Here is a 144,179-nt window from a genome sequence, read left to right as displayed (position 1 = left end):
ACACCTCAACACCCAAGAGAAGCTCATCCAAACATAAGCACCACAGATCACGCAGACATTCACACACGCAACATTCCGATGCAGACATGCCAACAGTCACTACCACCTCTGTGACCCCCACCTCCTTGTCTCCCTCCTCCCTCCCTGTGACGTCTACACTCACACCTCCATTCACCTCACCATCAGCCAGTGTTTCCATCACCAGCACACCCTCCACTCCAGTCCGCACACGTGCAGTCACCACCCCCACTGCCATTTACACGTCCCCTGTGTCCTCTCCCACTGTGTCTGTCACCCCCTCTTCCACACCACACAAACGCAGCCACCCACCCACCCAACAGCCATCCACCTCACGACAGCCTATCCCTCCTGCACCTGCACCCAAAGACAGCAAACGTGACTCACCTACAACCACATCCTCTCCCTCCACTCCCATTCCCACTGTACCTACCACTCTCCATTGTCCCAAGAAGCTCTTCCTCGCCACTACTAACTTCTTTCCTGACCCTGAGCCCCCCCCCTCCTTCTCGTCGGGGTAAGAAGAGCACCTCAGCCACCACCAGCCCTGCAGCCCCCTTGACAAGGGTGCAGGGGTATTGGAGCCTGCCAGCCCGCATGTCTGGATCTTCGCCCAGCAGCAAGGGGACAGCCAGCCCACCCCCTGGGAAGAGGAGCAGAAGGCGGAAGGGTCGCCGCAGGAGCCCGCCTTCTACATCCCCCCCGGACACCACCCAGAGACAGTCACCAGCCACAGCTCCAAAGGGAGGAAAGGGCCACAGGCCCACGACTAAGGAGGGCAAGGGCAGCAAGTCGGGGAGGTCAGGCAGCAGGCCTGCTGCCCAGGAGGAGCCCACAACCCCCATAGCCGCTGCCCCGGGAGGAACCGGCACAGCTGCCCCGGGAGAGCCCACCACCCCCATAGCCGCTGCCCAGGGAGGACCCAGCCCAGCTGGCCAGGAGGGCCCCACCACCCACAGCCCAGGTGGGCAGTGAAGGAGCACCATCCCCGCTGCCCAGGAGGGCACCACCAGGAAATTAGCAGTTGGCCATAGACCGTCCGCCGTCTGAAGAACCGCTGAACTGGGCCCCGCCGTCTCAAGCACCGCTCCGCTGGGCCCCGCCGTCTCATGAACCGCTGAACTGGGCCCTTCAAGGCAAGGAGCGCTGAACTGGGCCCCGCCGTCTCAAGAACCGCTGAACTGGGCCCCGCCGTCTCAAGAACCGCTGAACTGGGCCCCGCCGTCTCAAGCACCGCTCCGCTGGGCCCCGCCGTCTCATGAACCGCTGAACTGGGCCCTTCAAGGCAAGGAGCGCTGAACTGGGCCCCGCCGTCTCAAGAACCGCTGAACTGGGCCCCGCCGTCTCAAGAACCGCTGAACTGGGCCCCGCCGTCTCAAGCACCGCTCCGCTGGGCCCCGCCGTCTCACGCACCGCTCCGCTGGGCCCCGCCGTCTCATGAACCGCTGAACTGGGCCCTTCAAGGCAAGGAGCGCTGAACTGGGCCCCGCCGTCTCAAGAACCGCTGAACTGGGCCCCGCCGTCTCAAGAACCGCTGAACTGGGCCCTGCCGTCTCAAGCACCGCTCCGCTGGGCCCCGCCGTCTCACGCACCGCTCCGCTGGGCCCCGCCGTCTCATGAACCGCTGAACTGGGCCCTTCAAGGCAAGGAGCGCTGAACTGGGCCCTGCCGTCTCAAGAACCGCTGAACTGGGCCCTTCAGGGCAAGAACCGCTGAACTGGGCCCTTCAGGGCAAGAACCGCTGAACTGGGCCCCGCCGTCTCAAGAACCGCTGAACTGGGCCCTTCAGGGCAAGAACCGCTGGCCCTTTGGCAGACGTGGCAGGGCAGGATCTATCTCGGGCAGGGCTGCAGGATGTCCTCTGGCCAACTTGCCTCCTCCAGTGGCAGTGGGGTCTGTTATGGACTGTATGGACTGTGGCTTTGCTCTCCCCAGGATGGCCCAGTGGGCAGGCCACCCACTGTATGGACTGTATGGACTGTGGCTTTGCTCTCCCCAGGATGGCCCAGTGGGCAGGCCACCCACTGTATGGACTGTATGGACTGTGGCTTTGCTCTCCCCAGGATGGCCCAGTGGGCAGGCCACCCACTGTATGGACTGTATGGACTGTGGCTTTGCTCTCCCCAGGATGGGCCAGTGGTCATGGAGTCCCCTCGTGGATCTGGCGTCGTGTACTCAAGTGGCTGAGGTGCCCCCCCTTCCCTTCCCCCTGAGGTGCCTGTCCTATTTTCTTTCTGATGCCCCTGCAGTGTTCTCTCCGTGGAGTTCTTGTCGTGGGACTGGGCCTTGCCCCTTTGCACAGGACCCCTGTGATCCACGGACAGTGGTTGGACTGCATTTAGTAGCTGTATATATTTTGTACATAGTTTATTTATTTATTGGGATTACTGGTGTACTTATTTCAATATATCTGCCCGTTTATGATCTCTTCTTTTGGTCTTTGCATTATTTCGGAGGGGGGTGGTTTGTGGGTTGTGACAGTGATCTGTGGGAATGCATTGATGTGTGTGTTGTAGTGGGTGTGGGTGGGTGGGTGTGTGCCGGTAATCTTTTCCCTCCCCTGTGTCGTAGGTGCAGTACTCACCGATGTCTTCCGCGCCGCCGGGCGTGCTCCTGGTATATGAGCAGGAATAGGAGTGCGGGGATGACCTGCAACTCTGGCTCCATACTGCCGGAATCTCGCGTGTAGTGCGTAGAGGTGAGCGTTTTCCCGTTCGTAGTCTGTTTCCGCCGTGTTCTTATCGGCGGTGCTCCCGCCCCAGAAAAGGTGGCAGATTGGTGGGTCGTAATAGGGTGGGCGGTACATTGTCTGCCGCCGGGCTGTTGGCGGGAACCGCCGCGCTGTTTGTTTGTACCGCTGTGGCGGTCGGAGTGTTAAGTTGGCGGGCTGTGTTGGCGGTTCCCGCCAGGGTCAGAATTGCATATTTTAGACCGCCGGCCTGTTGGCGGCTTGGCCGCCGCTTTATCACCGACCGCCAGGGTCAGAATGAGGGCCTAACTGTCTTACTGAGGCTCTGCTAATCAGAACCTCAGTGGTTATGCTCTCTCATTTCTTTCCAAATTGTCACTGACAGGCTAGTGACCATTTTTACCAATTTACATTGGCTTACTGGAACACCCTTATAATTCCCTAGTATATGGTACTGAGGTACCCAGGGTATTGGGGTTCCAGGAGATCCCTATGGGCTGCAGCATTTCTTTTGCCACCCATAGGGAGCTCTGACAATTCTTACACAGGCCTGCCACTGCAGCCTGAGTGAAATAACGTCCACGTTATTTCACAGCCATTTTACACTGCACTTAAGTAACTTATAAGTCACCTATATGTCTAACCTTTACCTGGTAAAGGTTAGGTGCAAAGTTACTTAGTGTGAGGGCACCCTGGCACTAGCCAAGGTGCCCCCACATTGTTCAGAGCCAATTCACTGAACTTTGTGAGTGCGGGGACACCATTACACGCGTGCACTACATATAGGTCACTACCTATATGTAGCTTCACCATGGTAACTCCGAATATGGCCATGTAACATGTCTATGATCATGGAATTGCCCCCTCTATGCCATCCTGGCATTGTTGGTACAATTCCATGATCCCAGTGGTCTGTAGCACAGACCCTGGTACTGCCAGACTGCCCTTCCTGGGGTTTCTCTGCAGCTGCTGCTGCTGCCAACCCCTCAGACAGGCAGCTGCCCTCCTGGGGTCCAGCCAGGCCTGGTCCAGGATGGCAGAACAAAGAACTTCCTCTGAGAGAGGGTGTGACACCCTCTCCCTTTGGAAAATGGTGTGAAGGCAGGGGAGGAGTAGCCTCCCCCAGCCTCTGGAAATGCTTTGTTGGGCACAGATGTGCCCAATTCTGCATAAGCCAGTCTACACCGGTTCAGGGACCCCTTAGCCCCTGCTCTGGCGCGAAACTGGACAAAGGAAAGGGGAGTGACCACTCCCCTGACCTGCACCTCCCCTGGGAGGTGTCCAGAGCTCCTCCAGTGTGCTCCAGACCTCTGCCATCTTGGAAACAGAGGTGCTGCTGGCACACTGGACTGCTCTGAGTGGCCAGTGCCACCAGGTGACGTCAGAGACTCCTGCTGATAGGCTCCTTCAGGTGTTAGTAGCCTTTCCTCTCTCCTAGGTAGCCAAACCCTCTTTTCTGGCTATTTAGGGTCTCTGTCTCTGGGGAAATTTTAGATAACGAATGCATGAGCTCAGCCGAGTTCCTCTGCATCTCTCTCTTCACCTTCTGATAAGGAATCGACCGCTGACCGCGCTGGAAGCCTGCAAACCTGCAACATAGTAGCAAAGACGACTACTGCAACTCTGTAACGCTGATCCTGCCGCCTTCTCGACTGTTTTCCTGCTTGTGCATGCTGTGGGGGTAGCCTGCCTCCTCTCTGCACCAGAAGCTCCGAAGAAATCTCCCGTGGGTCGACGGAATCTTCCCCCTGCAACCGCAGGCACCAAAAAGCTGCATTACCGGTCCCTTGGGTCTCCTCTCAGCACGACGAGCGAGGTCCCTCGAATCCAGCGACGCTGTCCAAGTGACCCCCACAGTCCAGTGACTCTTCAGCCCGAGTTTGGTGGAGGTAAGTCCTTGCCTCACCTCGCTGGGCTGCATTGCTGGGAACCGCGACTTTGCAGCTACTCCGGCCCCTGTGCACTTCCGGCGGAAATCCTTCGTGCACAGCCAAGCCTGGGTCCACGGCACTCTAACCTGCATTGCACGACTTTCTAAGTTGGTCTCCGGCGACGTGGGACTCCTTTGTGCAACTTCGGCGAGCACCGTTTCACGCATCCTCGTAGTGCCTGTTTCTGGCACTTCTCCGGGTGCTACCTGCTTCAGTGAGGGCTCTTTGTCTTGCTCGACGTCCCTTCTCTCTGCAGGTCCAATTTGCGACCTCCTGGTCCCTCCTGGGCCCCAGCAGCGACCAAAAACGCTAAACGCACGATTTGCGTGTAGCAAGGCTTGTTGGCGTCCTTCCAGCGGGAAAACACTTTTGCACGACTCTCCAAGGCGAGAGGGATCCGTCCACCAAAGGGGAAGTCTCTAGCCCTTTTCGTTCCTGCAGAAACCTCAGCTTCTTCTGTCCAGTCGAAGCTTCTTTGCACCCGCAGCTGGCATTTCCTGGGCATCTGCCCATCTCCGACTTGCTTGTGACTTTTGGACTTGGTCCCCTTGTTCCACAGGTACCCTAGATTGGAAATCCACAGTTGTTGCATTGCTGGTTTGTGTCTTTCCTGCATTATTCCTCTAACACGACTCTTTTGTCCTTAGGGGAACTTTAGTGCACTTTGCACTCACTTTTCAGGGTCTTGGGGAGGGTTATTTTTCTAACTCTCACTATTTTCTAATAGTCCCAGCGACCCTCTACAAGGTCACATAGGTTTGGGGTCCATTCGTGGTTCGCATTCCACTTTTGGAGTATATGGTTTGTGTTGCCCCTATCCCTATGTTTCCCCATTGCATCCTATTGTAACTATACATTGTTTGCACTGTTTTCTAAGACTATACTGCATATTTTTGCTATTGTGTATATATATCTTGTGTATATTTCCTATCCTCTCACTGAGGGTACACTCTAAGATACTTTGGCATATTGTCATAAAAATAAAGTACCTTTATTTTTAGTATAACTGTGTATTGTGTTTTCTTATGATATTGTGCATATGACACTAAGTGGTACTGTAGTAGCTTCACACGTCTCCTAGTTCAGCCTAAGCTGCTCTGCTAAGCTACCATTATCTATCAGCCTAAGCTGCTAGACACCCTATACACTAATAAGGGATAACTGGGCCTGGTGCAAGGTGCAAGTACCCCTTGGTACTCACTACAAGCCAGTCCAGCCTCCTACATCCTCCCACTCTTTAGGGTTCAGTTGTCTACCCAGGTCCTGCTCCCATTGTGTCTGCCCGGGGATTTTAAGAGCAGGGAAGTCTGAAGTAAAAGTCTGTAGAGGTCTGAAATACCCTTATCTGTAAACTTTGTAAGAAGCCATTGTTTGAAAGCTGTTAAGTATCTCTGGGCTCCTGGTTTTATTGTGGGATGTGTTACCCAGTGCCTGACCTGGAGATAGCAGAGTCTTTCAGTCTCCAGCATCCCAAAGTCCACTCACAACTGTTCAAAGGAGAGGACGCCGTCCTCCTCGAACAAATGTTATATGGAGCTGCAGCTACTTTCCTGCCATCAGTGAAACGCATGGCGGTCTATGCCAAGCGTGAAGTCTGAGTTGTCGAGTATGGACGTCAGGGGTGAGGCAAAGGTGGTCAAGCTCATGACCATTGCTGGGTGAGGGAAAGGTGATCAAGCTCATGGTTGTTGTTACTCTGACCCACACCTTAAGCATTGGCCTGGTAATTGGGAGGAATAAAGTCCCCAGGCTCATTGTGGTCTGGTGAGGAAGGGCACCGTCCATAGGTGTATGCCCATGATCGCTCTGTCCATGAAAAGTCATGGTTTTTCAGTCTCTGCTCCTGACCAATCAATGAAATAGCAACGCTGGGTGGCTCAGTAGTGTAGATTAAGGTTTGGGATTCCCAGGCCGCATTCAATGGGGGACCTACAGCTATACACATGGTGAAGGCGATTATCTGCCCACACGAAACAGGACATTGCCTGCTGGAGGGATTCGATCATGCCTGGCAGTGGGTCCACTGGTAGGGTTTGAAACAAAACGAGAATTCGAAGAAGAGAAATCATTTTGAGTGCTGTTATTCTGCGGAGCCAGGAGAGCGGGTACAAGCACCACTGGGCTAGGTCTTGCGTTATTTGCCTATGTAGGGTGCAATAGTTCAATGTAGCGGTGTCAGAGACCATTGTGGCCAGTTATATCCCTAGATAGGGAACGGCAGTCGTGGTCCACTGGATTGGAGGCTGCTGGAGAGTTGTGTTGCCATTTGTGGAGAAACCAAGATGTTCAGGGCTTGGAATTTGTGGATATTGATCCGAAATCCTGCAGCTATGCCAAAGTGACCTGCTTCCTCCATAAATGTGAGTAGCACTGAGCGTGGGTCGTTGAGGGCTACAACAACATCATCAGCGTAAAGGCAGATGGTGTGTTCCTCCCCACCAAAGCAGACCCCAGTGATGTTCGGGTTGTCCTGCACCCATTTATTGAAGGGCTCCATTTAGAGCACAAATAAGAGAGGTGACAGTGGACTCCCCTATTGGGTCCCCCTAGCAATAGGGAAGGGGGTCAATGTTGTCCTGTTCACTGTAGCCCTCAGGTGGCCGTAATTGCTCATTATCCAGTTCCGGAACCTGAGTCTGAGGCCAAAACAAGTGAGTGTAGCTGCCAAGTAGGGCCACTGGACATGGTTGAACGCATTTTCGGTATTGACTGCTAGGAGCAACACCTCACGTTTGGAGCGCTTGACTTTGTCAATGATGAAAAAGGATTCACTTAGAGTTGTCACTGCATTGTCTCAAAGGAATGAATCCAGCCTGGTCAGGGCTGATCAGCCGAGCCATCAGCAGTTTCAGTCGGGCTGCCTAGTTAGCAACTTGCCATCGACATTGAGGAGGGAAATCAGCCATTCTGGCTCAGATTTCTGAGCATCCTTTCCAGGCTTGGGTATTACTACTATGGACGCGTCTCTCATGGACTTGGGTGGTGTATGTGGCTGTCTAGAGAGTTAAATACTCGAGCCAAGACAGGTGCCAGTGAGTGGTAGAAGGCCTTATAAAAACTAGTCGGGAATCTGCCCAGTCCTGATGATTTATGGAGTTTCAGGCAAACAATGGCCACTATGGCCTCCTCCGTGCGGCTGGTTCAATCGATCTCGTCTGTCTGCATGGAGGTCAGGTGAGATATGTTCGCTTTCTTTAAGTACTCCTCAATTGTGTCCCTAGGTATGGGATGTGCAGAATAAAGATCCCTATATAGATCCCTAAATCGAGCAGGGATAAGTTAATTGTTCCTGATTTTTGAGCCCTCCTCTTGGGCCAGTACTTTGACACCTGTACTTGGCATTGGGCACAGAGCCTGTTGGCCAGTAGTCGCCCACATTTGTTTCCTCCCACATAAAAGGCGTGTTTTAGGAAGAGGAGAGAATATTCTGCTCTGTTGAGGTCTGGATGCGGCAGGTGTTTTCACACTGCCTCTAGTTGCCTCCACACGCTAGGGGCACCTGTGTGCTGGTGAATGCACTCATATACCTTAGCTTGCTGCTGTAGCTGCTCTCTCTTCTCCCGGCGTAACTTATTGTCACCAGCGGAAATTGCTATAAAGGTTCCTCTGACCACTGCTCTTAATGCATCCCACAGGACCGCAACAGGGGTATCAGCTGTGTCGCTGGTCAGGGGATAGGAGCAGATGGCTTGTTCAACTTGCTTGACAGTGTCAGGTCCATGTAAGAGTGTCTCTCAGTGTCCATGACCGATGTGCTTGGGTCAATGGAGGGAGAGTAATGTCAACCACTACTGCAGCGTGATAAGACAAGGAGCGGGTTCTGTCTCAATGGTGGAGACTAGACTCTGCAGTTTCCTTGTGCCTAGAAAATGGTTGAGTCTAGCATAAGTTTTATGAGCGTGAGAGTAGAAGGTATAATCTTGGGACTGGGGGATGGACCACCCTCCACAGATCCTGCAGCTCTCATGTAGTCAGTGGGCGCCTTCCTTTGAGATATCGCCCAATTCCCCCTGCCAAGATGCTAATCAGTCTAGGTCATTCTGAAACACCATGTTGAGATCTCCCCCCAGTAAGGCCAGTTTCTTCCTTGTGGCCATTGTTTCCACAACTGCTTTGCAGAAGAAAGGCTCTTGGCTCTCGTTATGGGCTGCCCTGAGTGCAAGGGTCTGCTCCCCTATACCTATGTGAAGTACCAATAGCCGCCCCTTAATCTCCGCTATCTTATCCTCCACCCGCCCCTTAAAGGATTTAGAAATGAGGATTGCCACACCTGCCGTTTTACTGTTTGCTGAGGAGTGAAATTGTTGCTGGAAGGCCCTACATTTCAGGAGGTGCCAGTCTTTTGCAAGGAGGTGTGTCTCCTGCATATGTCTGCGTTTGTGTGTTCCAGGTATGAAAGAATGGCCCTTCGTTTCACAGGATTATTGAGGCCCTTCACAGTGAGTGTTACTATCTGTAGTGGATCATGTGTAATGGGAGGTTGTGTAAGGGCTTCGCCCCATGTTGTGACCTTTATATTCCTGATGCATGTTAGTAGTGTGTAGTTCCCCCTGGTAGTGAATAGTTTCCTTTCGGAAAGTCTAAGAAGCCACCGTGAGTGTGCTCAACCTGTATTCCCATTAGTAAATGTAAACAAGAACAAGAATAATGTCCTGGGGCAAGAATAGGCCCACGTCTGAGCCATTGTCTTCCCTCGGTATGTGGGATCGGGGTCAGTGTTCCAGCAGCTCCCCTTCCTCCCTGTGTCTCCTCCTTCTTCTTCGCACCCACAGCGCACCTGAGCCATTCCAAGTGCTTGACACCTGGCCCCGCTGTTCTCCGTCTGTTTCTAGTAGATCAGGGTTACCATCCATCGTCTCCAGCACTGCTCTTCTTTCTTGCACCATAGAGTCCATATCTGGTTTCAAAGCTCTGGAAGGGGATTGCCACTTGCACCAGTGAGAGTTCCTGGAACCTCTACGGTTCACTGTGTTGGGTCTGCCCTCCACATTCGTGTCTCTGTCAATGCCCAGAAGGTCAGTGGACAGTGGACAGTGAGCGAAGTTGGTGGAGCTGCCCCTTACAGTGGAATATGAGACGGAATGGAGGCCCCCACAAATAGAAGGCTCCTTTCTCTTTAAGTTAGGATGTCACTGGGAGAAAGTCTCTTCTCTTCTGAAGGGTGATGGTGGAGAGATCTTTGTTACACCTGACAGCCTTAGGGTGGACATCCCCAAAATGTTTGCCAGCCTCCTTCCACTTTTTTGACACTGTTTTTGCTGGTTTTAGGACTCTGCACACTTTACCACTGCTAACCATATCTAAAGTGCATGTGCTCTCTCCTTAAACATGGTAACATTGATTCATCCCCAATTGGCATATTTGATTTACTTATGAGTCCCCAGTAAAGTGCTCTACATGTACCCAGGGCCTGTAAATTAAATGCTACTAGTGGGCCTGCAGCACTGATTGTGCCACCCACTTAAGTAGCCCCCTATCCATGTCTCAGGCCTGCCATTGCAGGGCCTATGTGTGCAGTTTCACTGCCACTTTGATTTGGCATTTGAAAGTACTTGCCAAGCCTTAAACTTCCCTTTTTTTACATATAGGTCTCCCCTAAGGTAGTTTAGTTTAGTTTAGTTTAGTTTACTGGATTTATAAAGTGCATGGCTACCCAAAGGCTTACCAGCGCTGAAGAGAAACTAACAAACTAAATGAGGGCGTATACTGAAAACAGTAAAGTGTCCATTTTCCTACGAAAAGAAAGTTTCTTGGCGGAGTTCCAGAAGAAGTAAATTATAGAGATTGGCGGAGGAGTGTTAATTAGAGAAGCTGATGATGATCTAAGCGACCTCTGAGGAGTATAAAATGTAACAATCCACCTGAGGAAGGCTGGACCCTTATTGTGAACGGCTCTGTGCACAGTACACATGGCTTTGATACGTTGTTCAATGGGGAGCCAGAGGAAAGAGACTAAGGCTGGTTTGGCAGAAAGATGTCTAGGGGTGTTCATGAGTAAGCGGGCATCTGCATTTTGCACCACCTGCAATCTCTTTGATAGATAACAAGGGGAGCTCGAGAAGGGAACATTCTCATAGTCTAGGAGTGACAGTATAAGGGCCTGGATAATGAGTCTTTTGGCTGGAAAAGGGAGAACCTTAAAGATTTTTGTAAGGATTCTTAACAGACTGAAACAGGTAGCCGCAAGTTTTTTGAAATGACATTCCATTGTGAGGCGAGAGTCCAACCAAAAACCTAGACTTTTTATATTCTCTTTTGGCGGTGGAGGTCTTTTAACCCTTTTGGAGCTGGAGCAGGGGACTTGGATACTAAGGATAGACCGTAGGGCTCTACGATTGTAGCCAATGGGAACATATAGATATTAAAAAGACTTGAAATGTCCTATCTCTCAAAAAAGAGGAGAGTCATTTAAAAGTGGTCCCTTGATTCCTGCATGTGATATTCTTTGAAACAATATGTTATGATCCACAGTATCGAATGCGGAGGTCAAGTCCAAAAGAATGATTTCTGCATATCCACCTGCATCTAGCCATTGTTGTGTGTCTTCTGTAATGGCCTCGAGGGCAGTTTCAGTACTATGCTGAGGTCTGAAGCCCATTTGAGAATGATAAAGAAGCTTATGGTCTTCAAGAAAGCCTGTCACTTGTCTGTGGATGTGTTTTTCAATTATTTTTGGTGCTAAAGGGAGGAGAGCAATTGGTCTATAATTGCTTAGTAGAGTTGAGTCAAGCCTTCTTCTCAAATCTTGACACCGACATGGGCCTTCCAACCCCTTTGGTTCCACAACCAATGGCCACTGGGCAGTTGAGTCTTGAGGTACCAACAAATCCCACTCAACAATTAGGGGCCGATTTACCCGTCCAGGAAGCTTCAAAGCGTCTGGCTCCCGAAGTACATAATGACTGCACAGCTCACGAACGACTAAACATCTCCAGGGTCACTAGCAGCCCAACACTGTGTAAAAATCTGCAGGCGGGCAGTATTGTGACCACGGCCCAGGTTCATGTTCAAGAGAGGGAACCTTCTCAAAGTGACCAACAGCAGGGTGCATCTATTAATCCTAGTAACACAGAGCTTCTACTCTCCACAAGTATCTCGATAGAGGTTCACAACGACATCGTGCATGAGGGAATGCACCAACAATCGATCCCCATCTCGCGGTCAAATCTTAATACCCAGGGGAGCAATGAGAGATTGGATATGGGCTTTGAAGCAGCTACAGGAAAAAAATGGAAGACTCTTGGTTGCAGTCACTCTCAATAACAAACAATAAAGATCTAGGTGAAGCATTGGACCTAAAAGCCCTTGACCTAATCAATCCTAAAGATCAATATTTAAGCAAACTGCTACTGGTGGGTAGCACTGAACACAGTTCCTTTATACCGCAACAAGAAAGGCCGCTTAACTCAAATATGGAAATTTCGAGTGGTATAAGGAAACCACAATATGACGTCGTAGCAATGGCAAGAAGTATCCTGACCATTTCTCCCCCGAAGACTATCAATAGAGAAGGCAAAAAAATGTATTCCAAAAGTTCCTCTCAAGCAGGTTACCCGAGCAGCGAAATGGAAGATCTCACTCAACTGCATGCCTCACTGTTAAATGCTCTACACACTTCGATGACGGCTCTTAACATGCAGTCAGATAAGCTTGACTTACAAATGGACCTAATGAATGTTATGGCAATACACATTGCCGACATCAATCGCAAGCTGGATCTGCTGGCCATCCGGCCATTGGAGCATATATCTAGTCAACAGCAAGTCTTTTGCAACTGTGGCCCAGTAATAGACAAACTAAGCATGTTACCATCTATTTTAACAGAGATACTGCAGAAAGTTAAAACAAGCAACATCAATGAAGCAACTTTCAATAATACAAACCACGATTCAGGTTATAAAGTCAGACTTCAAAAGACACCATGCTTACAAAAGTAGTCCTACAAAAAATGAGGTAAATACAGAGGGTATATACTCAATTAGTACGGATGAATTGTCATAGCTGAAAGAAATAGTGGCCACTAATTCTGAGTGCACAAACGAGCGCCCAGCTCGCAAACCGAAACCCCTAACTAAGAGACAAAAAAAGCAAGCCAGGAAGGCAAGGAAACAAACAAGTGCCAAAGCAGTTAATGATAATCTTTACCCAATATTTTCGGTGCTCCAGAAACCACAAACCCAAGGCTCCGGGTCTTCAGGGAATCAGAAGGCCCCAAATCACGGTAAAGCCACAAGGGGTGGGGCAGTCAATGGTTTAGGTCCGTCACCAACTGCCACTTCACCAAAGTCAGCTGTACACAAAATGTCCCAGCCGACATTACAATTTCAGTTTAACCCGCACGCCTCAGAGTTTACGGTGAGGAAAGTTCTGGACCAGGCACCCCGACAGAGGTGTCTAAGGGAAAAAACGCACACGAGTAGCGAAAAATCTCCAAACAAACCAGACGCTCCAATACCGAGAAGGGACCAACTATGGTCAATAACAGCTGGAATATTAGGACCAAAGGACGTCCCACACACAGCGGCATCAGCTGCTACTCTATTCGGTAAGAACAAGAAGTAACTTGTGCATCAAGTATCACCTTGCCAAGCCATCACTTTGCACGCAGCTGCCACACAATTTGCAGCAACCTCCCTGGGTACCACAGCAGGCATTAGGTCGAGCCTCAAGTTACACCCATGGAAAGGATCTAGCACCCAAGCTGGTGCTATGCAAGTCATAGAAATTGACCCAGATACAATGTTGGGCAATTGACCAAATTACAACTCACCTTCAAGAAAAATAACTGATGAGGCACAAGCACAGTCCGTAAATCAGACTCATAAACTCTCACTCTCAGCATACGGCTCGCAATCCGGCATTAGTAACATCAGCAGTGAAGAGCTCCAGACAACAAGCCCAAGTCACAGCCACCCCTCTAGGGTGGTTACAATCACAAACAATCAAGGGCTTACAAAAACTATAGTTACGTTTCATAATATCCAAACTTCGACAACCAATTTCTTAAACAAAGTTTCCTCAATCAAACAAATACCTACGTTAGACAGGGTACCAAATAGTAGCCAGTCGGAGGGGGGCCAGTTAAGAAGGCCATCGACACAGAGAAATATCGATCACCCCCACCAATTACAATCCACTCAGGCCACCAAGAATGACCGGGAATTAAGGCAGATCCTTTTTACCCCGCAATATAAATCACGAGGCCATCAAGACAGCTTAAATAGGGGTAACTTTCTGAGGCTTCTCGCCGAGTTCCCATCAACTAAGAAAATCATATCCGCAGACTTGACATCAGTGAAATTCCTCCCTGGCAGCGCTCAAAGTGGAGCAAACTCTAACAAAGTGGAGAACAAGTGATATTGCTACATTAATTATGGCAGTCAAACAGCAATTCTAAATTTGGGGCATACGGCTATCAGAACCATCTAGTCAACGCTATCTCTTTCCCCTATTGTTAAATTCTAGAGATCAATTGCCAACGGCCAATGAATTCGTAGGGGACCTGGAATCCGGGGAACTGGAACAAAGGCAGTTTAAATGGAAGGCACCTGACTTAAAAACCAACAGTGACCCCTCAACTGTACTGAAGGGAGAGCGAGATGAATGGAGATGGATCGCTCACACTTTAAATTCGAGGAAAAACAATTGACCTAGCGCATTAAATGCAGTAAACACAGATCAAAGTTTGGCTGTCACCATAATGTCCTGGAACATCGCCGGTGCAAAAACTATCATAGCAGATGGATTCACAGCAATGACTATTTGCAATTATTCTTTAATCCTGCTTCAAGAAACATGGCTGGAGGACCCAATCGAATTAGGAGGCTACTCGCACCACATTAGTGCCAAAAAATCAAAGAAATCAGGTAGGCCAAGCGGTGGTCTAGCCACATACATTTAAACGGCACTATGTGTATCAACAGAGCAGTTGGCTTTCTTAATGACCGACCTGCAGGCCATTAAAATCACCTTTAGTAATAATCAGCACACCCCCGCTAGTCATTTTTAATGTCTATGCCCATCCGCGGAAAAATCGGAAAGTACTGCTTTATGATGAATTATTGAATAGGGTGGAAGAGATAAGATGCGCTAATCCAGCATGGGACATATTAGTGACAGACGACTTCAATGCTAACTTAATGCACACTCCAGAACAAGATGAGCAACTGGCAGCTGAAAATGCCATATGGTCAGTGCCGCTGCAAACACTGCCAGTGCAGAAAAGACTGGACACAAGGGGTAAACAACTGGTAGAGGCACTAGAGCACATGAGTATGAGGGTACTAAATGGCAGGATCAACGATGACGCCCAGCAAAGCTTTACTCATCATAGCGCAAAGTCCGCGACAATAATAGATTATACAGCCGTGTCACTTCCTTTGCTAGCTCATTTTAGCAAATTCAAAAATAAACCTACTCTCCATAGTGACCACTCATTTCAGCACATAGAACTCGTTTGGAACGCTCCGTGCCTTCTTCCAGCTATAAAAGAACTAGGAACAATAACATCTATCAACCTAAACCGCCTGATCTGGTCGAAGTCTTCATTACCAAGGCTGTGTAAAAACATAAAATCTTTGCTTCATTTGGCAATATGCCAGGACCTACCAACAGTGGAAGCGTGGGCCACTTTTCTTCAGTCAGTACCCTCTCTTGGCCTCGCCAGGCGTCAATTGCCACATTATAATCAGGCAAGGTCTTCAAACCTACCAGTAAAAATGTTACAACTAAGGAAGGAACTGAGGCGCAACCTTAGACTAATAAAAGATAGCTCTCCTACAGCAACCCGATGCGCCCAAATAAAAATTACAAGAATCAGGTATGGCAAATGCGAACCAAAAAGGAGGTCGACTTCTGGCTCAAATTACTTCATAATTCACGGAAGGCTAATTCAAGGGCCTTTTGGTCAACAGTGAATGGAATCGGCCGGCAGGCAAGAACAATAAACTTCACATCAGTCCCAGAAGAAAAATGGGTGGAATACCTTGCCAACATTTTCTTTAAACCACCCTCAGCTGAAGTAAATCAGCCTCTGAAGGAGTCCATAAAACTCACAGACGTCAGTCAGAGTGGGACAGCGTTTAGTGCCAAGAACGTCGCCCTAGCCATCAGGAAGGGTCGCAGGGACGGGGCCCCTGTTCCTAATGGTCTTCTGCAAGCTGTCTTTAAGGCTGACCCTGAATATTGTCAACAACACTGTCAATCCTGTATACTGAAGTTGAGTGTAACACAATCATTCCAGAATGTTGGAGAGGACCCATCATTAACCCAATATTCAAAGGGGGTTGTACAGCAAACCCAGCCAGTTACAGAAGATAGAGCTAATTGACAGCGAGGTCAAATACTTCGCCACCTTAGTCCTGGCCGACCTGCTCAATTGGTCAAACTCAAACAACCTGGTTCCTTTGAATCAAACTGGTTTTAGGAAGGGATATGGTACAGTGATTAACATCCTTACACTAGGAGACATTGCCAACTGAGCAAAATGCTTAATGAAAAAACTATATTTATGTTTTGTGGACTTCAAAAGTGCTTTTGACCGAGTCGATAGAGCACTTCTCTGGAGCAAATTGCGAAGGTGGGGCCTGCAAGAGCGAACTCTTAGATGCATAGAAATGCTATACGATAAAACTTGGGTGCAGGTCAAGGTAGCAGATGGCTCAAAAATTTCTAGGATACCGACAAATATAGGATTAAAACAGGGCAGTGTTTTGGCCCCGCACCTCTTCAACCTTTTCACGGCAGATCTCTCCTTGAAGCTGGATGCAACCAACTCGCACTCTCCAAGGATGGGAAGTTTGACCCTCTCACACCTTTCATACGCTGACAATATTGTTCTGCTAAGCCACACGAAAATAGGGCTGCAGCGGTTGGTCACTACTTTAGGTGAATACGCAAAGACAAACAAATTAGAAGTTAACACCAAAACCATGTCCATGGGATGTCCTTTGAACCTAGCCAACAATATAAAGTTGAATGGCATTACCCTTGAAACAACTCGCTGCTATAAATACCTTGGCATCATCATCGATAATATGGCCAATCTCACGCCGCAGAAGCGCTACATTGCACAGAAGTGCGAAGCCTTAACGTTTGCTTTCTGTACCGTTGCAAAAAGATTGAATGGCCCATCGTATAAGCCTTTACTGTCTGTTATGTTGGCCAAATTCCTCCCAGCCACTACATACGGAAGCGAGGCTTTATATGGGAAAGACTGCCCCGCTACTGGACCAACAACAAATAATAAACTATAAGCAGGTATTTTAAACGTCCTGGCTCCGATTCTCCCGCACAGGTCAGACTAGAATTTGGCTTAATACAACAGCAGTTGGGCAGGAAAGCGCATACAATAAAGTCCTGGTACAAAATAAGAAAAAAATATGACCAGCCCCCTAGTCATGGCTTTATGGTATTCAGTGAGCAACAATCCAAAATCAGTATATAAAAGGTATCTGTACAATGCTCTGCAAGAGACAGAAATGATGCATCTGTGTGACTCCAACATCTCATATACACTGTTGTGTTGAGCGTTAAAAAAGGATATGGGATTGCAGTCCTTTCTAGCTGATAAATCTAAATTTGAACAACACTCGCACGCCTGGCTTCTTATGCACACTTACAGCACCTTTGCGCCATCACAATATTTGATTTCAACTTTCGCACTACATATCAAGCGTCGTTTTCTGGCTCCTCGTCTAGGCGCTCTACCATCCAGAGCGGACCAACCATCTTGGAAGAATGGAGGAGAATCTTCCTGTAGGTTATGTAAAGGTCCCAAGGAAGACATGGTCCATCTGATTTGCATTTCCCGGCCTAAAAGGAAGCACGACGACAACTGCTAAAACCAGTCTTCGAGAGGAATGGGACTCGTTCCTGTCGGCCAGCAGTTATGTCAATGTTTGACCCTCACGATCCGCAGTCAATCTGCAGATTCATCAACTTTTTGACTGTCCACACCGCAAGCGTAAACTTACTATTTAGGACACACCCTAGCTGACAGTTGGCTCACTTTTAAGTGTTCATTTATTTTATTAGTCGCGTATTAAAGTTGTGACAATGTTATAGCATGTGGAAGGACACATTTTAAGATGACTCAGTTAAAAAGGCAAAAGAAAAGCCTGTAGGCGCAACAGCAGGTTCTCAGACTGTACACATTGAGTTAGCATGTAACATCAACCGCACCACAGGCATCAAATGTCTGCAAAGTTAGTTTAATGGTCACCCCGCCCCTCAACTGCTCTAGAATTTATTTTTATTTAATTTTTTTCTTCAAAATTTTATAGAATTTTCTCCTTTTGTTTGTCCTTTCTTTTATAGAATTTTATATATTGTATACAATGCGTTGATTGTTATGGTTTTTATTAACTAAACAATAAAGATTCACCAGCCAGGGAGAGGAAGGTGTGGGCCCCGGGCAGAGGACGGTGTTTGCCAGAAGATGTGGCAGGGCAGAGGGCCGTGTGTCCCAGGAGAGAGGATCAGGTCGAGGGTGGTGTATGCCAGGGGAGGGGGAAGCTGAGGGTGGTGTGAGCCAGGGGAGTTGGCAGTGGGCGGTGTGTGTCAGGAGAGGGGGGTGCAGAGGACACTGTGTGCCAGGGGAGGGGGCAGAGGGCAGTGTGTGCCATGGGAGGGGGCAGAGGATGGTGTTTACTAGGGGAGGAGGGAGCAGAGGGCACTGTTTGCCAGGGGAGGAGGGCAGAGGGTGGTGTGTGCCAGGGGAGAGGACCTGCCAGATGGTGGTGGGTGTCAGGGGAGGGGGCAGAGGGTGCTGTGTGCCTGGGGAGGGGGCAGTGCGTGGTGTTTACAAGGGTAGGGGGCAATCGGCAGTGTGTGCCAGGGGAGGGGGCAGTGGGTGGTGTGTGTCAGGGAAGGGGGGGTGGCCCACGCTAGGGGTGGGGAGAAGCAGAGGATGATGTGCCAGGGGAGAGAGCAGATGGCGGTGTGCAGCAGGGGAGGGGGAAGAGGGGGGACAGAGGGCTGTGTGTGCCAGGGGAGAGGACTGGGCAGAAGGTGGTGTGTGCCAGGGGAGGGGGAAGAGGGCGATGTGTGACTGGGGAGGGGACCAGAGTGAAGGCAGTGTGTGTCAGGGGAGGGGACAGAGGGCAGTATGTGACAGAGGGGGCAAGGCCGGTGTGTGCCAAGGGAGGGGCCCGGGCAGAGGGCTGTGTACCAGGGAAGGTATCTGGGCAGAGGGTGGTGTGTGCCAGGGTAGGGAGCAGAGGGTAGTGTGTGCCAGGTGAGGGGATTGGGCAGAGGGTTGTGTGTGCCAGGGGAGGGGACCAGCCAGAGGGTGGTGTGTGCATGGGGAGGGGCAGTGTGTGCCAGGGGAGGGGACTGGCCAGAGGGCACTGTGTACCAGTGGAAGGGCTCAGGCAGAGGGCGGTGTGTCTGAGAGTCAATCCTCAAATTCACCAGTGTTAGGACTGTGCCCGTGGGGGATGTTCCCAAGTCAAATGTGGTCATTGGGTCGCTTCCAAAGGGCATTTCACACACAGTTAAAGCCAAATCCACCAATCCCCAGCTACGGGCTTGGTCTCATCTCCAGCCCCCCCAGCTTACCAGGTAAAAGAAGAGAGCTGCGAGTGTTGGGCACCAAAAAATTCTGCATTGCCTTTTGAGATTGTGGGCGATTTGTTTACAAGTTAATTTAGCAAACTGGAGAACCTGATAATAATATTATTTGCGGTGTGCCATGACAGGTTGGCGAAGCTGGAGGCTGCGCTCTCTAAGCAGGCAAAAGTACTACACCCCATTCAGACAGCCACTGTGAGGGGCATGCTGACTAATACTTAACCCGCCATCATCACTGAAGGATTCTGAGCGGATAATCGTGGGTGTTCGGTTGCCAAGTCAGCTGCTTCATGACACATAGGCGGTCGGCGGTCGCCGCCCGCCAAAAGACCGCACCGCGGTCAAAAGACCGCGGCGGCCATTCCGGCTTTCCCGTTGGGGCGGCGGGCGACCGCCAGAAGACCGCCGGCCGGCCCAGCGGGACAGCCCCTTCAACAATGAAGCCGGCTCGGAATGGAGCCGGCGGAGTTGAAGGGGTGCGACGGGTGCAGTGGCACCCGTCGCGATTTTCACTGTCTGCTAAGCAGACAGTGAAAATCTTTGTGGGGCCCACGGCACCCGTTCCCGCCATCCTGTTTCTGGCGGGGGACACCGCCAGAAACAGGCTGGCGGGAAGGGGGTCGGAATCCCCATGGCGGTGCTGCAAGTAGCGCCGCCATGGCGGGTTCCCTGGGCCAGCGGGAAACCGCCGGCTCCCCTTTTCCGACCGCGGCAGGAAGCACCGCCAGCCTGTTGGCGGTGCTTCCGCCGCACTCCACCATGGCGGTCATGGACCGCCAAGGTCAGAATGAACCCCATAGACTCTGATCCTAAGGGTACGATTAACAGCACAGCTGGGTCTGGCCCCACTGGACGGGATGATGCTCATATCTTTGGTCAGGGTCTCCCCAAAGGAGCAGTACCTGTGAGGAGGCCGTCTTTATCAGGCACCAGTGAATATATTCCGCAAAATAGTTCATTGGTTAGAAGGGTGTTTAAGAAAACTAGAACTAATTTCATCATCATGGCACATAGAGTCAATTGGCTAGGCAAGCAAACCAAGACCATGGTTGGGGACTGTATTATCATGAATTTCAACAATCGTTATGTTACTGGCCGCCTACTGTTGGACCTTTCTGACACCTTGTGCCAGTGTCTTACCCCTGCCTTTGTGCTATTAGTCTGTGACTAATCCACCTATCCTTTCTATGTCCCATCAACTTCCTTCCACTGTTCAGGGGGGTGCTGTTAATAGTAATTTATCCCAAAGTGTCCCTACCTTTAATAGGTTTGATCCTTCGAGCTTGCTCAACGACAACAACTGACTGCCTCCTAATAGTGCCTATATTGATAGTAATGCTGACGTCAGGATTGTCAGAATCCAATGATTAAGGTGGATTTTGTTATTTTAAGCAGGAATGTGGCAGGATTGTCCAAAAATACTGATGATGTTGGGTGGTTCTTCCTGTTGAAAAAAAATAACATTATATACCAGCAAGAAACTTTGAAGACATCTAACAACTTTCTATTTTGAGGGCCATAAGGGATTTTTTCTTCCTACAGCAGGCTTCAGCTCGGGCAGAGCTAAAAGTGTTCTTACAGTTTTTACTGTTGCCCCAAGCAAGAAGTTACTGGCTCTTCAAATTAACTCACTGTCTGTCTTTCCTTTCAGAATTCTGGTAATATTTTACTTGATGGTTGATGATGTTGGGTGGTTCTCCCTGTTGAGAAAACATAACATTATATACCAGTAAGAAACTTTGAAGACATCTAACAACTTTCTATGGGAGGGCTAAAAGGGATATTTTCTTCCCGCAGCAGGCTCCAGCTCGGACAGAGCTAAAGGGGATCTTACAGTTTCTATCTTTCTGAGCCTGAAATGTTGTGCCACCAAGTAGTTACTGGTTCTTCAAATTAATTTGCTGTCTGTCCTTCCTTTCAGAATCCTGGTAATATTTCACTTTGGAATGACAATCCAAACCTTTCTCAAAATGCCAATGTCTTGCATTTGAGAGGCTTTCTGGATAAATATCTTTGTTCTGTGATTTTAACACTCACTTGTGTGATTCCTGCCATAAACGTGATGTATGTACTTGGTCCTCTTTACCGCCAGCCACTCAACGCTTTAGACATTCCTCTTAGGGTGAGTCCTTAAACGCTATTTCAAACAACTTTAACCTGGCTTTGGTACAGGCTACGAAAGCAAATACCCATCCCACTCCTAGAATGCCTACCTGTTCCGGGAGGGGCTGCCACGCTGTTATTTATTTGATTTTGTCTCCTCTAGTCTTCCAACCTTATTTGTGAACTTTGAGGTGTTTGGGGTTTCCAAAAGGAACCGTAATCCTCTTTGTGCCAGTTTTTACTGGGAAATTAATTCTATGTCAGGACCGGAGGCTTCGGATTATGCTTCTCTTCCTTTACTGATCAAAATACTGCAGCCAAAGAGTTAACAATAGTAAACTACAAAAACTACAAATCCCATAAACATTAGTAGTCCAGACTGCCCAATCCCAGGCAAGCCCCAACTATAAGAGTCTCCATGACAACCGCTCCTCCTCTTTCTATGCTGCTGCGCAGCCGAAGTTGAGTCCCCTCTTCTTCTTCTATATTCGGTATTGAATATATGTATTGTCTGTATTGTGTTATTACTGGGACCCGTGGAGCGGGAGCAGGGCGAAGCGGCACTCGATTGTCGGAAGACGAGAATCGTGTCTTCCCGATTGATTTATAGTGTTTTAAGGTGTGCGCGCGTCGGGAACTGTAATTTCCTCCCAATCGCGCTTCATTGACAAAAGTTCTTCCTGCATGCGACACAGTTTATTCTACTCATCTGCGCTCGCGGGGCCGAGGGAAACTTGGTTTTACTCGGTCTCCAAGGGAGACCGAGCGAGTGCCGCACCAAGAGAGCAGTCCGCTCTCTATTTCCAAGCTCTTTTCGGTCCGCGCATGCACGGAGCCGGATATTCCAATTTTCATTGGAGTCTCCGTCTCGGCAGCGCGTGGAGCGCAAAACAGATATCTCTGCCCTCTTGAACACCCGACGGGGCGAATAAACGTTCACGCCTCGCCTAAGAGGTTTTTGCAGGTGCTCCCTCCACATGATGTTGGGCCCTAAAAATAAAATAAATAAATATAAAAAAGATATCACTTGTGCAAAACCTGCTGGGGCTGCCTCTCCCCTTTAAACTCCATTTGTATCCTGCCATGGCTTATTTTGCCGGGGAGGATGAATATTACCAAGAGGAAGTGGAAGGTCCTGTCGCTGAACAAATGGAGGAGAGATTGGTGCAAGCCCTTGGGCACCATGTTCAAGATTCGGTTAATCAAGCTTTAATAAAAGCGCATAAACCGTTTACCAGACCTCTGGTCAGATATGGACAAAGAGAATTGATGGGACCCCCTCCTTCTGGGTCACGAAACAATGAATCTCAACCCAGAGATCCTGGGTTTACCAATATGGGACCGGCGGGTCCTTTATCTTCAGGAGAGATCCTTTCCCAAATGGCCTCGGCCGTGCTAAATGATCATGAATATAGCTCTGATCTTCTCCCTCATTCTGAAAATCTTCCTACTCCCTCAGTCTCGCATAAGGAGCTGTCTCAGTCTTCCGACTCTCACTCGGATTCAGATATTTCAGAACCCAAGCTTCCAGGCAAACGAAAACGAAAATCTAAACGCTATGCTTTGGATGAGGTATCCCTCCAGGGGAATCAAAGTATTGAAAAAGTATTTTGACCTAGAGAACATTATTCACCCTAGGTCAACGGAATGGGTCCCTTGCACTGAAGTAGCCCACTATGTACAAGATAGACTTTGTAAGGGCTTTGATAAGGATGTTAGTAGTATTCTTCGGTCAGAATGTCCCCGCCCCTTTTTGGTGGGAAAAGTAGCTGACACTCCGGAACTTGATCCCAGTGTGGCGACATTTCTCAAAAAGTTTACTAAAGACCCTAAGAAAGGACTGAATCGAGCCTGGAAGGGATGCCAGGACAAATTGCTGGACCTGTCCGATCCCATTACAAAGATTCTGGATCTCGCAGTGCAAGCTAAAGAAACCAACTCGATCTTAGATCCTCAAACTGTTCTCGAATGGGCCCAAAGAGCCATCTGTCTTCTAGGGAATGCGAGTTGCGCCATGTCTTCCGAACGCAGAAAATCTTTTCTCATGCGGATAGACCCTAAATTAGCGGAGTTGGCACCCACTGAACCGGGACCCCTAGCTAATGGTCTTCTATTCGGAGAGAAATTTGTGAAAGACTTGGGCAAGTACGTCTCCACCTTTACAGCCCTTGACAAAGCCCAATCCTCCATGAAACAAATGTTCACAGGTGGCCTTTTTAGCAGGGCCGGACGCTACAGAGGTCGAGCGCCAGGCCGTGGTTTCCAGCAGACCTCTCCCAACTATGCTCCTAGAGGTCAAGGATACTACCAACCTTCAGGCTTCTATCCCTCCAGAGGCCTGCGAGGCCGTGGACGTGGCTTCAGAAACCGAGGTTCAGATCGGGCCCAAGATACCAATGCAGGTGAGAATTATTCATTTTTCGATAGTGGTTCTTGGGGGGAGATTGGAGAAACACGCTCAAACATGGGAGCGCATTTCTCAAGACCCTTGGGTCCTTCAGACTGTCCGAGGTTACAAACTAGAATTTTACAACACCCCTCGACAGAGTTGCCCTCTGTTTCCTCTCCTTTTTTCCCTAGCAGAAAGCAATTTTATGGGCGCAGAAATCGAAAGTCTGCTGCCCAAACAAGCAATTGTACCTACAAGCCCTCATCCAAAAGGGTTTGTCAGTACAATTTTTCTAGTGCAAAAGAAAGGAGGAAGTTTTCGCTTGGTGTTAAATCTGAAGGACTTCAATCATTGGATAGTCTACCATCATTTCAAGATGGAAGGCATCCATATGTTGAGGGATCTCCTTCAAGAGAAAGATTGGTTAGTGCAGCTAGATCTCAAAGACGCCTATCTTTCGGTCCCCATTTTTTCCCCGCATCAGGAGTTCCTTCAGTTTCAGTGAAAACACCTATGGTACGAATTCAAGGTTCTCCCCTTTGGTCTTTCTCCCACACCGTGGTGCTTCACGAAACTCCTCCGTCCGGTGGCCCAATTCCTTCGAGAAAGAGGCGTTCGCGTCATCATTTATCTAGATGATATTTTGATCATGGCACAATCCAGGGAGTTGGTCGCCCTTCATCTCTCCTGGGCGATTCAAATTCTTCAAGATCTGGGGTTCTTGATCAACAGCGAGAAGTTGGTAACGCTTCCCTCGCAAAGTATAGAATTCTTAGGTTCTCAAGTGGATTCCATTCAGGCTCAGCTCAAACTACCTCTAGCGAAACGAGCGTCAATCAAGAAAGAATTACGGAAAGCCCTTGTCTCTCCAACTATATCATTACAGATTTTAGCTCGACTGGTAGGGCTTCTTGCTTCTTCCATTCAGGTGATCTTCCCAGGCACTTTACACTACAGGGCTTTCCAACGCCTAAAGATATTGCACCTGCGCAAAGGTCTATCTTATACGGATCAGATCCCATTATCAGAGGAAGCCAAAACAGAGATTATCTGGTGGCTTCATCACATGGAGGCTTGGAATGGCAGAGCCATCTTTGCATCCTCTCCGGAGATGATCATAGAATCAGACGCCAGGCGCTGGGGAGCTCGTTGTGGCTCAGTGGAGACGGGAGCCGTTGGTCCTCGGAGGAACTGAACCTCCACATCAACTGTTTAGAAGTGCTAGCGGGAGCATTTGCGATTCGTTCGCTCTCTCCCGACAAGGCCAGCTGTTGCATTCTGTTGAGGATGGGCAATGTATCAGCAGTGAGATATATCAACTGCCTGGGAGGTACCAAATCTCACATGCTGGCGGAGACTGCCAGGGACTTTTGGCATTACTGCCTTCAGAACCAGATAAATGTATTAGCAGAGTACATTCCGGGTCGAACCAATGTGGTGGCAGACTGGAATTCACGATTTTTGAAGGACAGCAGCGATTGGATGCTGCATCATTCATTGTTTCAGAATCTAGCGAAGAGATGGGGTCCCTGTGGAACAGACCTGTTTGTGTCTCGACTCAATACCCAGCTTCTGAGATTTTTCAGCTGAAGACCGGACCCAGTAGCTGTGGGAACGGACGCCTTTCTCCAAAATTGGTCTCATAACATTAATTATGCTTTTCCCCCTTCCTCTATGATTCAGAGGGTCCTGGCTCAGGTAAAGAGACAAATGGCAGATATAGTGTTAGCGTGGTTTACGGTGGCGATGGCACTATCATGTGCACCCCCAGTACGTCTGCCGTTATTCCAGTCCCTTCTTCTGGATCCCTCGGGATCCCCTCATCCTCTAGTCATTAAGAAACAACTACATCTCATGGCATGGAGACTTTCAGGAGCCAATGGCAAGTGCCAGGAGTTTCAGGAGACTATTTGTTCTTTTTGTCTCAATCCTGGGGCCCCTCCACCCATAAACAATATGAGGCATCCTGGAAGAGATGGGTGTGTTGGTGCAGTGAACGGGATAGTGATCCCATGGGGGCCCAGATTTCCATGATAGCTAATTTTCTTTCAGATTTGGCTACACACGGGTCTTGCCTACAGAACGATTAATAATTTCAGATCTGCAATTTCGGCAGGACATCCCCATGTGGATGGTAAACATGTTGGTGAGCATCCATTGATTTCTAAAATTCTTTGAGGTATTCGGATGGTAAAACCTCCTCAAACACGTTATTCAGTTTTGTGGGACGTGGATATTCTCCTTCGTTTAATTAGGTCCTGGCCTTACAATGATGATTTGTCACGCAAACAGCTATTGGCCAAACTGAATGTTCTTTTATGCCTTATTTCATGCAGACGAGTCTCAGATGTAAAGGCTTTGGTTCTGACAGGTAGAATATTTACTCCTACGGGAGTTTCATTTACTATTTCTAGAAGAACAAAGAATGCATCAAGATGTATTTCATACCCAGCCTTTCCTCATAATCAGATATTATGTGTAGTTCAATGCTTGAAAGTTTATGAGAATATTACCCGTGAGTCTCGAAGAGATGCAGATCAATTGTTAATATCCCTTCAGAGGCCATTTGGTCCTGTCTCGTCAGCCACGTTGGCTAGATGGGTCAACTGGCTTTTGGGAGAAGCTGGTATTGATACCTCGGTGTTTGGGGCTCACTCCATTAGGGGAGCTATGGCTTCCAAATCCTTTGGAGCGGGTTCCAGATTAGCGGATATCATGGCAGCGGTGGATTGGTCTTCAGATAATACATTTAAAGTATTTTATCATAAGCCCATTGTGGATATTGCATCTAATGTGGTGGATCTGCTTTAAACTAGCATAATCCGAAGCCTCCGGTCCTGACATAGAATAAAAGAAATTCTAGCTATCGTGTCAAGAATTTTCAATTCTATTAAGGACACAGAGGCGAGGATTATCCCACCCGTATTTTACTGACAATTACAATGTCTGATGTTGGATTATTCACATACAAATTTGTGATGATGAAGTGTTTTTTAAATTCATGTTCCCCCCCCCCCTTTAAGATTAATTCATTTCCAAAATTATTGCAGTGCATTTCTTTCCATTTAGGTACCGTTTCCAAGGAGATTGAAGTTTCGGTCTGAGATTTGATCTTTTCTGTTGTGTTTTTCGAGTTCACCTACGTGTTCAGTGGCAAGTGTGAAGGAGTGAAATGTGATTCATCTTTCGCAAAGAAAGAGGAGGAGCGGTTGTCATGGAGACTCTTATAGTTGGGGCTTGCCTGGGATTGGGCAGTCTGGACCACTAATGTTTATGGGATTTGTAGTTTACTATTGTTAACTCTTTGGCTGCTGTATTTTGACCAGTAAAGGAAGAGAAGCATAATCCTCGCCTCCGTGTCCTTAATAGAATTGAAAATTCTTGACGCGATAGCTAGAAACTTTTTTATTCTGTATCCTTTAATCACACTTTGTGTGGGTGGGTTTCTACTAAAGATGCAGAAGTAGTTAGGACAAGGTCAGATTTATTGTAAGCGGTTTAGGGAGTGCTCGGACAGGTTTTTCACTTGTCCGAATGAAAGTGCTCTTGACGAGGATATTTTAACTTCCTATTGTACTATTTGCACCAAAGTAAGGTTGGCCCTCTCCTCCAGTGAACTCCCAAATCCACTCAGTGGTTTGATCTTACTTGCACTTTTACCCATAAAAAGCTTTTGGAGGCTCTGAAGGAGAAGCCAAGAGACAAACCCAAAGTCAAAATGTATCATCAGGATTATGACCTTGTCATCAAGAGAAGGAAACACGTCTTAAAACAAGAAGTCTGGGAAGACCTGGTGGTCTCTTGAAAGCCTAAAGACTGCTCTAAAGTTTGGGCTGCTATCAATTGCCCCTTTTTATCACCATCTCCAAGGGACACTCTTTCCCAGCTCATTAACCCAGAATCCTGGCTTAAGCTCTATATATCCATCTAGGATGCTCCCGCCCTTAATAGTACCATGGATGCGCATCGGAATATGTTCTCACTCCCTACCACAGGCCCTCCTTTCATATTTAATAGGGAAGAGGTTACGGATGCTATAGTCGACCTTCCAAAGAACAAAGCCCCAGGTCCTGATGCTGTATCACTCAACGTTTTTAAATCTAACATTGATTTATGGGCATCCCTCCTAACCCTTTATGTCAACAAAGCTATCCAGAGAGGTATTCCTCCCTCGTGGTCAAATTCTGTTATCATTCCAGTCTTTACCAAGCACTGGCAAAGCCAATAGGTCTTGCTTTTTGGCTGCCACTGTAGACCTATTGGCTTTGCAAATGTTTGTTGTTGATGCTAGCCTAAGCCAGCAGATGCATGACTGCAGATTGCATACACCCCGGCACAGGGAGATTGAGTGATTTGCCCAGAACCATGGGATGCCGCGCTGACCCTGAGACTCGAACCTGGTTCCCCAGTTCCAAAGTCGGCACTTCTGGCTCTAGCGCCACAAGAATGTAAGTGCATGGCTAAATAGGTAAAAACACTCACATTCATGAGATTAAAAGTAACAGGCAGCAATGGGTGTGCACTTACTCCACAGAATAGATAACTACATGTCTCGAAGAGATAGAGCATGCGCTGCCTAGGTGAAACATAAAAAGTGCAACATGGATGACCCCTGCTGTTATGGGCCAATTTCATTGATAGAATCAACAGTTAGAGTAACTGGGAGAATTATGTTGAGTAGGTTAACTGTGTGGGCTAGTAAACATGAGCTTTTGTTCGATGTGTATCACAGCTGTCAGCCTGGGAAGGGCAACATGGGCCAAGGTCTTAATCTCTACCTACTTATAGCCAAGTACACCAAGGCAAAGGCGGGCTCCCTTAATTTGGGGTTCATGGACTTCAGCTCAGCATTGGACAAGGTGAACAGGACTAAGCTCTGAAACATATTTATGGGTGTGGTTTTGATAAAACGCTGGTTACTTTTCTTAGAGACTTGCATTTGGACCTTACAGCTACTGTCCGTTATGGGCCCGCAGGGGAGTGTACATCTAAATTTGCCTTGAATCGTGGTGCTCGGCAAGGCAGATACTGCCATCTTTTTAAATTTATTTTATATATAAATAACAGGAAAAGGGTCCTATGTACAGAAGGGCATGATCTACCAAAGGTGAACCATTTGTATTTCCTCCTTGTCTCATGTCTCTTTTTTCATTTTCTCTTACACCATACTTTCTGCATCTCATTCTCTTGTTCTCTGTCTCTCATTTCTTTCTGTCAATTTAATTCATCGTTCATTACTCAAATTCACTATTGCTTTATCAGCATGGCAAACGTCGGGAAGGCCGCAGTTTTTGGAGGCCCCCACTATTTTGTAGAAAAGGGACTCAGTTCCACCTTGCGCCCCACCCTGCGACTGAGAGGTGCTACCTGGTGGATGGCTCTGCAGGTTCTTGCATCTGCAAATACTGGCATCAGAGTGTTTGTAACTACCCGTCCCACCAGCACCACCTCTTTAATTGTGTGAATGGCACAAGAGAGGAACAGAGAACGTGACAAGATGAACCCTTCTACTGCTTGATGCACTGTAAATGTGAAACACCTTTGTGATTTGGAGCTGGGTAAAGAACACCATCAGGAAACAAACACAAATTACTAGCACATTTTACTTTACTGAAAGTTATTTAAAAATATTTCCAAGTTCCACATATCTGTTTAATAATAGTTACAATTTCAGCCTTTTCCGAGTTTAGTTACAGATAGTGGGAAAAACATGATGTATAAAAAGTAAAACCAAAATGTTCTTTTAACATTATTGTATGTTTCTTGTTTTTAAAATAGGCCGTCAGTCTTTTATGTGAGAATTATTATAAGGGCCTGACATCACTTTTTGTGACATCACTACATGTGACATCATTGTGATTTGCATATGAGAAGTCTCCCCCTCCTTTTCTTCCTCACAAATTGTGCCCTGTTTATTGGCATGACGTTAGTCTATGGGTATTGAAAATAAATATATAAATTCACAGGTATTCAAGCCGTTCCTCTAGTGGTGTCACACACTGCAAGTATTTGGCTGCTTCTTCTGCCTATTTTCACTCGCCGCTCCTCCCCTTCTATTTCTCACTTTCTTTCTTTTTTCTCCCTCTTTCTTTGTCTCGCTCCCTTTATCTCTCGTTCCCTCTCTCTATCTGCCACACACTCCTTCTTGCTTTAGCTTCATGAATGTCACTGTCACTTCTGACATTCATACAACAAATCCTTCTGAACATTTGAGAATAAGGGACAACCGGTGTGAAGAGGAGTTGCTGGGTGAGCAATTCATGGTCCTAGCAATGATATGTTTTTGATGTGGGATATAACTATTTCACCACATTCTTCAAATAAAATCTGCTGGTTCAGTGGTTTAATTCTGGTAAAAATAAGAGCTCAGCAAGTCACAAAATTCATGGGAGGAGCCAAGCCGAGCTAAGGGTCAGACTTCGTTATAAGGCCCAAAGAACGAGCGGATGCATCAACTGATTCAATGTGTAAATGATTCAGCAAACATTATGTAAAAGCAAGGTATATGCTCTGGATTAATACATAAACTGCAGCAGCATTTGTTAGCAGTAATATGTACATTTTACCAATGGAGTTTCCCATCTCCAGAGCCCTGACAACACGTCCATAAGCACTATAATTATACCGCCAATATTTTTGTATGTGGGACAGTCTCATAGCGTGTTAAACTACATGAAAGTGAACTCACTATGTGTAAAATGTTAAAATGTCTCTTTTGAACAAGGCTAAATGTGAGCTAAGTCAGGATACAATACTTTCTTCGCTGAAAAAACAAAGGTTACAGGGATGTTATACTTAGAAAATAGAATTTAAAAAAAATCTTAGGAATTGACTGAAAAAAACAAAGGTTACAGGGATGTTACATGGCCGTGGAGTAGCTACATGATTTGCATTTGCTAGAATTTTTGCACTGCATGTTCTTACTGGGCTCAGATGCACAGCCTCCCATTTTATGCAAAAAAGCACAAAAAGCAGAGTTTGCTCGAGACATAGGAAGAACAAAGTTCTAGATGTGATCTTTGTTTCCACAACAATCAGACCCTCAGACAACCATAACTTTATCACTGCTCACTATTCACCCGTTCATGGCGCTCATAGTTTTATGAGAAACTCTTTTTACTGGGCCCCTTCCTTCCACAATAATTCCTATCAAGAACTGTGCCATCATGCCTGATTCTGTCCTTTACCCAATTACGATTTGGTTGAATGACTCTCTGTAAATAAGAAACTCATAAAACACATTTATATACAATTAATCTAAAGCAGTTTGTTTTCCCTCTGTGTGTTTGCTGATGTCTTCGTAGTTTTGATAATCAAATGAGTCTCTTCATACATTCACTACACCTTTATATTTTTCCCCTGTGTGTATTCGGTGATGTCTTTGTAGGCCTGATAAGTGACTAAAGCTCTTCATACAATTCACTGCACTTCAATCTTTTTTCTCCTGCGTGCATTCGCTGATGACTCTTTAATGGTGAAGAGTCACTAAAACTACTGCCGGATTCACAACAATGTTAGGGGTTTTACCCCAGTGTGTGTGCGCTGATGTCTCTGTAGGTGTGATAACTGACTAAAGCACTTCACACATTCACTGCATTTGAATGGTTTTTCCCCTGTGTGTGTTTGCTGATGAATCTCTAATGATGAAGCATAGCTAAAAGTGCTGCCACATTCACTGCACTTGAATGGCTTTTCCCCTGTGTGTGAGCGCTGATGTCTTTTTAGGTTTGATAAGTGACTAAAGCGCTTCAGACATTCACTGCACTTGAATGGCTTTTCCCCTGTGTGAGTTCGCTGATGACTTTGTAGGAATGATAATCGACTAAAGCTCTTCATGCATTCACTGCACTTGAATGGCTTTTCCCCTGTGTGTGTTCGCTGATGAATCCTGAGTTATGAAGAATCACTATAACTACTTCCACATTCAGTGCAATGATATGGTTTTTCCCCTGTGTGTGTTCGCTGATGTTTTCGTAGGTGTGATAGCTGACTAAAGCTCTTTACACATTCACTGCACTTGAATGGTCTTTCCCCAGTGTGTGTTCGTTGATGCTGTTTTAGGAGTGATGGTCGACTAAAGCTCTTCACGCATTCACTGCACTTGAATGGTTTTTCCCCGGTGTGTGTTCGTTGATGCTGTTTTAGGAGTGATGGTCGACTAAAGCTCTTCACGCATTCACTGCACTTGTATGGCTTTTCCCCTCTGTGTGTTTGCTGATGTCTCTGTAATTCTGGTAATTGACTGCTACTCTTCACACATTCACTGGACTTGAATGTTTTTTTTCCTGTGAGAGTTTGCTGATGGTGCCTTAATTGAGATGAGAAACTAAAGCGCTCCCTAAATGTGTATGATTTGTTTTTCTTGGTTAGTGTCTGTGGGTCGGTTATATATTTGTCTACATCCCAAGACTGTGGGGGTCATTCTGACCCTGGCGGTCGGTGATAAAGCGGCGGCCAACCTGCCAACAGGCCGGCGGTCAAAAAAATGCAATTCTGACCCTGGCGGGAACCGCCAACACAGCCCGCCGCATTAACACTCCGACCGCCACGGCGGAACAAACAAACAGCGCGGCGGTCACCGCCAACAGCCAGGCGGCAGACAATGTACCGCCCACCCTATCACGACCCACCAATCCGCCACCTTTTCCGGGGCGGGAGCACCGCCGATAAAAACACGGCGGAAACAGACATTTCCAATGGAAAACGCTCACCTCGAGACACTCCACGCCGAATCCGGACAGCATGGAACCCGAATTGAACATCATACCTGCTCTCGTCTACCTGCTCATCTACCACGAGTACGAACTCCGGCGCAGACGTCAACGGTGAGTACTGCACCTACGACACACGGGAGGGGGGAGGAAGAAAGGTTACGGGCATACACATATGCGACCCCCCCACCCCCCCAATATGTACATACCAATGCAGAGCAGGAAGTCACAGTGACACCACACAAAGACCCTTTAAAAATACAATGACACAACCAAATTTGGAATAAATTTTCATTTACAAAAAAAGCACCTGGAAATAATTGAGCAACCGTGAAAAATATTTACAAAAACCAAAAAGATATACACATCAGTGTAACACTGAAGTAACAAGTCCTGCACATCCTACAAATCTAACATGTACGTGGGCCAAGGTTCTGCGAAACAAGGGCAAAGCCCACACACGAGACCTGAGTCCTTTGGAGAGAACACTGCAGGGGCATCCGATGTCAAAACTACAGGCACCTCAGGGGGAAGGGAAGGGGGGGGGGCCACCACAGCCACATGAGTCCACGACGCCAGATCCACGAGGAGCCACCATGCCCACTGTACCATCCTGGGGAGTGCAAAGCCACAGTCTCTCAAGTCTCTGCAGTGGGTGGGTTGCCCACTGTACCATCCTGGGGAGTGCAAAGCCACAGTCTCTCAAGTCTCACAAGTGGGTGGGTTGCCCACTGGACCATCCTGGGGAGTGCAAAGCCACAGTCTCTCAAGTCTCTGCAGTGGGTGGGTTGCCCACTGTACCATCCTGGGGAGTGCAAAGCCACAGTCTCTCAAGTCTCACAAGTGGGTGGGTTGCCCACTGGACCATCCTGGGGAGTGCAAAGCCACAGTCTCTCAAGTCTCTGCAGTGAGTGGGTTGCCCACTGGACCATCCTGGGGAGTGCAAAGCCACAGTCTCTCAATGTCTCTACAGTGGGTGGGTTGCCCACTGTACCATCCTGGGGAGTGCAAAGCCACAGTCTCTCAGGTGGATTACAGAGTCCACTGGTCAAGGAGGAGGCATGGTGGGCACAGTGAACCATAAACAGTGCCTGAGACGGCGGGACCCAGCGGAGCGGTGCTTGAGACGGCGGGGCCCAGCCGAGCGGTGCTTGAGACGGCGGGGCCCAGCCGAGCGGTGCTTGACAGGAAGGGCCCAGCGGAGCGGTGCTTGAGACGGCGGGGCCCAGCGGAGCGGTGCTTGATAGGAAGGGCCCAGCGGAGCGGTGCTTGACAGGAAGGGCCCAGCGGAGCGGTGCTTGACAGGAAGGGCCCAGCGGAGCGGTGCTTGAGACGGCGGGGCCCAGCAGAGCGGTGCTTGACAGGAAGGGCCCAGTGGAGCAGTGCTTGACAGGAAGGGCCCAGCGGAGCGGTGCTTGACAGGAAGGGCCCAGCGGAGCGGTGCTTGAGACGGCGGGGCCCAGCGGAGCGGTGCTTGACAGGAAGGGCCCAGCGGAGCGGTGCTTGACAGGAAGGGCCCAGCGGAGTGGGTGCTTGAGACGGCGGGGCCCAGCGGAGCGGTGCTTGACAGGAAGGGCCCAGCGGAGCGGTGCTTGACAGGAAGGGCCCAGCGGAGCGGTGCTTGAGACGGCGGGGCCCAGCGGAGCGGTGCTTGAGACGGCGGGGCCCTGTTCAGCAGTACCTGTCTTCACAGCGGGGCCCTGTTCAGCGGTGCTCTTCTTCACGGCGGGGCCCTGTTCAGCGGTGCTCTTCTGCACGGCGGGGCCCTCTTCAGCAGGACCTGTCTTCACGGCGGGGCCCTGTTCAGCAGTACCTGTCTTCACGGCGGGGCCCTGTTCAGCAGTACCTGTCTTCACGGCGGGGCCCTGTTCAGCGGTACCTGTCTTCACGGCGGGGCCCTGTTCAGCGGTGCTCTTCTGCACGGCGGGGCCCTGTTCAGCGGTGCTCTTCTGCACGGCGGGGCCCTCTTCAGCGGGACCTGTCTTCACGGCGGGGCCCTGTTCAGCGGTACCTGTCTTCACGGCGGGGCCCTGTTCAGCGGTACCTGTCTTCACGGCGGGGCCCTGTTCAGCGGTACCTGTCTTCACGGCGGGGCCCTGTTCAGCGGTGCTCTTCTGCACGGCGGGGCCCTCTTCAGCGGTGCTCTTCTGCACGGCGGGGCCCTCTTCAGCGGGACCTGTCTTCACGGCGGGGCCCTGTTCAGCGGTACCTGTCTTCACGGCGGGGCCCTGTTCAGCGGTACCTGTCCTCACTGCGGGGCCCTGTTCAGCGGTACCTGTCTTCACGGCGGGGCCCTGTTCAGCGGTACCTGTCTTCACGGCGGGGCCCTGTTCAGCGGTGCTCTTCTGCACGGCGGGGCCCTCTTCAGCGGTGCTCTTCTGCACGGCGGGGCCCTCTTCAGCGGTGCTCTTCTGCACGGCGGGGCCCTCTTCAGCGGGACCTGTCTTCACGGCGGGGCCCTGTTCAGCGGTACCTGTCTTCACGGCGGGGCCCTGTTCAGCGGTACCTGTCTTCACGGCGGGGCCCTGTTCAGCGGTACCTGTCTTCACGGCGGGGCCCTGTTAAGCGGTGCTCTTCTGCACGGCGGGGCCCTCTTCAGCGGTACCTGTCTTCACGGCGGGGCCCTGTTCAGCGGTGCTCTTGCAGTATGTCAAGGGAGTCATACCTGGCCTGGACACCCTGCTCACTCGCCCTCCGACCGTGCTGTGTCAGGCCCCTTCGGGGAGTGAGTCCTGGGCCCTTTGGTGTCGTCCCTTGCAGCCGGGATGGGGCTTGTGGGGCCCTCCTGCTCCGCGCTCCTGGTGGTTGTCCTCTCCGCCCTGCTGTCCTTCCGCTCCTTAGATGGGGCTCTCGGCCCCTTGCCTCCCCTGGCTGCTGTGGCCGGTGAAGTGGCCGGAGTCACCTCCTTGGGGGCAGCCGTCTCTGTCCGCTCACGGCGGCCCTTCAATTTCCGGGTCCTCTTGCCTGGGGGGGGGGCTGGCTGTCCCCTTGCTGCTCACCGAAGTGTTACTGCCGCCAAAGGGTGGACTCCACATGCCATGCACCACTTGCACTGTAGTAGTTGGGCTGGTGGTGGCTGAGGTGCCCTTGGGACTTTTCCCAGTTGGAGGGGGTGGGTCGGGGGAGGGAAAGAGGTCAAAAGTGGAGAGGTAATTTTTCTTGGGACCAAGGTAAGGGGTAGGAGTAGTGGTGAGAGAAGTGGAGGAAGAGGATGTGGTTGTATGAGAGCCAGGTGTGCTGTCCTTGGGTGCAGGTGACTGGGACGTAGGCTGTGGTGAGGTGGTTGGCTGTTGTTTGGGTGTCTGCCTGCGTTTATGTGTCTTGGAAGAGGGGGTGACAGACACAGTGGGAGAGGACACAGGGGACGTGTAAATGCCAGTGGGGGTGGTGACTGCAGGTGTGCGGACTGTAGTGGAGGGTTTGCTGGTGGTGGAAGAACTGGCTGATGTTGGGGTGCATGCAGGTGTGAGTGTAGACGTCACAGGGAGGGAGGAGGGAGACGAGGAGGACGGGGACACAGAGGTGGTAGTGACTGTTGATATGTCTGCATCTGTGTGTTGCTTGGGTGAATGCTTGTGTTTTCTGTGGTGCTTATGTTTGGATGAGCTGGCCTTGGGTGTTGAGGTGTGTGCAGGCTGGTCTGATGGTGTGGATGGGATAGGTTGAGGTACAGGAGACAGAGAAAGGGTGGAGGCAGATAGAAGAGGGAGACTGGAGACAGGGACAATGGCTGCCATCAGTGCTGAGGCCAGAGCAGTGAACGCTCGTTGATGGGCAGCCTGACCCGAATGAATGCCCTCCAGGTAGGCATTGCTCCGATGCACCTCCCTTTCCACCCCCTGGATGGCATTCAGAAGGGTAGTCTGCCCAACAATGAGCGTCCTCACCAGGTCAATGAGCTCCGCACTGAGGGCAGCAGGGGTAACAGAGGCAGGGGCTGAGGTGCCTGGGGCGAAGGAGACGCGCGCCTTCCTGGCCAAGCGGCCACGGAGCGAAGACTGAGGGGCTGCTGGGAGGGCGGTGCTGGTGCGCTGGGTGGCGGCTGTACCTGTTGTTGCGGGGGACACAGATGGTGCCGCCCCCGCTAGGGAGCTCCCAAACGAGGACGTGTCCGTGTCGCTGGTGTCTCCACCGGCCCCCGTTGTGGTGCTCCCCTCGCCCTCCGGATCACTGGTGCCCTCGGTGTCTGTGTCAGTGCCCACCGGGGCCTGGTGACCTGCAGCTCCCTCCTGCTCCGACGCCAAATCTCCTCTGCCTGATGATGCTAAAACACAAGAAGACAAAGATTTAGGGTGGGGGGAGAAATGAAACAAAGTTGAGTGCATGCCTTAGCAATACCCTTTGCGGAGAGGACAGACACAGGTGCCTCGTGCACTAAGTCGTGAACTTGGGGTACACTACTCAGTACTTCTGACTAGGCAAACAGGTCTAGGGACAACACACGCGCACATGGGTGATGCTGGAGCATGGGTAGCTGCACTTGGCACCCTACAGAGGTGGGGGGCGGGGGCACAGGGCCATGCCTAAGGGAGCGGACTACACTACAGAGAGCGCCCGGGCCTAATGTCACCCACAGCCCTCCTCCCCCACCCAGACGCCTCCAATGCGCATACAGATAGGAGAATGTGCGGATACTCACCCCCTTGTGTCTGCTGTGCTGTCCTCAAGCGCCCATCCAAATTAGGGTAGGCCACCGCCAGGATCCGGGACATCAGGGGGGTCATGGTGCGACTGGCACCCCTCCTAGGTCGGGAGGCCATCCCCAGCAGTGTTTCTGCGGTCTTCCTCGTTCCGCGGCGGATGTCCTCCCACCTCTTGCGGCAGTGGGTGCCCCGTCTGTTGTGGACCCCCAAGTTCCGGACTTCCTCGGCGATGGCACGCCAAATATCGATTTTCTGGTGGGCGCTCACCTGTTTGACATGTACAGGGTGGGAAAGAGAAACCGTCACATATCTGCATGTTTGGAGTACATGCCCCCCCCCTCCCCAACCTTGTCATGGTTCCCATTCTCTCATCTGTTGTGCGTTGCACTCCCCATTCCCTCCACACCCCACCAACTTACATCCCCCCCCCTCCACACAGGCATAACCCATTCAATGTGCACTGAGTGTACTCACCTGTTGGTCTGGAGGACCGTAGAGTTGCGCATACTGGGGGAGGACCCCGTCCACGAGCTTCTCCAACTCTTCTGAACTGAAGGCGGGGGCCCTTTCACCAGTAGCAGCAGCCATTGTCACTTCCAGACCGAGTTCACAGCAGCACTTGCAGTATAGGTCCTCTCCTGTGGATGATCAGGTCTCGAATGATTGAGCTGATAGAAAATGGCGGTCACGCCCGCGGCGGTGCGTACCGTGGCGGTGCGTCCCGCGACCGCCGGCGCACATCGTCATTGGCTCCTGAAACCCATAGGCTTCAATGTTAACCAATGCGTCTTCGCACAGCGGTCTTCGACCGCCTACTGCCACAGTGTGCCCCGCCAGCGCAGTGACCTCACATCCCATTGTCCCACTTCACAGGTCAGGCATCGGCCATTTCAAGGGCCCACATGGCTTAATTTCTAATGCGTCACACAGGCCTAGGCCTTGCAATGGCACACATACAAACATATCAAACCATAAATTTACCTGTACTGTGCAAGCTGTGTTGTACGTACCTGTGAGTGGATTGACTCTGTACTCCATATTCTCCTTCCTAGGCACCGTCCGCTGGGACTAGCGATGAGAAGGAGGAATCCTCGCGTGTACCGGCCGCTGGTGGACCGGTCGACAATGGAAGAACGCCATATAATACTACGATACCGACTTGACCGTGCCTCCATCCATGAACTGTGTGCCCAGCTGGAGCCAGCCCTGATGTCCCCCATCCGCCAACCCACAGGAATTCCCCCTCTGGTGCAGGTTCTGTCAGTCCTCCATTTCTTTGCAACTGGCTCATTCCAGACAACAGTGGCCATGTCATCTGGGATGTCTCAGCCTATGTTTTCCAAGATCTTATCCAGAGTGTTGTCTGCCCTGATGAAACTCATGCGGAGCTACATCATTTTCCCAGAGGAGGGTGATTTGCCTACAGTGAAAGCTGATTTCTATGCCCTTGGACACATCCCCAACATCATTGGTGCAATTGACGGGACCCATGTGGCTTTAGTCCCCCCAAATGACGATGAACAGGTGTACAGGAACAGGAAGAATTACCATTCAATGAATATCCAGGTGGTCTGTTTGGCTGACCAGTACATCTCCCATGTAAATGCCAAGTTCCCAGGGTCAGTGCATGACGCGTATGTTATGCGAAATAGCAGCATTCCCTATGTGATGGAACAGCTACAGAGACAGCGTGTGTGGCTAATAGGTGACTCTGGTTACCCCAACCTGCCGTGGCTATTGACCCCAGTGAGGAATCCCAGGACCAGGGCAGAGGAACGGTACAATGAGGCCCATGGGCGTACTAGGAGGGTGATTGAGCGAACCTTTGGGCTCCTGAAGGCCAGGTTTAGGTGCCTGCATATGACAGGTGGATCCCTAATGTACTCACCAAAGAAGGTGTGCCATATCATCGTGGCGTGCTGTATGCTCCACAACCTGGCTTTGCGACGCCAGGTGCCTTTCCTGCAGGAGTATGGTCCAGATGGTGGTGTTGTAGAAGCCGTGGAGCCTGTGGAGAGTGAAGAGGAGGAAGACTCAGAGGACGACACAGACAATAGGGACAGAGTGATACAACAGTATTTCCAGTAACACCCAGGTAAGAATCACCCACGCCATTTCACAATTGCTTATAGCCTCCTGCATCTGTACTTTCTGTAGTTCCCCACAGATGTTTTTCATTAATTTTTGCCTTTCCCTTCCCTTCTCAGTGCTGTCTGACTCAGTACCTGACTTCTGCTTGGTTCGCCCATGAAATACAGCGTATTGACATTGGTATGTTGTCATGACTAATTGACAGAACAGAAATTGAACAGTAATATGTAATACATTTGTTAATAATACAGCATGACTCAAAACAGATTTGTGTGCAAAATGTGATTTATTTACAGTGCTAGATATCGGTACATGTGATTCTAAGGGTGATGGGTGGGGGTGGAGGAATATCCATGGCAGAGTCCAGTTCTCAGTCTCACAGGTGCATTGTTCTTTTGCCTGTGGAAGGATGGAGCATAGGCAGTTCATGGTTGGACAGGGTGGCAATGTGGGACAGTGGGAAGACTTGAGGGGGTATGTCCTGCTGGCGGGGGTCTTGACATCCTACTCTGTCTTTTTTTTTGGTCTCAGGCTCCTCTTACGGGGTGGTTGTTCTTCAGCAGGAGGTGGGGTTCTGGGGGGCTGTTGAGGTGTTGGGACCTCCTGTCCACTAGCGCCGGCGGAGGTGGTAGGCTGTTCCTGGTCCGGCCTAGTGACAGGGGCCCTGTGTGGTGCACCATGGTCCCGCAACGCGTCCTCTATCCTGTGGAGGGCCAGGACGATGGTCCCCATTGCGGTCCCGATGATTCTCAGCTCCTCCCTGAACCCCATGTAGCGTTCTTCCTGCTGTGCCTGGATCTCAGTGAACCTGGCCAGTACCGTCGCCATCGTTTCTTGGGAGTGGTGGTATGCCCCCATGATGGTGGTGAGGGCCTCTTGGAGAGTGGGTTCCCTGGGCCTCTCCTCCCCCCCCTGTCGCACAGCAGCCCTCCGAGCTGCCCGGTTTCCCCCGGCCTCTGTCCCCTGGACGGTGTGCCCGCTACCACTGCCCCCAGGTCCCTGTTGTTGTTGGGGTGTTGGGTTAGCCTGGGTGCCCTGTAGTGGCGGACACACCGCTGATTGAGCTGTCCTAGAGACAGAGGCATGGGCCCACTGGGTGGGAGCTGTGCTAGTGTTGGCAGAGGGGGTCGGGTCTGGTGTGGCCTGTGGCTGCCTGAGGGGAACCGACTGCCCAGAGGTCCCCGATGGTCCGGGCTGGTCATCAGGTTCACTGTCGACAGAGCTGCTATCCTCCGTGTGGGCCTGTTCCGGTGGTGGGATGGACACTTCTGGACCCTCCTGGCTGGTGTGTTGTCGTTCGGGTCCTGCATGGGGTAAGAGAGTTTGGTTATTGTTTCTGTGTGTGCAATAGCGTGCGTGCTATGGGTGCCCTTGTCCCCCAGTGCAGGCATTCCCTTGAGGGAGGTGTTGTGAGGGTAGTTAGGGGGGGGGGGGGATAGTGCAGTGGTCATGCTTAGGTGATGGGTGCCCATGATTTGTGTTGGCATGCAGGAGTTGGTGTTGGGATGGGTGGGTTGTGCTGGTGAGACATTGTCAGGGAGGATGTGTGCTGGGGGGTTGGGGGTGAGGGTGGGGGTGTGGGTTGGCATGCTGGTGGGGTGGGGGGGATATAGTAGTTGAGATTGGACTTACCAGAGTCCATTCCTCCGGCTACTCCTGCGAGGCCCTGAGGATGCAGGATGTTCAAGACGTCTTGCTCCCACGATGTGAATTCGGGAGGGGTGGGTGGGGGTCCGCCGCCAGTCTTCTGGACCGCGATGTTGTGCCTGGAGACCATCGATCGGACCTTCCCCCGTAGGTCGTTCCATCTTTTGCGTATGTCCTCCCTATTCCTGGGATGCTGTCCCACCGCGTTGACCCTGTCCACGATCCGCTGCCATAGCTCCGCCTTCCTAGCTATACTGGTGTGCTGCACCTGCGAGCCGAAGAGCTGGGGTTCCACTCTTAGGATTTCCTCCACCATGACCCGGAGTTCTTGGTCCGAAAAGCGTGGGTGCCTTTGGGGTGCCATGGGGTGCTGTGGGTGTGGTGTGGGCTGGTGTATGTGATGAGAAGTATGTTGGTGAGTGGTGCTTTGTGCTACTATGTGGTGTGTGTGATGGTGTAGTGTGCCTCAGTGTGTCTTGCTTTGGATTGTCTGCTGTGTCTCTCTCTCCTTCTCTCAGTAATTATGGTCGCAGGGGTTTGTGGGTGATGTGGGTGTGTGTTTTATAGTTGGTTGATTGTGTGGGAGTGGTGTGTGTATGTGTATCAGGTGTGTGTATTTCAAATTGTCCAATGTGGCTGTGTTTTGGTGATGTGTGTGTATTCTGACCGCGGCGGTGTGTACCGCCAATGGAATACCGCGTTTGAATGACCGCCGTGTGGATTCGTGGGTCGTAATGGCATGGGCGTATTTCTGTTGGCGTGACGGTGGAGGTTTGGGCATCTCCAGTTTATCGCTGCCCGCTGATGTGGCGGCCTGCAGTGGAGGACGGAATTTTGGAGGTTTGGCCGTTGTGGGTCAGAATGACCGTGGCGGTTGACCGCGGCCGCGGGGGTGTTATGGCGGTCTTCTGACCGGCGGTAAGGGCCTTTTACCGCCGAGGTCAGAATGACCCCCTGTGTTTCCTGATGAGCCATATGGCTGATAAAGCACTTGCACGTTTGGTTTCTGAATTAAAACTAACGTTCAATAGCCATTAAATATGTGCCACACTCATAATATGTATAAAGTATGTTGTAGGTGGTTGTGCCTTACTCAGATTGGATTATGGCTATGCACGCTTGCGGGTAACGATTCATCTTCCTTCTGGCCGGTGCAAATTGGGACAGTCCATAGACAGCAAAACTCCTCTTTCTCTTCTACCCCTCCGTTGTGCTCTTCTCTGGTTGCTGTGGTTTGGTCAGAAGGGGTTTACAATACACCTAGAGCACTGAATGATGGTCTGTTATCATTTTAGAACACAAAGTACTGCTATAACCACATCATACTGATCCCATGATCAAAGCTGGTGTTGGACACGTGTTTATACAAGAGGTAGCTTGTTATTGTTGTTGCTGCCTTCATTTTCAAGCAGTCATTTCTTCGTCTCGTGGTGTTGAGGTGCACAGCTCAAACTTTGACATCCACAGAATTGCCCTTGACGGCTTCTCCAGGATCAGTTTATGTGCAGGTTCCTTTGTCACTGACTGCATTGATGTTTTCCTGAATACCGAAGTGCATTGCTAGTGACTGTTTTTTGCAGATTTGCAGTTTTATCTTCATTATTCATAATAATTTCATGCATTCAAGGCTTGTTTTCTGCTGGGTATAAAGATATTTTTAAAAAAAATTACCAAATGGAAACATAATGGAATGTGAATACAGAATATTTATTTGGAGGTGATTTACCCGTTGTCACAGTGTAACTCAGTAAAGGAGGGGAGCGCCCATGTGCTACTGGCGCAGCTTTAGGTAGATACACAGGGACAAGATTTCATTTAAACAAGAACTGATTGTGGAAAAAGAGAGGGATCGGGCTGGACTGCTGTTATTTCAGTAACTCTTCAGGAACTATATAACAAAGGTAACTCTTCAGGAACTATATAACAAAGGTTACTCTTCAGGAAGTATATAATAATAATAACTCGATTCACATTTTAAAGCAATGCTTCCCTGTTCACATTGGACCAGCTCAAATGCCAACTCCTGTCTTCACCTTACTGTTCATCAAGTCACCTTTGACACTTTCAACAGCTCCCCTGGTTCAAGCAATACTGTTTTTTTTCTAACCTGGATGATTGGAGCATTATTGCGAGTTGGGGTGGGCTTCCTATTGCCATAACATCTGCCCATCCCCCTCAAAATAGCAGAGTTTATAGGGCCTGATTCTGGCCCTGAGACACAACTTAAAAAGCAAGTCTTTAGTTCTTCCTAAAGTAGGCGAAGGGCTGTAAGATGCAGCTCCTTCCAGGGCCTTTTTGTAAAACAGAATGAGGGGTTCGTTGTAATGCCTGACATTTACATTATTTGCACAAATAAGGCAAACAAACATTGATTCATAGCATCTAGTCCCTATAGAGAATCCATCCAAACCAATAATTTACCTCACATATCCCCGCCATAGATGTGTGCCTATAAATCTTTTTTCCCCTTTTCTACCATCACATGTTTTCTGACTTAGGGGGTTATTCTAACTTTGGAGGAGGTGTTAATCCGTCCCAAAAGTGACGGAAAAGTGACGGATTTACCACCAGCCGTATTACGAGTCCATTATATCCTATGGAACTCGTAATACGGCTGGTGGTTTATCCGTCACTTTACCGTCACTTTTGGGACGGATTAACCCTCCTCCAAAGTTAGAATAACCCCCTTAATGTTGTCCGTTTAGGGCTCAAGCTGCTCGTTTGTGACTGGCTGAGCATTCGGCAGAGTGGGAGGAGGTGTGGCTTGTCCACAGATGATTCAGCATTTCTACCTTTCAATATTTCTTATATTCAAGTTACCTCATTTCCTGTCCTTCAGCTCCCCTACGCCCCTATGACTGTGCACTCACTCTGCAGCGTTCAGCAGAAGTCAGATAATGGCCTGATAGTCAAAGGGCCACGGTTGTCAGCACCTGGATTAGAAGCTTCATTCCAGAAGCTCGTCTGCGAGGTACAACCAGAGGAGGCGCATAGGTAGGTGCCTATGAGGTACATACAGAGAAGGTGCACAGGTAGGTACTTAGGAGGAACAGAAAAGGTGCAGAGGTAGGTGTGTATGAGTTCAAAACAGAGGAGGTGCACAGGAGGTGTTTATGAGGTACAGAGTAGGTGCACATGTATGGGGCAACAACAGAGCAGGTGCAGAGGTAGGCATGTATGAGTTACACACATAGGAGGTGTACAGATTGGTGCTTATGAAATACAAAGAGATGATGTGCACAGGTTGGTGCTTATGAGGGATAAGCAGGAGGTGCACAGGTAAGTGCTTATGAGGTATAAACAGAGGAGGCGCACAGGTAGGTGCTTATGAGGTATAAACAGAGGAGGCGCACAGGTAGGTGCTTATGAGGTATAAACAGAGGAGGCGCACAGGTAGCTGCTTTTGAACATGCCTATGAAGTACAAACAGTGGAGGTGCACACATAGGTACTTATGAGGTACAGACAGTGGAGATGCACACATAGGTACTTATGAGGTACACACAGAGAAGGTACAGAGGCAGGTGCTTATAAGGTAGAAATCAATGAGGTGCACAGGTAGGTGCTTATGAAATACAAAGAGAAGAGGTGCACAGGAAAGTGTTTACAAGGTACAGAGGAGGTGCACAGGTAGGTGCTTATGAGGTATAAACAGAGGAGGCGCACAGGTAGATGCTTATGAACATGCCTATGAGGTACAAACAGTAGAGGTGCACACATAGGAACTTATGAGGTACACACAGAGGAGGTACAGAGGCAGGTGCTTATAAGGTAGAAATCAATGAGGTGCACAGGTAGGTGCTTATGAAATATAAAGAGAAGAGGTGCACAGGAAAGTGTTTACAAGGTACAGAGGAGGTGCACAGGTAGGTGCTTATGAGGTATAAAGAGAAGAGATGCACAGGTAGGTGCTTATGAGGTATAAACAGAGGAGGTGCGCAGGTAGCTGCTTATAAGGTATAAACACAGGAGGCGCACAGATAGGTGTGTGTTCCTCTCTGGGTCTGCTTCCATCTGTACTGGGCGGGGTAGTGGTGTACAGTGCATCCTATTCCTGCTGCCTCACACGGGCGCTAGCTGCGTGGGTGTTACCACTTTGGCCCTTTAGTTGAGGGGAGCAGAGCCTCAGGAAACACAACCCATGGAGACAGCCTGCCTCGAGGTGGAGATCCAGGTGAGGGTTCAGGTATCAGGCAATATGAAGACAAAAGCATCCTAGGAAACACTCTTGGGGCTTCCAAGAAAAGACTGAAGGGTTCATTTGCTATCAGCCCTCTCTCTCAAACTCAGATCCCTCTTTCAGTCACTCTCGGACTATATCTGCTTCTAGGGCCCCTTCCTATAATGCTGGTTCACGCTCCTTCTACAACACTTGTTGCAGACTTAGGGCCTGATTTAGAGTTTGTCGGGCAGGTTATTGCCGTGACAGATATCCCGTCCGCCTTCTTACACTTACCACAGGATATTATGCACTTTTAAAAGGGCAGACAGGATATCAGTCACATTTGTGAAGGAGTATTCCCTGCCACCAATTCAGGCCCTATATCTGCTTCTAGCCAATCTTTCTATAACGCTGGTTCTCGTTCCTTCTACAACTTGACGCAGACTTAGGACCTGATTTGGAGTTTGTTGGACAGGTTATTGCTTCAAAACGTGACAGATCACGTCCGCCTTATTACAATTGTCACATGAGATAATGCACTTTCATTAGGGTGGACAGGATACCTGTCCCTTTGTGACGAAGTGCCCATCTGCCCAAATCAGGCTCTTGTTGTACATTGTGTTCAGTGTCTTTTCAGTGTTGGAAAGTCTCAATTTTATTAAAGGCACTGTATTATCTCAGCGCTGCTGGGACTTGCAGGAATAAAGCCATTGCGGAAGTCGAGAAGACACATGGAGTTTTGTGGTGGAGGTGAACAATATAGCTAAAGGCAAATCAGTTTTGACCCTGCTCCCGATGGGAACAGTCCAGCCCAAACTGCCAGGCCAGGGCTTCCCTGGACTGGAAACAAGCATCCTGGGACCAGTTTCATGATATCACCCCTCATCAGTCAAGCTAGCTTGAATTCACTGGCACAGTGAGCACAGGACCCACGTCTGGGATTACCCTTCCCACTTAGGGCGACAAAAACAAAAAGTACAGATGATGGATGGAATGCAGAACAAATCAAAGATTCATCCCCCAGTCACAGAGCTGGGTTTATTCCATTGTTTATTTGCTCACCATGCCACCCCAGTTCGGACTCAGCAATATGCAAAGCAGTCTTGACCTTGCTCTCCATGGGAACAGACCAGCCAGAACTGCCAAGCCATTTCCTCCCTGGAAACGAAACAAGCATCCTGGGACCGGTTTTGGGGTATCACTTCTCATAAGCCAGGCTAGGTTGAATCCAGTAGCACAGTGAGCATGAAACCCACGTCTGGGCATACACTTTCCACTTAGGGTGACAAAAGCAAAAAGAACAGATGATGGATAAAATGCTTAACAAATCAAACAGTCACCCCGAGTCACAGAGGTGGGTTTAATCTATCATGTGTTGCTCGTCATGCCATTCCAGGTTGGACCCAGTCATATGCAAATCTGCCTCGACCCTGCTCCCCATGGGAACTGTCCAGCCTGAAATGGCAATTCTGGTTCTCCCTGAAATTGAAACAAGCATCCTGGGACTGGATTTGGGGTATCACCCATCATCAGCTAGGCTAGCTGGAGCCTTTCATCATAGCGAGCACAGGACTCACATCTGGACATACCTTCCCACGTAGGGCAACAAAAGCAAAAAGAATAGGTGATGGCTGGGTCTAAACTGGGGTGGCATGGTGAGCAAAAAAAACGATAGATTAAACCCAGATCTGTGACTGGTGGTTAATGTTTGATTTGTTCCGTGCTCCGTCTATCGTCTTTTCTTTTTGCTTTTATTGCCCTAAGTTGCCCTTCAAAAGACAGGAATTTGATTTCTTGTCTTCTGTTGGTCCTGAAGAGGCCTCGAACTCTTAAGGTCAAAATGTGTCAACCTATCTTTTGTAACAGAGGCGTTACTGCAAGATGAACGATGATGCAGATTTCATGAGGGAAGGTCTGAACAATTAATAGACTTTGCTATTGGTTTCACTTACCATCCCTTTTTTGCTACGTCCAGATGGATCATAGACTCAAAATATATTTGATGTACCACCTTTTCTAAAAACAATGAATGTTTGGAAAGACAAGGAATGGTTGTATACGTATGAATGTACAAATAACAAAAGCATTAGGTGTTGCTTTGTCATTGGTTATTCATGTACATGTAATTCTTTTTATAATGTGTTTGTTGCTGTTCAATTTTATGTGGTTTGCATTGCTATTTATTTGATAATAAAAAGAAATCAATAACAAGTACATAAGTGATTGAACAGAAAGTCATGGGTTGTATCAATTATGTGGTTGAATAATTTGAGATGATAAATTCATAGTAACGCAATCGAATTAAGCACGATTTGCAGTCAAGTCATTTGGATATTTTCCTCACACTTTCTACATTACCTGTTTGTGCTAAAACAAAGGAGCAGCTCCTTCCGTGTGTGGCTACCATTTGCCCTTCAAAGGCGGCTTCCCTATTGAAGCTTGCCTTTTGGGCGCTCACCTACTCTGGCCATCCTGTCTGGAGGAGTTCACACCTCTTTCCTTGGCAGGTCCTTTGTTCCTCTTCCTGAGAAGGCTACCTCGAGGACAGCATCTTTTGTGCAACAATAACCGGCTACTTTTGTACAAGAGTCACATTATATTCTACTTGAGCAACAAGTCAGTTTCATACAATGATTTGTTTAATAAGTTGAAGTACCATATTTAGTAGTATAATTTGGAAGGTAGCAATGCTGAGTTGTTAGAGTGTAACTCCACACTCGCCAATGGGGCTACTAGCCTTTCCACAGTGAAACAATGCTGTGGAGTTTTTACTGTTAGGACACATAGGCCCTCATTACAACCCTGGCGGTCAGTGATAAAGCGGCAGTAATACCACTAACAGGCCGGCGGTCAAAAAATAGAATCACGAACATGGTGGAAACCGCCAACACTGACAGCCACTTTAACACTCCGACCGCCACGGCGGTAGCAACAAACACCGCGGCGGACACTGCCAACCGACAGGCGGAAAACACAAAGAACCACCCACACTATTAAAAGGCACCAATCCGCCAGCTTTTCTGGGGCGGTACCAACGCCATCAAAAGCACGGCAGAAACAGTCTTTGGAAGGGAAACCACTCACCTCACGACACTCAACGAAGAACCAGGACGCCATGGAGCCCGAACTTCAGGTCCTGTCCATGTTGCTGTATCTCTTAATACACCACGAAGTGGAAAGAAGGCGGCAGCGGGGACGACCACAGTGAGTACTGCACCTAGCACACAGGGGAGGGGAGGAGGGAAAAGAAAGTCCCACACACACACGCAAAACGCAACACTCCGATCCCCAACACACACACACACACACATATCCAATAACATCACTGATACACCCCGTCACCCCCCGGAAGAACGCAAGGACCAAACGGAATGAGTTTAACTAGTGTAATATTCTAACAATCAGATACCCCAAGAGAACAGCAAGTAATCGGTATACACAAATAATTACAGCAAGTACACAAGTCCGTACACTGTCCCATCAAATGTCCGTGGACCAGTGGTTCCAAAAAGCATGGGCGAAGCCCACACATGACACCTGCCTCAAAACGAAGAGAACACTGCAGGAGCATCAGGTCGATAAAAAAACAGGCACCTCAAAGGGAAGGGGAGGGGGGCACCTCAGCTGGATGATGGTACGATGCCACTGCTCCTCGAGGGGGCTCCATGCCCACTTCCTGCTCCTGGGGAGTGCAAAGCCACAGTCTCTCAAGTGGGTGGTTTACCCACTGCTTGGTCCTGGGGAGTGCAAAGCCACAGTCTCTCAAGAGGGTGGTTTGCCCACTGCTTGGTCCTGGGGAGTGCAAAGCCACAGTCACTCAAGTCTCTCAAGTGGGTGGTTTGCCCACTGCTTGGTCCTGGGGAGTGCAAAGCCACAGTCTCTCAAGTCGGTGACATGTTCCACTGGTTCTGGAGGAGGCTTTGTGCCCAGAGTGTTTCATCCTCCCAAGGACTGTGTTAGTGGATGTTTTTCTCCAGAGTGCTTCATCCTGCCAAGGACTGTGTTAGTGGATGTTTTTCCCCACTGGTTCTGGAGGGGGCTTTGTGCCCAGAGTGCTTCATCCTGCCAAGGACTCTGTTAGTGGATGCATTTCTCGACTGGTTCCGGAGGGGGCTTTGTGCCCATAGTACTTCATCCTGCCAAGGACTGTGTTAATGGATGCATTTCGCCACTGGTTCTGGAGGGGGCTTTGTGCCCAGAGTGCTTCATCCTGCCCAGGACTGTGTTAGTGGATGTTTTTCTCCACTGGTTCTGGAGGGGGCTTTGTGCCCAGAGTGCTTCATCGTGCCAAGGACTGTGTTAGTGGATGCTTTTCTCCACTGGTTCTGGAGGGGGCTTTGTGCCCAGTGATGCTGCACCTGGGGTATGGCATGTTGACTTCGTCTCACCTGGGTGTCAAAGCCACACGATGTACCCGGAACAGGTAGCATGATATACCATAGAGGCAGGCCTACACTCCATCCTGCGGCGACTTAGGCTGCCAATTGCTGGAGGTGGTGCCTCAAGTGGCGTGTCCAGGGTGCAGGACGTCACCTGCAGACTCTGACGGCTGCACACTGGGGATGGGGCTGACGTCCGACAGAGTGGCATCGGCTGTGCACGTGGCTTTGCTGATGATGGTGCAGGCGGCGGTAGCTGCGGCGGAGATGATGCCAGTGCTGGCCGTGGTGCAAGTGACTGTTGGGGTGGATGGAGACACCATACCGTCTCCGGCAGCTTCGGATGGCTAATCCTTGGGGAGGATGCTGCAGACTGATGTTGTGGCAGCGACGGTGCAGGTGGCGGTCGGAGCGGCGGTGGTGACTGGGGTGCATGTGGCTGCCATCCCTGATGATTTGGTGGTCACCAGCCCCTTCCCAGGTGAAATTGTGCCCAGAGGTGATGTGTCCTTTGGCTTGTGGCCCTTCCCCATCTTGACAGCCACTGCAGGGACTTTGGCACTGTCAACTCTGTGTTTGTGCAAGGCCTTGCTGGGTGGGTAGTGTGACTGTCCCCTGCTGGAAGCCGGTCCCTTTTTGAGCTTTGCAGGTGGTGGAATAGGGTGGTCCTTCTTTTATGTCGGTAGCACACTGGCAGCTCTGACGGGTGCCCCCTTTGACCGTACTGGAGTAGCAGGGACCACAGCGGATGCAGATTTGGTGGCTGAGGTGCTGGGCTGGGATCTAGACATCCTGGCCCTAGGAGAAGGACGGGGTGGAGGTGTAGGGAAGAGCTCCAGGTTAGCTAGGTAAATTTGTTTGGATACACTAGGATGGGAAGATGGAGGGGGTTTGGGGGAGGAGGAAGAGTTAGTGGTTGTAGGAGGTGTACGTCTGCTGAGTTTGGGTGAAGGTGCATGGGTTGGAGGCTGTTGTGAGGTGGATGGCTGTTGAGTGGGTGTGTGCCTGCGTTTGTGTACTTTGGGAGGAGGGCTCACAGACACACTGGGAGAGGACACAGGAGACGTGTGAATGGTAGTGGGAGTGGTGATTGCACGTGAGCAGTGTGTACTGATGGGCGTGCTGGTGATGGAGGTAGTGGCTGAGGATGTAGTACATGCAGGTGTGAGTGGAGACGAGACTGGGAGGGAGGTGGAGGACGTGGAGGAGGGGGACACAGTGGAGGCAGTGGATGTTGGTGTGTCTTCATGGGTATGGTGCTTGTGTGAGTTCCTGTGGATGTGTGGTGCTTATGTTTTCCTGAGCCACTTTTGTGTGTTGATGTGTGTGCATGCTGGTCTGATGGTGTGCTTGGGATAGGCTGAGGTAGAGGGGATTGCGTCTGGGTAGTGGAAGTTGGAGGGGGGAGGCTGGATGCAGGGACAATGGCTACCATCAGTGCAGAGGCCAGAACCTGAAATGCTCTCTGTTGGGCCGCCATGCCAGAATGAATACCCTCCACGTATGCATTTGTTTGCTGCAAATGCCTCTCAACACCCTGGATGGCATTCAGAATGGTTGACTGCCCAACAGTGAGGGATCTCAGGAGGTCAATAGCCTCCTCACTGAGGGCAGCAGGGCTGACTGGGGCAGGGCCTGAGGTGCCTGGGGTGAAGGAGATGTCCACCCTCCTGGGTGAGCGGGCACGGGAAACACGCTGAGGGGCTGCTGGGAGGACGGTGCTGGTAGGGGGTGGTGGCGGTTGTACCTGTTGTTGGCGTGGGCACAGAGGTGCCTGCCACCGCAAGAGAGCTCCCATCAGAGGAGGAGTTGCTGTCGCTGGTAGCCCCTCCTGTCCCCGTCGTGGAGCTCCCCTCACCCTCTGTCCCACTGGTGCCTTTACCCTCCGTGGATTCACCCTCCTGGGCTATGTGGGATGCAGCTCCCTCCATCTCCGGTGCCACTGCTCCTCCGCCAGATGATGCTAATGCACAAAAGGACAGGGTGACAAAACAAGAAGGGGGGGGGGCAAGACAGAGGAGACACATGGTCAATGCCATCAACACCATTACCGTTGGCGGACACAACACACAGGGAGCAGCCCTATGCACTGGGCCATGCACTAGCAGTTAGTAGGAAAATCACCTTCCCGTGGGGGACTATGCCTAACACCATTTGCTGCACGCCTTGAACCCACAGGAGCCTGACTAGTTGTAGATGCCCAGTAACACTATTGGGGTTGGAGTGCCTCAGAGCCTGTCTAACAAGGGACCTACCCTACCAAGTTTGCCCTGGCCTAGGGGAACCCACAGCCCACATCCCCCACCCAGAACATGGGATGTCATCAGGAAGAGGTGGAACGACCTATGGGGGAAGGTACATTCCATGGTATCCAGACACCAGGTAGCCGTACAGAGGACTGGCGGTGGACCCCCACCTCCTCCCCCACAACTAACAACATGGGAGGAGCAAGTCTTGGCAATAATGCATCCTGAGGGCCTCGCAGGAGTAGCAGGAGGACTGGACTCTGGTAAGCCAAATCTTTACTACTATATCCCCCACAATACCTGCATGGCACCACAAACACCTACCCTCACACCCATCACTTCACCACCTCACATATACCCCACTATCACAACCCACCCATCCCAATACCAAGCCCTGCATGTTACATCAATGCATGGACACCCATCACAGGCCTGCCTACACACCCATCACCAAAGCATGTCCAAAGGAGAGACTCACCCAGGGCACACAATCACCACTCACAGAAGGGCCAATGCGATATTGCAAGCACTGTAATAGAGGAAAACACACCCATTGCACAAGATGGCACACACAGATACAATAACAATGCATTTACACCCCAACCGGTCCCCTCCACAACGTCACCTGGCAGGAGGTGCCAGCCATATCCAGTCCCCCCACAGAAGAGGCCCACAGTGACGACAGCAGCTCTACACGCCTGGATCAAGATGACCAGCCCGGCCCATCAGGGACCTCTGGAGAGTCGGTTCCCCTGCCACAGTCCCAAACCACCACAGAACCTCCCCCTCAGGAAACACCACCACAGCACCCACCCAGCGGGCCCATGCCACTGTCCCCAGGACACGTCAATCAGCAGTGTGTCCACCACTACAGGGACCCAGGCAAACCCACTAACCCAAGACAATCAGGGACCTGAGGTCAGTGGAAGTGGGCACACGGTTCAGGGGACAGAGGCACAGGATAACAGGGAAGCTGGGAGGGCTGCTGTGCGACAGGGGACCAGCCCCGGCACTCTCAAACATCATGGTAGCATACCACCATTCCCAGGAGACCATGGGCATGGTACTGGCCAAGTTTCAGGAGACCCAGCGGCTGCAGGAGGGAAAGAACCTGGGGATCAGGGAGGACTTGAAGGCAATTAACACCACCCTGGTCACCATTGCAGGGGTGCTGGTAGACATGGCCAACACCATGAGGGAGACAATGGCATACTACCGGGCCACTAACACCAGCCCGAACGATGATCAGCCTTCCACGTCTGCCGGCGCTAGTGGACAGGAGGCCCCGCAACAGGAACAACGGGCCACCAGCACCCCACCCCCTGCAGAAGGAGAACCACCCCGCAAACGGTCCCTGCGATCCAGGCGGAAGACAGAGAACATTGCCAAGACCCCCGCCAGGAAATAAGACTCTCCTGAGTGTCACCCTTGTGTCCCACTCTGTCACCCTGTCCACCTTTAACTGACATTGCTCCACTTCCTATGCCCCATTGGACAACGCACCTGTGATACCGAGAGACTGGATCCTACTGTGGACCTTCCTCCACCATCACCCCAGCCCCTTCCACATACCCCTATACACATTAGCCCCTAAATAAACACCCTTGAATCACAAACCAATCTGGAGTCAGTCTGTACTTTCACAAATGTATAATTACAACTTCTTCCCCAAATATCAATGTAAATGTTCATTTGCACATACCAATGTATGACAGTTGTTGGGCAGTAGTAAATATAGCAGAAGGCAGACTGAGGTACCCAGATCTGTGAAATGGAAAGCCAAAGTGAACAGTCAGTGTCCATACACAGAGGTTAAGAGGCTGACTTATACAATGTCCTACAGTAGTCAGATATGAGATGAGCAGTGCCAGTCTCTTACCTGTGTCTCACTGGAAGTACTGCATGATGATGTTGTCTCGGTTGTCAATATCTTCTTCTTCTGCCTCCTCTTCCTCACTGTCCACAGACTCCACAGCTGCCACAAGACCAACATCAGGCCTATCCTCCTGCAGAAAAGGCACCTGGTGCAACATGCAGCATGCCACGATTACCTGGCACACCTTCTTCGGCGAGTAGTATAGGGAGCCACTTGTTAGATGGAGGCATCGTAATCTGGCCTTCAGGAGGCCGAAAGTCCGCTCAATAGTATGCCTAGTTCACCCATGTGCCTCATTGTAGCGTTCCTCTGCCCTTGTCCTGGCATTCCTCACTGGGGTCAGTAGCCATGAGAGGCTGGGGTACCCAGAGTCACCTGCAAATGTTGAGGGAAATCTGTTAGACACACATTAACCCTCAGTGACTACCTCATACCCAGACACCTATCCATACTGTGTGGGGACCTTGGGCTCACCTATTAGCCACACCCGGGGCCCCTGGAGTTGGCCCATCACATAAGGGATGCTGCTATTCCTCAAAATGTAAGCGTCATGTACAGAGCCAGGATACTTGGCATTCACATGAGAGATGTAGTGGTCTGCCAAACACACCATCTGCACATTCATAGAATGGAAGCTTTTTCAATTTCTGTACAGCTGTTCATTTCTGCGGGGGGGGATAAATGTCACATGTGTACCATCAATGGCACCAATTATGTTGGGGATATGTTCCAGGGCATAGAAGCCAGCTTTCACTGTGGGCAAATCCTCCACCTGGGGGAATACGATGTAGCTGCACATGTGTTTCAGCAGGGCTGACAACACTCTGGTCAACACGTTAGAAAACATTGGCTGAGACATCCCTGATGCCATGGCCACTGTAGTTTGAAAGGAGCCACTTGCCAGGAAATGTAGCACTGACAGGACCTGCACTAGAGGGGGTATTCCTGTGGGATAGCCGATAGCTGACATCAGGTCTGGCTCCAATTGGGCACACAGGTCTTGGATTGTTGCATGATCAACTCTGTAGGTGATAATGATGTGTCTGTCTTCCATTGTCAACAGGTCCACCAGGGGTCTGTACACCAGAGGATGATGCCATCTCATCATGTGCCCCAGCGGATGTGCCCTATGGAGGAGAATGGTGAGCAGAGAGTCATAGACCACATAGGTTCCACAAGTGTTTTTGCTGTAATGTGAGTAAATCCGCGTGTGCCGTGCTTTGTCCGTATTTCTGCCAAAATGTGCTGTGACGCAGTTAGGTGCCATGCCATGTGCCCCCCTGAAATGGCGGCTGCCTGACCTGTAAGGAGGGACAAGGGGAAATGAAGTAACTGCGCTAGCATTGTGCAGCGTTGCGGTAGGCGGTCAAAGACCGCCACGCAATTTAGCATTGGTTATCATTAAGCCCTATGGGTTCCAAGAGCCAGTGACAATGTATTCCAGCGATGACGGTATGCACCGCCGCGGATGTGACCGCCACTTTCTATCTGTTCACTCACTTGATACCTGACCTTCAACAGGAGAGGACTTACGCAGCAAGTGCTGCTGTGACCTCAGTCTGGAAGCAACAATGGCTCATGTGTCTGGGGAAAGGGCCCCTGCCTTCACCGCGGAGGAGTTGGACAGGCTGGTGGATGGGGTCCTCCCCCAGTACACGCTACCCTACGGTCCTCTAGACAAACAGGTGAGTACACTGTGAACATGATGCATGGGCCATGAATATATAGAGTGGTGTGGATAGAAGATACATGTGGGGGGGGCTGAGGCCTACATGTGAGGATGGTGAGTGTATGTGCGTCAGGGCATGGGTGGGAACTGGTGGCCAATGAGTAAGAAGGTCCGGACGGGAGAGTAATTTCCTTTCATCCTGTACCTTTCCTCTACGTCAGCGCTCACCAGAAGAAGGGTATTTGGCGTGCCATCGCCAAGGAAGTGCGGACCCTGGGGGTCTATCATAGACGGAGCACCCACTGCCACAAGAGATGGGAGGACCTGCGCTGCTGGAGCAAGAAGATGGCCTCCCAACGTGGAAGAGGTGCCTGTCGCACCATGACCCCCCTGATGTTCCGGATCCTGGCGGTGGCATATCAGGAGTTGGATGGGCGCTTAAGGGCTTCACAGCAGCCACAAGGGGGTGAGTACAGTCTCATTCAGCTGACTGTGCGATTTACGAGGTGTCTGGGTGGGGGCTGTGGGTTCCCCTAGGCCAGGGCAAACTTGGTAGGGTAGTTCCCTTGTTAGACAGGCTCTGAGGCTCTCCAACCCCAATAGTGTTACTGGGCATCTACAACTAGTCAGGCTCCTGTGAGTTCCAGGTGTGCAGCAAATGGTGTTAGGCATAGTCCCCCACGGGCAGGTGATTTTCCTACTAACTGCTAGTGCATGGCCCAGTGCATAGGGCTGCTCCCTGTGTGTTGTGTCCGCCAACGGTAATGGTGTTTATGGCATTAACCATGTGTCTCCTCTGTCTTGCCCCTCCCTTCTTGTTTTGTCACCCTGTCCTTTTGTGCATTAGCATCATCTGGCGGAGGAGCAGTGGCACCGGAGATGGAGGGAGCTGCATACCACATAGCCCAGGAGGGTGTATCCACGGAGGGTAAAGGCACCAGTGGGACGGAGGGTAAAGGCACCAGTGGGACAGAGGGCGAGGGGAGCTCCATGACGGGGACAGGAGGGGATACCAGCGACAGCAACTCCTCCTCTGATGGGAGCTCTCTTGTGGTGGCAGGCACCACTGTGCCCACCCCAACAACAGGTACAGCCGCCACCACCCCGTCCTCCCAGCAGCCCCTCAGCGTGTTTCCCGTGCCCGCTCACCCAGGAGGGTGGATATCTCCTTCACCCCAGGCACCTCAGGCCCTGCCCCAGTCAGCCCTGCTGCCCTCAGTGAGGAGGCTATTGACCTCCTGAGATCCCTCACTGTTGGGCAGTCAACCATTCTGAATGCCATCCAGGGTGTTGAGAGGCATTTGCAGCAAACAAATGCATACGTGCAGGGTATTCATTCTGGCGTGGCGGCCCAACAGAGAGCATTTCAGGCTCTGGCCTCTGCACTGATGGCAGCCATTGTCCCTGCGTCCAGCCTCCCCCTCCAACTTCCACTACCCAGACGCAATCCCCTCTACCTCAGCCTATCCCAAGCACACCATCAGACCAGCATGCACACACATCAACACACAAAAGTGGCTCAGGAAAACATAAGCACCACACATCCACAGGCACTCACACAAGCACCATACCCATGAAGACACACCAACATCCACTGCCTCCACTGTGTCCCCCTCCTCCACGTCCTCCACCTCCCTCCCAGTCTCGTCTCCACTCACACCTGCATGTACTACATCCTCAGCCACTACCTCCATCACCAGCACGCCCATCAGTACACACTGCTCACGTGCAATCACCACTCCCACTACCATTCACACGTCTCCTGTGTCCTCTCCCAGTGTGTCTGTGAGCCCTCCTCCCAAAGTACACAAACGCAGGCACACACCCACTCAACAGCCATCCACCTCACAACAGCCTCCAACCCATGCACCTTCACCCAAACTCAGCAGACGTACACCTCCTACAACCACTAACTCTTCCTCCTCCCCCAAACCCCCTCCATCTTCCCATCACAGTGTATCCAAACAAATTTACCTAGCTAACCTGGAGCTCTTCCCTACACCTCCACCCCGTCCTTTTCCTAGGGCCAGGATGTCTAGATCCCAGCCCAGCACCTCAGCCACCAAATCTGCATCCACTGTGGTCCCTGCTACTCCAGTACGGTCAAAGGGGGCACCCGTCAGAGCTGCCAGTGTGCTACCGACATAAATGAAGGACCACCCTATTCCACCACCTGCAAAGCTCAAAAAGGGACCTGCTTCCAGCAGGGGACAGTCACACTACCCACCCAGCAAGACCTTGCACAAACACAGAGTTGACAGTGCCAAGGTCCCTGCAGTGGCTGTCAAGATGGGGAAGGGCCACAAGCCAAAGGGCACATCACCTCTGGGCACAATTTCACCTGGGAAGGGGCTGGTGACCACCAAATCATCAGGGATGGCAGCCACATGCTCCACAGTCACCACCGCCGCTCCGACCGCCACCTGCACCGTCGCTGCCACAACATCAGTCTGCAGCATCCTCCCCAAGGATCAGCCATCCGACGCTGCCGGAGACGGTATGGTGTCTCCATCCACCCCAACAGTCACTTGCACCACAGCCAGCACTGGCATCATCTCCGCTGCAGCTACCGCCGCATTCACCATCATCAGCAAAGCCACGTGCACAGCCGATGCCACTCTGTCGGACGTCAGCCCCATCCCCAGTGTGCAGCCGTCAGAGTCTGCAGGTGACGTCCTGCACCCTGGACACGCCACTTGAGACACCACCTACAGCACTGACACAAACCAGCAATTGGCAGCCTATGTCGCCGCAGGATGAAGTGTAGGTCGGCCTCCATGGAATATCATGCTACCTGTTCCGTGTACATCGTGTGGCTGTGACACCCAGGTGAGACGAAGTCAACATGCCATACCCCAGGTGCAGCATCACTGGGCACAAAGCCCCCTCCAGAACCAGTGGAGAAAAGCATCCACTAACACAGTCCGCGGCATGATGAAGCACTCTGGGCACAAAGCCCCCTCCAGAACCAGTGGAGAAATACATCCACTAATACAGTCCTGGGCAGGATGAAGCACTCTGGGCACAAAGCCCCCTCCAGAACCAGTGGCAAAATGCATCCATTAACACAGTCCTTGGCAGGATGAAGTACTATGGGCACAAAGCCCCCTCCGGAACCAGTGGAGAAATGCATCCACTAACACAGTCCTTGGCAGGATGAAGCACTCTGGGCACAAAGCCCCCTCCAGAACCAGTGGGGAAAAACATCCACTAACACAGTCCTTGGCAGGATGAAGCACTCTGGAGAAAAACATCCACTAACACAGTCCTTGGGAGGATGAAACACTCTGGGCACAAAGCCCCCTCCAGAACCAGTGGAACATGTCACCGACTTGAGAGACGGTGGCTTTGCACTCCCCAGGACCAAGCAGTGGGCAAACCACCCACTTGAGGAGACTGTCGCTTTGCACTCCCCAGGACCAAGCAGTGGGTAAACCACCATCTTGAGAGACTGTGGCTTTGCACTCCCCAGGAGCAGGAAGTGGGCATGGAGCCCCCTCGAGGAGCAGTGGCATCGTACCATCATCCAGCTGAGGTGCACCCCTCCCCTTCCCCTTGAGGTGCCTGTTTTTTTATCGACCTGATGCTCCTGCAGTGCTCTCTTCGTTTTGAGGCAGGTGTCATGTGTGGGCTTCGCCCATGCTTTTTGGGACCACTGGTCCACGGACATTTGATGGGACAGTGTACGGACTTGTGTACTTGCTGTAATTATTTGTGTATACTGATTATTTGCTGTTCTCTTGGGCTATCTGATTGTTCGAATATTACACTAGTTAAACTCATTCCGTTTGGTCCTTGCGTTCTTCCAGGGGGTGACGGGGTGTATCAGTGATGTTATTGGATATGTGTGTGTGTTTGTGTGTGTGTGTGTATGTGTGTGTGTGTTGGGGGTGGGGGTGTTGCATTTTGCGTGTGTGTGTGTGACTTTCTTTTCCCTCCTCCCCTCGCCTGTGTGCTAGGTGCAGTACTCACTGTGGTCGTCCCCGCTGCCGCCTTCTTTCCACTTCGTGGTGTATTAAGAGATACAGCAACATGGACAGGACCTGAAGTTCGGGCTCCATGGCGTCCTGGTTCTTCGTTGAGTGTCGTGAGGTGAGTGGTTTCCCTTCCAAAGACTGTTTCTGCCATGCTTTTGATGGCGTTGGTACCGCCCCAGAAAAGCTGGCGGATTGGTGCCTTTTAATAGTGTGGGTGGTTTCTTTGTGTTCCGCCTGTCGGTTGGCGGTGTCCGCCGCGGTGTTTGTTGCTACCGCCGTGGCGGTCGGAGTGTTAAAGTGGCTGTCTGTGTTTTGACCGCCGGCCTGATAGTGGTATTACCGCCGCTTTATCACCGACCGCCAGGGTTGTAATGAGGGCCTATGTGTCCTAACAGTAAAAACTCCACATCATTGTTTCACTGTGGAAAGGCTAGTAGCCCCATTGGCGAGTGTGGAGTTACACTCTAACAACTCAGCAGTGCTACCTTCCAAATTATACTACTAAATATGGTACTTCAACTTATTAAACAAATCATTGTATGAAACTGACTTGTTGCTCAAGTAGAATATAATGTGACTCTTGTACAAAAGTAGCTGGTTATTGTTGCAGAAAAGATGCTGTCCTCGAGGTAGCCTTCTCAGGAAGAGGAACAAAGGACCTGCCAAGGAAAGAGGTGTGACCTCCTCCAGACAGGATGGCCAGAGTAGGTGAGCGCCCAAAAGGCAAGCTTCAACAGGGAAGCCGCCTTTGAAGGGCAAATGGTAGCCACACACGGAAGGAGCTGCTTCTTTGTTTTAGCACAAACAGGTAATGTGGAAAGTGTGAGGAAAATATCCAAATGACTTGACTGCAAATCGTGCTTAATTCGATTGCGTTACTATGAATTTATCATCTCAAATTATTCAACCACATAATTGATACAACCCATGACTTTCTGTTCAATCACTTATGTACTTGTTATTGATTTCTTTTTATTATCAAATAAATAACAATGCAAACCACATAACATTGACACAGCAACAAACACATTATAAAAAGAATTACATGTACATGAATAACCAATGACAAAGCAACACCTAATGCTTTTGTTATTTGTACATTCTTACATATACAACCATTCCTTGTCTTTCCAAACATTCATTGTTTTTAGAAAAGGTGGTACATCAAATATATTTCGAGTCTATGATCCATCTGGACGTAGCAAAAAAGGGAGGATAGGTGAAACCAATAGCAAAGTCTATTAATTGGTTCAGACCTTCCCTCATGAAATCTGCATCATCGTTCATCTTGCAGTAACGCCTCTGTTACAAAAGATAGGTTTAAGCATTTTGACCTTAAGAGTTCGAGGCCTCTTCAGGACCAACAGAAGACAAGAAATCAAATTCCTGTCTTTTGAAGGGCAACTTAGGCGATAAAAGCAAAAAGAAAAGACGATAGACGGAGTACGGAACAAATCAAACATTAACCCCCAGTCACAGATCTGGGTTTAATCTATCGGTTTTTTTGCTCACCATGTCACCCCAGTTCAGACCCAGCCATAACCTATTCTTTTTGCTTTTGTTGCCCTACGTGGGAAGGTATGCCCAGATGTGAGTCCTGTGCTCGCTATGATGAAAGGCTCCAGCTAGCCTAGCTGATGATGGGTGATAACCCAAATCCAGTCCCAGGATGCTTGTTTCCATTTCAGGGAGAACCAGAATTGCTATTTCAGGATGGACAGTTCCCATGGGGAGCAGGGCCGAGGCAGATTTGTATATGACCTGGAATGGCATGACGAGCAACACATGATGGATTAAACCCAGCTCTGTGACTGGGGGTGACTGTTTGATTTGTTAAGCATTTTCTCCATCATCTGTTCTATATCTGCTTCTAGGGCCCCTTCCTATAATGCTGGTTCACGCTCCTTCTACAACATTTGTTGCAGACATAGGGCCTGATTTAGAGTTTGTCAGGCAGGTTATTGCCTCAAAACGTGACAGATATCCCGTCCGCCTTCTTACACTTACCACAGGATATTATGCACTTTTAATAGGGCGGACGGGATATCAGTCACATTTGTGAAGGAGTATTCCCTGCCACCAATTTCTAAATCAGGCCCTATATCTGCTTCTAGCCAATCTTTCTATAATGCTGGTTCTCGCTCCTTCTACAACTTGACGCAGAATTAGGACCTGATTTGGAGTTTGTTGGACAGGTTATTGCTTCAAAACAGGACAGATCACGTCCGCCTTATTACAATTGTCACAGGATATAATGCACTTTCAATAGGGTGGACAGGATACCTGTCCCTTTGTAACGGAGTGCCCATCTGCCCAAATCAGGCTCTTGTACATTGTGTTCAATTGTGTTGTGTTGTAGTTTGTGTTTCAAACTACAGTGGCTATGGCATCAGGGATGTCTCAGCCAATGTTTTCTAACGTGTTGACCAGAGTGTTGTCAGCCCTGCTGAAACACATGTGCAGCTACATCGTATTCCTCCAGGTGGAGGATTTGCCCACAGTGAAAGCTGGCTTCTATGCCCTGGGACATATCCCCAACATAATAGGTGCCATTGATGGTACACATGTGGCATTTATCCCCCTGCAGAAATGAACAGCTGTACAGAAATTGAAAAAGCTTCCATTCTATGAATGTGCAGATGGTGTGTTTGGCAGACCACTACATTTCTCATGTGAATGCCAAGTATCCTGGCTCTGTACATGACGCTTACATTTTGAGGAATAGCAGCATCCCTTATGTGATGGGCCAACTCCAGGGGCCCCGGGTGTGGCTAATAGGTGAGCCCAAGGTCCCCACACAGTATGGATAGGTGTCTGGGTATGAGGTAGTCACTGAGGGTTAATGTGTGTCTAACAGATTTCCCTCAACATTTGCAGGTGACTCTGGGTACCCCAGCCTCTCATGGCTACTGACCCCAGTGAGGAATGCCAGGACAAGGGCAGAGGAACGCTACAATGAGGCACATGGGTGAACTAGGCATACTATTGAGCGGACTTTCGGCCTCCTGAAGGCCAGATTCCGGTGCCTCCATCTAACAAGTGGCTCCCTATACTACTCGCCGAAGAAGGTGTGCCAGGTAATCGTGGCATGCTGCATGTTGCACCAGGTGCCTTTTCTGCAGGAGGATGGGCCTGATGTTGGTCTTGTGGCAGCTGTGGAGTCTGTGGACAGTGAGGAAGAGGAGGCAGAAGAAGAAGTTATTGCCAACCGAAACAACATCATCATGCAGTACTTCCAGTGAGACACAGGTAAGAGACTGGCACTGCTCATCTCATATCTGACTACTGTAGGACATTGTATAAGTCAGCCTCTTAACCTCTGTGTATGGACACTGACAGTTCACTTTGGCTTTCCATTTCACAGATCTGGGTACCTCAGTCTGCCTTCTGCTATATTTACTACTGCCCAACAACTGTCATACAATGGTATGTGCAAATGAACATTTACATTGATACTTGGGGAAGAAGTTGTAATTATACATTTGTGAAAGTACAGACTGACTCCAGATTGGTTTGTGATTCAAGGGTGTTTATTTAGGGGCTAATGTGTATAGGGGTATGTGGAAGGGGCTGGGGTGATAGTGGAGGAAGGTCCACAGTAGGATCCAGTCTCTCGGTATCACAGGTGCGTTGTCCAATGGGGCATAGGAAGTGGAACAATGTCAGTTAAAGGTGGACAGGGTGACAGAGTGGGACACAAGGGTGACACTCAGGAGAGTCTTATTTCCTGGCGGGGGTCTTGGCAATGTTCTCTGTCTTCCGCCTGGATCGCAGGGACCGTTTGCGGGGTGGTTCTCCTTCTGCAGGGGGTGGAGTGCTGGTGGCCCGTTGTTCCTGCTGCGGGGCCTCCTGTCCACTAGCGCCGGCAGATGTGGAAGGCTGATCATCGTTCAGGCTGGTGTCAGTGGCCCGGTAGTATGCCACTGTCTCCCTCATGGTGTTGCCCATGTCTGCCAGCACCCCTGCAATGGTGACCAGGGTGGTGTTAATGGACTTCAACTCCTCCCTGATCCCCAGGTTCTTTCCCTCCTGCAGCCGCTGGGTCTCCTGAAACTTGGTCAGTACCATGCCCATGGTCTCCTGGGAATGGTGGTATGCTACCATGATGTTTGAGAATGCCGGGGCTGGTCCTCCCCCTGTCGCACAGCAGCCCTCCCAGCTTCCCTGTTATCCTGTGCCTCTGTCCCCTGAACCGTGTGCCCACTGCCACTGACCCCAGGTCCCTGATTGTCTTGGGTTAGTGGGTTTGCCTGGGGTCCCTGTAGTGATGAACACACTGCTGATTGACGTGTCCTGGGGACAGTGGCATGGGCCCGCTGGGTGGGTGCTGTGGTGGTGTTTCCTGAGGGGGAGGTTCTGTGGTGGTTTGGGACTGTGGCAGGGGAACCGACTCTCCAGAGGTCCCTGATGGGCCGGGCTGGTCATCTTGATCCAGGCGTGCAGAGCTGCTGTCGTCACTGTGGGCCTCTTCTGTGGGGGGAATGGATATGGCTGGCACCTCCTGCCATGTGACGTTATGTAGGGGACCGGTTGGGGTGTAAATGCATTGTTATTGTATCTGTGTGTGCCATCTTGTGCAATGGGTGTGTTTCCCTCTATTACTGTGCTTGCAATATCGCCTTGGCCCTTCTGTGAGTGGTGATTGTGTGCCCTGGGTGAGTCTCTCCTTTGGACATGCTTTGGTGATGGGTGTCCAGGCAGGTCTGTGATGGGTGTCCATGCATTGGTGTAACATGCAGGGCTTGGTATTGGGATGGGTGGGTTGTGATAGTGGGGTATATGTGAGGTGGTGAAGTGATGGGTGTGAGGGTAGGTGTTTGTGGTGCCATGCAGGTAGGGTGGGGGGATATAGTAGTAAAGATTTGGCTTACCAGAGTCCAGTCCTCCTGCTACTCCTGCGAGGACCTCAGGATGCATTATTGCCAAGACTTGCTCCTCCCATGTTGTTAGTTGTGGGGGAGGGGTGGGGGTCCACCGCCAGTCCTCTGTACGGCTACCTGGTGTCTGGATACCATGGAATGTACCTTCCCCCGTAGGTCGTTCCACCTCTTCCTGATGACATCCCATGTTCTTGGCTGCTGTCCCACTGCATTGACCCGGTCGACAATTCTCCGCCATAGCTCCATCTTCTTAGCAATGGATGTCTGCTGCACCTGTGATCCGAATAGCTGTGGCTCTACCCGGATGATTTCCTCCACCATGACCCTGAGCACCTCCTCAGAAAACCTGGGGTGTCTTTGAGGTGCCATGATGTGGGAAAGGGACACACAAAAGCAATGTGTGGGAAAACATGAGAAGGAAAGGGGAGAAGATAAGGAGAGAAAGAGTAAAAGAAGGAACACAAGAAATCAAGTGTTATAGGAAGGTGAGAGGTAAAAAGACAAAAAAAGAGAAGGAAGAAAAGGTAGAGGGGAGAGAGGAAAGCAAAAAAGGGAAGATGAGAAAGAAAAGAGCAAGAAAGACAAAGAGGAAAGGGGAGCACCATGGCAGAACAAGGAACATGAACGAAGAGAACAGGAAAAAGGAAAAAACAACATAAAGGGGGGAAAAGGAATAAGTGGAGAGGGAGCAACAAAGGGAAGTAAAGAGCTGGTCAGAGGAAATGTGGACTTTTTTTGGATGGCAGAGGCTTTGCAGATATTGTTTAGGAGATGCACTAACCCACTTATGCTTCTGAATGAGATAAGAACCAGTCAGCAGCACACCCCCCCCCCAGCATGACCTCTGCTGAGGCTTCCTATCCTTCTGAATGAGATAAGAACCTGTCTGCAGCACCCCCCCAGCATGACCTCCCGCTGAGGCCTCCAATCCTGCTGAATGAGATAAGAACCAGTCAGCAGCACCCCCCCCAGCAGGACCTCCGCTAAGGCCTCCTATCCTGCTGAATGAGATAAGAACCAGTCAGCAGCACCCGCCCCCTAGCATGACCTCCCGCTGAGGCCTCCTATCCTGCTGAATGAGATAAGAACCAGTCAGCAGCACCCGCCCCCTAGCATGACCTCCCGCTGAGGACTCCTATCCTTCTGAATGAGATAAGAACCTGTCAGCAGCACCCCCCCTAGCATGACCTCCGCTGAGGCCTCCTATCCTTCTGAATGAGATAAGAACCTGTCAGCAGCACTCCCCCTAGCATGACCTCCCGCTGAGGCATCCTATCCTTCTGAATGAGATAAGAACCAGTCAGCAGCACCCGCCCCCTAGCATCACCTCCGCTGAGGCCTCTTACCTCTGGCACTGTTTGTTTCTGTGGGGCGCTGTCAGAAAGGTTTTGTGTGGGGTCGAGGATCGCTTGAAACGTTCTCCGTAGCTTCCTGGGAAGTTCCAATCATTTGGACCTAGACTACACTCACTGCCTCCCGTGACAGGTAGCATGACCACAAGGACATGTTTTAAACGTATACTGACACATTTCTGTACAATGTCACGCATACATACACTCACATATACATGCACTGGTGCAGGCTCATAGACACTCACGTATACATACACTGATGCAGGCTCGCAGACACTCACATATACATACACTGGTGCAGGCTCATAGACACTCGCATATACATACACTGGTGGAGGCTCATAGACACTCACATATACATACACTGATGCAGGCTCATAGACACTAACATATACATACACTGGTGGAGGCTCATAGACACTCACATATACATACACTGATGAAGGCTCATAGACACTCACATATACAGACCCTGGTGCAGACTCATAGACACTAACATATACATGCACTGGTTCAGGCTCACAGACACTCACATATACATGCACTGGTGCAGGCTCATAGACACTCACATATACATACACTGGTGCAGGCTCATAGACACTCACATATACATGCACTGGTGCAGGCTCATGGACACTCACATATACATGCACTGATGCAGGCTCGCAGACACTCACATATACATACACTGGTGCAGGCTCAGAGACACTAACATATACATACACTGGTGCAGGCTCATAGACACTCACATATACATGCACTAGTGCAGGCTCATAGACACTAACATATACATACACTGGTGGAGGCTCATAGACACTAACATATACATACACTGGTGGAGGCTCATAGACACTCACATATACATACACTGGTGCAGGCTCATAGACACTAACATATACATACCCTGGTGCAGATTCATAGACACTAACATATACATGCACTGGTGCAGGGTCGCAGACACTCACATATACATGCACTGATGCAGGCTCATAGACACTCACATATACAAGCACTGGTGCAGGCTCATAGACACTCACATATACATGCACTGGTGCAGGCTCACAGACACTCACATATACATGCACTGATGCAGGCTCAGAGACACTCACATATACATGCACTGATGCAGGCTCGCAGACACTCACATATACATATACTGATGCAGACTCATAGACACTCACATACACATGCACTGGTGCAGGCTCGCAGACACTCACATATACATACATGTAGGAAAGTACCATCTTGCCTGGCATGTTACCCCCATTTTTCACTGTATATATGTTGTTTTAGTTGTATGTGTCACTGGGACCCTGGTAACCCAGGGCCCCAGTGCTCATAAGTGTGCCTGAATGTGTTACCTGTGTAGTGACTAACTGTCTCACTGAGGCTCTGCTAATCAGAACCTCAGTGGTTATGCTCTCTCATTTCTTTCCAAATTGTCACTGACAGGCTAGTGACCATTTTTACCAATTTACATTGGCTTACTGGAACACCCTTATAATCCCCTAGTATATGGTACTGAGGTACCCAGGGTATTGGGGTTCCAGGAGATCCCTATGGGCTGCAGCATTTCTTTTGCCACCCATAGGGAGCTCTGACAATTCTTACACAGGCCTGCCACTGCAGCCTGAGTGAAATAACGTCCACGTTGTTTCACAGCCATTTTACACTGCACTTAAGTAACTTATAAGTCACCTATATGTCTAACCTTTACCTGGTAAAGGTTAGGTGCAAAGTTACTTAGTGTGAGGGCACCCTGGCACTAGCCAAGGTGCCCCCACATTGTTCAGAGCCAATTCACTGAACTTTGTGAGTGCGGGGACACCATTACACGCGTGCACTACATATAGGTCACTACCTATATGTAGCTTCACCATGGTAACTCCGAATATGGCCATGTAACATGTCTATGATCATGGAATTGCCCCCTCTATGCCATCCTGGCATTATTGGTACAATTCCATGATCCCAGTGGTCTGTAGCACAGACCCTGGTACTGCCAGACTGCCCTTCCTGGGGTTTCTCTGCAGCTGCTGCTGCTGCCAACCCCTCAGACAGGCAGCTGCCCTCCTGGGGTCCAGCCAGGCCTGGCCCAGGATGGCAGAACAAAGAACTTCCTCTGAGAGAGGGTGTGACACCCTCTCCCTTTGGAAAATGGTGTGAAGGCAGGGGAGGAGTAGCCTCCCCCAGCCTCTGGAAATGCTTTGTTGGGCACAGATGTGCCCAATTCTGCATAAGCCAGTCTACACCGGTTCAGGGACCCATTAGCCCCTGCTCTGGCGCGAAACTGGACAAAGGAAAGGGGAGTGACCACTCCCCTGACCTGCACCTCCCCTGGGAGGTGTCCAGAGCTCCTCCAGTGTGCTCCAGACCTCTGCCATCTTGGAAACAGAGGTGCTGCTGGCACACTGGACTGCTCTGAGTGGCCAGTGCCACCAGGTGACGTCAGAGACTCCTTGTGATAGGCTCCTTCAGGTGTTAGTAGCCTTTCCTCTCTCCTAGGTAGCCAAACCCTCTTTTCTGGCTATTTAGGGTCTCTGTCTCTGGGGAAACTTCAGATAACGAATGCATGAGCTCAGCCGAGTTCCTCTGCATCTCCCTCTTCACCTTCTGATAAGGAATCGACCGCTGACCGCGCTGGAAGCCTGCAAACCTGCAACATAGTAGCAAAGACGACTACTGCAACTCTGTAACGCTGATCCTGCCGCCTTCTCGACTGTTTTCCTGCTTGTGCATGCTGTGGGGGTAGTCTCCCCCCTCTCTGCACCAGAAGCTCCGAAGAAATCTCCCGTGGGTCGACGGAATCTTCCCCCTGCAACCGCAGGCACCAAAAAGCTGCATCTCCGGTCCCTTGGGTCTCCTCTCAGCACGACGAGCGAGGTCCCTCGAATCCAGCGACACCGTCCAAGTGACCCCCACAGTCCAGTGACTCTTCAGCCCAAGTTTGGTGGAGGTAAGTCCTTGCCTCACCTCGCTGGGCTGCATTGCTGGGAACCGCGACTTTGCAAGCTTCTCCGGCCCCTGTGCACTTCCGGCGGAAATCCTGTGTGCACAGCCAAGCCTGGGTCCACGGCACTCTAACCTGCATTGCACGACTTTCTAAGTTGGTCTCCGGCGACGTGGGAGTCCTTTGTGCAACTTCGGCGAGCACCGTTTCACGCATCCTCGTAGTGCCTGTTTCTGGCACTTCTCCGGGTGCTACCTGCTTCAGTGAGGGCTCTTTGTCTTGCTCGACGTCCCCTCTCTCTGCAGGTCCAATTTGCGACCTCCTGGTCCCTCCTGGGCCCCAGCAGCGTCCAAAATCGCCAAACGCACGATTTGCGTGTAGCAAGGCTTGTTGGCGTCCATCCGGCGGGAAAACACTTCTGCACGACTCTCTAAGGCGTGGGGGATCCATCCTCCAAAGGGGAAGTCTCTAGCCCTTGTCGTTCCTGCAGTATTCACAGTTCTTCAGCCTAGTAAGAGCTTCTTTGCACCAACCGCTGGCATTTCTTGGGCATCTGCCCATCTCCGAGCTGCTTGTGACTTTTGGACTTGGTCCCCTTGTTCCACAGGTACCTTCAGACAGGAATCCATCGTTGTTGCATTGCTGATTTGTGTTTTCCTTGCATTCTCCCTCTAACACGACTATTTTGTCCTTAGGGGAACTTTGGTGCACTTTGCACTCACTTTTCAGGGTCTTGGGGTGGGTTATTTTGCTAACTCTCACTATTTTCTAATAGTCCCAGCGACCCTCTACAAGGTCACATAGGTTTGGGGTCCATTCGTGGTTCGCATTCCACTTCTGGAGTATATGGTTTGTGTTGCCCCTATCCCTATGTTTCCCCATTGCATCCTATTGTAACTATACATTGTTTGCACTGTTTTCTAAGACTATACTGCATATTTTTGCTATTGTGTATATATATCTTGTGTATATTTCCTATCCTCTCACTGAGGGTACACTCTAAGATACTTTGGCATATTGTCATAAAAATAAAGTACCTTTATTTTTAGTATAACTGTGTATTGTGTTTTCTTATGATATTGTGCATATGACACTAAGTGGTACTGTAGTAGCTTCACACGTCTCCTAGTTCAGCCTAAGCTGCTCTGCTAAGCTACCATTATCTATCAGCCTAAGCTGCTAGACACCCTATACACTAATAAGGGATAACTGGGCCTGGTGCAAGGTGCAAGTACCCCTTGGTACTCACTACAAGCCAGTCCAGCCTCCTACATTGGTTGTGCAGCGGTGGGATAAGTGCTTTGAGACTACTTACCACTCTTGTCATTGTACTTTTCATAAGAGAAAAATATACAAAACAAGGTGAGTGTATATACACATAGCCAAAAAGTTTTGCATTTCCTCTTTTCACTCTTTTCTAAGTGCTGAAAAGTACTTCTAAACTTTCAAAAAGTTCTTAAAAGTTTAAAAAGTTTTTTTCTGTCTTTCCAAAAAGTTCTGAAAACTTTTTTCTCTTTGTCTATCACTTTAACTCTCTCTAAAAATGTCTGGCACAGGCCAAAAAGTTGAACTGTCCAAACTTGCATATGATCACCTTAGCTGGAAAGGAGCAAGGAGTCTCTGCATAGAGAGAGGTTTGAGTGTAGGGAAGAATCCTTCCTTAGAACTGTTAATTAATATGCTTAGAGTACAGGATAAGGCCATAAGTGCCCAATCTGTAGAAAAAGTAGCTAATGGTTCTCAATCTGATCCAGGGACTCCCCCAGGAAAAGGTTCAGGAAAGAAACTTCTCAGCCTGCCCATTACTAGACAGTCTAGCATAGTTGGTACAGAGGTTGAATCACATCATACTGATGATGTGCTCTCACATTATGCTGGTAGCCAAGCTGTTAGGGTGCCCTTAGTAAGGGACAGGTCTCCTTCTGTTCATTCCCATCATACCTCTGTATCTAGAAATGTCCCTCCCACCCACCCTGATGACAGATTGTTAGAAAGGGAGCTCAATAGATTGAGAGTGGAGCAAACCAGACTGAAGCTCAAGAAGCAACAGCTGGATTTGGATAGACAGTCTTTAGAAATAGAGAGGGAAAGACAGAAGATGGGTTTAGATACCCATGGTGGCAGCAGCAGTATTCCCCATAGTCATCCTGCAAAAGAGCATGATTCCAGGAATCTGCACAAGATAGTTCCCCCTTACAAGGAGGGGGATGACATTAACAAGTGGTTTGCTGCACTTGAGAGGGCCTGTGCTGTACAGGATGTCCCTCAAAAGCAGTGGGCTGCTATCCTATGGCTATCATTTACTGGAAAAGGTAGGGATAGGCTCCTTACTGTAAAAGAAAATGATGCTAACAATTTCCAAGTTCTTAAGAATGCACTCCTGGATGGTTATGGCTTAACCACTGAACAGTACAGGATAAAGTTCAGAGATACCAAAAAGGAGTCTTCACAAGACTGGGTTGATTTCATTGACCAGGCAGTGAAGGCCTTGGAGGGGTGGTTACATGGCAGTAAAGTTACTGATTATGACAGCCTGTATAACTTGATCCTGAGAGAGCATATTCTTAATAATTGTGTGTCTGATTTGTTGCACCAGTACTTGGTGGACTCTGATCTGACCTCTCCCCAAGAATTGGGAAAGAAGGCAGACAAATGGGTCAGAACAAGAGTGAACAGAAAAGTTCATACAGGGGGTGACAAAGATGGCAACAAAAAGAAGGATGGTAAGTCTTCTGACAAGGGTGGGGACAAATCTAAAAATGAGTCTTCATCAGGCCCACAAAAACACTCTGGTGGGGGTGGTGGGCCCAAATCCTCCTTTAATCAGAACAAGGAAAAGAAACCATGGTGCTATTTATGTAAGATAAAAGGCCATTGGACAACAGATCCCAGTTGTCCAAAGAAAGGCACCACAGCTCCTACCACTACAACCCCTACTGCTACACCTAGTGTCCCTACTAATAGCAGTAGTGGTGGGAGCAAACCTACTAATAGCCAATCCAAGGGAGTAGCTGGGCTCACTTTTGGTAATTTAGTTGGGGTTGGTCTGATTAGGGAGACCACAGAGGCTGCTTTAGTCTCTGAAGGGGCTATTGACTTAGCCACTTTGGTTGCTTGCCCCCATAACTTGGAGAAGTACAAGCAACTAACCCTAATAAATGGTGTTGAGGTCCAGGCCTACAGGGACACAGGTGCCAGTGTCACAATGGTGATTGAGAAACTGGTGCACCCTGAACAACACATACTTGGACACCAGTACCAAGTAACCGATGCTCACAACATAACACAAAGCCACCCCATGGCTGTTGTAAATCTCAACTGGGGGGGGGTATCTGGTCCAAAGAAAGTTGTGGTAGCCACAGATTTACCTGTAGACTGTCTACTAGGAAATGATTTGGAGACATCAGCTTGGTCAGATGTGGAGTTGGATGCCCATGCAGCAATGCTGGGCATCCCAGGGCATATTTTTGCTTTGACAAGGGCTCAGGCCAAAAAGCAAAAAGGACAGGGAAGCTTGGATCCTGGAACAATGGACCAAGTGCTCCCTAAAGCTAGGGCTAGTAGAAGCAAACCACTTCCTACTATCCCTCCCTCTACAGTGGATTCAACTTCTGAGGAAGAAGAATTCCCTCCCTGTGCAGAACCTACACCAGAGGAGCTGGAAGCAGACACTGCTGAGCTTTTGGGTGAAGGGGGGCCTGCCAGAGAGGAGCTGAGTGTGGCACAGCAAACCTGTCCCACATTAGAGGGTCTCAGACAGCAAGCTGTCAAACAGGCTACTGGGGATGTCAGTGACTCACACAGAGTTTACTGGGAGGACAACCTCTTGTACACTGAGCATAGGGATCCTAAACCTGGAGCTGCCAGGAGATTAGTGATTCCTCAGGAGTACAGAAAGTTCCTCCTAACACTGGCACATGACATTCCCTTAGCTGGGCACCTGGGTCAAATGAAAACTTGGGACAGATTGGTACCACTGTTTCATTGGCCTAGGATGTCTGAGGACACAAAAGAATTTTGTAAGTCCTGTGAAACCTGTCAAGCCAGTGGCAAGACAGGTGGCACTCCAAAGGCACCCCTTATCCCACTGCCTGTGGTTGGGGTTCCCTTTGAAAGGGTAGGGGTTGACATAGTTGGCCCCCTTGACCCTCCTACTGCTTCAGGCAATAGGTTTATCTTGGTGGTAGTGGACCATGCCACAAGATATCCTGAAGCTATTCCTTTAAGGACCACTACAGCTCCTGCAGTGGCAAAGGCCCTCCTGGGAATATTTTCCAGGGTGGGCTTCCCAAAGGAAGTAGTATCAGACAGAGGAAGCAATTTCATGTCTGCATACTTAAAGGCCATGTGGAAGGAGTGTGGTGTAACTTACAAGTTCACAACACCCTATCATCCACAAACAAATGGACTGGTGGAGAGATTTAATAAAACTCTCAAAGGCATGATTATGGGACTCCCTGAAAAACTCCGCAGGAGATGGGATATCCTTCTACCATGCCTCCTTTTTGCCTACAGGGAGGTACCCCAGAAAGGAGTGGGCTTCAGCCCCTTTGAACTTCTTTTTGGACACCCTGTTAGGGGTCCACTCACACTTGTAAAGGAGGGTTGGGAACAACCTTTAAAAGCTCCTAAGCAGGATATTGTGGATTATGTACTTGGCCTCAGATCAAGGATGGCTGAGTACATGAAAAAGGCCAGTAAAAACCTTCAGGCCAGCCAAGAGCTCCAGAAGCAATGGCATGATCAGAAGGCTGTTTTGGTTCAGTACCAACCAGGGCAGAAAGTGTGGGTCTTGGAGCCTGTGGCCCCAAGAGCACTCCAAGATAAATGGAGTGGACCCCACACAATTGTTGAAAAGAAGGGTGAAGTCACCTACTTGGTTGACTTAGGCACTGCCAGGAGTCCCCTTAGGGTGCTCCATGTCAACCGCCTGAAACCCTACTATGACAGGGCTGATCTAACCCTGCTCATGGCAACAGATGAGGGACAGGAAGAAGACAGTGATCCTCTACCTGATCTCTTCTCTTCCACAGAACAAGATGCTCTTGTGGAAGGTGTAGTTTTGGCTGATTGTCTTACTGCTGAGCAGAAAGATAATTGCATAAATCTCCTAGGACAATTTTCAGAACTCTTCTCCATTGTGCCAGGCACCACTTCTTGGTGTGAGCACACTATAGATACTGGAGACAGTTTACCTGTCAAAAGTAAGATCTATAGGCAGCCTGACCATGTCAGGGACTGCATAAAGGAAGAAGTTCAGAAGATGTTGGAACTAGGAGTGGTTGAGCACTCTGACAGTCCATGGGCTTCTCCTGTGGTACTGGTACCAAAACCCAATTCTAAAGATGGAAAGAAGGAAATGAGGTTTTGTGTAGACTATAGAGGTCTCAACTTGGTAACCAAAACAGATGCTCACCCTATACCCAGGGCAGATGAGCTAATAGATACACTGGCATCTGCCAAGTATCTAAGCACTTTTGATTTGACTGCAGGGTATTGGCAGATCAAAATGTCAGAAGATGCTAAACCTAAGACTGCATTTTCTACCATTGGAGGACATTACCAGTTTACTGTAATGCCTTTTGGATTGAAAAATGCACCTGCCACTTTTCAGAGGTTGGTGAACACAGTCCTGCAAGGGCTGGAAGCTTTCAGTGCAGCATATTTGGATGATATAGCTGTCTTTAGCTCCAGCTGGGATGATCACCTGGTCCACCTATGGAAAGTTTTGGAGGCCCTGCAAAAGGCAGGCCTCACTATCAAGGCTTCAAAGTGCCAGATAGGGCAGGGTAAGGTGGTTTATCTGGGACACCTTGTTGGTGGGGAACAGATTGCACCACTTCAGGGGAAAATCCAAACTATCATTGATTGGATTCCCCCTACCACTCAGACTCAGGTGAGAGCCTTCCTAGGCCTCACTGGGTATTACAGGAGGTTCATTAAGAACTATGGCTCCATTGCAGCCCCTCTTAATGACCTCACATCAAAGAAAATGCCTAAAAAGGTATTATGGACAGCAAACTGTCAGAAAGCTTTTGAGGAGCTGAAGCAGGCCATGTGCTCTGCACCTGTCCTGAAAAGCCCTTGTTACTCTAAAAAATTCTATGTCCAAACTGATGCATCTGAATTAGGAGTAGGGGCAGTCCTATCACAACTTAATTCTGAGGGCCAGGATCAACCTGTTTCTTTTATTAGTAGAAGGTTGACCCCTAGAGAAAAGCGTTGGTCTGCCATTGAGAGGGAGGCCTTTGCTGTGGTCTGGGCTCTGAAGAAGTTGAGGCCATACCTGTTTGGCACTCACTTCATTGTTCAGACAGACCACAAACCTCTACTTTGGCTAAAACAAATGAAAGGTGAAAATCCTAAATTGTTGAGGTGGTCCATATCCCTACAGGGAATGGACTATAAAGTGGAACATAGACCTGGGAGTAGCCACTCCAATGCAGATGGACTCTCCAGATATTTCCACTTAGACAATGAAGACTCATCAGGTAATGGCTAGTCTTATTGTCCTTCGTTTGGTGGGGGGTTGTGTAGGAAAGTACCATCTTGCCTGGCATGTTACCCCCATTTTTCACTGTATATATGTTGTTTTAGTTGTATGTGTCACTGGGACCCTGGTAACCCAGGGCCCCAGTGCTCATAAGTGTGCCTGAATGTGTTACCTGTGTAGTGACTAACTGTCTCACTGAGGCTCTGCTAATCAGAACCTCAGTGGTTATGCTCTCTCATTTCTTTCCAAATTGTCACTGACAGGCTAGTGACCATTTTTACCAATTTACATTGGCTTACTGGAACACCCTTATAATCCCCTAGTATATGGTACTGAGGTACCCAGGGTATTGGGGTTCCAGGAGATCCCTATGGGCTGCAGCATTTCTTTTGCCACCCATAGGGAGCTCTGACAATTCTTACACAGGCCTGCCACTGCAGCCTGAGTGAAATAACGTCCACGTTGTTTCACAGCCATTTTACACTGCACTTAAGTAACTTATAAGTCACCTGTATGTCTAACCTTTACCTGGTAAAGGTTAGGTGCAAAGTTACTTAGTGTGAGGGCACCCTGGCACTAGCCAAGGTGCCCCCACATTGTTCAGAGCCAATTCACTGAACTTTGTGAGTGCGGGGACACCATTACACGCGTGCACTACATATAGGTCACTACCTATATGTAGCTTCACCATGGTAACTCCGAATATGGCCATGTAACATGTCTATGATCATGGAATTGCCCCCTCTATGCCATCCTGGCATTATTGGTACAATTCCATGATCCCAGTGGTCTGTAGCACAGACCCTGGTACTGCCAGACTGCCCTTCCTGGGGTTTCTCTGCAGCTGCTGCTGCTGCCAACCCCTCAGACAGGCAGCTGCCCTCCTGGGGTCCAGCCAGGCCTGGCCCAGGATGGCAGAACAAAGAACTTCCTCTGAGAGAGGGTGTGACACCCTCTCCCTTTGGAAAATGGTGTGAAGGCAGGGGAGGAGTAGCCTCCCCCAGCCTCTGGAAATGCTTTGTTGGGCACAGATGTGCCCAATTCTGCATAAGCCAGTCTACACCGGTTCAGGGACCCCTTAGCCCCTGCTCTGGCGCGAAACTGGACAAAGGAAAGGGGAGTGACCACTCCCCTGACTTGCACCTCCCCTGGGAGGTGTCCAGAGCTCCTCCAGTGTGCTCCAGACCTCTGCCATCTTGGAAACAGAGGTGCTGCTGGCACACTGGACTGCTCTGAGTGGCCAGTGCCACCAGGTGACGTCAGAGACTCCTTGTGATAGGCTCCTTCAGGTGTTAGTAGCCTTTCCTCTCTCCTAGGTAGCCAAACCCTCTTTTCTGGCTATTTAGGGTCTCTGTCTCTGGGGAAACTTCAGATAACGAATGCATGAGCTCAGCCGAGTTCCTCTGCATCTCCCTCTTCACCTTCTGATAAGGAATCGACCGCTGACCGCGCTGGAAGCCTGCAAACCTGCAACATAGTAGCAAAGACGACTACTGCAACTCTGTAACGCTGATCCTGCCGCCTTCTCGACTGTTTTCCTGCTTGTGCATGCTGTGGGGGTAGTCTGCCTCCTCTCTGCACCAGAAGCTCCGAAGAAATCTCCCGTGGGTCGACGGAATCTTCCCCCTGCAACCGCAGGCACCAAAAAGCTGCATCTCCGGTCCCTTGGGTCTCCTCTCAGCACGACGAGCGAGGTCCCTCGAATCCAGCGACACCGTCCAAGTGACCCCCACAGTCCAGTGACTCTTCAGCCCAAGTTTGGTGGAGGTAAGTCCTTGCCTCACCTCGCTGGGCTGCATTGCTGGGAACCGCGACTTTGCAAGCTTCTCCGGCCCCTGTGCACTTCCGGCGGAAATCCTGTGTGCACAGCCAAGCCTGGGTCCACGGCACTCTAACCTGCATTGCACGACTTTCTAAGTTGGTCTCCGGCGACGTGGGACTCCTTTGTGCAACTTCGGCGAGCACCGTTTCACGCATCCTCGTAGTGCCTGTTTCTGGCACTTCTCCGGGTGCTACCTGCTTCAGTGAGGGCTCTTTGTCTTGCTCGACGTCCCCTCTCTCTGCAGGTCCAATTTGCGACCTCCTGGTCCCTCCTGGGCCCCAGCAGCGTCCAAAATCGCCAAACGCACGATTTGCGTGTAGCAAGGCTTGTTGGCGTCCATCCGGCGGGAAAACACTTCTGCACGACTCTCTAAGGCGTGGGGGATCCATCCTCCAAAGGGGAAGTCTCTAGCCCTTGTCGTTCCTGCAGTATTCACAGTTCTTCAGCCTAGTAAGAGCTTCTTTGCACCAACCGCTGGCATTTCTTGGGCATCTGCCCATCTCCGAGCTGCTTGTGACTTTTGGACTTGGTCCCCTTGTTCCACAGGTACCTTCAGACAGGAATCCATCGTTGTTGCATTGCTGATTTGTGTTTTCCTTGCATTCTCCCTCTAACACGACTATTTTGTCCTTAGGGGAACTTTGGTGCACTTTGCACTCACTTTTCAGGGTCTTGGGGTGGGTTATTTTGCTAACTCTCACTATTTTCTAATAGTCCCAGCGACCCTCTACAAGGTCACATAGGTTTGGGGTCCATTCGTGGTTCGCATTCCACTTCTGGAGTATATGGTTTGTGTTGCCCCTATCCCTATGTTTCCCCATTGCATCCTATTGTAACTATACATTGTTTGCACTGTTTTCTAAGACTATACTGCATATTTTTGCTATTGTGTATATATATCTTGTGTATATTTCCTATCCTCTCACTGAGGGTACACTCTAAGATACTTTGGCATATTGTCATAAAAATAAAGTACCTTTATTTTTAGTATAACTGTGTATTGTGTTTTCTTATGATATTGTGCATATGACACTAAGTGGTACTGTAGTAGCTTCACACGTCTCCTAGTTCAGCCTAAGCTGCTCTGCTAAGCTACCATTATCTATCAGCCTAAGCTGCTAGACACCCTATACACTAATAAGGGATAACTGGGCCTGGTGCAAGGTGCAAGTACCCCTTGGTACTCACTACAAGCCAGTCCAGCCTCCTACAATACACTGATGCAGACTCATAGACACTCACATATACATGCACTGGTGCAGGGTCGCAGACACTCACATATACATGCACTGATGCAGGCTCATAGACACTCACATATACATGCACTGGTGCAGGCTCATAGACACTCACATATAAATGCACTGGTGCAGGCTCATAGACACTCACATATACATACACTGGTGCAGGCTCATAGACACTCACATATACATGCACTGGTGCAGGCTCATAGACACTCACATATACATGCACTGGTGCAGGCTCATAGACACTCACATATACATACACTGATGCAGGCTCATAGCCACTCACATATACATACACTGGTGCAGGCTCATAGACACTAACATATACATACCCTGGTGCAGACTCATAGACACACACATATACCTGCACTGGTGCAGGCTCATAGACACTCACATATACATGCTCTGGTGCAGGCTCACAGACACTCACATATACATACACTGGTGCAGGCTCATAGACACTCACATATACATGCACTGGTGCAGGCTCGCAGACATCACATATACATACACTGGTGCAGGCTCATAGACACTCACATATACATGCACTGATGCAGGCTCATAGACACTAACATTTACATACACTGGTGGAGGCTCATAGACACTAACATATACATGCACTGATGCAGGCTCATAGACACTCACATATACATGCACTGGTGCAGGCTCGCAGACACTCACATATACATGCACTGGTGCAGGCTCATAGACACTCACATATACATACACGGATGCAGGCTCGCAGACCCTCACATATACATGCACTGGTGCAGACTCACAGACACTCAGATATACACTGGTGCAGGCTCACAGACACTCACATATACATACACTGGTGCAGACTCATAGACACTAACATATACATGCACTGGTGCAGGGTCGCAGACACTCACATATACATGCACTGATGCAGGGTCGCAGACACTCACATATACATGCACTGATGCAGGCTCATAGACACTCAAATATACATGCACTGGTGCAGGCTCACAGACACTCACATATACATACACTGATGCAGGCTCACTGACACTCACATATACATGCACTGATGCAGGCTCAGAGACACTCACATATACATGCACTGATGCAGGCTCGCAGACACTCACATATACATACACTGATGCAGACTCATAGACACTCACATATACATGCACTGGTGCAGGCTCATAGACACTCACATATAGATACACTGGTGCAGGCTCATAGACACTCACATATACATGCACTGGTGAAGGCTCATAGACACTCACATATACATACACTGATGCAGGCTCATAGACACTCACATATACATACACTGGTGCAGGCTCATAGACACTAACATATACATGCACTGGTTCAGGCTCACAGACACTCACATATACATGCACTGGTGCAGGCTCATAGACACTCACATATACATACACGGATGCAGGCTCGCAGACACTCACATATACATGCACTGGTGCAGGCTCATAGACACTCACATATACATGCACTGGTGCAGGCTCATAGACACTCACATATACATACACTGGTGCAGGCTCATAGACACTCACATATACATGCACTGATGCAGGCTCGCAGACACTCACATATACATGCACTGGTGCAGGCTCATAGACACTCACATATACATACACTGGTGCAGGCTCATAGACACTCACATATACATGCACTGGCGCAGGCTCATAGACACTCACATATACATGCACTGGTGCAGGCTCATAGACACTCACATATACATACACTGATGCAGGCTCATAGACACTCACATATACATACACTGATGCAGGCTCACAGACACTCACATATACATACACTGATGCAGGCTCACAGACACTCACATATACATACACTGGTGGAGGCTCATAGACACTAACATATACATGCACTGGTGCAGGCTCATAGACACTCACATATACATACACTGGTGCAGGCTCATAGAAACTCACATATACATGCACTGATGCAGGCTCGCAGACACTCACATATACATGCACTGGTGCAGGCTCACAGACACTCACATATACATACACTGGTGCAGGCTCATAGACACTCACATATACATGCACTGGTGCAGGCTCACAGACACTCACATATACATACACTGGTGCAGGCTCATAGACACTCACATATACATGCACTGGTGCAGGCTCACAGACACTCACATATACATACACTGATGCAGGCTCACAGACACTCACATATACCTACACTGATGCAGGCTCACAGACACTCACATATACATACACTGGTGCAGGCTCACAGAGACTCACATATACATACACTGGTGCAGGCTCGCAGACACTCACATATACATGCACTGGTGCAGGCTCACAGACACTCACATATACATACACTGATGCAGGCTCACAGACACTCACATATACATACACTGGTGCAGGCTCACAGACACTCACATATACATACACTGGTGCAGGCTCACAGACAGTCACATATACATGCACTGATGCAGGCTCACAGACACTCACATATACATGCACTGGTGCAGGCTCATAGACACTCACATATACATACACTGATGCAGGCTCGCAGACACTCACATATACATACATTGGTGCAGGCTCACAGACACTCACATATACATGCACTGGTGCAGGCTCACAGACACTCACATATACATACATTGGTGCAGGCTTGCAGACACTCACATATACATACACTGGTGCAGGCTCGCAGACACTCACATATACATACACGGATGCAGGCTCGCAGACACTCACATATACATGCACTGGTGCAGGCTCATAGACACACATATACATGCACTGGTGCAGGCTCATAGACAGTCACATATGCATGCACTGGTGCAGGCTCACAGACACTCACATATACATGCACTGGTGCAGGCTCACAGACACTCACATATACATGCACTGGTGCAGGCTCATAGACACTCACATATACATGCACTGGTGCAGGCTCATAGACACTCACATATACATGCACTGGTGCAGGCTCATAGACACTCACATATACATACACTGGTTCAGGCTCACAGACACTCACATATACATACACTGGTGCAGGCTCATAGACCCTCACATAAACAATATAGACACCCTCCCCCTCATACACACGAGTTGATACTTACGCGGGGTAGTCCTCAACATGAAAGTCACGATTCCCAACTAGCAACTGCCCAGATTCACTAAACAGGGCACCAGAGCGAGGCACAACCCCTTATGCTCAATCAGAAGCTCAGATACGACATGAGGCTGTCTTGTTCCATTACCGTGACTTCTAATGGGGCATAAGGGCGCATGATGGACAGGCCCCAAATTGCCATTATCTGACAAGGTGCCTGTCGCTAGTGCAGTATGTCAGATGTGCATTGTGTATGTGTACGTATGGGCTGTAACAGCTCACGCCTGACACATGCCCAGTACAGCCAAAGGAGCCATATTGTGACACAAGATGATATTATACTTTTATATGTAAACAAATGATCAGTGAGATTGTTTGTTTTTATGTAAAAGCTGTGATGTGTTAGTAATGAGATGCAGAGTGAGGCATGATGGTTTGGGGGGTCGCTGCCCTTTTGTCCCCTATAAAGGAGCTGCCACTGCATCACACGCCTCGTTGGAACCTTTGCAGCGGAGTGATGCATCTGTGTTTCGGACCCACGCAATCTTCTGCAACCAGGATTTAAAGGTTCTTTCGTTCAGCAGGCCTAGCTGGGTTCCTGTAGCCAACTTGTGCTCCATAGCGGTCAGCCTGAAAGTTTTGAGTTTGTCCTGGTCCAGGGTGACCAGATATTCCCGGTTGGCGCTTCTTTCCACTAAGCACTATTTTACAGTTTACTCTTTAAAAATTCATGACTCAGTTTCTACTTAATGGATTTTTGTCATTTTGTTCTTGTTTTATATATTAAATTTAGATCTATTTTTCGAAACTGGTGTGGAACATTTTTGTGTAGTATTTTCACTGTTTTACTCTTTGAAGTGTTGCACAAATTCTTTATGCTTTGCCTCTAGGTTACACCCAGGTCAAACATCAACGCAATTTCTACCAGGATGGCAATGAGTTTATTTAGACCAATGGGTAGCTCATGAGCTACTGTTAGCTCTCCATCTACTTTTAAGTAGTTCTTCTTTGTGCAGCCAACCCTATTACATTAAAAGCTTTTGTTTGTTTGAATTAATTAATGTATCCAAAAATTAAAAAATGTGTATACAAGACTAAACATGAGTATTTTCAGAACTCTAATGCTGATTTTTAGAAAAAATAGTTAAATTTGCAAAATATATTTAAAGCTGATATTTGAGTTATAATGTTTGTGGCACTGAGGAGGTGCTTTACTCATGTTACTACCTTGGTGCGAAGGGCATAGCAGATGTCATTAAGTGTGACCTAGGTACAGGCATTCTAAACTGAGAAAGCCTTTTTGACATTACAACTGGTACCCCCCCCAATGTACTGAGGTGATTACTGCTTGTAATCTTGCATGGGATGATCACTAAATTAATCTTGTCTGATGCGAACACTATTACAACACTAATAATATTAGTAGCTCAGGATGATTTTCATTGAGCGTAAGTAGTTCTTATTACAGAGAAGGTTGGCGACCCCTGATTTAGACAGTCAGTGGGTAGAGGATGTGCTGATCACTTACACTGAACAATGAACCCATGACCTGTGTGAGGCGTTTGGATTAGAGGTTACTAGTTAGATTCCAAGCAACAAACCTGCAGTGAATGCCAAACATTCAAACCCAGAAAGCATTTTCAGAACACTATCCTGTGCGTTGCGATGTTCCAATTTTCTTCAAGTATGCATTCATTCATAGATTCATTCATTTTAAATACAGGTTTTGTGTTTGTGCAACTGAATTCATATGGTAATTTGTGCAAGTAACATCATAAAACGTGATATCTGACTAATTCTAAGATAATCTGCGAAGTGTATTCAACCTGAACGCACAGGAAATTCATCAAAGAGGACATCTTCAGATTTCAAGGGATAATAAGGCTTGAGATGCAAACATCTCAGTCCTAAAGGCCATGGACTTGTAGCTCAGTAAGACTCAAGCTCTCTACTCTCGGAGTATGGAATGCCAATAAGAAATGCAAAGCCTTACACAGCAGCAGATTAACAAAACACCTTCTGAAGTATACATGTCCCTTCCTTCTGACCAGCTTGTGTAGGCATTCTTCATGCTGAGCAGGTTTAAATGAGCTACGGCCTTGAACGTTCCATCATATAGTGATTATATCTAAAACCATCAATAACATTGCCATTTTTGCTAATCTACTGTTTTATTGCTGCTGTTTTCATGTATGTTCTGTTTATATTGATTACATGGATTCATAATATTGGCAATTGTCTAAGGATTCATTTTTGTTAAAGCCTTCTCAAATGTAAGTGTGGATTTCTCCTGTGTAGTCACACATGTGGGAAAAGGTCTCGGGAACTCACTTATAAATAATGCAGAGTTTGAGTATCCCTGGGACGCACCCACAAGACCTGACCAATTATGACTAACAGGGAGGCACCTTTCATAATATTGATTACATCCTTCTCAGCTAAGGATTACCTAGTAACTTTAGGATTTGCTTAATGCTTGATTAGAAGAAAATACTCATTTCAGTTTCATCAGTTTGAATCAATTTTAGGGGTTCATTAACACAGTAACTCACGGGACAAGTGTACCCCAGGCTGAGGGCATCTTAACTCTAGTAGTCTCTATGCAACAACCCCCTTTCAAATATTGTATTTGTGGGGAGAATATTGAACCTGTAGATCCTACAACTAGACATTTCACAACATGCAGAGCTCCTACTGTCCTGATATTTCTGCAAATTATGGACCTTTCACAATATTAGAAACCTCTGACCGTTTCCCCGTAGGTTTTCAAGAATATCAAGCATTGTTGAAGGATGAGTTACCATTTGTGGTGAGAACAGTTAGAATGGTTCCTTAGGCCTTCCAGGCATACTTGGCAGGAGTTAGTTGGTTACATCCCTCGTCATAACATCCGCAGTTAGCTGCTCCAGAATTAAAACATTTGTTAACAGAACGAGTGGCTATCTATAGGGTACTTAAGCAATCCATACCACACATTATAGGAACTAGTATGTGAGCTTGCGGAACTGCTATATGTGAGAAAGTAGCCTATTTTCTAGCAAGGTTACCCCCATTTTTGGCCTGTTTGTCAGTGTGTTTGACTGTGTCACTGGGTTCCTGCTAATCAGGACCCCAGTGCTTCTGCTCTCTCTCCTTTTAAATTGATTGTTGGATATTGTTAACTCAGTATCCCACTCATAATTGGCATACTGGTGCCCCCTTATAAGTCCCTAGGCGCTGTTTACTGTCTCTCTGGGTGTTTCCTCAGATTCAGATTGCAAGACTCCAGCAGGAATCCTCTGCATCCTTTTCTTCATCTTCTTAACGAAGAAACTGCATCTGGACCCTACAACTCTACAACTGCAACAAAGAAACAAAGACGACTTCTGCAACATTGTATATCCAGCTTCTGCCAGCAACTGCAACTGTTTGCATCCTCAGAGGACAGCCTGTCTTCAGCCTACACCAGAAGAACAAAGGAATTTCCCTTGAAGTGAAGGAGTCCCTTCCCTGCTTCAGCAGGCACCCCTCTGCAGCGATGACCGGTGGCTTGGGTCCCCTCTCCTGATAAAGTGCATGGATCCAGCATTACGGGGGGTGGACTGAAGTGGTCCCGACAGTCCAGGCGTCCAACTGTCCAACTTTGGTGGAGGTAAGAGCTTGCCTCCCCACACAAGACAGTACCCCCATGCACCACATGTTTTGCAGTTGCCAAGGCTTGATGGCATCTTTCCACGAACTTCTTCATGCACCGTGCAGCTCCAGCCCCCAGCACTCTTTCCTGCGATGCACAGCCTCCTGTGTGGTTCTCCGGTGGCGTGGGATCCCTTTGTGTAGTACTGCGTGGGCCTCCTTTTGCACCGTCTTTGTCCCCGTGCTGTGGGACTCCTGTGAGCGCTGCCTGGTCTTCTGAGGGCTGTCTGAGTTGCTGAGAGCCGTCTCTGTCTCCCTCTCCTGGGTAGAGTCCACCAGGTTCCTCCTGGTCCCGGGCAGCGCCATTTTCCGCTAACCGTGAGCTTTGCATGTGCCAAAGCTTGTTGGTGGAATCCAGCAACGCAAACCAGCCTGCACTCATCCATCCGACGTGGGACATCATCTGCACCAACCAGGAACCTGCATCCATCTTCTTGGGTGCAGTACTGACTATTCTTCACTGAATGCTCTTCTTTTGCACCTTCATACGGGTTAGCAGGGGCTCCTGTTCTTCCTGGACTCTTCTGTGCTTCTTGGACTTGGTCCCCTTCTTCCACAAGTCTTCAGGTCCATGAGTCCATCGTTGGTGTCTTGCAGTCTCTTCTGGTTCTTACATAATCTTCTTTCTCGTGTTCTTGTGTGTTCTAGGAAAGTTTCTGTGATTTACTCCTGCTTTCCTGGGCGCTGGGGTGGGTTCTATTACTTACCTTTGATGTTTTCTAATACTCCCAGCACCCCTCTACACACTACACTTGCCTAGGTGGGAAACTGACTTTCGCATTCCACTTTCTTAGTATATGGTTTGTGTTCCCCCTAAGCCCATTTCTAACTATTGTGATTTTCACTATTTGCACTGTTTTCTAACTGTTTTTACAGCTATTTCTGCATACTAGTGTATATAATTTGTGTATTACTTTCCTCCTAAGGGAGCATAGTCTCTATGGTATTTTTGGCATTTGTGTCACCAAAATAAAGTACCTTTATTTTTGTAACACTGAGTATTTTCTTTCATGTGTGTGAGTACTGTGTGACTACAAAGGTATTACATGAGTTTAGCATGTCTCCTAGATAGGCCTTGGCTGCTCATCCACACTACCCCTAGAGAGCCTGGCTTCTAGACACTGCCTACATTTCACTAATAAGGGATAACTGGTCCTGGTATAAGGTGTAAGTACCTTAGGTACCCACTATAAACCAGGCCAGCTTCCTACACTCCATGGACCAGAAACAAGCATCCTGGGACCGGTTTCAGGGTATCACCCTTCATCAGCCAGGTTAGCTTGAATCCAGTGGCACAGTGAGCACGGGACCCATGTCTAGGGATACCCTTCCCACTTAGGGCAACTTTAGCAACACAAAAGGATGATGGATGGAGTGCTGAAACTTTTCTAACACTCACCCCCAGTCACAGAAATGGGTTTAATCCATTGTCCTTTTGCTCATCATGCCACCTCAGTTTGGACCAAGCCATATGCCAATCAGTCTTGACCTTATTCCCCATAGGAACAGTTGAGCCGGAACTGCCAGGCCAGGTCCTCCCTGGACCAGAAACAAGCATCCTGGGACCGGTTTCAAGGTATCACCCTTCTTCGGCCAGGCTAGCTTGAATCCAGAAGCACAGTGAACACAGGACCCACATCTAGGTATATCCTTCCCACTTAGGGCAACTTTAGCAACACAAAAGGATGATGGACAGAGTGCTGAAGCTAAAGCTAAAGGCGTTCTAATTGTGTCAATTCATCACAACAGTTTTAGGGAAAGAGCTCTGGCCCAGAGATCGTGGTTAGCAGGGGCACTGACCACTACAATTTCTGGGCTACATCATACATCAGGCACAAAGTGGGAGGTAACCATGTCAAAAAGAGGCCTTTTCTCACAACTAGCACTGTGAGGGGTTTTAACTAAATGAGGGAATCTTTGCACATCACGCTGTGTTTTACTTACATTGTAAGGAGTGCTAACATAAGAGGAAATCTCTGCACTGCACTACTTTTTACTACACTCTAAGGATGCATTGTACCTACATCAGGGTCATGTGGGTGTGGCCTGCTTCAGATAGGAAACCCTATGTTCTTCCCTGAGAGACTCTTTTGTTGTTTACAAGCAACAAATGAACAGAAAAAAACTGTTCTTGTGTTTTACAACTGTGGATCCTTAGAATGATTCTGGCATTACTCCCCACTCCTAAGAGAGTGGAAGAGGTAAGAACATTTATTCTCTACCAAGAAGACTATCTATCTTGGCTTACTGGAGGCTGTGATGGGAAGACTGCAGCAGACACTGAATATATCAGTAATGCAGATGCTAGTGCTGCAGAAACGTCATCATGTCATTTCACTGGTTCCCAGGCATCTCTTTAAAATCCTCCGTTTTATTCATCAGGCCTTTTACAAAGCACAGAGGTAGTCCAACGTCCCTGTCAGACAAGTTGGTGGCCCACACTCTTACATGGCTTCTGCGATTCAGCCAACAGATCGTAAATCATATTTCTTGTTAATGGAGGACTAGATGTAGGCGGAGGACCTTCAGTGAGCAGGATCGCCAGCTTTGGAATGGGCTACCTTTGGCCCCTGGACTCATGTTTTCCCATTATGAAGTCAGAGTTGCTTCAGGAACAATCTGACAATGTACTTATTCTGTTGATGCACTGTCCTGTTGGCTTGTGCTGTGTCTGTCTGTTATATTCCATGAGTCTGTTCTTGGTCCACTAGTGCCAGGACACCTGTGGTCACAGTATGATCGACAGATAAAGCTTATCTACATCTCAAGGGGTCTGGATGAAAAAATACTGCAGTGCGCACAGATTTCTCATAGTGCACTAAGATGCACTGCAGTGTGCACAGATTTTTCATAGTGCATTAGGATGCAGTGAGCACAGATTTCTCACGGTAAAGTAAAATGTACTACAGCATGCACAGAGTTCTCATAGTGCAGTAAGATGTGGTGCAGCATGCACAGATTCCTCTTAGTGCAGTAAGATGCAGTGTAATGTGCACTGAGTCCTCATAGTGCAGTAAGATGCAGTGCAGGGTGCACAGATTTCTCCTAGTGCAGTATGATGTAGTGCAGTGACACAAGCTCACCATAGAGCAGTAAGATGCAGTGACGCATGTGCAGATTCCTTATAATGCAGTAAGATGCAGTACACAGATTCCTCACAGTGCAGTAAGATGCAGTGCAGTGCACAGATTCCTCACAATGCATTAAGATGCAGTGCGCACAGATTCCTCGCAGTGCAGTAATATGCAGAGTACAGATTTCTCACAGTGCAGTAAGATGCAATGCAGTGCACAGATTCCTCACAGTGCAGTAAGACGCAGTGGTGTGCACATATTCCTCACAGTGCAGTAAGACGCAGTGTACAGATCCCTCAGAGTGCAGTAAGATGCAGTGCAATGCACAGAATCCTCACCGTGCAGTAAGATGCAGTGCAGTGTGCACAGATTCCTCATAGTACAGTAAGATACAGTGCACAGATTCCTCACAGTGCAGTAAGATGCAGTGCACAGATTCCTCACAGTGCACTAAGATGCAGTGCAGTGCAGATTCATCACAGTGCAGTAAGACACAGTGCAGGGCACAGATACCTCACAGTGCAGTAAGATGCAGTGCACAGATTCCTCACAGTGCAGTGTGCACAGACTTCTCACAGTGCGGTAAGATGCAGTGTACAGATCGCTCACAGTGCAGTAAACTACAGTGCATGCAGTGCAGAAACTCCTCACAGCGCAGTAAGATGAAATGCAGTGTGCACAGATTCCTCACAGTGCAGTAAGATGCGGTGAACCGCACAGAGTCCTCACAGTGCAGTTAGATGCAGTGCACTGCACAGATTCCTCACAGTGCAGTAAGATGCAGTGCACTGATTTCTCACAGTGCAGTAAGATGCAGTGTAGTGCACAGATTCCTCACAGTGCAGTTACATGCAGTACACAGATTCCTCACAGTGCAGTAAGAAGCAGTGCACTGAACACTTTCCTCACAGTGCACAGAATCCTCACAGTGCAGTAAAATGGAGTGCACAGATTTCTCACAGTGCAGTCAGATGCAGTGCACTGCACAGAAGATTCCTCACAGTGCAGTAAGATGCAGTACATATATTCCTCACAGTGTAGTAAGATGTAGTGCAGTGCACAAATTCCTCACAGTGCAGTGAAGTGTGTACAGATTCCTCACAGTGCAGTGGCATGCAGTGCAGTGCACAGAGTCCTCACAGTCCAGTAAGATGCAGTGCGCAGATTCCTCACAGTGCAGTAAGATGTAGTGCACAGGTTCCTCATGTGCAGTCAGATGCAGTGCACTGCACAGAAGATTCCTCACAGTGCAGTTACATGCAGTACACAGATTCCTCACAGCACAGTAAGAAGCAGTTCAGTGCACAGATTCCTCACAGTGCAGTAAGATGCAGTACACAGATCCTTCAGTGCAATAATATTCAGTGTGCACAGATTCTTCACAGTGCAGTAAAATGCAGTGCACTGAACACTTTCCTCACAGTGCAGTAAGAGGCAGAGCACGGATTCCTCACAGTGCAGTAAGATGCAGTACATACATTCCCCACAGTGCAGTAAGATGCAGTGCATAGAGATCCCTCAGTGCAGTAAGATGCAGTGCACAGATTTCTCACAGTGCAGTAAGATGCAGTGCACAGATCCCCTCTTTAACACAAATGATGACCACAAACACCCTCAGGCCCTGAAAGAACCCCCCCCCTCCCAGAGGTCCCCGGATAGAAGAGCCCAGTTCAGCCCGGCTCCTGGCAGAGATTCCTCCCAGTGCTGTAATATGCAGTGCAGTGTGCACAGATTCCTCACAGTGCAGTAGGATGCACTGCACAGATTTCTCACAGTGCAGTAGGGTGCAGTGCACAGATCCCTCAGTGCAGTGCACAGATCCCCTCTTTAACACAAATGATGATTACAAACACCCCCAGGCCCGGAAGGAAAGCCCCCAGGCGTCCCCGGATAGAAGAGCCCAGCTCAGCCCGGCTCCTGGCAGAGATTTCCTCCAGGATTATTCAGTCTATTTCTACAAACACAGCAGAAGGTGCTGACAATCTCCTACCTGAGCAGAAACCTGTGCAGGCATTTCCAGGCTCTCGCCTCCTCCTTGGGCTGTGGGGGCAGGGGCAGGGGCAGATTTGGGGTCTGAGGTGGCGGGGGCTGTGAGGGTCTGAAGATTAACTGCACAGACCCTCAGGGGCTCTTCCTCCCCTGCAGGAGGCTGGAAACAGAGCAGGCTGAGACCCGCTGCTTGTGCTGACTCTGCCGCCGCTAACCCGGATACTATTACATTCCCTCTGCTGAGAGGAGCTCATCAGCTTCCGCTGCTTGTTCTGCCTCTACCACGGCTGACCCGGACGTTATATTCCTCAGAGCCCTCACCGGGTTCTGAAGCTTTTCTGCCTCTGCTGAGAGCGGCTCATCAGACCTCCCCACCAGCTGCTGGTGCTGTCGCTGCCTCCGGTCACCCGGAAGTAAAACTCTTCAGCACTTCCTCACAGAGGACGAAGTGGGAGCTTCGAGGTGACATAGGAGGTGAGGCCTGGGGGGCCGGGGCGGGGGAGAGCGGCCGGTGGGCTTTAAGGGGACAGTCAAGACAAAGAGTAGAGAGTTTCCCTTTTATATATATTTAAATATAATATCCAAGTATTCTTCTTGTGAAATATCTAACGCTTGTTTGGCCTCATGGTAGTTCTCTCAGTGATGGGGGAGCTTCTAAGGCAGAAGAATGATACCCTGAATATGAGCCTTCAGTCCTCTTGTATCTCAGCTGCGGTTCCGTTTTACACCCACCGGCAAAGGTGACAATAAAAGGCCTCTCGTCCCTGTGTTACACCCACCGGTGAGGGCTGCTGTCCTAAGTGTTGTGAGGCAGTGCAGGGTTGCTGCACTAAAGTTTCTCTGGGAGGGTTGGAGGGATGCTCCATGTTAACTAAAGTGGTGCTCTTTTTCTCACCAATATTAGTTATCCCACAGAGAGGTACTTCCACCTCAGGGAGTACAGCTGTGTTAGCTGATGATTCCCTTGGAACAGGTGCCACCCTAGGAGATGTTTCTCCTACCACAGGAATGGTATCCTGAAGGGCAGGGTGGTTAGGGGATACTGTGATACCTTTTTTTTTACCTGTTGTTGGAGAGGGATCCTGAGTTTTCAGGCCTTTTTCTCTCCTTTGCTTTTTCATTTCAGCTGAAATGAGAGGAAGCAATTCCTCAGGGATACCCAGCATTGTTGCATGGGTATAAAACTCTACCTCAGCCCAACCTGAGGACTCTAGGTCATTACCTAAGAGACAGTCTACAGGTAAGCTAGGTGACACTACCACCTGCTTAGGGCCAGTAACTCCACCCCAACTAAACTGAATTATAGCTAAGGGAAGAAACGTAGTGGAGTTATGGATATCAATAATCTTGTACTGTTGTCCAATGATGTGTTGTGCAGGAGACACTAGGTTTTCAGTCACCAAAGTGATACTGGCACCTGTGTCCCTGTAGGCCTGAGCTTCAACGCCATTTATGGAAACTGTCTGCCTGTACTTATCCATTGTAAGGGGAGAAGCAGCCAGTGTGGCAAGGCCAATGCCACCAGGTGTGACAGAAACTGTCTTGGGACTGACTACCCCAGTTTCTATGATGGACCCAAAAGTGAACCCAACTACACCCTTATTTTGACTGTTGCCTGCAGTCCCACCACTATTACCACTACTGCTAGGGGCACTAGAGTTTGATGTATTAGTGGTGGTAGGCTCAGGGGGTTTACCTGGGCAGGACTTATCCCCTGGCCGATGGCCTTTATTTTTACACACAAAGCACCAAGGCCTTTTAATGTGTGTATGTTGTGAAGAAGTTGATTTATCCCCACCCCCTGAAGAGCGTTTAGGATTTGAAGAAGGATCTTTATTGTTACCCTTATCCCCATGCTTATCCTGAGATTTCTCACCATCTTTCTTCTTGCCATCCTCTTGTATGAACTTTTCTGTTCAGTCTTGTTCTGTCCCATTTGTCTGCCTTCTTTCCCAATTCTTGGGGAGAGGTCAGATCAGACTCTACTAGGTATTGGTGCAACAAATCAGACACACAATTGTTAAGAATATGCTCTCTCAGAATAAGATTATACAGACTTTCATAGTCAGAAACCTTATTGCCATGCAACCAACCTTCCAAGGCCTTCACTGAACAGCCCACAAAATCTGTCCAGTCTTGAGAGGACTCTTTTCTGGTGTCTCTGAACTCAATCCTGTATTGTTCAGTGGTTAAGCCAAATCCATCCAAGAGTGCATCCTTCAAAACTTTGTAATTGTTGGCATCACTTTCTCTGACAGTAAGGAACCTATCCCTACCCTTTCCAGTGAAAGATAGTCACAAAATAGCAGCCCACTGCCTTTGAGGGACCAACTGTACCATACAGGCCCTCTCAAGTGCAGCAACCCACTTATTGATGTCACCCCCCTCCTTGTAAGGGGGGACTATCTTATGCAGATTCCTGGAATCTTGCTCTCTAACAGGATTGCTATCAGAAATACTGCTGCTGCCACCATGGGGAACTAACCCCTACCTCTGTCTTTCCCTCTCTCTGTCTAGGGATTCCCTATCCAAGGTCAAATGCTGCTGTTTAAGCTTCAGTCTGGTCTCGTCTACCCTCAGCTTTCTGAGTTCCCTTTCCATCAAGTTATCCTCAGGGTGGGTGGGTTTGGAATGTTTAGACACAGAGGAAATATGGGATGTTTCAGAGGGAGACCTGTCCCTAACTGTCTGGATCCTAGTAACCTGGCCTCTAGGAGTGAAAGATGTTGTACTGATGTGTGACCCTCTAACACATGGGTACTCACAAACTTTTTATCGGGGGCCAAAATTGCAGTATGGTTTGCGGCCGAGGGCCGCACTGAAGTGACAGCGGGGGTAGGGGGACGGGGCTTATAGGGGGCACAACCACCCTGCCCCCTTTTTCAAAACATTGCTAAACACACACAGCGCCATACACACACAGCGCCATCTGCTCTCACCCCTACATCACACACAGCGCCATCTGCTCTCACCCCTACCCCAGTAACACACACACACAGCGCACACACACAGCGCAATCTGCTCTCACCCCTACCCCAGTAACACACACAGCGCCATCTGCTCTCACCCCTACCCCAGTAACACACACAGCGCACACACACAGCACCATCTGTTCTCACCCCTACCCCAGTAACACACACAGCGCCATCTGCTCTCACCCCTACCCCAGTAACACACACAGCGCCATCTGCTCTCACCCCTACCCCAGTAACACACACACACAGCGCCATCTGCTCTCACCCCTACCCCAGTAACACACACACAGTGCCATCTGCTCTCACCCCTACCCCAGTAACACACACACAGCGCACACACACAGCACCATCTGCTCTCACCCCTACCCCAGTAACACGCACAGTGCCATCTGCTCTCACCCCTACCCCAGTAACACACACAGCGCACACACACAGCGCCATCTGCTCTCACCCCTTCCCCAGTAACACACACACTGCATTAAAAACAAATAAATAAATAACCAAGTGCCTCAATAAAGCACTGTAAAGATGCCACAAATGTAGAACGGCAGGCAGGCAGGCGGGCAGCAGACGTGGAGCCGGTGACAGGAAGCAGATGAAAAAGCCCCGTAAAAGTTAGCTGCAAGCGCTAACTTTTATGGGGCTTTGGCTTCCAGGATCGGCATGGAAACGCCATAAATAATGGCCGCCGTAGGTAAACATAGAAGAGCGCCGTGGGAGCATGCGCAAAGAAGCCACGATTGCGTATGCTCCCGCTGCCCTCTTCTATGTTTATATACTGCAGCCATTTTTATATGGCGTTTCCTGTACGTGTCCGCGGGCCGCCAATGAAGGTCCGTACTTTGAGTAACGTCGCTTCAACACTACCAGTGTCACTAGGTGCCCTGCTAGGGGGCAGGACTTTGTAAGAACCCTCCCCAGCTTCTTCAGGGAACTCCTCTGAGTCTGACTGGGAAGCTTCCCCTTTTTCTAACCTCTCCTGAGATGGGCCAGACTGGTTCTGGTCATCTACAATGAGCATGTTGAAGGGAAACTCTTTTGTAGGATTCTTACCTATATTCAAACATCTATCCAGGCAGAGACCCCTCAAACTTTTGTAGTTTAAACTCTCATATGTTGCATTAACAGTCTTGGGAGTGGGCTCTACTACAGACATGATAGTAAAGGTTTAAGGATAGTGAGAGAAAAAAGTTTTAGAACTTTAGAAAGCACAGAGAAAAAACTTTTTCAAACTTTTGGAAAACTTTTAAAAGTTTTCAGAACTTTTCAGAAACTTAGTAAAACGTTTTAGAGCTGAAAAGTAAACTGTTTTGGTTCAATGTACATATTCTGAACTATTTGGTATATGATTTTCTTATGAAAAGCACCAAATGACAAAGTGGTAGAGCAGTTACAAGTACTTATCCCACCACTGTACCACCAATGTAGGAGGCTGGTCTGGCTTATAGTGGGTACCAAGTGGTTCTCACACCTTGTGCCAGGTCCAGTTATCCCTTATTAGTATATTAGAGATGTTCTAGCAGCTTAGGCTGATAGAGGTATCCATAGCAGAGCAGCTTAGGCTGAACTAGGAGACATGCAAAGCTCCTACTATACCACTTATATCACATAGCACAATATCATAAGAAAACACAATACTCAGAGTTACTAAAAATAAAGGTACTTTATTTTAGTGACAATATGCCAAAAGTATCTCAGAGGATACCCTCACTTAGGAGGTAAGTAATATACACAAATGATATGCACACAAACCAAAAACAGGTAAGTAATAGTTGGAAAAGTAGTGCAAACAATGTAGAATCACAATAGAATGCAATAGGTAGAAATAGGCCTAGGGGCAACACAAACCATATACTCCAAAAGTGGAATGCGAACCACAAATGGACCCCAGGCCTAGTGTAGGTTGTAGAGGGTCGCTGGGACTGTAAGAAAACAGTAATCGTGTCCAAGATACCCCACCCCAAGACCCTGGAAAGTAGGAGTAAAGTTACCCTACTACCCCAAAAAGACAGAATAGTCGTGATAGGGGATTCTGCAAGAACCACAAGTACCAGCAAAACACTTAAGATGGATTCCTGGACCTGAGGACCTGTAAAGGAAGGGGACCAAGTCCAAGAGTCATGCAAGGGTCCAGGGGGGGCAGGAGCCCACTAAACCCCGGATGAAGGTGCAAAAGGGCTGCCTCTGGGTGGAAGAAGCTGAAGATTCTGCAACAAAGGAAGGGGCCAGGAACTTCTCCTTTGGATGGAAGATGTCCCACGGCGTGCTGAAGGTTGCAGAAGTGTTTCCAAGCAGAAAGACCGCAAACAAGCCTTGCTAGCTGCAAGAGTCGCAGTTGAGGAATTTGGGTACTGCTGGGGCCCAGGAAGGACCAGGATGTCGCCACTTGGAGGAGGACACAGAGCGGGTGCTTAGCAACTCAGAGAGCCCCCGCAGAAGCAGGCAACACCCGCAGAAGTACCAGAGCAGGCACTTAGAAGATCTGAGGACAGCGGCCGACTCAGAGCCCCAAAGGAGGGTCCCACAACATCGTATTTCAACTCAGCGAGTTGGGCAATGCAGGACAGAGTGCTGGGGACCCAGTCTAGGCTGTGCACAAAGGAATCCTTGGAAAAGTGCACAGAAGCCGGAGTAGAAGCAGATCACGCAGTACACAGGATTACTGTCTGGCGTGGGGAGCCAAGGACTTACCTCCACCAAATTTGGACAGAAGGGCCACTGGACTGTGGGAGATACTTGGGCCCAGCTCCTGTGTTCCAGGGACCACACTCGTCAGGATGAGAGGGGACCCATAGGACCGGTGATGCAGTATTTTGGTGCCTGCGTTAGCAGGGGGAAGATTCCGTCGACCCACGGGAGATTTCTTCTTGGCTTCCAGTGCAGGGTGAAGGCAGACAGCCCTCAGAACATGAACCACCAGGAAACAGTTGAGAAAGCCGGCAGGATGAGGTGCTACAATGTTGCTGGTAGTCGTCTTGCTACTTTGTTGCGATTTTGCAGGCGTCCTGGAGCAGTCAGCAGTCGATCCTTGGCAGAAGTCAAAGAGGGAAGTGCAGAGGGACTCTGGTGAGCTCTTGTATTCGTTATCTGAGGAATAGCCAAGAGGAGAGACCCTGAATAGCCAGAAAAAGGAGGTTTGGCTACTGAGAAAGGAGGCTTGGCTACTGAAAGAGGTAAGCACCTATCGGGAGAGGTCTCTGACGTCACTTGCTGGCACTTGCCACTCAGAGCAGTCCATTGTGCCCCAACACCTCTGAATCCAAGATGGCAGAGGTCTGGGACACACTGGAGGAGCTCTGAGCACCTCCCCTGGGGAGGTACTGGTCAGGGGAGTAGTCACTCCCCTTTCCTTTGTCCAGTTTCCTGCCAGAACAGGGCTGGGGGATCCCTGAACCGATGTAGACTGGCTTATGCAGAGATGGGCACCATCTTTGCTCATCAAAGCATTTCCAGAGGCTGGGGGAGGCTAATCCTCCACAGCCCTTCACACCTATTTCCAAAGGAAGAGGGTGTCACACCCTCTCTCAGAGGAAATCCTTTGTTCTGCCTTCCTGGGACTGGGCTGCCCAGACCCCAGGGGGGCAGAAACCTGTCTGAGGGGTTGGCAGCAGCAGCAGCTGCAGTGGAAACCACAGAAAGGCAGTTTGGCAGTACCCGGGTCCTGTGCTAGAGACCCGGGGATGCATGGAATTGTCCCCTCAATACCAAAATGGTATTGGGATGACAATTCCATGATCCTAGACATGTTACATGGCCATGCACGCTTGTAATGGTGTCCCCGCACTCACAGAGTCCGGGGAATTTGCCCTGAACAATGTGAGGGCACCTTGGCTAGTGCCAGAGTGCCCACACACTAAGTAACTTTGCACCTAACCTTCACCCAGTGAGGGTTAGACATATAGGTGACTTATAAGTTACTTATGTGCAGTGATAAATGGCTGTGAAATAACGTGGACGTTATTTCACTCAGGCTGCAGTGGCAGTCCTGTGTAAGAATTGTCTGAGCTCCCTATGGGTGGCAAAAGAAATGCTGCAGCCCATAGGTGTAGGAGGCTGGACTGGCTTGTAGTGAGTATCAAGGGGTACTTACACCTTGCACCAGGCCCAGTTATCCCTTATTAGTGTATAGGGTGTCTAGCAGCTTAGGCTGATAGATAATGGTAGCTTAGCAGAGCAGCTTAGGCTGAACTAGGAGACGTGTGAAGCTACTACAGTACCACTTAGTGTCATATGCACAATATCATAAGAAAACACAATACACAGTTATACTAAAAATAAAGGTACTTTATTTTTATGACAATATGCCAAAGTATCTTAGAGTGTACCCTCAGTGAGAGGATAGGAAATATACACAAGATATATATACACAATAGCAAAAATATGCAGTATAGTCTTAGAAAACAGTGCAAACAATGTATAGTTACAATAGGATGCAATGGGGAAACATAGGGATAGGGGCAACACAAACCATATACTCCAAAAGTGGAATGCGAACCACGAATGGACCCCAAACCTATGTGACCTTGTAGAGGGTCGCTGGGACTATTAGAAAATAGTGAGAGTTAGAAAAATAACCCTCCCCAAGACCCTGAAAAGTGAGTGCAAAGTGCACTAAAGTTCCCCTAAGGACAAAGAAGTCGTGTTAGAGGAATAATGCAGGAAAGACACAAACCAGCAATGCAACAACTGTGGATTTCCAATCTAGGGTACCTGTGGAACAAGGGGACCAAGTCCAAAAGTCACAAGCAAGTCGGAGATGGGCAGATGCCCAGGAAATGCCAGCTGCGGGTGCAAAGAAGCTTCTACTGGACAGAAGAAGCTGAGGTTTCTGCAGGAACGAAAAGGGCTAGAGACTTCCCCTTTGGTGGACGGATCCCTCTTGCCGTGGAGAGTCGTGCAGAAGTGTTTTCCCGCCGAAAGGACGCCAACAAGCCTTGCTTGGCGCAAATCGTGCGTTTGGCGTTTTTGGACGCTGCTGGGGCCCAGGAGGGACCAGGAGGTCGCAAATTGGACCTGAAGAGAGAGGGGACGTCGAGCAAGAAAAAGAGCCCTCACTGAAGCAGATAGCACCCGGAGAAGTGCCAGAAACAGGCACTACGAGGATGCGTGAAATGGTGCTCGCCGAAGTTGCACAAAGGAGTCCCACGTCGCCGGAGACCAACTTAGAAAGTCGTGCAATGCAGGTTAGAGTGCCGTGGACCCAGGCTTGGCTGTGCACAAAGGATTTCCGCCGGAAGTGCACAGGGGCCGGAGTAGCTGCAAAGTCGCGGTTCCCAGCAATGCAGCCCAGCGAGGTGAGGCAAGGACTTACCTCCACCAAACTTGGACTGAAGAGTCACTGGACTGTGGGGGTCACTTGGACAGAGTCGCTGGATTCGAGGGACCTCGCTCGTCGTGCTGAGAGGAGACCCAAGGGACCAGTAATGCAGCTTTTTGGTGCCTGCGGTTGCAGGGGGAAGATTCCGTCGACCCACGGGAGATTTCTTCGGAGCTTCTGGTGCAGAGAGGACGCAGGCTACCCCCACAGCATGCACAAGCAGGAAAACAGTCGAGAAGGCGGCAGGATCAGCGTTACAGAGTTGCAGTAGTCGTCTTTGCTACTATGTTGCAGGTTTGCAGGCTTCCAGCGCGGTCAGCAGTCGTTTCCTTATCAGAAGGTGAAGAGAGAGATGCAGAGGAACTCGGATGAGCTCTTGCATTCGTTATCTAAAGTTTCCCCAGAGACAGTGACCCTAAATAGCCAGAAAAGAGGGTTTGGCTACCTAGGAGAGAGGATAGGCTAGCAACACCTGAAGGAGCCTATCACAAGGAGTCTCTGACGTCACCTGGTGGCACTGGCCACTCAGAGCAGTCCAGTGTGCCAGCAGCACCTCTGTTTCCAAGATGGCAGAGGTCTGGAGCACACTGGAGGCGCTCTGGACACCTCCCAGGGGAGGTGCAGGTCAGGGGAGTGGTCACTCCCCTTTCCTTTGTCCAGTTTCGCGCCAGAGCAGGGCTAAGGGGTCCCCTGAACCGGTGTAGACTGGCTTATGCAGAATTGGGCACATCTGTGCCCAAGAAAGCATTTCCAGAGGCTGGGGGAGGCTACTCCTCCCCTGCCTTCACACCATTTTCCAAAGGGAGAGGGTGTCACACCCTCTCTCAGAGGAAGTTCTTTGTTCTGCCATCCTGGGCCAGGCCTGGCTGGACCCCAGGAGGGCAGATGCCTGTCTGAGGGGTTGGCAGCAGCTGCAGTGAAACCCCAGGAAGGGCAGTTTGGCAGTACCAGGGTCTGTGCTACAGACCACTGGGATCATGGGATTGTGCCAACTATGCCAGGATGGCATAGAGGGGGCAATTCCATGATCATAGACATGTTACATGGCCATATTCGGAGTTACCATTGTGAAGCTACATATAGGTAGTGACCTATATGTAGTGCACGCGTGTAATGGTGTCCCCGCACTCACAAAGTTCAGGGAATTGGCTCTGAACAATGTGGGGGCACCTTGGCTAGTGCCAGGGTGCCCTCACACTAAGTAACTTTGCACCTAACCTTTACCAGGTAAAGGTTAGACATATAGGTGACTTATAAGTTACTTAAGTGCAGTGTAAAATGGCTGTGAAATAACGTGGACGTTATTTCACTCAGGCTGCAGTGGCAGGCCTGTGTAAGAATTGTCAGAGCTCCCTATGGGTGGCAAAAGAAATGCTGCAGCCCATAGGGATCTCCTGGAACCCCAATACCCTGGGTACCTCAGTACCATATACTAGGGAATTATAAGGGTGTTCCAGTAAGCCAATGTAAATTGGTAAAAATGGTCACTAGCCTGTTAGTGACAATTTGGAAAGAAATGAGAGAGCATAACCACTGAGGTTCTGATTAGCAGAGCCTCAGTGAGACAGTTAGTCACTACACAGGTAACACATTCAGGCACACTTATGAGCACTGGGGCCCTGGGTTACCAGGGTCCCAGTGACACATACAACTAAAACAACATATATACAGTGAAAAATGGGGGTAACATGCCAGGCAAGATGGTACTTTCCTACACAACCCCCCCCCCCAAACGAAGGACAATAAGACTAGCCATGACCTGATGAGTCTTCATTGTCTAAGTGGAAATATCTGGAGAGTCCATCTGCATTGGAGTGGCTACTCCCAGGTCTATGTTCCACTGTATAGTCCATTCCCTGTAGGGATATGGACCACCTCAACAATTTAGGATTTTCACCTTTCATTTGTTTTAGCCAAAGTAGAGGTTTGTGGTCTGTCTGAACAATGAAGTGAGTGCCAAACAGGTATGGCCTCAACTTCTTCAGTGCCCAGACCACAGCAAAGGCCTCCCTCTCAATGGCAGACCAACGCTTTTCTCTAGGGGTCAACCTCCTACTAATAAAAGCAACAGGTTGATCCTGGCCCTCAGAATTAAGTTGTGATAGGACTGCCCCTACTCCTAATTCAGATGCATCAGTTTGGACATAGAATTTTTTAGAGTAACAAGGGCTTTTCAGGACAGGTGCAGAGCACATGGCCTGCTTCAGCTCCTCAAAAGCTTTCTGACAGTTTGCTGTCCATAATACCTTTTTAGGCATTTTCTTGGATGTGAGGTCATTAAGAGGGGCTGCAATGGAGCCATAGTTCTTAATGAACCTCCTGTAATACCCAGTGAGGCCTAAGAAGGCTCTCACCTGAGTCTGAGTGGTAGGGGGAACCCAATCAATAATTGTTTGGATTTTCCCCTGAAGTGGTGCAATCTGTTCCCCACCAACAAGGTGTCCCAGATAAACCACCTTACTCTGCCCTATCTGGCACTTTGAAGCCTTGATAGTGAGGCCTGCCTTTTGCAGGGCCTCCAAAACTTTCCATAGGTGGACCAGGTGATCATCCCAGCTGGAGCTAAAGACAGCTATATCGTCCAAATATGCTGCACTGAAAGCTTCCAGCCCTTGCAGGACTGTGTTCACCAACCTCTGAAAAGTGGCAGGTGCATTTTTCAAACCAAAAGGCATTACAGTAAACTGGTAATGTCCTCCAATGGTTGAAAATGCAGTCTTAGGTTTAGCATCTTCTGACAATTTGATCTGCCAATACCCTGCAGTCAAGTCAAAAGTGCTTAGATACTTGGCAGATGCCAGTGTATCTATGAGCTCATCTGCCCTGGGTATAGGGTGAGCATCAGTTTTGGTTACCAAGTTGAGACCTCTATAGTCTACACAAAACCGCATTTCCTTCTTTCCATCTTTGGAATGGGGTTTTGGTACCAGTACCACAGGAGAAGCCCATGGACTGTCAGAGTGCTCAACCACTCCTAGTTCTAACATTTTCTGGACCTCTTGCTTTATGCAGTCCCTGACATGGTCAGGCTGCCTATAGATCTTACTTTTGACAGGTAAACTGTCTCCAGTATCTATAGTGTGCTCACACCAAGAAGTGGTACCTGGCACAGTAGAGAAGAGTTCAGAGAATTGATCTAGGAGATTTATGCAATTATCTTTCTGCTCAGCAGTAAGACAATCAGCCAAAACTACACCTTCCACAAGAGCATCTTGTTCTGTGGAAGAGAAGAGATCAGGTAGAGGATCACTGTCTTCTTCCTGTCCCTCATCAGTTGCCATGAGCAGGGTGAGATCAGCCCTGTCATAGTAGGGTTTCAGGCGGTTGACATGGAGCACCCTAAGGGGACTCCTGGCAGTGCCTAAGTCAACTAAATAGGTGACTTCTCCCTTCTTTTCAACAATTGTGTGGGGACCACTCCATTTATCTTGGAGTGCTCTTGGGGCCACAGGCTCCAAGACCCACACTTTCTGCCCTGGTTGGTACTGAACCAAAACAGCCTTCTGATCATGCCATTGCTTCTGGAGCTCTTGGCTGGCCTGAAGGTTTTTACTGGCCTTTTTCATGTACTCAGCCATCCTTGATCTGAGGCCAAGTACATAATCCACAATATCCTGCTTAGGAGCTTTTAAAGGTTGTTCCCAACCCTCCTTTACAAGTGTGAGTGGACCCCTAACAGGGTGTCCAAAAAGAAGTTCAAAGGGGCTGAAGCCCACTCCTTTCTGGGGTACCTCCCTGTAGGCAAAAAGGAGGCATGGTAGAAGGATATCCCATCTCCTGCGGAGTTTTTCAGGGAGACCCATAATCATGCCTTTGAGAGTTTTATTAAATCTCTCCACCAGTCCATTTGTTTGTGGATGATAGGGTGTTGTGAACTTGTACGTTACACCACACTCCTTCCACATGGCCTTTAAGTATGCAGACATGAAATTGCTTCCTCTGTCTGATACTACTTCCTTTGGGAAGCCCACCCTGGAAAATATTCCCAGGAGGGCTTTTGCCACTGCAGGAGCTGTAGTGGTCCTTAAAGGAATAGCTTCAGGATATCTTGTGGCATGGTCCACTACCACCAAGATAAATCTATTGCCTGAAGCAGTAGGAGGGTCAAGGGGGCCAACTATGTCAACCCCTACCCTTTCAAAGGGAACCCCAACCACAGGCAGTGGAATAAGGGGTGCCTTTGGGGTGCCACCTGTTTTGCCACTGGCTTGACAGGTTTCACAGGACTTACAAAATTCCTTTGTGTCCTCAGACATCCTAGGCCAATGAAACAGGGGAACAAGCCTGTCCCAAGTTTTCATTTGTCCTAGGTGCCCAGCTAAGGGAATGTCATGTGCCAGTGTTAGGAGGAACTTTCTGTACTCCTGAGGAATCACTAATCTCCTGGCAGCTCCAGGTTTAGGATCCCTATGTTCAGTGTACAAGAGGTTGTCCTCCCAATAAACTCTGTGAGAGTCACTGACATCCCCGTTAGCCTGTTTGACAGCTTGCTGTCTGAGACCCTCTAATGTGGGACAGGTTTGCTGTGCCACACTCAGCTCCTCTCTGGCAGGCCCCCCTTCACCCAAAAGCTCAGCAGTGTCTGCTTCCAGCTCCTCTGGTGTAGGTTCTGCACAGGGAGGGAATTCTTCTTCCTCAGAAGTAGAATCCACTGTAGAGGGAGGGATAGTAGGAAGTGGTTTGCTTCTACTAGCCCTAGCTTTAGGGAGCACTTGGTCCATTGTTCCAGGATCCAAGCTTCCCTGTCCTTTTTGCTTTTTGGCCTGAGCCCTTGTCAAAGCAAAAATATGCCCTGGAATGCCCAGCATTGCTGCATGGGCCTCCAACTCCACATCTGACCAAGCTGATGTCTCCAAATCATTCCCTAGTAGACAGTCTACAGGTAATTCTGAAGCTACCACAACTTTCTTTGGACCAGTTACCCCCCCCCAGTTGAGATTTACAACAGCCATGGGGTGGCTTTGTGTTATGTTGTGAGCATCGGTTACTTGGTACTGGTGTCCAAGTATGTGTTGTTCAGGGTGCACCAGTTTCTCAATCACCATTGTGACACTGGCACCTGTGTCCCTGTAGGCCTGGACCTCAACACCATTTATTAGGGGTAGTTGCTTGTACTTCTCCAAGTTATGGGGGCAAGCAACCAAAGTGGCTAAATCAATAGCCCCTTCAGAGACTAAAGTAGCCTCTGTGGTCTCCCCAATCAGACCAACCCCAACTAAGTTACCAATAGTGAGCCCAGCTACTCCCTTGGATTGGCTATTAGTAGGTTTGCTCCCACCACCACTGCTATTAGTAGGGACACTAGGTGTAGCAGTAGGGGTTGTAGTGGTAGGAGCAGTGGTGCCTTTCTTTGGACAACTGGGATCTGCTGTCCAATGGCCTTTTATTTTACATAAATAGCACCATGGTTTCCTTTCCTTGTTCTGATTAAAAGAGGATTTGGACCCACCACCCCCACCAGAGTGTTTTTGTGGGCCTGATGAAGACTCATTTTTAGATTTGTCCCCACCCTTGTCTGAAGACTTACCATCCTTCTTTTTGTTGCCATCTTTGTCACCCCCTGTATGAACTTTTCTGTTCACTCTTGTTCTGACCCATTTGTCTGCCTTCTTTCCCAATTCTTGGGGAGAGGTCAGATCAGAGTCCACCAAGTACTGGTGCAACAAATCAGACACACAATTATTAAGAATATGCTCTCTCAGGATTAAGTTATACAGGCTGTCATAATCAGTAACTTTACTGCCATGTAACCACCCCTCCAAGGCCTTCACTGAATGGTCAATGAAATCAACCCAGTCTTGTGAAGACTCCTTTTTGGTCTCTCTGAACTTTATCCTGTACTGTTCAGTGGTTAAGCCATAACCATCCAGGAGTGCATTCTTAAGAACTTGGAAATTATTAGCATCATTTTCTTTCACAGTAAGGAGCCTATCCCTACCTTTTCCACTAAATGATAGCCATAGGATAGCAGCCCACTGCCTTTGAGGGACATCCTGTACAACACAGGCCCTCTCAAGAGAAGCAAACCACTTGTTAATGTCATCCCCCTCCTTGTAAGGGGGAACTATCTTGTGCAGATTCCTAGAATCATGCTCTTTTGCAGGATGACTATGGGGAATACTGCTGCTGCCACCATGGGTATCTAAACCCAACTTCTGTCTTTCCTTGTCTAATTCAAAAGACTGTCTATCCAAATCCAGCTGTTGCTTTTTAAGCTTCAGTCTGGTTTGTTCTACCCTCAACTTATTGAGTTCCCTCTCTAACATTCTGTCATCAGGGTTGGTGGGAGGGACATTCCTAGAAACAGAGCTATGATGGGAATGAACAGAAGGAGACCTGTCCCTTACAGAAGCCACTCTAACAGCTTGGTTAACAGAAACATTACTACCAGTATGGTGAGAATAAATGCTTTTGTTATGATGTGAGACAACACTATTTGTATGGTGTGGCTCATCATCATTCCCAACTATGCTAGACTGTCTAGTAATGGGCAGGCTAGGAAGTTTCTTTCCTGAATCTTTTCCTGGGGGAGTCCCTGAATCAGATTGAGAACTATTAGGTACTTTTTCAACAGATGAGGCACCTATGGCCTTATCCTGTTCTTTAAGCATGTTAAGTAACAGTTCCAAGGAAGGATTCTTCCCTACACTCAAACCTCTCTCTATACAGAGACTCCTTGCTCTTTTCCAGCTAAGGTTGTCATATGCAAGTTTGGACAGATCAACATTTTGGCCTGTGCCAGACATTTTTTTGAGAGAGTTAAAGTGATAGAAAAAGAAAAAAAAGTTTTCAGAACTTTTTGGAAAGACAGAAAAATCTTTTTAAACTTTTAAGAACTTTTTGAAAGTTTAGAAGTACTTTTCAGCACTTAGAAAAGAGTGAAAAGAGGAAATGCAAAACTTTTTGGCTATGTGTATATACACTGACCTTGTTTTGTATATTTTTCTCTTAGGAAAAGTACAATGACAAGAGTGGTAAGTAGTCTCAAGCACTTATACCACCACTGCACAACCAATGTAGGAGGCTGGACTGGCTTGTAGTGAGTACCAAGGGGTACTTACACCTTGCACCAGGCCCAGTTATCCCTTATTAGTGTATAGGGTGTCTAGCAGCTTAGGCTGATAGATAATGGTAGCTTAGCAGAGCAGCTTAGGCTGAACTAGGAGACGTGTGAAGCTACTACAGTACCACTTAGTGTCATATGCACAATATCATAAGAAAACACAATACACAGTTATACTAAAAATAAAGGTACTTTATTTTTATGACAATATGCCAAAGTATCTTAGAGTGTACCCTCAGTGAGAGGATAGGAAATATACACAAGATATATATACACAATAGCAAAAATATGCAGTATAGTCTTAGAAAACAGTGCAAACAATGTATAGTTACAATAGGATGCAATGGGGAAACATAGGGATAGGGGCAACACAAACCATATACTCCAAAAGTGGAATGCGAACCACGAATGGACCCCAAACCTATGTGACCTTGTAGAGGGTCGCTGGGACTATTAGAAAATAGTGAGAGTTAGAAAAATAACCCTCCCCAAGACCCTGAAAAGTGAGTGCAAAGTGCACTAAAGTTCCCCTAAGGACAAAGAAGTCGTGTTAGAGGAATAATGCAGGAAAGACACAAACCAGCAATGCAACAACGGTGGATTTCCAATCTAGGGTACCTGTGGAACAAGGGGACCAAGTCCAAAAGTCACAAGCAAGTTGGAGATGGGCAGATGCCCAGGAAATGCCAGCTGCGGGTGCAAAGAAGCTTCTACTGGACAGAAGAAGCTGAGGTTTCTGCAGGAACGAAAAGGGCTAGAGACTTCCCCTTTGGTGGACGGATCCCCCTCGCCGTGGAGAGTCGTGCAGACGTGTTTTCCTGCCGAAAGGACGCCAACAAGCCTTGCTAGGCACAAATCGTGCGTTTAGCGTTTTTGGACGCTGCTGGGGCCCAGGAGGGACCAGGAGGTCGCAAATTGGACCTGAAGAGAGAGGGGACGTCGAGCAAGACAAAGAGCCCTCACTGAAGCAGGTAGCACCCGGAGAAGTACCAGAAACAGGCACTACGAGGATGCGTGAAATGGTGCTCGCCGAAGTTGCACAAAGGAGTCCCACGTCGCCGGAGACCAACTTAGAAAGTCGTGCAATGCAGGTTAGAGTGCCGTGGACCCAGGCTTGGCTGTGCACAAAGGATTTCCGCCGGAAGTGCAAAGGGGCCGGAGTAGCTGCAAAGTCACGGTTCCCAGCAATGCAGCCCAGCGAGGTGAGGCAAGGACTTACCTCCACCAAACTTGGACTGAAGAGTCACTGGACTGTGGGGGTCACTTGGACAGAGTCGCTGGATTCGAGGGACCTCGCTCGTCGTGCTGAGAGGAGACCCAAGGGACCGGTAATGCAGCTTTTTGGTGCCTGCGGTTGCAGGGGGAAGATTCCGTCGACCCACGGGAGATTTCTTCGGAGCTTCTGGTGCAGAGAGGAGGCAGGCTACCCCCACAGCATGCACAAGCAGGAAAACAGTCGAGAAGGCAGCAGGATCAGCGTTACAGAGTTGCAGTAGTCGTCTTTGCTACTATGTTGCAGGTTTGCAGGCTTCCAGCGCGGTCAGCAGTCGTTTCCTTATCAGAAGGTGAAGAGAGAGATGCAGAGGAACTCGGATGAGCTCTTGCATTCGTTATCTAAAGTTTCCCCAGAGACAGAGACCCTAAATAGCCAGAAAAGAGGGTTTGGCTACCTAGGAGAGAGGATAGGCTAGCAACACCTGAAGGAGCCAATCACAAGGAGTCTCTGACGTCACCTGGTGGCACTGGCCACTCAGAGCAGTCCAGTGTGCCAGCAGCACCTCTGTTTCCAAGATGGCAGAGGTCTGGAGCACACTGGAGGAGCTCTGGACACCTCCCAGGGGAGGTGCAGGTCAGGGGAGTGGTCACTCCCCTTTCCTTTGTCCAGTTTCGTGCCAGAGCAGGGCTAAGGGGTCCCCTAAACCGGTGTAGACTGGCTTATGCAGAATTGGGCACATCTGTGCCCAAGAAAGCATTTCCAGAGGCTGGGGGAGGCTACTCCTCCCCTGCCTTCACACCATTTTCCAAAGGGAGAGGGTGTCACACCCTCTCTCAGAGGAAGTTCTTTGTTCTGCCATCCTGGGCCAGGCCTGGCTGGACCCCAGGAGGGCAGATGCCTGTCTGAGGGGTTGGCAGCAGCAGCAGCTGCAGTGAAACCCCAGGAAGGGCAGTTTGGCAGTACCAGGGTCTGTGCTACAGACCACTGGGATCATGGGATTGTGCCAACTATGCCAGGATGGCATAGAGGGGGCAATTCCATGATCATAGACATGTTACATGGCCATATTCGGAGTTACCATTGTGAAGCTACATATAGGTAGTGACCTATATGTAGTGCACGCCTGTAATGGTGTCCCCGCACTCACAAAGTTCAGGGAATTGGCTCTGAACAATGTGGGGGCACCTTGGCTAGTGCCAGGGTGCCCTCACACTAAGTAACTTTGCACCTAACCTTTACCAGGTAAAGGTTAGACATATAGGTGACTTATAAGTTACTTAAGTGCAGTGTAAAATGGCTGTGATATAACGTGGACGTTATTTCACTCAGGCTGCAGTGGCAGGCCTGTGTAAGAATTGTCAGAGCTCCCTATGGGTGGCAAAAGAAATGCTGCAGCCCATAGGGATCTCCTGGAACCCCAATACCCTGGGTACCTCAGTACCATATACTAGGGAATTATAAGGGTGTTCCAGTAAGCCAATGTAAATTGGTAAAAATGGTCACTAGCCTGTTAGTGACAATTTGGAAAGAAATGAGAGAGCATAACCACTGAGGTTCTGATTAGCAGAGCCTCAGTGAGACAGTTAGTCACTACACAGGTAACACATTCAGGCACACTTATGAGCACTGGGGCCCTGGGTTACCAGGGTCCCAGTGACACATACAACTAAAACAACATATATACAGTGAAAAATGGGGGTAACATGCCAGGCAAGATGGTACTTTCCTACAATAGGGATCTCCTGGAAACCCAATACCCTGGGTACCTAGGTACCATATACAAGGGACTTATAAGGGTGTTCCAGTGTGCCAATGAGAATTGGTAAAATTAGTCACTAGCCCGCAGTGACAATTTTAAAAGCAGAGAGAGCATAAACACTGAGGTTCTGGTTAGCAGATCCTCAGTGGTACAGTTAGGCACCACACAGGGAACACATATAGGCCACAAACCTATGAGCACTGGGGTCCTGGCTAGCAGGATCCCAGTGACACATATCACACACACTGACAACATAGGGTTTTCACTATGAGCACTGGGCCCTGGCTAGCAGGATCCCAGTGAGACAGTAAAAACAGCCTGACATATACTCACAAACAGGCCAAAAGTGGGGGTAACAAGGCTAGAAAGAGGCTACCTTCCTACAACTTATTTTCTAAATAATAATAAATCTGTCCGTCTATAATGCACCTGGTGCTCATGTAAAGCGCATCATCTATGTGCAGTTAAAAATGAAAATGTGCACGAGCATCCTTTGCCAAACAGTACCTGCGTTTCCACTATCGCAATATAACGGTAATCCATGGACAAAGCTGCTGCTTCTCTGCTCACAATGATTGAGGAAACTGATTTACAATTTCCCATTCATTTAATTCCTAGATCTAGAGCTGGTGCAGGTTTGCACTCGTTTGTACTCGCCTTAGTACATCAGGTAGTACCGCCAGTGAGGGTCTGCCATGCGTAGTTGTGTAGATAGTTCCCCAGGTGTTGAACTCCTCTGATGGAGGCACCATTCCAAGGGACGTCACATAGTCAAAATGCTGCTTGTCTGGCTGGTGCTATAAGCAATCCAGAAGACAGTTTTGTCGCTAGGTACTTTGTCCATAATAGCGTTTATAGTCTGTGGCACCTAGGTAGAGTACATTACAGTAACCCGGCCTTGAAGTGATCAGAGCATGAACCACAGTTTCCCTGGCAGCTGCTGGCAGGCGTTGTATGATGCAATCATGCATGCCTGAACCACGCATCCCTTAAGAATGTGGTCTCAACAATGACTCCATTTTTACCATGCATGCCTTAACATTGAATTTTGTTGTAAAAGCATGTTTGGTAAAGGAACATGTGTGGTCAATTGTCCCCCACCTTGCCCCCCTTACACTTGATACCATATTCTACAATCCATCCCACCCCAGCCCCTAAAACGGACCCTTCTGCCATTGAGCCCTACACCCTCCCAAGCCCTAAAAGCAACCCAGCCCTTAAAATTACCCCTCCCCAGCCCCCTGCCATGAACCCTAAAACCTACCCCACCCTGTGCTAAAAACTACCCCGAACCCCTGCCCTAAACCCTAAAACCTACACCAACCTGTTCTAAAGGCACCCCGACCCACCCCCACCCAGAACCCTAAAACCTACCCCACCCTGTCCTAAAAACTACCCCGATCCCTGCCCTAAAACTTACTCCACCCTATCCTAAAAACTACCTCAACCCCACCCTGAATCCTAAAACCTGCCCGCCCTGTCCTAAAAACTACCACAAAAGCCCGCCCCACCCTGAATCCTAAAACCTACCTGCCCTGTCCTAAAAACTACCCCGGCCTCCCTCCACCCTGAGCCCTAACACCAACCCCATTAACAAAAAAAAATGCCCTGACCCCTCCCCCCCAAATCTGCCCTTCCCCCAAGCCCTCCGACCCCACCTTGTCCGTAAAAATTACCCCCCAAACCTACAACCTGCCCCAGGCCTACTTACCCTCCAGCACGTTCCTCTCCAGGCTGTTCCCGCTGTGTGCCTGAACCACGTATATGCATGGTGCCTTATCCACGCATTTGCATGGTTCAGTCACATGCATGGGTCTGGTAAGTGTGGTAACGATTGCGTGGTTAAGGTCTGCATGTCTCTGGCCGTGTAGGAAAGGCTGTTTCCCACCGCCAGGAAACCTATGATTTTCCGTAACATTTTTAGGATGCCAAAGCAGGTGCCTGCCAGGCTGGAAATCTGTTTTTTAAAGTTAAGGTTGGCATCAAACTAGCTGAGGTAACTAGATGCTGAGGTTTTTCACTGATTGCTTTGGAACCAGCACTGATCCCAGAGCATCTGCCCACCAAGCCGAGACCCAGATTGAGGGCTGATTCCCTATCACCACTACTTCAGTTTTCTCTGCATTCAATTTGAGGCACCTCTGTTCCATCCACCTGGCCAAGCTAGCCAGGCACTATCTAAGGCGCTTGGTGGATGAACCCTGGTCCTGGCGCGCACTACTTCTCTGGAACTAGATGATGGACAATAATAGTTCCCATATTAAATCACAGAATCACAGCGTGGAATATTGATTGTAGATCGCACTGCATACATCCCCAATACAGGCAGTGGTCCAAGGCGGCAACCACAGGCAATATTAGCTCTCACATTGAGTCACAGCAGGCAATATTATTTGCATATTGCATTAAATGTAAACCCCGACCCAGGCAGAGGTCAGGGCTTTACTGGACACAGTGGAATTCACAACAGGGCCACCATTCAGTGGTCTCTGCAAACCACTGGGCTTTGCCTGAGTAACCCTGAGGTAGGCAAGGGATCGCTTCAGGTGCAGGCACTAGAGCACGCTCCACCGGGATTCTGACAGTTTCCAAGCATCTGGCAATGTTGTGGAAGAGGCGGAAGCATTACAAACGGGTGTGGGCGTGGCACTTATGGGTTGCAGTGCTCTGGAGTAGGTGTGTTGTGGGCAAGGGGTCCGATGGGGCCCCTGACAGAATGAACTTCATGGTATTGGTTGCTTCTTCTGGGGTGATGACGGGCCAGCATTGGTTCTTTGGATAAGAATGAGAGGTGTTTGACTAGGTCTGTCTCTGCAGATGTCTGATGGAAATTCCTCTGATGTCACTTCTTGTGCAGATGGATGAAGGGAAATGAGTGTTCTTGCTTGGCTCCTTTTGACAGTTTTAGCAGAAAACTGGACGTCCACTGTGGCCTGTCATCTGTTTCCAGCTTTGTACGCATCCCAGGCATCGCTGCATGAGGTATCCCTTGTGTGCGTAGAAAGCAAGCGCCAGGCCATGACCTCCGCAGTTGCCCATTTGAGTAGGTACCTCAACCACAACAGTATGTTGGGATGTTGCTTTCAATGCAGATGGATAAATTTGTGAATGAAAAACAAAACATGCTGTGCACAAAAACGGGACAGAGACAAAGCACATGACAGCATCCTAGAAATGCTTTTGTGTTTGAGTGTTTGGCTTTGCCTGGTCACTGCAGACGTGGCACTTGGAATCTTATGAGTAACCTTCTCCAGCCGAGATCCTCGCACAGTTCATGGAAGCCTTGTTCAATGTGTGTTGTCAGCACATTGCCTCCCACACTATCTAAATAAACTCATTGCCACCTCTTAACAAAGACCAGAGTTATCCACCAAGAACAGAATTCTAGGAAATAAGTTGCTGTCTCCAGTCCCCTCATATAATAAAGATGTCCACTCTTAAAAAAGTCCTTCGTTGCCAAATTCCGGAGGCTTTTGGACCCGCTACCAGTATTGACGTATTGACCCTGTAATGTCGTGTTGTACTGGTGATGGTGAATAGGTACCTCAACCACAACAGTATGTCGGGGGTATCCGCTGTCTTCCAGGCCATCTCTGTGTGCCTTTTAACTAGTATAAAAGCTAGGTCAAGAAATTTCAACACATATTTGTTTTCGCATGTACGTACAAGAACTCCTGATATGCACTCTGGAGGGGTGGGGGTCATGGAGTCCAGGGAGCCCATCCCATGATCTCTGTTAACAGTGATACCGCCTTTGCCCCCAAATCACCGTGTGACAGGGCACATCCACACTATGTGGTAAAATTCCACCATAAGGCACAGGCAAATGGGGCAATTGAGGGTAGATTCCAGGGAAAATGGGGTGTAAATGTACAGGTGTGAGATACTCCTGGTGTAGGTAGTGGAACTGAGTGTATTTTAGGCAGGGGTTCCTGGAGACCTTACAGACATAGCCCACTTTTGTGTACCATTGTTTGTCTGGGATGTCTTGATCCTCACTGCTGGCCCATTTTTCTTTCTGTGCAGGTGTGCTCATAGTGCTGGAGTCTGTGATCGCTCATCTGTCATTCCCAAATGCTAATAGTTCCTTCAAGAGAGGGTGAGCCTCTGGTTACAAGTCAGAATTCACCTCCATTCTTTATCATATTGTTCTCTAAGTTTCTAGAAGTCATGTGTGTGTACAGGTCTCCCAGGCAGCCCAACCTGCTTCAGTCCGCAGGCCAACCTTATGATGTTCCTTTAGGGTGTGAAGATCCGAGAGTGTCACAGGGGTAGAGCAAGTGAGTACAGCATACGAGCCTGCTTAGGTTGGAAGTATGTCCGCCAGTAGAACTTGGCTGTTTTGGCCTTGCGGCCAATGCAGGAGGGATCTTGACAGTGGTCCAGAAGCCATTCCACTATAAGGCAGCCCTTAAGTTACGGAAAAGGACTAACCACTAAGAGGTGGGGGATCCGGCAGGCTGTGTGTCGCCCACCGCAATTGGGCTGCGGTGCAGTAGAATTTGAAGTTGGAGGCACCCAGTCCCCTCGTTCAAGTGGAGCATATAGTTTGTGCAGTGCTGCTTTCTTCTGATCCGATCCCCAAATCAGATTGATGATTTAAGGTCTTGATAGAAGCATTTTGGTAACTGGACAGGCAGTGCTGAAAAATGGTACAATAGCTTTGGTAATACTAGCAGTTTGGCTATCATCATTCTGCCCATGAGAGAGAGGGGAAATGATCCCTAGAATGTCGAGGAGTTGTGCGTGCCAGCCAGCCCTCCACCAGGTACCCTTGTACTAGATCTGCCTCAGATTGATATGTATATTCCTCAAATATTTGAATATGTCGCACTACCATCCCAGAGCCAGGAGATGCAGCCCTGCTCTCTTGTGTAAGACTAAGCAATAAGAACAAGCAGGATTTAGTCCAATTCAGTTTTAAGCCCGGCATGGTTCTGAAATCTTCAAGCTTTTCCTTTGCCTGTGGGAATGTTCCTTGGGGTTCATGGAGGTGCACCAGGCAAACATCCGCATCCAGCAAAATAGCCTCCTAGGTGCCACCGCTTAGTTTCCCCCCACTGTGGACCCTGTAAACGCTGTATGATCGGTAATGATAGAAATCCTTGCCTGGTGCCCTGGTGTATACTGAACACGTCAGAAATCTCACCTCATGTATGGACCCAAGCTACTGGGTTGGCATATAATATGCCTATCTAAAGTAGTATTTCTGGGCCAAAGCCCATTTTCTCTAATACAGCAGTTTGGTAGGGCCACCCTAAGATGTCAGAAGCCTTCTCTATATATCAAGAGATGAGGCTGTAGGGAACAGGTCTGTGCACTCAGATTCTTCCATGATTCAGAAGAGATGCAGTAGGTTTAAGAAAATATTCCTATTTGGTATAAAGGCGTTTTGAGCTGCGTGTACCAACATGGGAAGCAGTGGTAGTAATATTTTAGCTATAACCTTCCCCCAAAATTTTGCAGTCTGTTTGAGGAGAGCATTCTGAAAGAACACACCTCTAAAGGGTCTCCGCCAGGTCTGGGGAGGACAGAGATCAATGCTTTGCAAAAAGTCGCTAGTAGGATCCCCAATTCCCACACCTGGTTCTACAGTTGTAAGAGTTTTGGGTTGCGTGTAGCTCCATAGAACATTGCAGTGGGTCAAGCTGCGGTACCTGGATGCCATCTGAGTAATCTTGTAGGGGAGGACTGTCCCCGCATGTCCCTTTGTGTAGCTTGCTATAGTAATCTGAGAAGGATTTATTATTGTTGTCTTGTGCGTTCAGTAGTACCCCTGTTGGGGACTTATTCACAGTCACTAGGGGTATTCAGAGAGAAGTGCATTTGACCATTATCTGGCCTGGCTTGAAAGGCCTGTGCACTCTTTCCCGCTGTATTGCCATGTAGTGGGGAGATGAACCTGTCTAATGTGGTGTTGTGCACTGCATTGAAGTCCCCACCCCAAATACTTGGCGCTTGTAGGTCCTGAACTAATGTAGGGGGGAGATTCATCAGTGTCAGAGGAGGCCGCTTTTTGCATGGTTAGCCCCCACTTTTTGCCTGATGTTGATGTGCCCTAGAAGTTGTAGTGCCCAGGGCCTCTGCTAACCAGGTTCCCTGGGCCAGAGCTCTTTCCCTAAATCGGTTGTGATGCTTGGCACAATTGGATATACCCTTACATATCATTGTAAGACCGTAGTAAATGGTTACCCCAGTACCTAGGGCCTGGGACAGTATGAGTAGGCCCCTGAGGGCAGCAGCACTGATTGTGCCACCCACAAGTGCCCTGCACCCAGATGCACCTAGCTCTGCCAGTGCAGGCTGAGTGTACTGGGGCAAACATAAAAAGGCAAACCCAACATGGTACATTCCCTGTGTGCCCTGTCCACCCTACACAGCATATGATCTAGGTAAGTCACCCCTCTGGTAGGCCTTACAGCCCTAAGGCAGGGTGCACTATACTATATGTGAGGGCACAATTGCATGAGCAATAAGCCCCACTGTGGCCTTGCCAAACCTGGGACATAGTGAGAGAACAGAGCAGCCATTTAAGTGCATGTACTGGACACTGGTCAAACACGAGTTCCCCAGCAACATGATGGCCACTCTGCAACCTGAGTTGTTTGGTATCAGCTCAGGATGATAAATTCAAACTGGTACCATTATTGGATTTAACCCCAAAAGTACCCAGGTGTCACCTTAGAAGTGCCCCCTGCAAAAGCTAACCTAACTGGCATAGTTGCTGACTGGTTCCATCCAGCCTGCCACTTCCAGACTGCCAGTATACAAACCTGGGGAGAGCCATGGCTCTCTGGTTTGTAAAACAATGTCCTTCCTGGGTGGAGGAGCTAACACCCCCTCCCTCAGGAATGTGCACTCTCCTGGTGGTGAGCTTCAAAGGGCTACTGCCCTTGAAGCTCGAGCGCCCAGGCCTGCCGCTAGCAGCAAATGGCTTCCCCCTTTGTCAACCCCCACTTTTGGCGGGAGCAAAGATGGGAAACTACACAAAGGGTAGGAGGAGGAGTCTCCAAGGGGCTTGCAGGCGAAGTGGACCCCCCATTTCTTTACCTCCATGTTGGATGGCAGGAAAATATCCAATGAGGTTCAAGGAAGTGACCCTTCCCACAGGAAGTGGTCACTGTGGTGGGTATAGCCACCCAAGGATAAGTGTCCCATTGGACACTACCAGGTTCCCACTAAAACATCCACTAAATTCAGTATTTAGTGGGCTCCCCTAGACCAAGAATTCAGATTAATCTGGAAGAAAAGAACCCGACAGGACGAGAACAGAGGACCTCCTGCACCAGAAGAGGCTCCAAGACCCCTGCTTGCTGCACCAAAGTCCCGACAGTCACCGCTGCAGAGGAGCTGACCACTGTACCAACCTCAAAAGACCCCAAGGACCTCCAGGCTTCTCAAATAGCCCGAGAACTCCCTCCTGAGTAGAGGCACCACTCAAGAAACCAAAGGAACCGCAAGGAACCAGCAAACCGGTAAGGGTCACTTCACCGACCGGATGATATCTCTGCAAGCGGAAGTGGCAATCAGACCTGACGATAATCAATCGATCAATCAATCAATAAAAAAAAATTATATAGCGCGCTACTCACCCGTGAGGGTCTCAAGGCACTTGGTGGGGGGGGGGGGCTGGAGGGTCACTGTTCGAACAGCCATGTTTTGAGGTTTTTTCTGAAGAGCAGGAGGTCTTTGGTTTTGCGGAGGTGGGTGGGGAGGGAGTTCCAGGTTTTGGGGGCAAGGTAGGAGAGGGACCTGCCTCCTGTGGTGGTGCGTTGGATGCGGGGGACTGTGGCTAGGGGAGGTTGGCTGATCGGAGGTTGCAAGTCTGAAAGTTCACTCTTTCGTTGAGGTATGTCGGGCCGGTGTTGTGGAGGGATTTGTGTGCGTGGATGAGGATCGTGAATGTGATTCTCTTGTTTATGGGGAGCCAGTGAAGGGTTTTGAGGTGTGGTGAGATTCTTTCATGGCGGGGGAGGCCAAGGACGAGGCGCGCAGCTGTGTTCTGGATTCTCTGGAGTTTGCGTGTGAGTTTGAGTGTGGTGCCGTCGTAGAGGGCGTTACCGTAGTCTAGTCTGCTGCTGATGAGTGCATGGGTGACTGTCTTCCTGGTCTCTGGGGGAATCCATTTGAAGGATTTTTTTTTAGAGTGCGGACTGTGAGGAAGCAGGAGGAGGTAAGAGCATTTATTTGCTGTGTCATGGAGAGGGAGGGGTCCAGGATGATGCTGAGGTTGCGTGCGTGGTTTGCGGGTGGGTACGGGTCCTAGGGCGGTGGGCCACCAGGAGTCGTCCCATATGGTTTTGTTGGGGCCGAAGATGATAATCTTGGTTTTGTTGGAGTTAAGCTTGAGGTGGTTAGTTGTCATCCAGTTGGCGGTGTCGAGGAGAGCTGCGTGTAGGTTGGTTTTGGCGGTGGTGGGGTTGCGGGAGAGGGAGAGGATGAGTTGGGTGTCATCTGCGTAGGAGAGGATAGTGATTCCGTGTGATCGGAGGATGTTGGCTAAGGGGATCATATAAATGTTGAAGAGTGTGGGGCTGAGAGAGGACCCTTGGGGGACTCCACAGATGATCTTGGTGGTGGTGGAGTGGAAAGGTGGGAGGCGGACTCTCTGGGTCCGGTCAGTGAGGAAGGAGGTGAGCCAGTCTAAGGCTTTGTGGCAAATTCCTATGTTGTGGAGGCGTGTGCGGAGTGTGTGGTGGCTGACAGTGTCGAAGGTTGAGGAGAGGTCTAGAAGGATGAGTGCGATGGTCTCGCCTTTGTCGACTTTGGTCCTAATGTCATTAGTGCATGCGATGAGGGCGGTTTCCGTGCTGTGGTTCTTGCGGTACCCGGATTGTGAGGGGTCAAGAGTGTTGTTTTCTTTGAGGAAGTGGGATAGGCGGGTGTTGACTAGTTTCTCAGCAACCTTCGCCGGGAAGGGGAGGAGGGAGATGGGGCGATAGTTGGAGAAGATCTCTGGGTCGGGTTTGTTTTTTTAGGAGAGCTGTGATTTCCGCGTGCTTCCAGGGGCCTGGGTAGGTGGCGTCGTCGAAGGAGGAGTTGATTATGTCGCGGAGTATGGGGGCGATGGTTGGGCTGGCTTTGTTGTAGATGTGATGTGGGAAGGGGTCAGAGGGGGATCTGGATCGGATGGAGTTCATGGTTTTTTTGGTTTCTTCATGTGTGGTGGGGGCCCAGGTGGTGAGTGCGGTGGGGGGATCATGAGTGGGGGTTGAGTTGGGTGAGTGAGGGGTGTGTGTGGTGGGTGTGTGTGGTATGAAGCTGTTGTGGATGTCCAGGATTTTGTGGTGGAAGTGGTTGGAGAGGGCGTCACATAGGGGCTGTGTGTGTGAAGGGTCTATGTTGCTGGCTTTGGGTTTGGCTAGTTCATTAATGATGGTGAAGAGTTCTTTGCTGTTTTGAGAGTTGTTGTCAAGGCGTGTCTTGTAGTGGTCTCTTTTGGCGGTGCGTATGAGTTGGTGATGGGTGCGAATGGTGGCTTTGAGGGTGGAAAAGTTGGTTGTGGAGGGTTCTTGTCGCCATATTTTCTCTGCTTGGCGGCATTTGTGCTTGGAGTCTTGGAGTTCGGGGGTGAACCATCGGGCGTTCTTGATGTTGCGGGTGGCAATGTGTTTTCTGAGGGGGGCTAGTGTGTCTGCGCAGGTGGTGATCCATTTTGAGAGGTTGTGGGCTCCTGCATTGGGGTCGTTGGTGTGGAGGGGGGTTGTGAGCCAGTTGGGAGTTCAGGCGTTCTGTGGGGATCTTGTCCCACATGCGGTAGGGTGTGGTGTGTTGATGGTGGTGTATGGGGGGTTTGGCGAAGGAGAAGTGGACGCAGTGGTGGTCAGTCCAGAGGAGCTTGGTGGTGTGGGTGTAGGCTATGTTTTGGCTTGAGGTGAAAATTGCATTGAGCGTGTGTCCTGCTGAGTGGGTGGGTGCGGTGACTAGTTGTTTGAGCCCGAGGTTGGTGAGGTTGTCTATGAGGGATGATGAGTTGTGGTCTTGTAGGTTCTCCAAGTGAAAGTTGAAATCACCAAGGAGGATGTAGTCTGTGGCGGTGAGGGCGTGCGAGCTGATGGTGTCGGCGATGGTGTCGCAGAAGGCGGGCATGGTCCTGGTGGTCTGTAGATTAGTGTACCTCTGAGGGTGGAGTTGTTGTTAATGTGGATTAGGATTTGCATGTGTTCTGTGTTGTCAGTAGTGTCTTGGGAGCTGGTGGTGACTTTGATGGTGTCCCTGTGTAGGATGGCGATGCCACCCCATGGCCTGTTGAGGTGGTCTTTGCGTTGGAGTTTGTATCCCTTGGGGGTGGCGATGGCTATGTCGGGTTCCGAGGAGGGGTTGGTCCAGGTTTCCGTGAGGAAGGCGATGTCGGGTGAGTATGATGTGATGAGGTCCCAGAGTTCTATGGCATGTTTGTGAAGGGAGCGGGTGCTCAGGAGCAGGCAGTTGAGGCGGTTTTGGTGGGTGGCGTTGGTGTAGTGCATGAGGGTGTTGTTGCGGGGTGTGTTCTGGTTGTGGGGTGGTGTGCTGCGGGGCTGGTTGGTGGGGGTGGGGCCGAGCCGGTGCGTGTTGCGTTGGGGGTATTGTGTGTGTGTAGTCGGGTGGGTCGCTGTGGTTGGTGTGTGGTGTGAGGGAGGAGGAGCAGGAAAAATGACAGGTGTGGCAAGTGAAGGGGCCGTGAGTGTGTGTGGGGCTGGAAAGGGTGCAGGTGGGGCGAGGGCCTGGGTTGAGTGAGTGGAGGATGAGGGGGGAGTAGGCTTGTCTGCGAGGGCCAGGGGGACTGGCGCTGGGCGCGATCTTGGCGTGGACGGGTGCAGACGGGCTTGCCTTTGGTGCGCCTTTGGCGCGCCCACTGCGCATCCATGCCGCGGCTTCCATAAATGGGGGGAAGGAGGGAGTGGCAGCTGGGAGGAGGGAGGGCTGGATGAATGGGAAGGCTGGGGGGGTCGGGCCGCAGGGGAAGGCACCGGCGGGAAAAAAGAAAGAAACAGAGGAGAGGTGGAGGAGGGAGGCGGGAGGGGCCGCAGGGGATACAACGCCTGGGGAAGTGGAATGGAGCAGGGAGAGACAAAGGGAACGGAATGGTAAGGTGGAGAAGGGAGGCAGGAGTGGCCGCAGGGGACGCAGCGGCTGGGGAAGTGGAATGGAGCAGGGAGAGACAAAGTGAATGGAATGGTGAGGAGGTGGTCGCTGGGCGGCGGAGCGGGGAGCGACCTGCCTGCTAATGCAGGGTCAAGGGTTGCTTGACCCTGTCGTTGGATACACCAACGACAGCCCGGACGAGACCTGCAAATATGCCAACTTTGGTGGCACGGCGCCCTCCCGTGGCCGACTTGTGCCAATACCCCAGATACTGGTCAGTGCACGTCGGACAACCCCATAAACAGCTCACCCAGAGCTGCAACTGGACCAGGACTAAGCCCCAGTCGAGGGACTTCAGTGACACCCTGGACCTCCCACCAGAGTGCCCCCAATGTCCTGCAAGATCCACTCAAGAAGACTTACCTCCAGCGCCAAAGGGTCCCTTTAGCACAGCATCCAAGTCCTTCAAATCACCCTCCACCCGGCCACCCTGATTCTTGCATTGCTGGATCTGCTGTGTTCCCATGGTCCCCAACCCCTGCCGACCTCAACAGCCCCAGGGGATCCCAAGGCACCATCTTTAAACCAGCTCCTTTGCCAAGTGGCCCCTCCACGTGGCCATGTGCCTGTGCCAAGAGGTTTTCCAACGCTGCTCCCCCTGGAACCAGGAGACACCCGAGGCTGTCCAGCTGGCCAGTGTGCCCACTAACTACTTCGGCCACCCTGCAAAAGAAGAGATTGGTAACTTAACTGTACGATTTTTAATGCATTTTTAAAGGTGACTGCCTACTGATCCCTAACTTTATTAACACTTTGAAAAGTCATATCTCAAAAAGTACTTAACGCCTTTTAAAGATCTTGGTCTTAAAATTTATACAAAAGTCTGACGTATTTTTTATAAATTCTGGTCTTGAGTTATTCATTGAGTGTGTGTGATGTATGCTTGGAGTACAACAAATGCTTGACACATCTCCTGGATTAGCCTAACTGCTCAGCAAGCTACCTTAAAAATTGGAGCATTAGGTGGTCTGCATTTTACCTCTGGAAACCAAAGTATGGTTGCCTGGACCCCTGTACAGTTTGCCTAGTTTTGCACACTACATAGAGGGCCAGCCTCCTACAATCAGGAATTGTGGTTGGTTGCAATTGGGCGCTTCTATCATGATCAGGGTGATTAGTGCCCCATCCAGTAGCCTCTCCCACCATATATCATCCTTTGGGGTCTCTCAGTGTGCGGGCTATCACCAGGGGCACCATAGGGGCCAAACAGATGTTCACCTACCTGGCAGAAGCTCCCAGGAGCCCCATCTCCCCTTCCCAGGAACATTCTGGCTGACCACTTCTGCAACAAGGTATCCACCATCTACAGCAACTTCAAACCCCATCCCACCAACCTCTACATCCTCTTCACACCAACTGATGCCACCCACAACCATCCACTCACCACTTGGAAACCACTCACCACACAGAGCACCACAGCCATCATGAACTCCATCCACTCTGGAGCACCCATGGACCCCTGCCCCCACCATCTCTTCAATCATGGGAGCAAGAAAATCAGCTGTGCACCCCAATAATCAATGCATCCATTACCACAGCCACCTTTCCGGATCAATGAAAACAAGCATAGGTCAGTCTCCTCCTCAAGAAACCCTCCACCGACACCAGTGATCTTAACAACTACCACCACCCTATCACTCTGATCCCCTTCCCCACCTAAGCCCCTGAGAAGGCCATCAACTACTAACTCACCGAACAACTGGAGAGCAACAATCTGCTGGACACCTCCAAACAGGCTTTCATGCCAACCACAGCACCAAGACTTCCCTGATCACTGCCACTGATGACATCAGGTCCTTCCTTAACCACAAACCTGATCCATCTTGACCTCTCAGCAGTGTTCAGCACTGTATCACACCAGACCCTCATCAAACCTTTTTGCCACATTGGGATACCGGGAGACGCCCTTAACTGGATTGCATCCTTCCTCACAGGATGAGCCCAAAAGATATGCCTGCCACCCTTCACTTCTGAGCCTAAGGCCATCATTTACGACATCCCTCAAGGCTCATCCCTCAGCCCCACCTTGTTCAACATGTACATGACACCCCCAGATGACATCATTAAAACCCACGGCCTTAACATCATATCCTCTGTAGACAGCACTAAGTACATCTTCTCATTCTCAGAAGTCCCCTCTACCACTAGGACCAGCTTCCACAGCTGCAGGGCCAACATCACTGACTGGATGAAGACAAACTACCTGAAGCTCAACACGGACAAGATGGAAGTGTTTATTTTTGGGAACAACACCTCACCGTGGAATGACACCTGATAGCCCTCAGAACTGTGACCCGCACAGACAGATGACACCCACAACCTCGGCATTATCCTGGACAGCAAACTCCCAATAAAATGGCAGATCAACGCAGTCTCTTTGGCCTGCTTCCACACCCTTCACATGCCCCGAAAGATCTTCAGAATGTCGCTGTCAACACCAGGAAAGCTGTCACTCAAGCCCTAGTTACCAGCCGAATGGCCTACAGCAGTGCCCTCTACGCAGGACTCACCTCCCAACTCCTGAAGAGACTCCAGATGATACTGAACTCAGCTCCCAGACTCGCTCTCAACCTACCCAAACAGACCCAATTCACCCCCACTTCAGGAACCTTCAGTGGCTCCACATCCAGAAATGATGCCAATTCAAGATGTTGACACATGGCTACAATGCCCTCCGTGATCAAGGACCAGCATACATCAACTACCGCCTGAACTTCGAGCAACCCTCTAGACACCTGCGCTCCGCCTCCCTCGCTACGTTCCCCGCATCCTACGAAGCAACAGTAGAAGATGCTCCTTCTACCTTGTTGCCAGGTCCTGGAACAACCTCCCCCTACACCTCCGAACATCATTCTTTCTCCCTGAAGTCAGAAAAGGACTTAAGGCCTGGCTCTTTGGCTGATCCCAGCAAGAACCAAGTGCCTGGATACCCCTGCAAATCTGAGTTGACTGATTGATTGATAAGCCAAATATGAGTTTGCCACTAGTTGGCCCCACACTGTCTTTGCAGTTTAAGGAGTTCCATATCAGTCAGATTTGTTTCCTGCTTCAAAAGTACAAATAAATTAAGTAACTGCATCCGTGCTTGGCCATTGCCCAGATATTCCAAGTCACTATGTATTATGTGGGCGTAAATGTAGTGTGACGCATCAGCATGTCAGTGCTCAGGTTGATCTTCTGCCCTCCTCTGGGCTCATAATTCTACAGGCTGTGAACTCAGCCATTCCCTGGCCTGTGTGTATAGAGTAATGGAACATGTCCAAAAACATAAAACAATTATCCTTACTCCCAGTCTATGGTTGTGTCTCAAACGTGGCCAAAGGAAAACTAAAAAGGAGATCAGACAAGAGGAATATGTTCCATCTGGATCCAGGGGATTACAGTCTTTTGGGTTGTCAAAGGAAGAGTTGCACAATCCATAATTTAATGGTGGTGCCCATTTTTCCTCTCCCTACGCCCCAGCCGAGACCAGGAGGAATATGGCCTTCTCAAAATGCACTCTTGAGGCCCCTCCACTCCAAAACAGGACACAGTTTGTGGTGTCATGTAACTTAGTCAGACATAATTGGTATTAATGACCAACCCTGTACGCAATTCAGATGAAATTAGGTCCAAATTATAGATCATCTCTGGGTCGGGGTGGTGGAAGGGGACCTAGTAAAGGCCATTGTTTGACTGTGGCACAATTCAACCTCTGCTACAACCATGGCACGTTCTTGCTCCACCTGCTCGCTTGAGGGCTTGCTCCTGGGTAACCTTTTCATGTGCCGTTGTGATCTGGAAGGTTACTAGTCTGTATTCCATTGAACATCATGGGGAAATGGCGACACCCCCTTTGTCTCCAGCCCGCCTCAGGCATCTGCCAATGTTGTGAAAAATAGTGTGGCTTGAGAGTCCACCAGCGCAATTTGGCTGTGTACATAAGAGAATATTTGGCTGAGTTGCTTGGGCTTCTGTTTGACCATCAAGAATGAGTACTGTAGTCTGGATACAGGTTCATTGAGGCCTGGAAGATTCGTCAGGGATCCTTGGACCCAACCACTTGCAGTATGTGGCTGTGGTCCCAGTAGTTAAAGAGACACGTCACCCCTTGCTGGGGAGGACCTCGCTGGGGTGTAACAAGTCCCTGTGGACTCGTTCCAGTGAGAAGATATGGTACGTTTAAAACCAAGGACTGTATGAAATAGCCAGTCCTCGAGTAAAAGTTTCTTATTGGGGCCTCCTCTGCCTTTCGGAAGGCCCACCACTCTTACATTGTTCAGGCGAGATTGGCCGTCGGCATGCTCTGCCCTGGCGCATGGTTGTGATACCTCTATCTGGAGAGCCTTGATGTGGGACTGCATCTCCGTCAGCAAAGAGTGCATTCTGGCCAGCACCTATTTGTTCACATCTATTCTGTCCCTAAGGATGGCTTAATCTGCTCGTAGGAGCCCCATGTCAATCACTATGAAGTCCAATTTAGTTTCCTGAGTAGTTTTCTCATTCCTTATGGCCGGTATACACAAGGTAAAGACAGGAGTTGGCACCTGAGCTGATCCAATGTGAACAGGAAAGCATTGAAGCATTTTAATGCAGCAACCTTTGTGATATACTTCTAGAGGAGTTAACTTTGTTATACACTGCAGTACAGTGCAGTCCCCTTTGTTACATATTTCCAGAGGAGTTAACTTTTTTATACACTTCCTGAAACTGAAGAAACAGCAGTACATCCTGCTCCTTCTGTTTCCCCAACCTGTTTATGTTTAAATGAAGAGGTGTTAATAGCCAGTTATATTGTGTATTCACATTCTGTTACACTTACATGTCCTAATTTTAAATCTCTTTACATCCAACAGAAAACAAGCCTTGAATGCAAGAAATGTTTATGAATAACAATGGTTCAGTAAATCAACACAAAATAGTCAGAAATAATCAGAGACTGAGGACCTTGAACATAGACTGATAGATGCTGGAAGAAGGTCTGAAGGACAATGTAAGAGTCTCCATTGTGCACCTTCACACCTCAAGACTGAGAAATTACCTCTAGAAAATTAAGGCAACAACACTGGCAAACCACCTCCTGAATAAACAGGCGATCAACACCAGCTTTGATTGTGGGATCTGTATGATTTGACTTCCACCGTGCTCTCATTCCTAAAATTATATCAGACCATAATTCAGGGATCTAGGTGTATTGTAAACTCACCCTGGTTACACCACACCAACCAGAGAAAACAACTGAAGGGTAAAGGAAAGATGTCGTTCTGCTGTCTACAATACAACGGACTGTCCCAATTTGCACCAAGCAAGAGGTGAAGGATTAATCCTTACCCACAAAGCGTTGAAAACTGTTATCCAATCTAAAGACATAGGCCCTCATTACAACCCTGGCGGACGGTGTTAAAGCGGCGGTAAGACCGCCAACAGGCCGGTGGTAAAAAATTTGCAATTACGACCATGGTGGAAACCGCCAACGAAGACAGCCACTTTAACACTCAGACCGCCACGGCGGTACAAACAAACAGCGCGGCGGTCACCGCCAACAGACAGGCGGGAGACAATGTACCGCCCACACTATTATGACAGGCCAATCCGCCACCTTTTCCGGGGCAGATTCACTGCGGATAAAAACACAGCGGAAACAGGAATTTTGAAGGGAAAACACTCACCTCATCACACTCAACGAGGACACCATGGACCCGGAACTCCAAATTCTACCTGCGATAGTCTTCCTGCTCCTGTACCAGTAGCACGAACGCTGGCGGTGAAGACCACGGTGAGTACTGCACCTACGACACAGGGGAGGGGGGAGGGAAAAAACAGGGACACACACATGCAACACCCCCACCCCCACCCTCACCCACTACAACACACACACTAATACATGTTGATACATTACAGTTACACCCCAAGCCCCCCGGAAGAATGCAAAGACAAAAGGATATGATTGTAACCATTGTAATCTATTAAAATACAGTACTCCAAAATATATATACACTATAAACAAATATATACACCAATAATACAGTCCAGGTATTGCACCATTTATAGTCCGTGGACACCGGGCCCAAAATGCATGGGCTAGGCCCACACTCGATACCAGATCAAAACAGAGAGAACACTGCAGGGGCATCAGATAGAAATACAACAGGCACCTCAGGGGGAAGGGAAGGTGGGGCACCTCAGCCGGATGAGTGCACGACGCCAGATCCACGAGGGGGCTCAATGCCCACTGTACAATCCTGGGGAGTGCAAAGCCACAGTCTCTCAATTCTCTACAGTGGGTGGTTTGCCCACTGTTCAATCCTAGGGAGTGCAAAGCCACAGTCTCTCAAGTCTCTGCTGTGGGTGGGTTGCCCACTGTGCAATCCTGGGGAGCGCAAAGCCACAGTCTCTCAAGTCTCTCCAGTGGGTGGATTGCCCACTGTTCAATCCTGGGGAGTGCAAAGCCACAGTCTCTCAAGTCTCTCCAGTGGGTGGTTTGCCCACTGTTCAATCCTGGGGAGTGCAAAGCCACAATCTCTCAAGTGTGATGCTTGCTTGAGTGCCTGTGGGATGTGTGGTGCTTATGTTTGCCTGAGCTTCCCTTGTGTGGTGAGGTGTGTGCAGGCTGGTCTGATGGTTCTGGAGGGGGACTGGTGCCCAGAGTGCTTCATACTGTGAAGGACAGAGGTAGTGGATGGATGTCTCCACTGGTTCTGGAGGGGTACTGGTGCCCAGAGTGCTTCATCCTGTGAAGGACAGAGGTAGTGGATGGATCTCTCCACTGGTTCTGGAGGGGGACTGGTGCGCAGAGTGCTTCATCCTGTGAAGGACAGAGGTAGTGGATGGATCTCTCCACTGGTTCTGGAGGGGGACTGGTGCCCAGAGTGCATCACTCACCCCGTGACAGACCTAGTTGCGTCAGTGCCCCTGCCGCTCATGGGCTAGCGGTGCTTGAGTTGGCGGTGCCCTCTTTAGCGGTGCTTGAGTTGGCGGTGCCCTGTTCAGCAGTGCTTGATTTGGCAGTGCCCTGTTCAGCGGTGCTTGATTTGGCGGTGCCCTGTTCAGCGGTGCTTGAGTTGGCAGTGCCCTGTTCAGCTGTGCTTGAGTTGGCGGTGCCCTGTTCAGCGGTGCTTGATTTGACGGTGCCCTGTTCAGCAGGGCTTGTGCTGGCGGTCCTTCATGGCCCAGCGGGGCTGGGGCTGACGGGGCCCTCCTGGGCAGCTGGGCTGGGGCTGGCGGGGCCCTCCTGGGCAGCTGGGCTGGGGCTGGCGGGCCCTCCTGGGCAGCTGGGATGGGGCTGGCGGGCCCTCCTGGGCAGCTGGGATGGGGCTGGCGGTGGCCTCCTAAGCAGCTGGGATGGGGCTGGCAGTGGCCTCCCGGGCAGCGGGATGATGGCGGTCTTCTCCGCCGTGCTGCTCTTCCCAGACTTGCCAGGTTTCTTGTGGCCCTTCCCTACCTTGGGAGGTGTAACAGCTGACTCCACACTCCCAACGGGACCCCTGGGAGCGGCTTTGGTGGCTGGAGTCTTCCCCCTCTCCCGCCGGGCACTGGACAACTTCTGATGCTTCACAGGGGGGGGGGACTGGCTGTGCTGTGGCTCCGTGCCACACTGACTGTCCTGGTGGCTGGTGCACTCCACATACCTGTGACTACAGGCACCACTGGTCCCGGAGATGTTGTGGCTGAGGTGCTACTTCAGGACCTATGAGATGGGTGGGAGAGGTGTGGGAAAAAGGTCAAGGCTGGATAGGAAAAGTATTTTGGACACACTGGGACAAGTAGCTGGAGGGGGTTTGGGAGTGGAGGAAGAGGTGGTGGTAGTAGGAGGGTTACGTTTGGTGACTTTGGGTGCAGGTGCACGCGGTGGAGGCTGTCGTGAGGTGGATGGCTGTTGGGTGGGTGGGTGCCTGCGTTTGTGTATCTTGGGAGGGGGCGTCACAGACACACTGGGAGAGGACACAGGGGACGTGTGAATGGTAGTGGGGGTGGTGACTGCACGTGAGCGGGGTGTACTGGTGGGTGTGCTGGTTAGGGACGTAGTGGCTGTAGAGGTAGTGCATGCAGGTGTGTGTGTAGACGAGACTGGGAGGGAGGAGGGAGACGATGAGGAGGGGAACACAGTGGAGGCAGTGGATGTTGGTGTGTCTGCATGTGTGTGATGCTTGCTTGAGTGCCTGTGGGATGTGTGGTGCTTATGTTTGCCTGAGCTTCCCTTGTGTGGCGAGGTGTGTGCAGGCTGGTCTGATGGTGTGCTTGGGATATGCAGAGGTACAGGGGATTGGGTCTGGGTGGAGGAAGTTGGAGGGGGGAGGCTAGACACAGGGACAATTGGTGCCATCAGTGCTGAGGCCAGAGTTTGAAGAGCTCGGTGAAGGGCCGCCTGACCAGAATGAATGCCCTCCAGGAATGCATTAGTTTGTTGGAACTGCCTTTCTACTCCCTGGATGGCATTCAAAATGGTAGACTGCCCAACAGTGAGTGACCTGAGGAGGTCAATGGCCTCCTCACTGAGGGCAGCAGGGGTGACTGGGGCAGGGCCTGAGGTGACTGGGTCGAAGGTGATGCCCACCCTCCTGGGTGAGCGGGCACGGGGCGAAGGCTGAGGAGCTGCTGGGAGGGCGGTGCTGGTAGGGGGGGTGGCGGCTGTACCTGTAGGGGGTACAGATGTTGCCGCCACCACAAGGGAGCTCCCATCAGAGGACGAGTCCGTGTCGCTGGTCTCAGCTCCTTTCCCCGCCATCGAGCTCCCCCTCGTCTTCCATCCCACTGGTGAATTCAGAGTGTAGTGTGGCCCTCCATGGCCATGTGGGATGCAGCTTCCTCGTGCTCTGGTGCCACTGCTCCTCCGCCTGATGATGCTAATGCACTCAAGAACAGCTAGACCACAAAAAGGGGGGGGGAGACAGAATAAAGACATATTGAGTGCATGGATTACCGCTACGTTTGGCGGACAAGACAGACACAGAAGCCCCCTGCACTACGCCGCGCTCTTGAGCTCTACAGTGCAATACCTGGGAAATGGCCTACAAGGCTATGGACGACATCTGCACACATAGATGACACAGGTGCATGAATAGCTGTACTTGGCACTCTACAGAGGTGGGGTGGGGGGGCCACAGGACCATTCCTTACGGAGGGGCCTAGCCCACGGAAATCGCCCTGGCCTAGGGAAACCCACAGCCCTCCTCCCCCACCCAGACAACTCCACTGCGTGCAAAGTCAGCTGAATGAGAGTGTACTCACCCCCTTGTGTCTGCTTTGATGCCCTCAAGCGCCAATCCAACTTCGGGTAGGCCACCGCCAGGATCCTGAACATCAGGGGGGTCATGGTTCGACGGGCACGCCTCCCACGTTGGGAGGCCATCCCCAGCTGAGCCTCCACCGTCTTATTGATCCAGCGGCGAATGTCCCCCCATCTTTTCCGGCAGTGGGTGCTCCGTCGGTGGTAGACCTCCAGGGTCCGGACGTCCTTGGCGATGGCACGCCAAATATCTTTCTTCTGGTGGGCGCTGACCTACATGAAATGTACAGGGGAAGAAGAGAAGTAATTACCAACTGCACAGTCAAAGTGAGTGGCCCCCATCCCTACCCTTGCCATGTGGCACATGCACCCACCATCTTTCATGCACGCAGCACTCTGCCCCCTTCCTTCTTACGTCCAGCCTTCTCCACACAGGCATAGCCCATACAACATGCTCCATGTGTGCTTACCTGTTTGTCTGGAGGACCGTAGAGTAGCGTGTACTGGGGGAGGACCCCATCATCGAGCTTCTCCAACTCCTCCGATGTGAAGGCAGGGGCCCTTTCCCCAGACGCACGAGCCATTGTCTCTTCCAGACTGAGGTCACAGCAGCACTTGCAGTGTAGGTCCTCTCTTGTCGAAGATCAGGTATTAAGTAATTGAACAGATAGAAAATGGCGGTCACGTCCGCGGCGGTGCGTACCATCCCTGCCGGCGTACATCGTCATTGGCTCCTGGGACCAATAGGGTCCAATGTTAACCAATGCAGCATTGCGCCGCGGTCTCCGACCGACAACCTCGATGGTGTACAGCGCCAGCGCAGTTACCTCACATACCATTGTCCCACTTTAGAGGTCAGGCAGCCACCATTTCAGGGGCCCACATGGCCTCATTTTATACTGCGTCACACATACCTAGGCCTAGTCTCAACACACATACAGGCCACCTTTTGTGTATGATTGGTGTTCTGTGTAAACTGTGGGTACGTACCTCTGAGTTGTTTGACTCTGTGGTCGCTGTTGTCCTTCATAGGCACCGTCCGCTGGGACATGTGAGGAGATGGCGGCATCCTCCGGTGTACCGACCATTGGTGGACCTGTCGACAATGGAGGAGCGACATTTGATAATCACCTACAGGTTTGACCGTGCCACAATCCAGGAACTGTGTACCCAGTTGGAGCCAGACCTGATGTCAGCAATCCGCCATCCCACAGGAATCCCTCCTAAAGTGCAGGTGCTGTCAGTGCTCCATTTCCTTGCAAGTGGGTCTTTTCAAACAACTGTGGCCATGGCATCAGGGATGTCCCAGCCTATGTTTTCCAACGTATTGTCCAGAGTGTTGTCTGCCCTTCTGGAACAAATGCGGAGCTACATCGTTTTCCCTCAGGTGGAGGATTTGCCTACAGTGAAAGGTGATTTCTATGCCATGTGGCTTTGGTCCCCCCCACAGGAGTGAACAGGTGTACAGAAACCGGAAGAGTTATCATTCTATGAATGTACGGATGGTATGTTTGGCAGACCAGTACACCTCCCATGTGAATGCCATGTTCCCTGGCTCAGTGCATGACGCCTACATCCTGCGGAATAGCAACATCCCTTATGTGATGGGTCAACTCCAGGGGCACCGTGTGTGGCTATTAGGTGAGCCCCTGGAAGCAAGATAGTGGGAATGGTTGTCTGAGGTTATCCCTACAGGTTAGTGTGTGTCTAACAGTTGTCCCTCGCCATTTGCAGGTGACTCTGGGTACCCCAACCTGTCATGGCTACTGATCCCAGTGAGGAATCCCAGGACCAGTGCAGAGGAACGCTACAATGAGGCCCATGGGTGAACTAGGAGGGTGATCGAGCGGACCTTCGGCCTCCTGAAGGCCAGGTTCAGGTGCCTGCATATGACAGGTGGATCCCTATTCTACTCACCAAAGAAGGTGTGCCAGATCATTGTGGCCTGCTGTATACTTCACAACTTGGCTTTGCGACGATAGGTGCCTTTTCTGCAGGAGGATGGTCCAGATGGCGGTGTTGTGGCAGCTGTGGAGCCTGTAGACAGTGATGAGGATGAAGCAGAGGAAGAAGACATGCAGAACAGGGACTCAGTGATCCAGCAATATTTCCAGTGAAACACAGGTGAGAATACATTCCTGCCTACTACATGTACTTTTACACTACTACCTCTATCCTGTCTGTTGTTTTCACCCAGTGTATGGTCACTGAGTTGTCACTTTCCCTTACGGTTTCACAGATGTGGGTCCCAACGTGTGTCATCTGCTTACTTTCCTCATGGACTAGAGCCGTGTGACATAGGTATGTTGACATTACTATTTCAAGAACATTTTGTCATTGTAATTGCAAATACACTATTTCGAATTCACAGACAGACTCCAGATAATTTTGTGCTTTCGGTGTGTTTATTTAAATGCAAAATATTGGAGGGGGAAGTTAAATGGTGAGGGGTGATGGCGGAGGAGTGTCCATGGCAGAGTCCCGTCTATTAGTCTCACAGGTGCATTGCCCATATGGGCATAGGAAGTGGAGCTGGGGCAGTTTAATTATGGACAGGGTGACAAAGTGGGACAGTGGGATGACAATCAGGGTGGTCTAATTTCTTGGCGGGGGTCTTGGCATCGTGCTCTGTCTTGTTCCTGGATCTCAGGGACTGTTTGTGGGGTGGTTCTCCCTCTGCAGGGGGTGGGGTGCTGGTGTGGTGGTCCTGTGGCGGGGCGTCCTGTCCACTAGCGCCGGCAGAGGTGGTGGGCAGTTCATCGTCCCTGCTAGTGTCAGGGGCCCCTTGGAGTGCCACAGTGTCCCTCCTGGTGTTGAGTACTTCCTTCAGCTCCCCTACGATGGTGCCCAGGGTGGAGCTGATGGTTCTGAGTTCCTCCCTCAATCCCATGTACTGTTCCTCCTGCATGCGCTGGGTCTCCTGAAACTTGGCCAGTACCGTTGCCATCGTCTCCTGGGAATGGTGGTATGCTCCCATGATGGAGGAGAGGGCCTCATGGAGAGTGGGTTCCCGTGGCCTGTCCGCCCCCTGTTGCACGGCAGCCCTCCCAGTTCCCCTGTGTTCCTGGGCCTCCGTCCCCTGGACCGTGTGCCTACTGCCACTGCCCCCAGGTCCCTGTTGTTGTTGGGGTGGTGGGTTATCCTTGGTTCCCTGTAGTGGTGGACACACAGCTGATTGACGTGTCCTGGGGACGGAGGTATGGGCCCGTTGGGTGGGTGCTGTGCTGGTGTTTCCAGAGGGGGAAGGTCTGTGGTGGCCTGTGTATGTGTGAGGGGAACCGACTGTCCTGAGGCCCCCGATGGGCCGGGCTGGTCATCTAGATCCAGTTGGACAGAGGTGCTGTCATCACTGTGGGCCTCTTCTGTGGGTGGAGTGGATATTTCTGGACTCTCCTGTCTGGTGACGTTGGGTAGGGGTCCTGCAGGGGTGGAAAGGCATGATCTTTGCATCTGTGTGTGGCATGGTGTGCAATGGGTGGGTGACCGTGTACCCCAGTGCTGGCATTCCTGTGTGGGACCCTGTGTGATTATGGTTTAGGGGGGTATATGGCTATGTGCAGTGTGCATGCTTTGGTGATGGGTGTCCATGCTTTGTTGTTGCATGCAGGACTTGGTGTTGGGATGGCTGGTTTGTGATATTGGTACATTTGTGAGGAGTTGGAGTGATAGGGGTGAGGGCGAGGGCGAGGGTGGGGGTATGTGATAGCATGCAGGTAGGGTGGGGGATGTAATAGTTAAGATTTGACTTACCAGAGTCCATTCCTTCACCTACTCCTGCGAGGCCCTCAGGATGCAGAATCGCCAAGACCTGCTCCTCCCATGTTGTTAGTTGTGGGTGAGGAGGTGGGGGTCCGCCATCAGTCCGCTAAAGCGCCAGGTGGTGTCTTGAGACCACAGAACGCACCTTCCCCCGTAGGTCGTTCCACCTTTTCCTGATGTCCTCCCGATTTCTTGGGTGCTGTCCCACTGCGTTGACCCTGTCCACTATTCTTCGCCATAGCTCCATCTTCCTTGCAACTGAGGTGTGCTGCACCTGTGATCCAAATAGCTGTGGCTCTATTCGGACGATTTCCTCCACCATGACCGTGAGCTCCTCCTCTGAGAACCTGGGGTGTCTTTGCCGTGCCATGGGGTGGTGTAGGTGATGTGTGGGGTGGTGTGTGTGGTGATAAGTGTGGTGATATGTAGTGGTGTGTTGTGTGAGGTGCGGGGAAGTTGTGTGGGTGATGGTGTTATGTGCCTGTGGATGCTGTTGTACTTGCTGATGGTGTCTCTCTCTCTGTGTTTCGTTCTCAATTTTTGTCGTAGGGGTGTGTGGGAGTGGTGTGTGTATGTGTCTCAGGTGTGTGTATTTCGAATTGTCCAATGTGGTTGTGTTTTGTAAATGTGTGTGTATTTTGAGCGCGGCGGTGTGTACCGCCAATGGAATACCGCGGTTGAAAGACCGCCGCGTTGATTTGTGGGTCGTGATAGTGTGGGCGTATTTCTGTTGGCGTGACAGTGGAGGGTTTTTTTTTCGACCAGTTTATCACTGACCTTTGGTGTGGCAAACTTGTGTTGGTGTCTGAATTTCGGCGGGTTCCGAGATGTGGGTCATAATAGCTGTGGCGGAATTCCGCAGCCGCGGCGGTGTGTTGGCGGTCTTCTGCACGGCGGTAAGCGGCTTTTACCGCCAATGTTGTAATGACCCCCATAATCTCTCGTAGGGAAGCCTTGCTCATATTGTGAGTGTGGCAAGTATATAGTGACATTGTATTTTACTTTTAAATGGGAAATCAAATGTCCTAAATACCAAGAAATACAGGAAATGTGAGAATATTGCAAGTGCTTTACAACCATGCTGGCCTGTCAGGATACACAGTCATGTGATGTAGAAAAATATAGACCCGACCGAGAGGCACTAACTAAGAAAGAAGAATCATACACATGCAGTAAGAGCTGTAGTTTGTCATCACTAGTAAAGCAACATCAGCAAACACACACAAAAGAAAAGCCATTCAGATGCTGTGAATGTGTGAAAAGTTTTAGTTGATTATCAAACCTGCAAAGACATCAGCAAACACACACAGGGGAGAAACCATACCATTGCAGTGAATGTGTGAAGAGCTTCAATCGGTTAGCACACCTACAAATACATCAAAAAACACACACAGGGGAGACACCCTACCATTGCAGTGAATGTGTGAAGAGCTTCAGAAGGTTATCACACCTACAAATACATGAGCGAACACACACAGGAGAGAAACCATACCATTGCAGTGAATGTGTGAAGAGCTTCAATCAGTTATCACAACTACGAATACATCAGCAAACACACACAGGGGAGAAACCATAACATTGCAGTGAATGTGTGAAGAGCTTTAGCCACTTATCAACCCTGCAACAACATCAGCGAACACACACTGAGGAAAAACCATATCATTGCATTGAGTGGGGAAAGAGTTTCAGTGTGTTATCACACCTCCAACGGCATCAGCAAACACACACAGGAGAAAAGCTATTCAAATGCAGTGAATGTGTGAAAAGTTTCAGTCGATTATCAAACCTGCAAAGTCATCAGCGAACACACACTGGGGAAAAACCTTACCATTGCAGTGAATGTGTGAAGAGCTTCAGTCGGTTATCACACCTACGAATACATCAGCGAACATACACAGGAGAGAAACCAAACCATTGCACTGAATGTGAGAAGAGCTTTAGTCACTTATTAACCCTACAAATACATCAGCGAACACACACCGGGAAAAACCATACCATTGCAGTGAGTGTGGAAAGAGCTTTAGTCTGTTATTAAACCTCCAAAGACATCACCAAACACACATAAGGAGAAACCATACCATTGCAATGAATGTGTGAAGAGTTTCAATTGATTACTGGGTCTTCAAACACATCAGCAAACACACATAGGCGAAAAACTCTACCATTGCAATGAATGTGTGAAGAGGTTCAGTCGTTTATCGTACTTCGAAATACATCAGCAATCACACACAGGTGTAAAAACCATACTATTGCAATGAATGTGTGAAGAGCTGCAGTTATTTTTCAGATCTCCCAAAACAACAGCGATCACACACACACAGGGGAAAAACTATACCATTACAATGAATGTGGAAGTCGTTTTAGTGATTCCCCAAATCCCAGGATACATCAGCAAACACAGAGGAGAAAAACCATTCAAGTGCACTGAGTGTGTAAAGAGCTTTAGTCAGTTATCAGTCCTAAAACAGCATCAAAGAAAACACACACTGGGGAAAGACCATTCAAGTGCAGTGAATGTGTGAAGAGCTGTAGTCAACTCTCCAAAGCCATCAGCGTACACACACAGGGGAAAAAACAAACCATTGCAGTGAATGTGGAAGTAATTTTAGTGAATCTTCAACATTAAGGAAATAGTGAATAAACACGGGAAAAGCCATTCGTGCGCACTAAATTTGTAAGAAGTTTAGTCGATTATCAGCTCTCCAAAGCCATCAGCAACCACACATTGGGTAAAAACAATCAAGTGCAGCAAATGTGTGAAGAGTTATAGTCGCTTAGCACACCTCCAAAGACATTATCAAACACACACAAGGGAAAAAAACATACAAGTGCACTGAATGTGTGAAGAGCTGTAGTCTGTTATCTCACCTCCAAAACTATCTTCGAACACACAAAGGGGAACATCTATTCAAATTCAATGAATAAGAGAACAGCTTTAGTCAATACCAAGCCTACATAGCCATCAGCAAATTACAGAAGATGATAACATTTCAATTTTGTGGGACATTCATATGCCAGATGCCAAAAAGGTTGATGATAGAAGCCCTACTAGTCAGAAAAGAAGAAACACCCACATATTTGTAGAATTATAAAAGAGTCTGTTGTCAGTGATTGGTTATTTAATTTCTATATATATAAGAAAAAGAAAAGAAGTTGCAAGCAACACATTAAGACATCAGCAGAGTGCAGACTAAAAGAAAAGAAACAGTGTCTTTTCCTCCGATGAAGTAGAGCTATAAAGAAAAACATCCAAGCACACCTGATCACGCTACCTGTAAAAGCAACACTATGAACAATTCTTGGACTAACAAGTGTATTTTCAGCTAACTTTAGGTATTAGTCCTAAAACCTATAAACCCAACACACTTGAACTGATTTAACAAGCAGAAACTGGAGAATAGTCATAGCTGATTGTGGTGTTTGAGTGCTTTATGCAACATTGATGATTCTGTGACTGTGGCCAGAGAACAGAGTTCAAAAGCAGGAGACTTGAAAGTAGGAAACGTGAGCTGTAACTCTCAGGGTTAATGCTTGCGCAAGGCATTTACCTCCCAAGACTTGATGCAGGAGAAGTGCTGCTTATTTCCAAGATCACATGCATCCGTAAATGCACCCACCATAGTATCACTTCCTCAGTGGTGTCCCACCGCTGTATCCTTGGGGGATTGGATGGCTCACCACGGTCTATGTAAATGATTCATTGTTAGATGAATTGTATGTAAATATATTGTATGAGTTTCTTATTTGCAGAGATTCATTCGACGAAATCCTGACTGGATTGGCACATGTGGACCCTGCAGTGGTGCCTTTGCGGGCAGTGGCTGTAGTACGGGGGAGATCTGTCTGTCTCCATCATAATCTCCCCCAGTGCTGCAACAGGAGTAGTTTAGAGGGGAAATGAGGTGAACATGAGTTGCAAGATGGCCTTTGCTCCCCCTTCAGCCATGGCTACAGTACTATTAATGCTTCCACTTCAGGGTGAGGAGCTTGCCTAGAGGATCTGGTGATCAGAGACCTTTGCTTTCTGGAACATCAGGTTCTGTTAGAACTGTGGGCATTGTGGTGGGCACTTGGGGCCTTCTTCTCCTCCATCTATGGTTGGTATAGGTCTTCAATAATGACACGGGGGCCCATGGAAGTAAAAAGGTTAAAAACCCCTGGTCTTGGGTCTTACACATGAAGGATCAAAAAAGCCTGATTTAACATTGTTGTTCAGTCAAAGCTTAAAGTGGAGGCACCGACTGATAGCCAGAGGATTCCAGTCTCAAACCTGTTGATGGCCTCTTACTCATCCTCATTGATCGCAGTAGGTGTACAGGATCAGGTCTCCTCCTCCCTTGTTCAGATGGACCATTAGCTGGCTGAGTTCATCGTGCATTTCAAAATCAAGATTTCACAATGTAAAGATTAAAGGCAAAACAATCATGTAAGCATTGAGAAGGAGGGTTGGGGCAACACCAACTCCTGTGGGACTTTCCCTAGTCAAGTACTGCGTACAGGAGTGCGATAATGTATATGCTAAGGGTGCCTCTTCATGAGTATCTCTCTGTCTCCATCAAACGCAACCTATTCTTCACTTTGTCCAGCAGCACATCTAGATGGCTTGTGGGTGAACACAAGAATCTCTCTTTCAAACCAAAACTATTCTACACTCACTCCAGCAGCACCTATAGGAGACTCGTGGGTGAACACCAGAAGCTTTCTATGTCAAACCCAACCTATTATATACTTTCCCTTGCACCTCTTGTAGAATGTAGAAGACGCATGTGTGAACACTTCAGGCAAATATGAAACAACTAGGACTGCTGACCGACCCGATCACTAGCCCTGAGTGACTGGTCCTAGAGACAGACCAGGGCTAGTTTGGTCCCACATGTGGATGAAAACTTCACGTGTTCCTATCCAGAAATACTGAGTGTTCACAGGGACAGAGAGACCTTGTTCTAGGAGGGCATGGCTGCTGACAGTGTATGAGTGGGAGTGACCTGGTAAATAATTGATACTCTCCAGATTACAAGGAGACCGGAAGTTGTCAGACTCTTTAAGGTGGAAGAGGAACCTTCTTTAGGTAGCTGTACTTACAGATGACTCTGGGAAAACACTCAAACTTCAAGCAGCTTGGTTTCCAATTGGATCTTCTGGTAGATCATTAGAAGATCCTCCATTAGCTGGATCTGCTCTCATGCCCCAATATGGAAGAGATCTTGCAGAAATTTCTGGTAATAGGTGTGGAGTTCAATGTAAGTTATTACAAGGGTAACCAGATGACTCTGTGTCACTGGGAGTGATCCTTTCTGTGTTTTGGTTTAACCTATCAGTGCATTTATGTGGAATATGGAGGTTATGTTTTTATGTCTACCTTTTTAAATGTTATTTTATTTCAGGAAGTTCCAATATTTATGTATTTTATGTGGTGATACTATGATTTTAATGATTGTAATGGTTTTTGTTAACTATACAGTAAAGATTTATTCATTCATTCATATCAGTGCATTCTGGGAGTTTTATATTTTGATTCATTTTAATTTGACTAATTGGACCAACTCTCCTGATAATGATATGTAAAAACAAAATGAAGACATGAAAAGTGGTGTCCACGGGCCGTGAAACCATCTGGTCTCCTAAAATATGATAGGATACTTTTAGACAGCGTACTTCATATCCTGGTAGAGCTGTTAAATGAATACATTTTTATGTATAGGTAGAGCACGTAGAATCAGGACTACCACATAAATAAGGTTCTATCAAGCTGTGTAGTCAAGATGTGACCCAAGAAAGGTTTATAGCTCCTAGAAAATAAATCTCCATACAATATACTGGTTGCTGGCACTTCATTGTAAATATGTGCAGCATTTCATGACTGGGATTTGGGTTCCTCTGTGTGTGAGTATCCCTACAATTGTAGGATGCTTCATAGGGTTACCATTAGTGTTGGGGTGGGAAGGTCCTGTGCATGGTGTCCACTTGTGTTCCCTTGCCCTGGGTGGCTAACTAGGACAATCTGGTGTCCTGGTTTTTCATTTTCCCCCAATGTCACACTGATCTGGTTTGTGTGTGTGAAGTTATAGGCTTGCTTGTCCCTTGACCTGCACCTCTAGGGGCAACCGAAGCATGCCCTCATTTGTTGCACAGCAGACTAAAATCCTGGTCATGGTTTTATCATGTAGAGGGGTGGTGACAGCGTACAGAGTGTTGTGAATCAGAAGTTTTGAACAGACTTTTATCTGTGTCACAAGAATAGAGGACTACTGGCCCACTCATGTAAAGTTCTGGTTTTATGCGCTAACCCATGTCATAGTGCCAATTTCTTGTGCATGCTATGTACGAGCGTCCGTGTGTTACCTGTATGGGACATTCATTGTGGGTACGAGTGAACCAGAGAATTGGAGACCTATGGGTTTCATTTTGCAAGTGCCTGGCCTGGCTGAGTGTACAGGATGGGGTTGCATTTTGTCCCAGAAAGTGGGAGTGTTTTCATGACGTTCCTGAAGCTGGAGGGAGGAGGCCTGCTCATTGAAGTGGGAAAGAGGAGACAGGGCTCCATTTAGACATTCAATATGCTCCTTTTGCTGTGAGTGTAGGTGACTTGTCTTCATGAGTACTGTCATTTGGAAGATGGTGAGGGTGAAGGGTGGGGCAGCAGTCTCTGTTCCGGGTGTGAAGGTTCCTTTAGCTGAGGCCAGTCTTTTGTGTGTTTCATGATCACTGTGGTGTGTGGCTGTTGATAACCAGGTGCAGAAAACTCACAGCTCTTTGTTCCTCAGTTATGGGTGGTGCAAACCGGAAACAACCCTGCTGTGAAGAGCATCACTGTACACAAAGGCTGTGTCTGGAAGACAGCCTTGAGAGGACAGGTCAAAAAAGAACAAACTCAAACTGGTTCTGGGGGTGTAGACAGAGAGCCCACATTCTTGTTGGCTTTGACTGCATGAGAGCTGTTGACCCACTTGCTGTTTTAGTTCCATGTTGTCTGTGACCGAGGTAGGGAGTGATCTACAGAGTACTTAGAGGTGTGCTACGAACCAGAGCTGTTGTCTGCGTGTCAGTCAGCTTCACAGGAGTCAGGGGATGTCACCTGGAGTCAGCCCTGGAAGCAAGAGTTGTCTTGTTGTCATGCAGCTGCTGAAAGAGGCAGAGTGCACAAACATGCAGGACGTGCGATCGTCCAGAGTGAGCAGAAGCAGTGGACCTCAGAGTTGAGGGTCCATCCACCTGGAGAGCTATTTCCATGCTCCTAGGACCAGAGCACAGTTTCTTCTGCTCAAGTGGCCTATATTGTGGCACTGTCTTACAGCTGTTCCTGAGCAGATCAGACACCCAAGTGGCAGGTGTGCCCATCACCGTGTGGTGCAATCTGAATCCACAGACACCCAAGTGGAGCAGGAGTGCCAGACACTATGTGGTATAGGCTGAATCTGTGACATCCTAGTGGAGCAGGTGTGCCAGTCTCCATGTGGGACAGCCTGAGTCCACAGACACCCAAGAGGTGCAGTTGTGGCAGTCACTGTGTGTTGCAAGCTGAATCCACAGACACCCAAGTGGTGCAGGTGTGCCAGTCACTGTGTGGTGCAGGCTGACTCCTCAGACATCCACAAACAAGTGTGTGCCTAATTTGTTCCTGTAGGAGTCTGGCCTGGTTTGTAGTGGGTACCAAGGGGTACTTACACTCTGTACCAGGTCCAGTTATCCCTTATTAGTGTAGAAGAGGTGGTTCTAGCAGCTTAGGCTGATAGAAGGTAGCTATAGCAGAGCCGCTTAGGCTGAACTAGGAGACATGCAAAGCTCCTACTATACCACTGGTGGCATATGCACAATATCATAAGAAAACATAATACACAGATATACTAAAAATAAAGGTACTTTATTTTTATGACAATATGGCAAAAGTATCTCAGTGAGTATCCTCAGTATGAGGATAGCAAATATACACATGATATATGTACACAATACCAAAAATATGCAGTAATAGCAAAAGGAAGTAATGCAAGCACTGTAGAATTACAGTAGATTGCAATAGGAGCACATAGGTACTGGGGCAACACAAACCATATACTCTAGAAGTGGAATGCGAACCACGAATGGACCCCAAACCTATGTGAGCTTGTAGAGGGTCGCTGGGACTGTAAGAAAACAGTGAGGGTTAGAAAAATAGCCCACCCCAAGACCCTGAAAAGTAGGGGTAAAGTGCACCTATATTCCCCAGAGAGCACAGAAGTCGTGATAGGGGAATTCTGCAAGGAAGACCAACACCAGCAATGCAACAAAAGTGGATTTCCGAACGAGAGTACCTGTGGAGCAAGGGGACTAAGTCCAAGAGTCGCGACAAAGTCGAGATTGGGCAGATGCCCAGGAAATGCCAGCTGAGGGTGCAAAGAAGCTGCCACCGGATGGTAGAAGCTGTGGATTCTGCAAGAACGAAGAGGACTAGGAACTTCCCCTTTGTAAGGTGGATGTCCCACGTCGTGAAGAAGCTTGCAGAGGTGTTCCCACACAGAAAGACCGCAAACAAGCCTTGCTAGCTACAAGGGTCACGGTTAGGGGTTTTGGATGCTGCTGTGGCCCAGGAGGGACCAGGATGTCGCCACTTGCGTGAGGAGACAGAGGGGGCGCCCAGCAAGACAGGGAGCCCTCACAGAAGCAGACAGCACCCGCAGAAGTGCCGGAACAGGCACTACGAAGAAGAGTGAACCGGAGCTCACCCGAAGTCACAATAGGAGATCCCACGACGCCGGAGGACAACTCAGGAGGTTGTGCATTTCAGGTTAGAGTGTTGGGGACCCAGGCTTGGCTGTGCAAAAAGGAAATTCTGGAAGAGTGCACAGGAGCTGGAGCAGCTGCAAATCACGCGGTACCCAGCAATGCAGTCTAGCTTGGTGAGGCAAGGACTTACCTCCACCAAACTTGGACTGAAGAGTCACTGGACTGTGGGAGTCACTTGGACAGAGTTGCTGAGTTTCAGGGACCACACTTGTCATGCTGAGAGGGGACCCAGAGGACCGGTGATGCAGTTCTTTTGGTGCCTGCGGTTGCAGGGGGAGGATTCCGTCGTCCCACAGGAGATTTCTTTGGAGCTTCTAGTGCAGAGAGGAGGCAGACTACCCCCACAGCATGCACCACCAGGAAAACAGTCGAGAAGGCGTCAGGATCAGCGATACAAGGTTGCAGTAGTCGTCTTTGATACTTTGTTGCGGTTTTGCAGGCGTCCTGAGCAGTCAGCGGTAGATTCCTTGGCAGAAGGTGAAGAGAGAGATGCAGAGGAACTCTGATGAGCATTTGCATTCGTTATCTAAAGAATTCCCCAAAGCAGAGACCCTAAATATTCAGAAAACGAGGTTTGGCTACCTAGGAAGGAGGATAGGCTAGCAACACAGGTAAGAGCCTATCAGGAGGAGTCTCTGACATCACCTGCTGGCACTGGCCACTCAGAGCAGTCCAGTGTGCCAGCAGCACCTCTGTTTCCAAGATGGCAGAGGTCTGGAGCACACTGGAGGAGCTCTGGGCACCTCCCCTGGGAGGTGCAGGTCAGGGGAGAGGTCACTCCCCTTTCCTTTGTCCAGGTTCGCGCCAGAGCAGGGCTGGGGGATCCCTGAACCGGTGTAGACTGGCTTATGCAGAGATGGGCACCATCTGTGCCCATCAAAGCATTTCCAGAGGCTGGGGGAGGCCTCTCTCTGAGGAAGTCCTTTGTTCTGCCTTCCTGGGCCAAGCCTGGCTGGACCCCAGGAGGGCAGAAACCTGGCTGGACCCCAGGAGGGCAGAAACCTGCCAAAGGTAGTTTGGCAGTACCCGGGTCTGTGCTAGAGACTCGGGGGATCATGGAATTGTCTCCCCAATGCCAGAATGGCATTGGGGTGACAATTCCATGATCTTAGACATGTTACATGGCTATGTTCGGAGTTACCATTGTGACGCTGTACATAGGTAGTGACCTATGTACAGTGCATGCGTGTAATGGTGTCCCCGCACTCACAAAGTCCGGGGAATTTGCCCTGAACAATGTGGGGGCACCTTGGCTAGTGCCAGGGTGCCCACACACTAAGTAACTTAGCACCCAACCTTTACCAGGTAAAGGTTAGACATATAGGTGACTTATAAGTTACTTAAGTGCAGTGGTAAATGGCTGTGAAATAACGTGGATGTTATTTCACTTAGGCTGCAGTGGCAGGCCTGTGTAAGAATTGTCAGAGCTCCCTATGGGTGGCAAAAGAAATGCTGTAGCCCATAGGGATCTCCTGGAACCCCAATACCCTGGGTACCTCAGTACCATATACTAGGGAATTATAAGGGTGTTCCAGTATGCCAATGTGAATTGGTGAAATTGGTCACTAGCCTGTTTGGTGACAATTTAGAAAGTAAAGAGAGAGCATAACCACTGAGGTTCTGGTTAGCAGACCCTCAGTGAGACAGTTAGTCATCACACAGGGAACACATACAGGGCACACTTATGAGCACTGGGGCCCTGGCTGGCAGGGTCCCAGTGACACATACAACTAAAACAACATATATACAGTGAAATATGGGGGTAACATGCCAGGCAAGATGGTACTTTCCTTCATAGGAGACATGCAAAGCTCATGCAATACCACTTATAGTTACACAGTACTTATACACAAGTAAAGACAATACTCACTGTTACCAAAAATAAAGGTACTTAATTGGCGTGACACAGTACCAAAAATATCTTAGAGGCAATACTCCTTCTGGAGATAAGTATTACACAAAATTTATACACTAGACACCAAAATTAGACAAGTAAATAGTCATAGAACAATGCAAACAGTTGTAAATCCTATAGAATGCAATGGGAGAAAATAGGTCTAGGGGCAACACAAACCATATACTAAAAAAGTGGAATGTGAATCACGAATTCCCCCCTAGACAAGTGTAGTGTGTGCAGAATCGCTTGGACAGTAAGAATACAGTAAATGTAAGTAAATTACCCCACCCCAGAGCCCAGAAAAGCAGGAGTAAAGTACTGCAAGTTTCCTTAGGACACACTACACCTCGTTTTTGGGATTTTGCAGCAGCCAACCAAGTCTGCAAATAACAACTGCTGGATTATTGGATCTGAAGCCCTGCAAAGGAAGGGGACCAAGTACAGAAGTCGATAGAGGTTCCAGGAAGGACAGGCGCCCCTGCCAACCCTGAAGGGGGTGCAAAAGAAGAGTCCCCGGTTAGTCGAAGGCTGCAGAAATGCACCCTAGGAAGATGCCAGCGGGTACCTGCATGATGCAAAAGATGTCGTGCGGCATGAAGATCGTTGTAGACGAAATTTCGTTTTGGTAGGCGCCAACAAGCCTTGGCTATGACAAAAGTGCGTTTTTCATCAAAATGGCGCTGGATAGACCCAGGAGGGACCTGGGGGCCTCAACTCTGTGTGAGGAGGAAGAGGGGGCTCTCAGCACTTTAGAGAGCCTTCAGGATGCCAGCCAGCACCCCCAGAAGCCATAGGATCCGGGTTCAAAGGAGGTGTAAAACGTGGTTGATGCAGCACAACAAAAGAAAGTCCCACGCCGCCGGAGAACAACTCAGGGAGTTAAGCGTCACAGGGTGGAGTGCTGGGGACCTGGGCCAGGCTGTGCATGAAGGAATTTTGCAAAGAATGCACAGAGGCCGCAGGAGGTGAAGAAGACACAGTACAGAGGGATACTGTCGTTCTGGGGGAAGGCAAGGTCTTACCTCCTCCAAATTGCATCAGCAGGTCCTCAGGACAGTCATTGTCGATGATGTCCACCCTCTGTGTCCTTAGGAGCATGCTTGTTGTTATGAGAGGAGTCCCAGGGTACCAGTCGTGGTCTTGGAAGGTGCCTGCTTGGAGCAGGGGAGTGACTCTGTCACTCCATGTGAGAAAGTAGCCTCTTTCTAGCCTTGTTACCCCCACTTTTGGCCTGTTTGTGAGTGTATGTCAGGGTGTTTTCACTGTCTCACTGGGATCCTGCTAACCAGGGCCCAGTGCTCATAGTGAAAACCCTATGTTTTCAGTATGTTTGTTATGTGTCACTGGGACCCTGCTAGTCAGGACCCCAGTGCTCATACGTTTGTGGCCTATATGTATGTGTTCCCTGTGTGGTGCCTAACTGTCTCACTGAGG

General features: G+C 49.5%; 2 pseudogenes; one reads left to right on the top strand and one right to left on the bottom strand.

Annotated features, from left to right (window-relative positions):
* Positions 1–31,028: 31,028 nt before the first annotated feature.
* LOC138286957 (zinc finger protein 135-like) lies at positions 31,029–119,590 on the bottom strand (annotated as a pseudogene).
* Positions 119,591–133,166: 13,576 nt separating this feature from the next.
* On the top strand, positions 133,167–134,238 carry LOC138286956 (zinc finger protein 436-like; annotated as a pseudogene).
* Positions 134,239–144,179: the final 9,941 nt, after the last annotated feature.

Source organism: Pleurodeles waltl, chromosome 4_1 (genome assembly GCF_031143425.1).
Source record: "Pleurodeles waltl isolate 20211129_DDA chromosome 4_1, aPleWal1.hap1.20221129, whole genome shotgun sequence".
Lineage (NCBI taxonomy): Eukaryota > Metazoa > Chordata > Amphibia > Caudata > Salamandridae > Pleurodeles > Pleurodeles waltl.
Note: the sequence above shows the minus strand (reverse complement) of the source record. Positions and strands in the feature narration are given on the sequence as shown.